Source organism: Chiloscyllium plagiosum, unplaced genomic scaffold (assembly GCF_037043375.1).
Source record: "Chiloscyllium plagiosum isolate Xiang-an unplaced genomic scaffold, Cpla_swu_hap1 HiC_scaffold_17, whole genome shotgun sequence".
NCBI lineage: Eukaryota > Metazoa > Chordata > Chondrichthyes > Orectolobiformes > Hemiscylliidae > Chiloscyllium > Chiloscyllium plagiosum.
Genome location: NW_028270155.1, coordinates 40,680,747 through 40,824,925, shown reverse-complemented (window position 1 = coordinate 40,824,925; position 144,179 = coordinate 40,680,747). Strand labels below are relative to the sequence as shown.

The 144,179-nt window shown below is 40.3% G+C and overlaps 2 protein-coding genes across 3 annotated transcripts; both read left to right on the top strand.

Annotated features, from left to right (window-relative positions):
* Positions 1 to 24,097: 24,097 nt before the first annotated feature.
* LOC122558381 (ninjurin-1-like) lies at positions 24,098 to 65,833 on the top strand. The gene is made up of 4 exons (XM_043706889.2): positions 24,098 to 24,386; positions 53,659 to 53,811; positions 54,705 to 54,805; positions 64,011 to 65,833. The coding sequence occupies exons 1-4, from the start codon at positions 24,246 to 24,248 to the stop codon at positions 64,156 to 64,158; spliced, it is 543 nt and encodes a 180-aa protein (XP_043562824.2). The 5' UTR covers positions 24,098 to 24,245; the 3' UTR covers positions 64,159 to 65,833.
* A 649-nt stretch (positions 65,834 to 66,482) lies between these two features.
* Positions 66,483 to 133,470, top strand: vstm2b (V-set and transmembrane domain containing 2B). Of its 2 annotated transcripts, none has more exons than XM_043706888.2 (6): positions 66,483 to 67,640; positions 68,319 to 68,491; positions 70,215 to 70,247; positions 70,832 to 71,198; positions 77,601 to 77,630; positions 133,244 to 133,470. In XM_043706888.2, exons 1-6 carry the CDS (start codon positions 67,568 to 67,570, stop codon positions 133,306 to 133,308), a joined length of 741 nt encoding a protein of 246 aa, XP_043562823.1. In that variant the 5' UTR covers positions 66,483 to 67,567; the 3' UTR covers positions 133,309 to 133,470. The 2 variants fall into 2 exon arrangements, with proteins under 2 accessions (XP_043562823.1, XP_043562822.2); XM_043706887.2 differs by lacking the exon at positions 133,244 to 133,470 and adding an exon at positions 125,277 to 126,739 and having other exon boundaries at positions 66,504 to 67,640.
* Positions 133,471 to 144,179: the final 10,709 nt, after the last annotated feature.

Genomic DNA, 144,179 nt, shown 5'->3' with positions numbered 1-144,179 from the left:
GTTAGTGAGTGATTGCCCATGATGACAATAGCCCAATATGTGCCTTCAGTTTTCAACCCCCTCATAGCTGTTCCTCTGGAATTTTAAAAGTGATTTTAAAGACCATACTAAGTTAAAAAATGGTATACAATTAGTTCAATCCTTTCAGAATCATTCTATTCCCATGGCTTTCATTTTGACTGCCATTTTAGTCACCAGGGATACATGTCAAACACGGGTAGGAACCTCATCTGCTGGGATCCCACAATATGAGGAAAATGCAATTTCCTACAAATATCTGATAGGCGGTCACGATGCTCTTGAGCAGTATAGCCTACTCCTACTTTTCCTGTCTTTTTCACCAATGCAGGATTTTGTTTTCAGTTTTTGCAACAAACCCACCATTTAAGAACTAGAAGAAGACAAATCTACAAGCCTATATTGAATGGTTGCTGCATTGAATGCTGAAGTGAAAGATTATTCTCTAATATGCTTGTCCTGAAACCTTAATTTAGTGAAAATGTTCATCAGTACCTAATGGATGCTGAAAACTTGATGTGAATAATTATGAAACAAGGTGATGAACTATTAAAATAAGAAAAACTGCAGGTTCCCTTTCCATAGTGTCCAACCTGCCTCTGATTATTTTAACTGATTGATTGTTCACCCACTAAATGATTTATCTTCTTGACTTGGTTGAATGAAGTGTACATTAACAACATGTTCATCTCTACTATAATTTTCAGGTGCAGCTTTTTTTAATATTCTTTTTAAATCGGCCAGAATAATAAGCCATTACAAACCACTTCCAGTCTTCATTCTCTCCTGCTTCCAGCAACTTCAGATTTTCTTTGCCTACCAATTGCACCATCTGTTTTTCTGAAACCTGTTGATTTGCAATTATCAGAATATACTTCCTAAGGTACAGAATGACAGTCAAGATGCTCAAAGCTCCATGTAAATATTTTAATAATCAAGTATAAGATTAAACAGCAAAAGAAGTGATGAAGAAAAAAATACTTCATTCTGCTTGAACTGAGTTACAGTTCAAAAGAATGTTATGTTCTAAAGCATCAAAGTGATGTGTACAAATGACATAAGGAGACCCTTACATAAAGAATCTTCCAAACTTCTGCAGGGCAGACTCTCTTTCTTGGGAAAAAAAATCTAAATCTGATTGGTCTCGTAGATACAAGCACTGAAAATGGATCAGCATGTTTCAAGGAACATCTATGCCAAACTTACAACATCCAAAATGCCCAGAGGAAGACCAGAGGTATTTCAACTGCAGGTGGCTCCCCCAGTAGCAACTACATAAATTGCCAGTTCTGTGGAGATCCATACTAATCTCACATTAAACATTTTCACCCTGAGAGGATTCTGAGAAGATGGTGGTCACTAACAGCTTGGACATATTCAAATAAAAATGTGGCTACCTCCACTTTCTTTTCTCCCATACTCTGTGTAGATATTTGATATGAAGGCAACATATAATCAGAGTTGTCTATTTTGAGGGTGAGCTGCTTGTTAAGGAATATTCCCCCATTAATTGGTAATGTTATGTAAATGTGATCGTGAGTATTGTGAAAGACAGTCACCAAAAAGAATTCCTCACCCTAAAATTAATAATGTTAAGAATGTTAATTATTTTTGATGTGCCATTTGCCTCAGGTATAAAATACACTTAAAAGGCAATGATATGGATAAAAAGAATATTAATTTTGAAGGAGTGATGAACTTTTGGTACTAGTGATATTGCAGATAAATGTCAAATGCAGTGGATGTATTATCATGGGAAAATGAAACCTTTGTAATTAGAAGTTCTTCAATTTGTGTAAAATCATCTTCTCTAACATTTATTTAGGTTACATCCATTAGCATTTTGATGTTTAAATACATCATTCATATACAAGAGATAGATTCTTAGAGTATGAATGTTTTGTGAATGGCCCACATTATTCCTTTCAAACAGAAATTATTTATTGAATCAACATATGTTGAAATAAATGCTGGAAATTTGTTCTGGATACATCTCAATCAACCATGATAGTTATGGAAGAAGACTGGCAGGAACCATAGTTACATGACTAAGTGAGGTTTGCATTAAACACACAAATGTCTGAAATAACAGTATTCGAATGAGATGAGTGTAAAAATAGAACAGATAAAAATTCTGTTAGGGTTGACGTTTGTTTGTGTTACTGAAGTGAATTGCTGTTTGCTTCAGGGCCAGATGAGAATGTTTATGAGGTTCTTTGATGCTAACCTCAAATATTATAGTTGAAACCACTCAGCCAGGCAATCCTGGACTAAAAGAAATGATCACTCAATCAGTTCCTGGTTATTGGAATCTTAACAGTAGGGGAAATGTCCCTTGACAATGCTAAACCAACTACAGCTTTGAATGCAGCAGGAACAATACCTTGGGAATGAGGGAGCCGTGGCTTTCTTTATTAAATAACTGAGATGGTAAAGGTTTGGAAACAGAAAGGAAGAATAAACAGGAAGGTAAATTCTTGCTTCAAGAGCAGACATTGAAAATCTATTTAGTAACAAATCAAAGTTATTTATATTTTCCATAAGAAGTAATGAAATAGGTGCACAAATGATCCCCGAAGCCTGTTTCACCATTTCCATAAGATCATGATTGATCTGACCTTGACCTCAACTCCACTTTCCTGATGTTCCCCATGGCCCTCAAACCCCCTTTCCATCTCAGCTTTGAATGTATTCATGTATTCAATGACTCAGTTACAAACACAAATACCATAGACCATAAGATGTAGGAGCAGAAATTAGGCCATTTGGCCCATCGAGTCTGCTCTGCTATTTGATCATGGTTGACAGGTTTCTCAATCTCACTTTCCCACTTTCTCCCTGTAAACTGTAAGACCATAAGGTATACGAATCAGGAATAAGAGATTTTGGGAAGGAAACAAAAATGATATTTATATCTAAGTGGAGTTTTGTTCAATGATGAATAGAGTATTTGTCAAACTTATTTATTTCATTTCTACTAAATCATGGTGGACTTCAATTTATTATACACGCTAGAAATATCAGGTGAGCAAAGACAACCTAAATGAGGAGTTAACAAAATGCTTTTTTGGAATAATTTCTTAAAACAGCATGTTCTGGAGCCAACTGAGAAGAGACTGGTATTCTGCAGTGAGATAAGATTAAGTAATGAGCTCAAAGTGAAGCTACCCCTAGGTAGCAATGATCATAATTTGACTGACTAATATTTAAAATTAAATAAAGGACATTTATAAGGGCATGAAAATGGAGCTGGACAAAGTGAGGTGATGAATTACGGTGATGAATAGAGTAGATATATTCCAACAAAAAATCCAAGTCAAAGGAGTAGACTCACTACCTATGGTTAACTATTAAAAAAAAGAAAGATGATAACAAAATTAAAAACAAACTGTAAAATTGAGCAAAGATGTGTGGCAGGTCAGTAATTTTTTTTAAGAAGTGAGGAATCACTAAAAGATTAATAAAGAGAAAACATAGAGCACAAGAAGAAATATAAAAACAGATAGTAAAAGTTTCTACGCATATTTTACGAAAAAGAGTTGACAAACTGTTGGCCTTATATAAAGTAAGTTGAGGAAATTAATAATGGAGAATAAAGACACGGCAGATAAAACAAACATGTATTTTGCATTGATTTTCACTCCAGATGATACCTCAGGCGACTCTCTGTGTGGAGTTTGCACATTCTCCCTGTGTCTGCGTGGGTTTCCTCTGGATGCTCCGGTTTCCTCCCATAATCCAAAAATGTGCAGGATAGGTGAATTGGCCATGCTAAATTGCCCATAGTGTTAGGTGAAGGGATAAATGTAGGGGAATGGGTCTGGGTGGGTTGCACTTCGGCGGGTCGGTGTGGACTTGTTGGGCCGAAGGTCCTGTTTCCACGCTGTAAGTAATCTAAAAGAAAACTGTGGAGAAAGAAAAAGTCAACATTTTGAGTTTGGTATGACCCTTCTTCAAGACTTAATAAGTAACTCAAAGTAATCAAGAAGTTAATGGAATATTATTGTTTGTTGTGAAGGGAATTGAGTACTAAAGTAGGAGATTATGCTTGAGGTTATACAGGACATTGTGGGACCATATCTAGAGTCATATGTCTCGCTGTAGGTCTGCGCATTTCTCATGTCTTGGTCCTCAGGCTAGAGACTTCCTCTTCCTCCCTTAACTCTGCCTTCAGTTCATTGACTTTCCTATCCAGTAACTGGACCTGTTGCTGAAGGCAGATGAACCAGATTACCTTCTCTTTGGGACGCTTATGTTCCTTGCTGTCAATCCACTGGGCTGCTGCTTCCCCTGGACGCTCAGCTTACAAGAGATCAAGGACACATTTCTTTGGTCCATTTATCTTTTTAAACACACAGAGGGAGATCCTCTCCTCCATCAGAGACATTTGTTCCAAAACATCTTCTCCCACATTTGCACTCAGTAATTTTCCTCATTTTTAAGTGGTTTGAATCACCTCCAGGTCGCTGGGTCCTGGACACAAGCCTTATTTAGGGAATGTGAAATGAAGAAGGCAGGAGACAGGTGTTTCAGGGCAAAAGAATCTCTACATTTATTTACAATACAAAAAGGTAAGTATAAAACAAGAAATATATGTAATGCAATAAGCAGGGAAATGAACAAAATCAATTACAGAGAGGACAGTAAATACACTATTAGTTAGATTAAGCACAATTAGAACCTAAAAACAACAGTTTTAATCACAAAAACTTTAATCAGGCTTCCTACCCTCGGGGTCTCCATGCACTGTTACCATCCGCCTTCCCCTCTATTGGGCAGAACCTTTGGGGTCTCGGAATTTTCAGCTCAACACTGAGGAAAACGCGGTGTTGAAGTACGGCTGGCTGTTGAGGCTCTTGCAGTCGATTTTCTTGGTACGGAACAGACCCTGTGTCGGGAAGCTCTGGTTCGGATAGTGCTTGGTCAGCTTCACCCACTTGAATGCCCTTTGTTGCGATGATGCTCTTGGTTTGGTTTCCTGACTCAGATCTCTGTTCGGCCTCTGTGGGTCTTCATTCTGAAGCTGCCTGTTGGGGCTGGGAGCCTGTGGGGAAGCTGTTTGTAGGGGCTGGGAGTCTGTGGGGAAGCTGCTTGTAGGAACTGGGAGCCTGTGGGGAAGCTGTTTGTTGGAGCTGAGAGCCTGTGGGGAAGCTGTTTGTCAGGACAGGGACCCTGTGGGGAAGCTGTTTGTAGGGGCTGGGAGTCTGTGGGGAAGCTGTTTGTAGGGGCTGGGAGTCTGTGGGGAAGCTGCTTGTTGGGGCTGGGAGTCTGTGGGGAAGGCATTTGTTGGAGCTGGGAGCCTGTGGGCAAGCTGTTTGTTGGAGCTGGGAGTCTGTGGGGAAGCTGTTTGTAGGGGCTGGGAGCCTGTGGGGAAGCTGTTTGTAGGAGCTGAGAACCTATGGGGAAGCTGATTGTAGGGGCTGGGAGCCTGTGGGGAAGCTATTTATTGGGGTTGGGAGCCTGTGCGGAAGCTGTTTGTTGGGGTTGGGGGCCTGTTGAGAAGCTGTTTATTGGGGCTGGAAGCCGGTCGGGAAGCTGTTTGTTGGCGTTGGGAGCATGTGGGGAAGCTGTTTGTTGCGTTTGGGGGCCTGTGGGGAAGCTGTTTATTGGGGTTGGGAGCCGGTGGGGAAGCTGTTTATTAGGGCTGGAAGCCTGTGGGGAAGCTGTTTGTTGGGGTTGGGGGCCTGTGGGGAAACTGTTTGTTAGGTTTGGGGGCCTGGGGGGAAGCTGTTTGTTGGGATTGGGAGTCTGTGGGGAAGCTGTTTATTGGGGCTGAGAGCCTGTGGGGAAGCTGTTTGTTGGGGTTGGGAGCCTGTGGGGATGCTGTTTATTGGGGTTGGGACCCTGTGGAGAAGCTGTTGTTGGAGCTGGGAGTCTGTGGGGAAGCTGTTTGTTGGGGTTGGGGGCCTGTGGGGAAGCTGTTTGTTGGGGTTGGGGGCCTGTGGGGAAACTGTTCGTTGCGTTTGGGGCCTGGGGGGAAGCTGTTTGTTGGGGTTGGGAGCCTGTGGGTAAGCTGTTTGTTGGAATTGGGAGTCTGTGGGGAAGCTGTTCATTGGGGCTGGAAGCCGGTGGGGAAGCTGTTTGTTGGAGCTGGGAGTCTGTGGGGAAGCTGTTTATTGGGGCTGAGAGCCTGTGGGGAAGCTGTTTATTGGGGCTGGAAGCCTGTGGGGATGCTGTTTATTGGGGCTGGAAGCCTGTGGAGAAGCTGTTTGTTGGAGCTGGGAGACTGTGGGGAAGTTGTTTGTTGGGGTTGGGGGCCTGTGGGGAAGCTGTTTGTTGGGTTTGGGAGCCTGTGGGGAAGCTGTTTATTGAGGCTGCAAGTCTGTGAGGAAGCTGTTTGTTGGGGCTGGGAGCCGTGGGGATGCTGTTTATTGGGGCTGGAAGCATGTGGGAAGCTGTTTGTTGGGGTTGGGAGCCTGTGGGGAAGCTGTTCCTTGGAGCTGGAAGCCTGTGGGGAAGCTGTTCCTTGGAGCTGGAAGCCTGTGGGGAAGCTGATTGTTGGGGCTGGGAGCCTGTGGGGAAGTTGTTTGTAGGGGCTGGGAGCTTGTGGGGAGGCTGAAAAGTCCAGGGTTTATCCCGCAACTTTGGTGATGGGGATTTTTGCTCGATCCTACAGGTACATATGTATCAAAGCAGTTTACGACATTAGCTGAGTGATGTATTATTGTTCCTGTTAATTTGCTATATTGCAACTATGGATAAATAGCTGCATAGTTAAACGGCAACAAAACTATGCCAGACATTAGACATTCCATGTCAGGTCCTCGCATGCACGTAGACGTTTCTCTGGGTGCACGAAAAGTGCACCAATAAGATGGTGAATGTTTAAAGTAATTTTTGCAACTAATGCTTGATTTTTCAATTAATGAGAAGTTATTCAAGAGTAGAAAGAGATTAGTGAACACTTTAACACAAATGATCCATGTGTTTGAATAACCTGCAGATGTCTTAATCAGTAGAGAACATTAGCAAGTGCTATCATTGTATACAAAGAGAAGAATAGACTTGATTATAGGTAGAATTACACCATATTGATTACTTCCCTCAGTGAGATGATTTTGTGTAAAGGGTGAAACATTATATCACTTTGACATCTTCAACTGCAGTTTATTGTGGAGGATTTGTTGTTTCAGCTTATTCTTTTGGTTCCATTTTTTTCCATTGGGTGTGAGTAATGAGGGAATATGTGCATTTTTAACGATTTCTTGTAACAATGTCTCTGCCGTCCTTCTTACTTCATTATGATTTTGTAAATTTAATGTGCTAGCTCTAGCTCCAATTATCATACAGCCAGTCTCTGAACTGAAATGCAATATAAAAACAGCATAGTGACTGCTAAGGAGTGGAGCACTGGCTTCTAGGACCCATACTCCTATTTATTTTTTTATTTCAAAAATAAAATTTATTCATAAAATATTTTGATGATCTGTACAGTTGGTCCTGTCATACATACGTAAACATTCCATTTCTTTGCATCAGAATTTATCATTTATATATACAGGTCTGTGCGTTTAACAATCATATGTCCATATATTTAGCTGAGGCGTCAGCGGAGCCCAAATGACTGCATGGGCCCCCTGTTCTTCGTTAGGCAGGCAGATGTTACATAGTGGTCTTTCCCCACCACGCCTTGGCGGCAGCTGCCCCAAGCTTCAGCGCGTCCCTCAACACGTAGTACTGGACCTTGGAATGTGCCAGTCTGCAACATTCAGTCAAGGTCAACTCCTCCAGCTGGAAGATCAACAGGTTTCGGCCCACCCAGAGAGCGTGCTTCACCGAGTTGATGATCCTCCATGCACAGTTGATGTTCATCTCGGTGTGCGTCCCAGGGAACAGACCTTGGAGCACGGAGTCTCGTGTCACAGCGCTGCTCGGGATGAACCTCAACAAACACCATTGCATTCCTCTCCAGACTTCTTCTGTATAGGCACATTCCAGAAGGAGGTGTGTGACAGTCTCATCCCCCCCGCAGCCGCCTCGAGGGCAGCGTGCGGTGCGGCTGAGAGTCCGAGCGTGCATAAAGGATCTCACAGGCAGAGCCCTTCTCACCACCAGCCAAGCCACGTCTTGGTGCTTGTTGGAAAGTTCTGGCGATGAGGCATTCTGCCAAATGGCTTTGACAGTCTGCTCAGGGAACTGCTCGATAGGATCCGCCTTCTCCTTTTCCCATACTCCTATTCCTGAAGAAGGGCTTATGCCCGAAACGTCGATTCTCCTGTTCCCTGGATGCTGCCTGACCTGCTGCGCTGTTCCAGCAACACATTTTCAGCTCCTATTGATCACTTACCAGCTGAACATTAATGAGAGTGGATACTTATGAATCTCAAAGGCAGGAAGGCATGTGGTGGGGTCCATGGCATTAGTCTTATGCTCATTATGAGCGTGAATTGCAGATTCAAGATGATGTGTAACTATCAAATAATAATTTTGAATTTAATCAGCCAGATGCCCATATGACTTTTAAAAAGGCAGTTTCCACTAAAAAGGGACATTTCACTGAAGCAAAGGCACACAGAGTCACATTAAAGTGGTTACCAATTTGCATTACTATGTAAGTCGAATTCCATTTGACTGAGATGTAGGTTCTTGAAGACCATCAAAAACAATAAACCCCAACAGAGATGTAAATGCCTCCCTTCCTAACTTAACATTGAGATTCAAAATATGCAACAGGACATTAAAACTTCCTGAGGCTTTGAGACCATGGTTAAAATGGATTGATCATGTAGCTAACTCAAGCTAACTTCTTGGATATGCAACCAATTGCTGAAAGTCAGTTAAGAAGATGACATATGACCAAAAAGTGGATGTGTGTGCTTCGACTTGTTTCAGAGAAGGTACAGCGAGGCTTGAGCAAAAGCTGTTCCCTTTCTCTATCTTTCTCTCTTTCTCTCTCTCTCTCTCTCTGTCTCTGTCTCACTCTCTCTTTCTCTCTCTCTCTGTCTTTCCATTCAATCAAACAGCTAAGGTTGAGCCCTGACTGTTGAGCAGTGTTTTGAGACATTTATTTGTTATTTAATGTTTTATCACAAGTTGGTTTTAGAGGAATAAATTAAATCTCAGTCAAAATCTCCAGGGTGGAAATCTTGTAGGGATGTGAGTGAAGTATTTGTGAGATTTGTGGTGCAAATGCAACTTGCCACTTGTCAGCTAGAGCTGATTGTCCAGGTTTTGCTGTATTTGGACATGGACTGCTTCAGTACCTGAGGAGTCTCAAATGGTGCTGAACATTGTGCAATCATCAGTGCACATCCCCACTTCTGACCTTATGATGGAGGGAAGATCATTAATGAAGTAACTGAAGAAGATGGTTGGGCCTAGAATGCTGCCCTGAGGAACACCTGCAAACTCCACAAACTCCATCAACAAACACATTGACCTGGACCCAATATACCAACCACTACAGCGGACAGCTGAAACTGACAACCGGAAGCGGCAGGGAACAGACCACTATAAACACCGGAGGAAACATCAAAGAAGCGCTTCGCAGGAGGCTCCCAAGCACTGATGATGTCGCCTAGCCAGGGGATGAAACGTTTGCAACAAAAACTTCCAGCTCGGCGAACAGAACCACAACAACGAGCACCCGAGCTACAAATCTTCGCACAAACTTTGAACACCTGCAAAGATATCCTGGAGCTGAAATGACTGATCTTCAAAAACCGCAATCATCTCCCTTTGTGCCAGATATGACTCCAACCAGCAGAGATTTTTTATCCCTGGTTCTCATTGACTCATTTTGCTAGTCTGATGCCACACTCAATAAAATGTGTCTTTGATGCGAAGGTCAGCCATGCTCAACTCTCTTCTGGAATTCAGCTCTTTTAACTATTACAACCTTTAGTTCAAACATAGACAAATGAGCTGATAAACGTTTATTCCAATGCTGAGATGAGCCTCAGATTAATCATCTGTTCTGCCCCATTTTCCTTTATTGAACAACAGCAAATGCAAAGAAAAAACATCCAGAAAAACCTGCATTTGCTTCTAGAAACAAACATGGATCACTTGCCTTTCAAGCAACAACAAACTAGCTGCCAATAAATAACTATACCCACCTCATACGTATTGGAACTGGGTATCAATTCAACTCTATGTGGCTTGTTCACCAACACTGTTGTATCACTTGCTCACTCAAACTGAAGCAATGTTCCACTTGCTCAATGGCCTCACCATCCTCCTTGGAAGACAGCTGCTGCTCACCCAGTTCCTCAGCATCCACAATATCGCTCCCTTTGCTTACTCCAGTTGTGCAGAGGACAATATGCTAGGACAATGCAGCACATCACTGTGTTAGGACTATACTACAAGGCACTACATGACCAATCCAAGCATCAGAATTTCATCTTCAGGAACCTAATGTATTTTCCATGACAGCACTATATCTCCACTCAACCTCATTCAGGGGAGCACGCAATGAAGTCATCAGCCATGGTTATCAAGGGTAACCCTCATCTCCCATCTTTGTATGTATGGAGTCTGCGTAGGTTTCCTCCCACAGTCCAAAGATGTGCAGGTCAGCTGAATTGGCCATGCTAAATTGCCCATAGTGTTCAGGGATATGTAGGTTAGGGGCATTAGTCAGGGGAAATGTAGAGTAACAGGGTAGGGGTGCAGGTCTGGGTGGGATACTGTTCAGAGGGTCAGTGTGGACTTGATGGGCTGAATAGCCTGTTTCCACACTGTAGGGATTTGATGAAGTTGATGTAGTATGGCATCCATGAAATGCAGCAGGAACATGAGAGTTCTCAAAGATGTCCACATTTGAGATGTGGGAGGCTTTCAAAGATAGGTTAACGGTAGTGCTGGATAGGCATGTCCCGTTGAAGGCAAAGGATAGGAAGGGCAAGATTCATGAACTGTGGATGACAGGAGAAATTGTACGACTAGCCAAGAGGAAAAGGGAAGTGTACATAAAGTCTAGGCAGCTGAGAACAGAATGGGCCTTGGAGGAATATCGGAAGAGTAGGACAAGTCTTAAACAAGGAATCAAGCAGGCTAAAAGGGGTCATGAAATAGCTTTAGTAAGCAGAATGAAGGAAAATCCCAAAGCATTTTATTTTTATATAAGAAGCAAGCAGGTAACTAGAGAAAGGATTTGTCCACTAAAGGATAATGAAGGAAGGCTATGGGTGAGATTCTGAATGATTACTTTGCATCAGTGTTCACCGAGGAGAGGAACATGATGAATCTTGAGATTAGAGATAGAAGTTTGGTTCGTCTGGATCACATTGGCATAAGTAGGGAAGATGTGTTGAGTACGCTAGAGGTTATTAAGGTGGACAAATCCCCAGGACCGGATGAGATCTATCACAGATTGCTGAGGGAGGCAAGAGAGGAAATAGTGGGCTCTGACAGATATCTTTGTGGCATCCTTAAATACAGGTGAGGTGCCGAAGGACTGGAAGGTTGCTCATGTTGTCCCCCTGTACAAGAAGGGTAGTAGGGATATTCCAGGTAACTACAGACCAGTGAGCCTGTCGTTGGTGGTAGAGAAATTGCTGGAAAGGGTACTGAGAGATAGGATCTATTTATATTTGGAAAGGAATGAGCTTATCGGTGATGGGCATTATGGTTTTGTGCGGGAGAGATCATGTCTTACTAACTTGATAGAGTTCTTCAAGGAAGTGACCAAGTTATTAGATGAAGGAAGGGCTGTTGATGTCATATACATGGACTTTAGTAAGGCGTTTGATAAGGTTCCCCATTGTAGACTAATGGAGAAAGTGAATTTACATGGTGTGCAGGGTGTTCTAGCTAGGTGAATAAAGAACTGGTTGAGCAACAGGAGACAGAGAGTAGTAGTTGAAGGGAGTTTCTTGAAATGGAGAAAGGTGACCAGTGGTGTTCCACAGGGGTCAGTATTGGGGCCACTGTTGTTTGTAATATACATAAATGATCTAGAAGAGGGCACTGTTGGTATGATCAGCAAGTTTGCAGATGACACGAAAATTGATGGAGTGGCAGAAGGCATAAGGTACTGTCAGAGAATACAGGAGGATATAGATGGACTTGGAGAGTTGGGCAGAAAAGTGGCAGATGGCTTTCAATCCAGACAAATGTGAGGTGATGCATTTAGGCAAGTCTAATTCTAGAGAAAGTTATACAATGAATGGAAGAGCCTTGGGAAAAGTTGATGGGCAGAGAGATCTGGGAGTGCAGGTCTATTGTACCCTGAAGGTTTCCGCACAGGTGGATAGAGTGGTCAAGAAGGCATATAGTCTGCTTGCCTTCATCGGAAGGGGTATTGAAAATAAGAGCTAGCAGTCATGTTAAAATTGTACAAGATATTGGTTCGGCAGCATTTAGAATACTGTGTACAGTTCTGGGCGCCACATTACCAAAAGGATGTGGACGCTCTGGAGAGAGTGCAGAGAAGGTTTACGAGGATGTTGCCTGGTATGGAAGGTGCTAGCTATGAAGAGAGGTTGAGTAGGTTAGGTTTATTTTCACTAGAAAAAAGGAGATTGAGGGGGACCTGATTGAGGTTTACAAAATCATGAAGGGTATAGACAGGGTTGATAGAGACAAGCTTTTTCCCAGGGTGAAGGATTCAATAATGAGAGGTCATGCTTTCAAAGTGAGAGGTGAAAAGTTTAAGGGGGATACACACAGCAAGTACTTCACACAGAGGGTGGTGGGCGTTTGGAACATGTTGCCAGCAGAGGTGGTAGAGGCACGCATGGTAGATTCATTAAAGATGCGTCTGGACAGATGCATGAGTAGGGAGGGAGCAGAGGGATACAGATGCTTAGGAATTGACCGACAGGTCTAGACAGTACATTTGGATTGGCTCAGGCTTGGAGGGCCGAAGAGCCTGTTCCTGAGTTGTAAATTTTCTTTGTTCTTTTATGTTGATATCATGGCAACTCCCAGAGTATCTGGCACAAATTTTGAAGATGTGGTAGCAATGATCACAGATAACTTGTATGAAGTGGAATATTTTTCTGTTCCTGCACTCAGCTGCTTTCTGGTATCGTGCTTTCAATATGGGCATGGATGCAGTCTATAGTGCCCTGCACCTGGGATAAAGCCTAGTGCCCAGTCTACAGCATTGACCCTGTCACGGGGAAATTAAATGGCACAGTGTGAGCTATTTAATTGGAAACAGCCTAAATACATTTGTGGGTTAAGAATTGTGGGGTCCCACACAGGTCTCCAGTGGCTCTTTGGAAGCAGCCAGCCATTAAGGTTGCCAGTCCCATAGCAGCAGATGGCATCATTGTGTCACTGTGTCTTGGGACACCCACAGGCTGTGGTGGCAAAATGTTTCATAAATCTCAAAGAAATGGCATCGAGCCCAGGAACCTCTGGGCCTCTCATACCTCCTCCACATCCCAAGGTGACCTTCAGCTGCCACTTCTTCATGAGGAAGCCTTCCAGCAGGCACTGGACATTGCTATTGGCCTGGAATTGTTGGTATATCTGTTCCTGCTTAGTTTCTCTGTGCCTTTGTAGTGCTGCAGTCACAGCAATAGTGAGCCCTGCTGTGGCTGACTCCATTGATCAGTGTGTGGAATATTAGAAACAGAACAGATTCAAAGTAATGTCAACACTCAGCTTTCACATCTTATGCAAATGATGGTCCTTGATAACGTGGGGGGCATAGGGTTCTTACAAGGAATACATGAACCTTTGTCATAGGGACCTTACTGAAATGTATGCAGCATAAGCCATAGCATACAAATACAGCAGGAGATTGTTAATGTGAAATGATTACTGAAACCTTATCACTCCCCCACCACACCCCACATCATTCAAGAAAGGCATCATTGCATGTAAGACCATGTTGGCAAATACTTACAGTGCAAGGTGAGGGGAAATCAGCTCCATGCCTTTGTGCAGTCTTTGAAATCTTGTATAGTGAGATCTTCAAGCACTAATTGAAAGGTTACCTGTGATAACTTCTGCTTCACAGAAATGACTCACTGCAATCTGCAATGACATGGTCAAGTTTGATTATGACCAGGAATTGAGTTCAATACAGTTTGACACAACAAACATTTCACAAACAGGGTGCTCTGATTACAGATGACTTCAATCTATACCACTAAAGTACCCGATTCATGAAATTCCCCCAAATCTCTCACAGTAGAGCCCACATGCTCAGACATTTAAAAGACTACTGTTTTACTGTGGGTATGGTTGGAGCCATCTAGCAATTCCACTTGTACATTTGTGATCTGGATGAAGATGGAAAGCAATGTGGGTCGCATTAGGTAGGGTGGGTCACATGCTCAGCCTGATAATCGAAGCCTTTGCCCCCGCCCCAAACGTTTATGTTTCTTTTTTCCGTGGACTTCCCTTGACTTGTTTGGGGGTGCTGGAGACAGCTGTTTAAGGTGGAGACCTAAAGAAGTAACAAGTGGTGAGTTGTGATTCGTGTTGGAAATTGTCACCATCTCGTTCCTCTCCAGCATGGGAGAGAAGAGAAATTACAAGTAAATAAGGGAGGATTGGATGTTAATGAAATATCATACATGTAAACAGACCTCTCACCAAGTACTAGTGAGATTCTCATCTCATCATTCAAATCTTGGTTGCAAAGTCACACTTTCTTTCTGAACAACAGGAATTTCATTTTTCCGTCCTTGTTATTTTTCCCCAACTGACTTGCCATGGACCATGTCCTTCTGGGGAGTGATGGGTGTCTTCAACCCCAAGTTGTTTCTAACCAGATTTTATAATTCCTCTTTTAATAAAAGTAAAACCATAGGACATGGGAGAGGAATTATGCCATTTAGTTAAATTCATCTGCACCACTATTTGATTATTTAATCCCATTCTCCTGCCTTCTCCCCATAATCCTTGATCTCCTTACCAAATGAGAACCTTTCTATCACTGTCTTAAATATAATCAATGGCTTAGCCTCACCACAACCCTCTGAAGCAATGAATTCCACAGAAGAACATAAAATTACCTTGTTATATCATGAGGTAAACCCTCCTGCTTAGTTTAACCCTGCAGCACACAAAAGATTTGTCCCATGCAGTAATCTGTGAAATTTCAAGAGGCCAAGAACGAGTTAAAATAAAAGTAACAGCTTTATTTCTTAAAGTATAACCGAGAATAATTAACTAACAGCTACTTACAGGGGAACCTCGATTATCCGAACGTGATGGGCGGGCACTATTTCGTTCAGATAATCGATTATTCAGTTAATTGATTAAATGCCTACCCTCTAGGGCTCAGAGTTTTTAAAGTCTGCTCCCCATTCAGGAGACTGCAGCAGCACACAGCGCACAAGACCCCACCCCCGACACCGCCCCCTGCCCCCAACCCTGTCCAACACCACCACCCCACCTCCAATACCGTACCCGCCCCCTAACACCAGTCAATGCCTCCCCCGCCCAATCGCACCCCTCATCCCTGACTCCATCCAACACCACCCCCAACCCCAACCCCATCCAACACTGCCCTCCACCCCAACCCCGTCCAACACCGCCTCCCCGCCCCCAACCCAATGCAACACCGTCCTCCCTCCCTGCCCCTGCCCCCAACTCTATCCAACACTGCCCCCCGCCCAACACCACCCCCCACCTCCAATACTGCCCCTGCCCTCAGCCCAATCCAAAACCACCCCTTGCTCAACACCACCCCACCTCCAATACCGTCCCCCCACCCCTAACCCCATCCAACACCCCCCGCCCAACATCGACCCCACTCCCAATACCACTCCCCCACCCTCAAACCCCGTGCAACACCGCCCCCTGCCCTGCCACTATCCCCAACCCCTTCCATCATTACTTCCCTGCGTCCCAACCCCATCCAACACCACCCCTGCCCCCCACACTGGCCCCAAGCCTGTCCAACACCGCCCCCCGCCCCCAAACATCGTACACATCCACTCCCTCTCTGGAGCAGCTGGACTAGACACCAATGACAAGACTGCTGCAGTTGCCTTTGTGGGGTAAGTCTCCAAATAGCATGTGTGCACACACACACACACACACACACACACACACACACACACACACACACACACACACACACACACACACACACCTCTTTACTGCAACTTTTGACAGGTTCCACCTTTGCCTTGTACAGGACAATGTTGGAGAGATTATGTGGAGAAAGGGGGGTTTTGGGTACACCCCTCTGTGGAACTCCAGGGAAAGTGTGGGGAGAGAGAGAGAGGGCGGCTGACAGTCATTTGGCGATGGTGCCTGTTTAATCACTGTAAACATAAGATGCAATCAGTGTTGGAAACATGTCTTTGATGTAATGTTTCCATCGGGACCTGGAGGTCTCCTTCAGATAATCTGATTTTTGGATAATTGGTATTCGGATAATCGAGGTTCACCTGTACAACTCCTTCTTGTAACCTATCTTTTACGTTCCCTTCGATAATACTAGTCCAATAAAACCCTTGAATAAGATTTATCAAAATTCAAATTTCAAAACCAGCCAGCTGTCAAATCTTCTCTTCATATCTTGCTTTATCTTATTTTCTTCTTCTTTGGGATTTCTGTTTTACAGGTTACTGATCAATAAAGGTACCTTTAAGAGAGCTTTTTTTGGGCAGTCTGTACATGCTGGTGGCTTGGCAGTTCTCCCTCAACTGTTCAATTTCCCAGTCTTATACCCCAAAGCATCGGATTGTTTCATTGGGTTGTAATATTGTTAATATACAAAATTCAAACTTGATTGGAGGTTGATATTTTGGGGTATAGTTTAAACTGATTGGCCAAATTTGAATTTGTTTTGTTGTCTCCAGGCAAACCAGCTAATCTAGCTGTTTGACCAAATGTTACATTGTTACCTTGTTCAGAACACTTGGTACTGTATCAGGTAGTTCTGCTAGCTTTTATCTCTCTTAAAGTATAGTACCCCTTACACCTTCATAACAACCTTCTGATAAGAGAGGCAAGCTCAACCCAAAAGTAAAGCAATTTGTAGATGACAACAATTCAAAGACAGAATTCCATTGGGTATAAGAGGGTGATTTGAAGGAAGATGCATATGTCATTTACAGGATTCATAGGTATGCTCAGGAATTTGCTCAAAATATTTTTCAAAGATTCACAATTTAAGTTGAACAAATAAAGAAATTAATTATTATCTCTGTCTTTGATCATTGTCAAAAATGTCAAGCTTTTAAAAAAAATGTCTTAATGAGTTTACAAGAAATACTGGAAGCTGGAAAAGGTCACGGTGTTCCTTACACAATGAACTAATCAGGTAATCGTGAAGAGTAAAGTACGTATACCATTATTAAGTAAATCCCAAATTACATTTAGCAAATGGATTGACATGAATCTGGTGCAATGTAATGCAAACAACACCATGTTAGTGAAAGACAGTTTATTTAGTTCAATATCAATCACATATCATGTTTCTAAAAAATGCAAATTGGATGATGAAGGACAGCTTACAGGCTATTTACATGCAGCAATAGATTCACCTGTCTTTTTACATTTCATATTTTCACTCAAAATGTCAATAGTAAGCTGAATGAGTGCTTCTTACCATAGGGGTGGCTAAATCGAGCCAACTCTTTGGATTGTTCAGTTTCTGGTTTTAGCTAGAATAGTACTGAGATTGAAAAATGTCATTGCTGTTCACTCACTGGCACTGAGACCTAGCAAGAGTGTCTAACATTAATCAGTTTTGGCATGTGATTTTGACCCTTTACTGATCTTTCAATTGAAGTCCAAACTGTAGTTGGTTCAAATCTGTACTAGTAAATCTAAAAGACTTAAATCACAAATCCTGTCAAAGAGTCCAATTGCACTTTTAATCCTGAACAAGGAGAAGTGTTTGGTCCAGATCTTCTTATTACAAGAATGCAACCATGGAATACATTTTTATTCAATAGACAGAAAAGATTTAACGTTATAAGCATTTAGTAATTCCCTTGAGAAGCTTTCCATTAGAAATTGTTACTGAAGATATCCTAACTGTTTTCTCTAATAAAATCGAAGGCAATGGTGACTATGAATGTTAACATCATTTCAAGGCCAAGAAAACTCTCACTGGAGGAGTAATACAACTAATAAAAGTGAGGTTTCTACTCTCAATTTGGATGCTGAGATCAATGCTCAAGCAGAAAAGAAAGACAAAAGAGGAAGTATAATTGAGAATCAAAAACAGGCATCTCTCAAATGACTGGTCTATCTATTTTGTTACTATGGTTAATGCATTTTGTGGAATTTTATTTTGAGGTGTGGTAAACATGACACAGACAATAATTCCATGAAATTTGAAGTAATCACTATTTCTAATATTAGTCACAATTGCTTTTTGACAATGAAAAGTTTATTTTTGGATTGTATGACCACATTTGATAATCAGAATGCAATTTCTAATATTAGTTTTTTTTTAATGTAAAATCCTGAAGAATGATTAAATACAAAACATGCCCCTTGTAAAGATCCAAAATAACTTCATCACTTGAAATTATATTACACCAAGCAAATGAACTGAAACCTTTTAAAAGCATTATTAGCTTTCTTTTTAGCATTTTAACCCAATGTTGTCCAATACAGTATGAAATAACTGCATTTCATTAGAAATTCAAAGGTTGCCTATTATATAATAAATACCATATGAAGAATGCGGTTTTGATATTGATGTCTAAACTATATATACATGCAGTTTGAACATATTTTGTGATTTTTGGTAAAATGGTAACACAGAAAGCAGAATCAGTCATGATTTAATTCTGAAGAAGTGTCATGTTGGAACAATTTATTTATTATATATGTTATTGACTTGGAGGAAGAAAGTGAAGGCACTTAAACCAAATTTACAGACAACACAAAAATAGGTAGAAAGGTAGGTTGCAGATCACAGTGAGATATTGATAGGTTAAGTAAGTGGGCAAAAAATTGACAAATGGAGTATAATGTAGGAAAATATGAAGTTGTTCATTTTGGAAGGGGGAACAAAAGAACTGATTATTATTTAAGTATTGAAAAGCTTAAATAAAGGGACAAAGGGACTTGAGTATACTCGTGCACAAACTCAAAAGTCTAGCACACAGCTGCAGTACATAAGCAGGAAGGCTAATGGAATGTTAACCCTTATTTCAAGGGGATTCAAGTGTATGAGCAGCGAAGTCTTACTGCAACTGTACAAGGTGTTGGTGAGACCACATCTGTAATACTGTGTGCAATTTTGGTCCCCTTACTTAATGAAAGACATTATTTCATTAGAGGCAGTTCAAAGAAGGTTCACTAGGATGTAGGTATGTATGGATCGTGTTATGAACAAAGTCTGAAGAGGTTGATGCTTAGAAGAATGAGACGTGATCTCATTGGAATATATAGGATTCATAAGGGGCTTGATAAGGTAAATGCTAAGAGGATGTTTCCCTTCATACAGAGACTAAAACCAGTTGGAATGGTCTCAGAATGAAGTGGTGCCAATGTAATACTGAGATGAGGAGTAATTTCTTCACTCAGAGGGTTTGGTGTCTTTGGAACTCTTTGCCACAGAGAGCTGTGGAGTCAGCTTTCTTGTGTATATTTAGGGCTGAAATATTGATTCTTGATCAGTAGGAGAATCAAGGATTATGGAAAAAGGCAGAATGTGAACTTAAGGAATATTGTATCAGCCACGACCCCATTAAATGGTCAAGGGGCCGAATGGCCAAGTCGTGTTCCTATTTCTTATTGAAGCAGTAACACTTTTTCTCCTTCCACAAATAGTGTCAGTCCTGCTGAGATTTTCCAGAATATTCTGATTTATTTCAGATTTCCAGCATCCACAGTACTTACATTTATTTGAATGATTTCAATTGCTGTGCATGTTTTACTGACTTGGTTTGAGCCTATGAATTATCTGCCAAACTGTGTAGAGCCACTTGTGAAAATGCTGAATGTGAACATGTGGAAGACTATCAACATTGTAAGGAGCAAGGTGCTGTGACTGTGGTGAACTGAGCAATCAGAATAGCTGTTCTGGGCTGGTGAACAGTTCCATGAAGGCATGACATAGGCGAAGGCCAAATAGCATCCACGATTGTAGTGGGCGGAACTGATTCGGGGCATGTTGATGCATAAACCAAAGTTCTCAGCAATTTCCTATATAAAGTTAAAGTGCTGCTCAATCCTGGCCATAACATTCAGATGTCTTGTTTTTGGTAAATTTATACCAGAGTTCTGTTATTTGATGTAAAAATTTAGATTGAATTCTTTTAAATGTCCTTTGAGTAAATAGACATGATACAATTCTATGTAAGCTCCTTTCTTCTAAAATGGTGCCTATGACTAAATCAGAATTGTCAAAACTAGACCTGTGGTTGGTTGATGAGTTTTCTTGCTCAGTGCTGTTTTAACAAATAATTCCTGAAAATATTTGTTGTTGAATTGGGCAATCATTAAATTTAATTCAAGGAATGTGGACACTGCTAGCTTTACTGCTTTACTGTCCATCACTATATTACCATCTTATTGCCCATCCCTTGTTGCTCTTGAGAAAGTGGCTTTCTTGAACTGCTGCAATCTATTTCCTGTAGGGAGACCCAAAATACCATTTAAGGGAGGGGGTTCTCCTCATTCAATCCTCTATCTGTCAATCCCTATGCACTTACATGGTTACTACAGCCAGATTACATTTGGTGATGCCAACCGATCACTGAGGCAATGCTTACAATTACACCAATTTTAAAAGAAACCGAAGAGAAAGGGAAAAGTGCTGACAGCACTGTGTTCTTATCTTGTAATAGGTTTCAAAGCAGATGTGTACGAAATCAGAATAGAAGAAAATTGCAGTTGTTAAACAAAAGGAGGATTTGGTTTCAATTATATCAGTTAATGTTTCTGTAGCAGCTAAAATTATTCCATCTGTTACTTGCACTGCAATTATTTTTAGATGTGTTCAATCTGTATACACTTTCAATGAACAATAATAATGCTTGTCAGGTTATTGACAATTTGCTTTAGCTTATTAAAATCACAGCATTTGATTCTTATGCTATTGTACAAAATAATGAATATCATCCACAAACAAAAAAAAGAGGATGAATGCATTTTATAAACAATCTATAAATGAGATTGATTACGCATGAAAATATACTGAAAATGCATGCAAGAACATAAAATAAGAGTTATGTACCAACTTAGCATCATTTAATGTCATGCAATATATTCCAAACTAGATGATAAGTTGACACTTACATATTCCATGCTGTCAGAATACATTTTAAATGAATTGAGGAATGGACTAATAAAATCTGGGAAAACAAACAGCAGCCAACATGATAGCATCAGTGGCTTAAATGGGCAAAATAGTTAAATAATTCTACATCTTCTGAAAGCTCTAACAAGTGTGCTATACCTAACATTGTTTATAAACAATATAAGAGGAGAAAATAAAATTAGGGGACCACATTTTTTGCTTTAGTTTTCCCACAGCTCCTCAGGATAAATTAGGTGGGATTAGGTAAATATCCACTCTTAGTGATGGAAAATATGGCTTTGATTCCCAGCTAGGAGAAAGACCTCTGGGTACCTTGGTGGGATTAATAAATTATCCTATCAGGGAGGAACATCGACTGGAGTATGAAAACCACCGAAACCCGTTAACCAAGTTGACTCTTTCTAAGATATAAATATTATACATTTTTACATAATTTCTTCTTACTATTTCTCCTGGAGCAGAGAAGTTTATGTCAAATATCTGTTTATAACAATAATTTATTTTCCTGAAGAATCTAGACTCTATGGTTTCTATCCAAGATGAATTTATTCAATCTAAATAAAAGTTGTGTTATGATTAAGATGGGTTACCTAGGATTTTCTACAGGTCCCATCACAAAACTCTGTTCCATAGTGAATAGACTCCCAGGTTGTTGCTGAAAATTGCCTAAATTGGAAGCAGATTATTTGTAACCTTGGAATTATGATTGATCCAATGTGGTTATGATCACCAAACTTCTTCCTCCTGCCTGAACCCATGTGGTCCTGGAAATTCTGTGACCCAGACACTTGGCTATTCCAACATGGCAGAATTTTCAGTTATCAAAGCCCTATGTCTACAATTGCCACTTAAACCTCTGTTGCTTCTCTACCTTCTATTTTCTCCTTCACTATTTAACAAATTGTTTGCTAAACTGCCACAAAATCTCCTCAGGTAGCTTTCTGTTCGGTTTTGTTTGATGACATTTGTGTGAAGTACACTTGAGAGGCTGAGCTATAGTAAAGACACGACATAAATGCAAGTAGTGATTGTTTTTCAGTTTGACAAAAATTGTCGAAAGAAAACTGTAGCTTCTAAAAATGCTAATGTGATCTTATGTCTTTGGTAATTGGTTTGAATTCTTTGTGAGAGTCTACTGCACCTCTTCCTTATTGTGTCAATCTTTCACCAGACCTGCAGAGTCAGCTTTCATTACAAATTACAAAGAAATTGTCATTACAAAGGAATTATATTTGCCACGTCAGCAGTTTACAACAAGTCACAACTGTCTTTAATTTCCTATTTAGCCGATGGGATTAATAAGTTGTTTAAGCAATGCCACAGGAAATCCAATGGTACCAATTATTTTTTTTAACCACGATTTCAGAAAGACAGTGGAAACAGTAATTTTCCATTTAGCTATGTTAGTGTCAAATAAACATAAGGTGGAATAGCTCAAAGATGAAATTGATTTAAACCATGATTTTAGTTCAAAATATAACAGATAAGTGGAGTAGGAGGCTACCTGATAGAATGGACAATATGCCGATTGCAGAACTATTCTGTCACATTAGCACCAAGTGGCAACATTAAAAAATAAAGCTATGATATAATAATGTTCATAATCGGAGGATGCATTTAAGCACATCAAAGTCAATGGCTTGAAGCCATAGGTATTAGTAAGTTTTATTAAATTACGCAAGACATAATATATATTGTTAATTTTCAGAAAAAAATCACTATCTACAATCAGAGCAACTTTCTATTTAAATTTCATCAGTAGAAATTTTAATGTGGAGTTGATCATTGCACTGACTCTCAGTTGAGTTGCATTTGAAATCAAAATAAAGAAATTGAATATTCTGTGAAAGTTATTTTGGTCAAGTAAGCACAGGATGGAATGATTCAAATGATGAATGATTGGTTTAAACACTGCTTTCACTTCAACATCTAACTAATGAGTAGAAAATATGTTTTATTCCTTTTCTCTTCTAAGTCACCAGTTTTCTTTTATACTTTCATCAAAGCCTTCACTCATTGGATATGTTCAATTATTGGATACAGTTCAATTGTTACTGCTCATACCTGACGGAAAGCTTTGTCGAAGAAAGTGCAGGCAACTATTCCCTATAATGCTCATCAGTGTTTAGCCTGATCCTGTCATTACCTGAAGTCCACACACATTCATTTCTAATATGGAGTACTGGATCACAATCAGAAACTCTGATCAACTGTTTCTTCTATAAAGCATTTACAGAGCCTCTGCCACGCCCTTGCTAAGATGAAATATATAATTAACTGACTGGTGATCCAACTCAGCAATCTTAGTCTGTAATGCTCAATTATAAATTTGGTAATCTGGTTGATCCATTTCTATAAGGACTTTTACACTTTCACTCATGAGTTTTGAGATCTTCCCTATTCATGCTATTTCCCCAAACTCCTCACTGAGCTTAATCAATTAATAATTATATTTAGAAACATTCAAAAGGACAAAGACAAAAAAGCTATTTATCAAACTTTAAATCATTAGAAAGATAATGAGAAATATATATATTCTATGTCACTGTTAACATTATGAAAATAATGAACAACCCCCCCATTATAGTTCATTTGGAAACCGTTAAATATTGTTATCTTCTGTGTTCGTAAACATTGGAGATGGATTGAGATTTTTTTTGTGAGAACACTGTGCCTTTAAGTTATTAGTTGATGTGATATTCAGCATGTCTAATTAATATGTAAATAAAAGTTAATAATGGGAAGCAAAGAATACAAAAAAAAGTGTAAGAGGCAGCTAAAAGCTTTCAACAGCTTGTATGAGTCAGCAGCTCTGGATCTTTCATTCACTGTGACTGCAAAAGAGAAACCTCACACCACAATGCAAAAGGAAACTACCAGAATTATAACACATTCATACCTTGTATTTACTGTCATAGGTACAGTGAATGGTAAACATGGCTTAAAGTTCCTGAAATGTACATGAGCTACAAAGCACGCTGCTTTCACTGCTATTAACAACGAGCTATCAAAATTCCAGAAGGATTTAGAAATGGAGTGTGCATCCATAAAACCTCATGTTTCCTTATAATTTTCTGATATGAAGCTTGTTCATAAGAACAGGATGAGTACCTTAATTTGGAGAAATATGCACCGTAACTCCCACAGTGATGGCAGTGATATATCTACTGATGAGGAGCCTCTCTTTCGGCAAAGCTCCAATGAAGAAAGCAGAGTAAATGTAAGTATATATTATAGTAGGAGTTGGAAAACAGCTTTTGTAATGCATTTTTCAAGCATGAAAAAAATGTAATAGTTTATGAAGTAGAAAAAAAATGAAAGTTTCATTCCAGAGAATGACAGTATCAAAATCATTGTACACGACATTGTGATGGATGTTGATAAAGTACAGCTAGAAATCCGAGTCAGTTATGCATGAATATAAGTACACATGGATGCATTTTTACATTGTCGCATATCACCAGTAAACCCTCCAGAATAAAATATCTGATTTCTGTTCCCTCTATAAGTTAGAGAAGCTACCTAAGGACAAGTACAGACTGAACATCATAAATACACAGCTCCTGAATTTCAGCAGGTCACAGAGTTAATTCACTCTGCTCCTTTTGCAAAGTTCTGACATTTCCAATCATCTACTTTTGTATTTCACTGGTAGGGGCTCCTAATCTTTTGTTGTGCATTTCTGTGTTAAAACCTGATACAGATTACAATTGAAATGTGTCAATTTAATTCTATCATTGTTCCTGAATGGCTGTTGTACATGTATACTTATACTGGTCATAATTTACACTGTCAATGAAAGGAGAATAAGTGGTCTTCTTTGATAGAGGAGTTGATTTTGATTAACTGGTTTCTAACAGTACAATCTCCACCAAATGGTGTACATTTCTGATATGTTCTGCATATTTCACAGATGCAGAAATATGTATAAAGTATGTATAACTGTATTTTGTTTTAAAAGTTGTGTTCTGTTTGTGCAATCATTGCTCTCGAACTATGAAATCAATTCAACATGCAAAACAGAGAAGAAAATAGAGAAATGAATGAGATCATAAGCACACTGGATACATTTGATATAGATATTCATAGCTGCCATTAGGAAAAGATGACAATAAACAGAGAACTACAGTGTCATGTTCTACTCAACGAAACTGCAGACTCCCATGTAGCAAAAACAGCAGAAATGCCGACTGTAGACACATCATTGTGATATTTTCCACCAATATATCATTTTATTATTTAATATTGCCCATTTACAACATTGCCCAAAACTAAATTACATGTAAAATCCTGGTGGCAGTCTTGGAATTGGGGGATGGTGGATATGAGGTAATAGGGGTAAGACACATTGAAACAGTGGTTTCCCTTGGGGACATTTTCTAGTGGAGTTAAGAGTTTTGCATGGAGTATAAATTCCATTTCGGTCATACAGAGGAATTTATTTTTATTCCTGAAAATGGAATCAATAATTTACAAACCTCCTTCAACAGAATGATTATAAGAATACTTTTTGTGATGATGCAGCTGTAGCTCATTGCTTGTCTTTGAATGGAGTTAAGCAAATAAACATCTGTTGCTCACATCCACAAGGGTCGAGAAAGCATTGGTACTACTGTTTAGTAGATTTAATAGGTTGGATTTGCCCACAGGCTTCAGCACTTTGAACTAAAGATCACTGGGTTCTTGAGTCCATGATTACCAGCAGCAAGACTGGCTGATCAAATGTCAGGGAGTTGCCTCCTAAGTGGTCACCTCTGCATTCACTGTACTCCTCAGGACTGTGCGTGGATTCCTAACGCTGCATCTCAAACAGAAGTACTTGAGTCTTGGAAGACCCATGTAGAGAGGTAGGAGTTGCTGAGGTCAGGGACTTCATGAGTGGTTCAAACTTATAGTGAAACCCATTAGGACTTTCGTAATAGAGGGGAAACCCTTCAAACAGAATTATTTGGACTACAGGTACAGCGTCTCCTGACCACAGCCCCATTATTGGAGAATCAAGCTTTCTGTTCAGAGTAGCAGTTGTCCTGCTGCAGGCAGGCAGTCTCCACTGAACTGGCAACTTCCTCATATGGTGATGGGCAACTCCATCTATGGCCAATGGCAAATGGCCCCTAATTAGGGTCTCATCATTGTTTAGTAGCTGCCCACCTCTGTGAAGTGCACATGTGACTCACTTTCAACTCTCCACTAGAAAATGTCCCCAAAGGAAACCACTGTTTCAATGTATCTTACCGCTATTACCTCATATCCACCTTCCCCCAATTCCAAGACTGCCACCAGGATTTTACATGTAATTTAGTTTTGGGCAATGTTGTAAATGGGCAATATTAAATAATAGAATGATATATTGGTGGAAAATATCACAATGATGTGCCTACAGTAGGCATTTCTGCTGTTTTTGCTACGTGGGAGTCTGCAGTTTCGTTGAGTAGAACATGACCACTGTAGTTCAGTGTTTATTGTCATCTTTTCCTAATGGCAGCTATGAATATCTATATCAAATGTATCCAGTGTGCTTATGATCTCATTCATTGAGGCAATTCACTGGCTGGAATTTGATATATTTTGGCTGTCAGGCTGGAGAAAACCGTTGGATATAGATAAGAAAGAGCTAATGCTGAGGGGCTCCACAAGCACCACTTTGATGTCATATGAACCTCTGGGCAAAACAGATTAGGATCTCAGAGGAGTAAGACATATTATCTACACTCTGCAACAATCTGTCTATAATATGAATCTAACCAATAACTAGTTTTAACATGCAAAAATAAATTCTTCAATAGGACAATCTCTTCTAGTTAGACCAAGAATTGGTTTTCTTCAGCCACCCTAAACCAAGCAGACCCCACACCTAAAAAGGATGGTGGCAGCAAACTTATACATAGTAAGGTGCATGTATCAGAAAGATCTCCAAGGACACCTTATCCTTTTATAGTGTCATAGAATCATACAGCACAGAAACAGCCCCTTTCAGTCCAACTCATCCATGCCAATCAGGTTTCTCAAACTAATCCAGTCCCATTTGCCTGTATTTGGTCCATATCCCTCTAAACCTTTCCCATTCATTCACCTTTCAAAATGGCTTCCAAATGTTATAACTGTACCTGCATCTACCACTTCCTCTGGCAATTCATTCCATATACACATTACCCTGTACATGAAAAGGTTGCCCCTCAGGTCTCTTTAAATTTTTTTCTCTCTCATCTTAAATGTATGCCTTCTAGTTTTCAATTCCCCTCTCTGCTCACCTTATCTATGCCTTTAATGATTTTATAAACCTCCATAAGGTCACCCCTCAATCTCATTTGCTCCAGGGAAAGAAGTCCCAGCTTAAACAGCTCCCCATATAACACGAACACTCCATTTGGAGTCAGACTCATTCACAAATGTCAATGTCTTGCCGTACAGAGATTCTTTTTCAATAAAGTTAAACCAAGGCAAATGCAAAATACACTTGGCCCATTTTCTACTTGACAGGAGAAGTGTACATCTGCATATACTTCTGGGGATGAATTAGAATGGTGGTCAAGAAAATTATCATGATAGCAGATCTTCAGGGAAAAGATGGAACTTTCTCTTTGGTGAAATGTACGTTTGTTTGACCTTTATGTCCCTCATTAAAACCTTCAAAAGATTTGCAAAGCTTGCAAAATCTTTGACGTTGAGTAAAAATGGTCAAAAATGCTGAGTAATCCATCCACCTGTTCCTTCTAATATAATGGGAAACAAAATTAAGAACCTCACAAGTTTAGTTTAGAGTACTTACATTGTGGATCTGAAGTATTTTTCTCTCAGGTTGTCAAAGGTAGTTCTATTCAGGTGGAAAGCAAAAAAGCAAAAGCAAACTACAAAACGTCTTTTTGAAACTTGAAAGCTTTTTTTAAAAGATTCATGGGATGTGAATTTATTGCTTTCCCTAGTTGCCCTTAAGAAGGTGGTGGTGAGCTGCATTTTTGAATCATTGCAGTCCATTTGATTTAGGAAGACCCACAGTTTGTGAGACAGTTTTGTACCAATGACACTGAAGGAATGGGGCAGCACAGTGGCTCAGTGGTTAGCACTGCTGCATCACAGTGCCAGGGACCTGGGTTCAATTCCTGCTCTCAACTGTCTGTGTGGAGTTTGCACATTCTCCCCGTGTCTGCATGGGTTTCCACTGGGTACTCCAGTTTCCTCCCACAGTCCAAAGATGTGCAGGTCAGGTGAATTGGCCATGCTAAATTGCCTGTAGTGTTAGGTGCATTAGTCAGGGGTAATTGTAGGGGAATGGGTCTGGTTGCTCTTCGGAGGGTCGGTGTGGACTTGTTGGGCCGAAGGGCCTGTTTCCACACTGTCGGGAATCTAATTTAACCTAATCTAATATATTTCCAAATCAAGATAGTGAATCCCTTGGAAGGGAACTTGCAAATGGTTCCCACATATCTGCTACCCTTGTCCTTCTGGATGGTAATAGTCCTATATGTTTCTCAGTACAGCATATTCACCAGCACCAGCTGATCCAAATAACACTCAGTTTAAGTCAGTGATTGTCATACCCTTTATACAATAAGCCTTAACATTGCTAGCAATTCTCATTGAGAATAAGCTATCAGTACCACAATCATTGTTACAAAACAAATGCTGTACAGGTTTCTCCACAGAGACAATCCAAGGCAGATACAGAATACAGTTGGCCCATTTTCTACATGATAGTTTCAGAGAATTTGGCATAATTGGGGTTAGTTTGGAATGCTGTTCAAGTAGATGATCTTTGTAGCCAGTCTTCATGATGGAGGTGACACAAACTCTTGGATGAAGTGTATGTTTTGCTGCATTGTGCCCTTCTTAATATTTTAAAGCATGCTGCTTATGCTGTTTAGTATGCAAGTAGTCCTGCATTGTAGCTTCACTAGGTTGACACCTCACAAGTAGAATTGTCTTGTCTGCTCCAGCCATACCCTCCTGCACTCTCCATTAAACAAGGGGGTTGATAACCCAGCCTGATGGCACTGAGAGAGCAGAAAATATACTGAGCTACTATGTTACAGACTGTGGTTGGATATACTTCTGCTGCTGGTGATTGCACACAACAGCTCATGGATGTTCAGTTTGGAGTGACTAGGCCTATTCAGAGTCTATTTCATTTAGTACGGGAGGACTGATGGTTAATATTCACAATGTGAATGTGAACTTTGTTTCCATAAGGACTTTTAAGTGGTCACTCCGACCTATAATGCCATGTTTGGACATGTCTCAGACAGATGTATTGGTAAGGGCAAGTTCAAATATATTTTTCTGTCTTGTAGGTTTCCTCACCAACTGCTGCAGGCCCAGTCTGGTAGTTGCACCCTTTAAAGATTCCACCAACTCAGTCAGTACTGGTGCTACTGAGCCATTTTGGAGACTGACATTGAAGTCTCTCACTCAGAGTACATCCAATGCCCTTGCCATATTTAGTACATCTCCAAATGGTGTTCAACATTCAGGTCTACTAATTCATCATCTAATGGTGAGAGTTGGTGCTAATCAGCAGGAGTTTTCCTTGCCCAGGTTTGCCCTGATGCCGTAAGAATTTATGGGGTATAGAGTTAATGTTGAGGATGCCCAGGACAACTGTTTCCCCAACAATACACCATGATGCCATACCTCTGGTGGCTCTGTCCTGTCTGTCGACCATGACATACCCAGGGACAGTTATGGTCGTGACTAGGACATTGTCGTTTAAGGTATAATTCCACAAGTATGACTAGGAGGCAGCTCATTCAATTTTGGCACAAGTTCCCAGATGTTGGTAAGGGGTCTTTGTCATTGCTTTCAATGCCGAGATAATTCCAGATATCCTATCCCATTCTTTAAGCCTGTAATAGTTTGATGCAACTGAAGGGCTTGGTAGGCAACTTTAGAGGATTGTTAAGAATTAACCCCATTGCTGTACATCTGGAATCACATGTAGGACAGACTTAATTAAATGTTTACCCTTTACACTGACAGAGTTCTGGAAAAAAAATTGCAATTTCAACAGAACAAAGAACGTATCTTCCACTTAGAACTTGGTGCCCATTTAGCAACAGCCTACTACGTTTATCTTTCTAAGTAAGGACAGCAATTTTCCTTCTCGAAAGGATATTAGTGAACCAGATATCAATTGGCAGACGTTATATGGTTGCCATAAGTTTGGTTTTTAATTTCAGATTTTATTGAATTCAAATTTCAATACCTGCAATGCTAGGATTCAATCTATGTCCCCAATCATGAGCCTGAGTTTCTGAATCATTAATCTACTAATATTACAACTATACCAGTACTTCCTCTGTTCTCCACATGTTCTAAGAATGTGCTGAGAATGTGTATCCATGAGATCTTTCAGCATCTACACTGATAGTTTCTTAAACACTCATTCCATCCTTAATATTACCTACACCAACATACCTATTGTGACTATTTCAGCACAAAACAAAAAACAAACACCATCATACACAATAGATCAAGGCTTACATAGGTATAAACATTATAACTGCAAGGACCACAAACTTCCACCTGCCTAAAAGCAAAGCCTTTAATCCTCCCCATGACTTATCTCTTCCAATTATGAGAAATGTACCTCAAAGAATATTTGTTGACATGTGGGGTTGGAGAGCTTAGCCAGGGAGATGTCTTGTTTTTTGTGTTAATGGAAATAATGAACCTTGGATTCACATTAGAAAAATTAGAAGCCAATTAAAAGCTCAGATAAATATACTGGGATGTATTTCAGGTTTCAATGTCAAAGAGATACTATGGATTTTGAATTAGAGAAACAGATTAGCGAGATATTTCTGGCAACAATTACAACTGGGAAATTTCAACAAGGGTTCTGAATGTGAGCAGGAATAAAAATATTCATTTCTTCCCTATTGTCATGCCTAATGTCTCACAGATGTTTCAGAACCACATGATCAGTGAGGTGATTCTTGGTCTGATTTGGCATTGAACTTAATGTTAGGAAAGATTTTGGAAACTGCATCATATCACAATTGAGTTTACTTTAGGAATCACATCATATAATTCAACAGAGACCCAATATTAAACCTCGTCAAGCTGCATGCAATATTAAAAAGCCAGTCTGCACCTTTTCAAAGTGAGGTGCATTCTAGCTGGAACAGGAGCCAGAAGCGACTGAAGATGATATTCTGAGCAGATAGAACACTGTTTAATAATGAAACATTGTGCAGCCCATACTGGAAGGTTATCAGTAACAGCTCTGGGGGCCTTGGTAGATTGGATGGAGACGAGATGAGGGCTCCTTTATAGACGTGGAGCCAGGCAGCTCACCAGACCAACTGTGAAGGTAATGACAACAGATACCCATTTCAATGTAAACTCTAAGAACCAAGATATCGTGCCTGTTACAACTGAATGAGTTTACATGTATGGTCAAGGTGAGCAAATTCATCTTCAAATGCTTTTTCTTACACAGGCATTACTAGCTCCATAAGCTGCTCCATTCACCACCCACTAACCTCAATCAGCTACTATCATTCTCAGTGCCAATTTATACCTCGCTTCAGAATTAAGCTAGATTGCTGCAAATACCAAACCGACAGCTCACAGCCTGTACACACTGTTAGCTATTCAAGCATATCAGGTACGTCACCCAAACCACATTCACTGATACACTTCCTTCTCAGAACATGGTGCATAACAGGCCACAGCATCTAACTGACAGGGGGTGACAATAAATAGATATCCTTACTCCATTTAACAGTCACACTAAAGCAGTGGTCAAAGGGAAGCTGAAACAACCACCCTTGCTTACTCCTTTTTCTGTTAAATACCAAACGAGTTGCAGCCTGATGAGACAATTGTGCAGGAACAAGATGTAGTAGAGGAAGAACTTCCTTTGCTTGATTTCATACATGCTCAAATATTGACAATTCCACACACTTTAGAGGGTAGTTTAGAAGTAAAAGTTTCACACAGTTTGACACTAGGTACAAGTGATCTGGAACATAATATTATGGAAAGGAAATGATAGATCATGTGAGGTCGCAACATGAGCTCAGTTGTGGAGACTCAAATGAGGACCTCTGTTGGACAACATACAGAAAGTCACTGATGGGCACTCATAGAAGTGATGTGAACATTGACAGGCTTGCCAAAAGGTACCCAGTCACTGTCAAGGAGCACAAGGGAAAACAGCTGCAGCATTTATGAAGTCTTTGTGCAGAGACATCGTGTATATTGTTCTTAGCTAATGGTGAGGTTGGCGATTTATTCCTAAAGACCCTGAGTGGATATGAATGTCCTTCTCTCACACCTCCCTGCTTTCTCTCTTCTAGTTTGAACTACACTGTGTTGCCTCAGCTCATTATCCTTGTCATGTTTCATAACAATGGAACCTGCAGCACCCTTGACTAGGAGCAAGTGTGAGCAGAATATATGATTTGAAAACTAAAACCTTCATCACATGTGACATCACTCGCTGCAGATTTCACTAAATAGCAGGACAAACCACCAAACTGAACAACTCACCCAACCAACTCAACAATAGCCAGTGGTAATCGATTAAAGTGGTTGATGATCCTTTTAATTAGCATTGATGGGAGTCCACCATGTGGCTGAATGCATGTTCAACTCTGTGACTCTAATAAAAAGCATTAGTTGAATCATTCAAGTGAAAAATTGCATCAATGGAGTTTAATCAACATTCCACATTGATGGACATTCTGCCTACTCTGTACTCTACAACACACACTCTTAGCACCCATGCTAACAAGCTTATCAAGTTGCTGTACAATAAGATCCATATCAGAAGAGTATGTGCAATATTTTTTCTGCTGCAAGCCAAATTTTGCCTTGATAGGAGGTTCCTCAATTACACATCATTAGATTTTGTTGTCATCAGCCGTCCTTCGGTTCAAGGATGACATCTAATCAGAGTCATGAGTTTCAACCGAGGGTCTTCATGGAACTGAACAGTCTATTTAACAACTAGGTTTAATGGCTGGCAGGCAGGTATGTAAGGCTGTTACAAAGCTGGTGAGACAGACACAAATAAACAATGAGAACAATATTACAATATTATATAATAAAACAATACAAAAGAATTGTATAAGTAAATAAGAAGTTTCAGTGTTTGTAGTAGCTTTAAAAGTTATCTAATACCTTGGAGACAGTAAATATCCCTAACAATTCCTCTGGATTGATATTTTTTCACAGAAGTTGCTGACCCTTTGTCATAAGCAAAGGGATTTTTTTTAGATCAGCAAATTTTAAGAACAATATTCATTTTACAAAGAAATCTGGTGAATTAATAGAAAGATATTCACAACACCCATTTACTCTTGTCCGTAACCCTCAAAATTATTGCCTCAACTTTATTCAAGAAAATAGCTAATGGAATTGGTTACATATTGAAAAGAATCTTTGGGCAATCATGAGAGTAGACAATTGGGCAAAAGTATTGAAGAAAGTCAGTCATGTATTAGAATGTTTATTTAAAGAAAAGGTAGGATACAACATCTCTTATGTCCAATATCTCTAATGATAAGAAAGTTAACATTAAGGCACTTTACCTGTATGCTCATAGCATTCGTAACAAAGCAGACGAACTAATGGCACAGATCATCATGAATGATTATGATGTGGTAGGCATCACAGAGATGTGGTTACAGGGGGGTCAGGACTGGCAGTTAAACATGCAAGGGTTTTCAACCTATCGAAAAGACAGGGAGGTGGGCAGAGGGGGTGGGGTTGCCTTGTTAGTTAAGAACAAAATTAAATCTATGGCACTGAATGACATAGCGTCGGATGATGTGGAGTCTGTGTGGGTGGAATTGAGGAACCACAAAGGCAAAAAAACCATAGTGGGAGTTATGTACAGACCTCCTAACAGTGGTCAGGACCAGGGGTGCAAAATGTACCAGGAAATAGAGAAGGCATGTCAGAAAGGCAAGGTCACGGTGATCATGGGAGACTTCAATATGCAGGTGGACTGGGTAAATAATGTTGCCAGTGGATCCTAAGAAAGGGAATTCTTGGAATGCTTACAGGATGGCTTTTTGGAACAGCTTGTCATGGAGCCCACAAGGGAGCAGGCTATTCTGGACCTAGTGCTATGTAATGAACCAGACTTTATAAAAAATCTTAAAGTAAGGGAACACTTAGGAAGCAGCGATCATAATATGGTAGAGTTCAGTCTGCAGTTTGAAAGAGAGAAGGCAAAATCGGATATAATGGTGTTACAGTTAAATAAAGGTAATTATGAGGGCATGAGAGAGGAACTGACGAAAATAAACTGGAAGCAGAGCCTAGCAGAGAAGACAGTAGAGCAAAAATGGCAGGAGTTTGTGGGTAAAATTGCGGACACTGTACAGAGGTTCATCCCCAAGAAGAGAAAGATTATCTGGGGAGGGATTAGACAGCCATGGCTGACAAAGGAAGTCAGGAGATCTATCAAAGAAAAAGAGCCTATAAAGTGGCCAAGAGCACTGGGAAATCAGAAGATTGGGAAGGCTACAAAAACAAACAGAGGATAACAAAGAGAGAAATAAGGAAGGAGAGGATCAAATATGAAGGTAGGCTAGCCAGTAATATTAGAAATGATAGTAAAAGTTTCTTTCAATACATAAGAAATGAACGACAGGCAAGAGTAGACATTGGACCACTTCAAACTGATGCTGGAAGCCTAGTGATGGGAGATAAGGAAATAGCAGGAGAACTTAATAAGTACTTTGCATCAGTCTTGACAGTGGAAGACATGAGTAATATCCCAACAATTAAAGGGAGTCAGGGGGCTGAGTTGAGTATGGTTGCCATTACAAATGAGAAAGTGCTAGAAAAGCTAAAAGGTCTTAAAATTGAAAAATCTCCTGGCCCCGATGGGCTACATCCTAGAGTTCTGAGGGAGGTGGCTGAGGAAATAGCGGAGGCGTTGGTTGAGATCTTTCAAAAGTCACTGGAGTCAGGGAAAGTCCCAGATGATTGGAAGATCGCTGTTGTAACCCACTTGTTCAAGAAAGGATCAAGGCAAAAGATGGAAAATTATAGGCCAATTAGCCTAACCTCGGTTGTTGGTAAAATTCTAGAATCCATCATTAAGGATGAGGTTTCTAAATTCTTGGAAGAGCAGGGTCGGATTAGAACAAGTCAACGTGGATTTAGTAAGGGGGGGTTGTGCCTGACAAATCTGTTGGAGTTCTTTGAAGAGGTGACAAGTAGGTTAGACCAGGGAAACCCAGTGGATGTTATCTACCTAGACTTCCAAAAGGCCTTTGATAAGGTGCCACACGGGAGGCTGCTGAGCAAGGTGAGGGCCCATGGTGTTCGAGGTGAGCTACTGGTATAGATTGAGGATTGGCTATCTGACAGAAGGCAGAGAGTTGGGATAAAAGGTTCTTTTTTGGAATGGCAGCCGGTGACAAGCGGTGTCCCGCAGGGTTCAATTTTGGGGCTGCAGCTGTTCGCATTATATATTAATGATCTGGATGAAGGGACTGGTGGCATTCTAGCGAAGTTTGCCGATGATACAAAGTTAGGTGGACAAGCAGGTAGTACTGAGGAAGTGGGGAGGCTGCAGAAGGATCTAGACAGTTTGGAAGAGTGGACCAGGAAATGGCTGATGGAATTCAATGTGAGCAAATGCGAGGTCTTTCACTTTGGAAAAAAGAATACAAGCATGGACTACTTTCTAAACGGTGAGAAAATTTGTAAAGCCAAAGTACAGAGGGATCTGGGAGTACTAGTGGAGGATTCTCTAAAGGTAAACATGCAGGTTGAGTCCATGATTAAGAAAGCGAATGCAATGTTGTCTCTTATCTCAAGAGGGTTGGAATATAAAAGCACTGTTGTGCTACTGAGACTTTATAAAGCTCTGGTTGGGCCCCATTTGGAGTACTGTGTCCAGTTTTGGTCCCCACACCTCAGGAAGGATATACTGGCACTGGAGCATGTCCAGCGGAGATTCACACGGATGATCCCTGGAATGGTAGGTCTAACATATGAGGAACGGCTGAGGATCCTGGTATCGTATTCATTGGAGTTTAGAAGATTAAGGAGAGATCTAATAGAAACTTACAAGATAATACATGGCTTGGAGAGGGTGGACGCTAGGAAATTGTTTCCGTTAGGCGAGGAGACTAGGACCCGTGGACACAGCCTTAGAATTAGAGGGGGTAAATTCAGAACAGAAAGGCTGAGATGTTTCTTCAGCCAGAGAGTGGTGGGCCTGTGGAATTCATTGCCACAGAGTGCAGTGGAGGCTGGGACGCAAAATGTCTTCAAGGCAGAAATTGATAAATTCTTGATGTCACAAGGAATTAAGGGCTACGGGGAGAATGCGGGTAAGTGGAGTTGAAATGTCCATCAGCCATGATTGAATGGCGGAGTGGACTCGATGGGCCGAATGGCCTTACTTCCGCTCCTATGTCTTATGGTCTTATAGTCTTAAGATTTGTTAACCCTGACATTTGTTGTAACTAAATTGTTAACTGCAGTTAAGTGTGAAGTATGCAGAGTAAAATCAGGAAGAACATTTTCATGTAAAGAGCAATAGGAATCTGGGACTGTCTTTACCCAAAACCTGTAAATGTTTGGACCATTTTCAAAACTCAAGAAGATGCTTTGTTCGGTGAGGATGTCATGAAAGATAGATCTAAAATAGGTAAATGGGTTTGAGGTGTGCAGGTTAAACATGATCTAATTTAATAATACAACAGGTTTAAAGGCTATGCCTTCTACACATGTTTGTATGTGTAGTGAAAGGATTACAAAGTCATCATGTAAATCCTGGTTTGAAGGCGGGAATCACGTTTGACAAACATTGGTCAACACCATTGACTGAGCATTTTCAAGTGGAAGCAGTGTTTCTTACTGCTTACTCTTTTGTCTATAACTATCATAGAAAACATCAAAATCTGTTCTAAGAAAATCTAAAAAAAAATCATCAACCAATTTTGTGCTGACAATCTTCTTTTTACAGGTTCTGCTGATATACTCAGACCAGGCTATGTTTCCCATTTATTTCAATGAAAGAAGTACAATTGCAGTTTTAATGGATTTGCTGCTTGTCACCACAGTTTTAGTGCTTATTTTTCTTGATCTGGTCTCATAGAATGCATATTCCCAAAATCAAATCACAATATTACCCTGTAAAATTTCAATACTTCTGTTGCAGTCAATTATATTTTATATAGCACTTTTAATGTGGCATTAATTACATCATCAATATTCCATAATATTATTTCTGGACAGCCTCTAACAGATGTCAGGGCAGTTTTCCTTCACCTAATGTTAAAGAGCACTTATGCAGAAAATATGCTGAACAGCTTTCAGACATTTTCCCAGGTTCTTTGATCTGTGTAACCAATTGCATTTACGTTGATCCAAAAGAAATTGACAAGTAGACAAAAATGCCATTAAGATTCAGAACCATCTGGAACAAATATTGCCAGGCAAACAAAAAGAATACAAGAACTATTCCTGCTTAATTTTAACCACTGAGCCGCTACAAATGTTATGTTTGTAAAGTTCCCCATTTGACAGGTTAGATTTGGGAAATAGTTCGATGGTAGCACTCTTACTGCTAAATCTGATCTACACCTGTTACAGAATTTGAACACATGATTTTGGTTGACATTTCAGTGCAGTGATGAGAATGTGCTCCATTTTTAATGGGGCTCTCTTAAAGGCATCCCCAATCTCCACATGTCCATACCTGGAGAAGAGCTTGGGGAGTTCTTTGAGTATCTTGGTGAAAAAATGTTTCCTTTAAACAACTGGGGTGGCTCAGTGGTTAGCACTGCTGCCTCACTGCACCAGGGTCCCAGATTCGACTCCAGTCTTGGGTGACTGTCTGTGTGGAGTTTGCACATTCTCCCCGTGTGCTCTGGTTTCCTCCCACAGTCCAAAGACGTGCAGGTCAGGTGAATTGGCCATGCTAAATTGCCCATAGTGATAGGTGCATTAGTCAGAGGGAAATGGGACTGGGTGGGTTACTCTTCGGAGGGTCGGTGTGGACTTGTTGGAGCAAAGGGCCTGTTTCCACACTGTAGGGAATCTAATCTAATCTAAAAAAAAACGAGCATGGAGGGATCTGGGAGTCCTTGTGCACTAAAGTTAGCATGTGGGTCAAGCAAGTAATTGAGATGAAATTCTGGGCAGCACGGTGGCACAGTGGTTAGCACTGCTGCCTCACAGCACCAGAAACCTGGGTTCAAATCCCACCTCAGGCAATTGTCTGTGTGGAGTTTGCACACTCTCCCCGTGTCTGCGTGGGTTTGCTCTGGGTGCTCCGGTTTCCTCCCACAGTATAAAGATGTTTCCTCCCACAGGTTAGGTGAATTGGCTATGCTAAATTGCCCGTAGTGTTAGGTGTAGGGGAGGTGGGTTGCTCTTCGGAGGGTCAGTGTGGACTTGTTGGGCCGAAGGGCCTGTTTCCACACTGTAAGTAATCTAATCTTTGATCCATACAATAAAAATCAGGCTATGTGGGCATTAATGTCACTGCTTTTGTGAAATGTTGCAATGTCCACCTTGGTTGCCATGTTTACTACATTACAGTGACTGCACTTTTAAATTATTTATCATGCCCTGAAAATATGAAAGAATAAAGTAAGTTCTTTCTTTGACTACTAGACTTTTTTGACATTTTAAAATAAGTGCAAAGCCAAAATGCAAAACATTATACAAGTGAGATAGAAGTCCTAGACAACTAAAAAGGCTTCAAACAAATAAATCGCAGTGATGGATTATATTTATCCCAGAGTTTTGTGGAAGAATATGAGGACAATTTGTAAGACATTGACAACAATTGCCATGGTAGTCTCTTGTGAGTCTTCAGGCTAGGCTTTAAGAGTAAGTACACATTAGTATTTAGCGGCATGAAACTTAGCACTACAATAGAAAGTGGTTAACTTCTCCCAGGAACAATCTTTTATATCTTGTTTAGTATAGGCTTATCTTGTGATGTCATGTACTAGCTGTCTCATTCAACACCTTCCCACAAGTTCTTTGGCTGGTTGTTAAATTCTTTATGCAATTGTTTCTAATAAGTAAAACAGGTTTGTCAGATAGGATTACCACTACCCCGTCTCTCCCTCAGTCTCTGAATTTATAAATTCTTTTACTTCCAGTTTTTTACTATCCTTTCTGGTCGAGCAGTGCTTTGGAATGGGAGAATTTGTTTTTCGATCATTTGAAGATAGCTGATGTAGTTGTTGACCTCCTGTTGACATTGATTGCAGCTGATCAGGCTCTTGATATCACTCATTAAGTTCATTGCATTTATTCCTAATGGGTCATGATGCTTTAGTAAGGTAAGATGTCTGCAAATTCAACACACTATTCCTTCTGATCTGTTAATGAGGTACAATCATTGTTAATTTGGAGCATGTTTTATAACAGTACCATTCCTATTGATTTATTTGATCCACACCATTTGACCTTGTTCCTGTCATGGCAATGGACTGATACAAAACCATCTGGTATCATTAGCTAGTTATTCATGACATAATTTATGCTCTTTGTGACAGCATTTTTTAAAATCAATGGGCCTCATTTGTGGCATTGACCATTTTGAAACAATAGTAAGGATTTTTTTTCTCATCAGTTGTCCCACTGGTGAAAAATTACTTTGGAGTGCAATGAGATGTTAGTTTAGTGAAGTTGTGATGGAGTCAAAAGGTGGCTTTTGACTCCATCACAACATCCAAAGATAACAAAACTAAATGTGGAGTCGAGTCAAAAGGTGGCTTTTGACTGGACTCCACATTTAGTTTTGTTATCTCACTGAAGATATCACCGTGAACAAGTGTTGTTTTGGAACTCTAAAATTGTCACAAAGTTCTTGAAAATTTCTTTGGCAAATTGTGGTCCATTATTGGATAACAGCAACTAGGACTCCATGAATTGCATTATTCCATGTCGGTATAATCTCTTTACTTGGATCCATTGAGAGAGATTGTCGGCCATTAGAAGATAAGAGCCTTCAAACACAAACAGGTCAGTCCCTGCACATTCCCAGGATCTAGTAGGAACAGTAGTAAAAAAAATCAATGGTCTCTTCTTTCACGTCTGTTATAAAATGTCCGATCTGTTTCATGATTTGTGGCTATCATATTGGGACGTCAGCTGTGGCTCAACATTTGGTGAAACCCAAGTGTCCTGGATGTCTCTTGTCTAGGAGGGATAACTATTCTATCATTGAAAAAAGGTTTTCAACCATTGTGAAATATTTCCTATGTTCGAAATAAAGTTTTATAATTCTGCCATCAGATTTCTTTACCGACCAGCCTTCAATAAAGTAGTGATGTATGGTGAGACATTAGGACCCTTTTCCTGTTAGCCTTTAATGAGATTAAGCCTTATTTGTATTGCTGGCCATTATATTTGTGTTGCTTGAATCTATGAACTGAGTTTGACCAGCTGATAAAGAATTCGCTGGCAAGTGACTCTCTCAAGGGGATACCTACTGATATCTAAAAATATCCTTAAATATATTTGGTCTTAAATGCAAATCTCATCAGATGAGTATGAAACCATTGTATCTATGGTTGTATTCTTGTCATTGTTTTTTTATCTTACTGTGAGACCAATATTTTAGGATCAGTCTCTGTAAGAACTATAGGACCAAGTATGAAATCTGGAAGTCTCTCATAGGCCCATGTAACTGAGAGCTTCCTCTTCAACATTATATTTTTTATAATTTCAGGATAATGAACTTGAATTGTTAATAATTCTTGATCATGAAAAAGCTTTGTTGTTTTAAAGAACATGTTTTTACTTATATCTTATTTTCCTTTTCAGAAACATTTTTTAATTTCTGCAGGTTAATGTAAAAAAGTCTAATTGTTCCAGAATTAGCCTCTTACTTTGGCTCAAAAAAAATTTCAAATTGAAGTACTTTAAATGAAAAAAATGCTGTATTTTTAATTTTCCCATGACAGAGGACAAAACTGTAAATTGCCATCATTTTCCCTTCTTTTGACTGGGTTTTACACTCTTTTTAAAAGCATTGAGAATTTGTGCTTTTTGCTTCTTTTCTGTGACATTGGTGTCTTTTAATGTTGAAAAGAATGGTATTGCGCTATTTTTGCATCTCCAAGACAATTTGTGTTGTACGATTAATCTTTACTTCAAAAGCATGATTTTTTGTAAATTCTTCTTCTGCTTTGGACTTTTTCACCTTGACTAATTGAACTGCATTCTCAGTCAAATGACCTTCTTAAAGAATTTTCTTTTCGAAGTCTATTTTCCCTCTTTTTTCTCCTGACATGGTCAAATATTTATAACAATACTCATTTACTAAATATACCAATTTAAGCATTCTTTTAGTTTCTCAGCCTAGAATTCATCCTTTAACGTAAGAATTTTAACTCTTTGTTGAAGAGGCAAATACTTTTGCAAAATTGACCAATTTGGCCTGGATTTATGATTTGGAGTTTTCTCTTTCTAACTTTGATAAGACTTTGTGTACTCTTCACAGGTTTTTCAGCAGTTTTCACTTTCCAGCTGCTTTGAGCTTTTAATGGCAGGCTTGGTCCTGATATTGCTTCAATACCCTTCTTAGCTATTGGGTAGGGCCTTCACTGATACAGACTGGTTCTATGTGCTTCTCAGCTGGTGAATATTTAAAGATATAGTCACAATTTTCTTACTCGAAATAAGACCATAAGACATAGGAGCGGAAGTAAGGCCATTTGGCCCATCGAGTCCACTCCGCCATTCAATCATGGCTGATGCGCATTTCAGCTCCACTTACCAGCGTTCTCCCCGTAGCCCTTAATTCCTCTAGACAACAAGAATCTATCAATCTCGGCTTTGAAGACATTTAGCCTCCCGGCTTCCACTGCACTCCGTGGCAATGAATTCCACAGGCCCACCACTCTCTGGCTGAAGAAATGTCTCCGCATTTCTGTTCTGAAATGACCCCCTCTAATTCTAAGGCTGTGTCCACGGGTCCTAGTCTCCTCGTCTAACGGAAACAATTTCCTAGCATCCACCTTTTCCAAGCCATGTATTATTTTGTACGTCTCTATTAAGTCTCCCCTTAATCTTCTAAACTCCAACGAATACAATCCCAGTATCCTCAGCCGTTCCTCATATGTTAGACCTGTCATTCCAGGGATCATCCGTGTGAATCTCCGCTGGACACGTTCCAGTGCCAGTATGTCCTTCCTGAGGTGTGGGGACCAAAACTGGACACAGTACTCCAAATGGGGCCTAACCAGAGCTTTATAAAGTCTTAGTAGTACATCTCTGCTTTTATATTCCAACCCTCTTGAGATAAGAGACAACATTGCATTCGCTTTCTTAATCACGGACTCAACCTGCATGTTTACCTTTAGAGAATCCTCGACTAGCACTCCCAGATCCCTTTGTGCTTTGGCTTTATTAATTTTCTCACCATTTAGAAAGTAGTCTATGCTTTTATTCTTTTTGCCAAAGTGCAAGACCTCGCACTTGCTCACGTTAAATTCCATCAGCCATTTCTTCGACCACTCTCCCAACCTGTCTAGATCCTTCTGTAGCCTCCCCACTTCCTCAGTACTATCTGCCTGTCCACCTAACTTCGTATCATCGGCAAACTTCGCTAGAATGCCCCCGGTTCCCTCATCCAAATCATTAATATATAATGCGAACAGCTGTGGCCCCAGCACCGAACTCTGCGGGACACCGCTCGTCACCGGCTGCCATTCTGAAAAAGAACCTTTTATCCCAACTCTCTGCCTTCTGTCAGACAGCCAATCCTCAATCCATCCCAGCAGCTCACCTCGAACACCATGGGCCCTCACCTTGCTCAGCAGCCTCCCGTGTGGCACCTTATCAAAGGCCTTTTGAAAGTCTACATAGACCACATCCACTGGGTTTCCCTGGTCTAACCTACTTGTTACCTTAAAAAAATTCCAACAGGTTTGTCAGGCATGACCTCCCTTTACTAAATCCATGTTGACTTGTTCTAATCAGACTCTGCTCTTCCAAGAATTTAGAAACCTCATCCTTAATGATGGATTCTAGAATTTTACCAACAACCGAGGTTAAGCTGATTGGCCTATAATTTTCCATCTTTTGCCTTGATCCTTTCTTGAACAAGGGGGTTACAACAGCCATCTTCCAATCATCCGGGACCTTTCCTGACTCCAGTGACTCTTGAAAGATCTCAACCAATGCCTCTGCTATTTCCTCAGCCACCTCTCTCAGAACTCTAGGGTGTATCCCATCGGGGCCAGGAGATTTATCAATTTTAAGACTTTTTAACTTTTCTAGCACTATCTCTTTCGTAATGGCAACCATACTCAACTCAGCCCCGTGACACCCTTTAATTTTTGGGATATTACTCATGTCTTCCACTGTGAAAACTGACGCAAAGTACTTGTTAAGTTCTCCTGCTATTTCCTTATCTCCCATCACTAGGCTTCCTGCATCAGTTTGAAGTGGCCCAATGTCTACTTTTGCCTGTCGTTTGTTTCTTATGTACTGAAAGAAACTTTTACTATTATTTCTAATATTACTGGCTAGCCTACCTTCATATTTGATCCTCTCATTTCTTATTACACTCTTTGTTATCCTCTGTTTGCTTTTGTATCCTTCCCAATCTTCTGATTTCCCACTGTTCTTAGCCACTTTATAGGATCTCTCTTTTTCTTTAATACATTTCCTGACTTCCTTTGTCAGCCAAGGTTGTCTAATCTCTTTTCTTCTCCTCAGATGGCTGTGGCTTTTGTAGAAGATCCCAACTACTTGCATATTATATGAGACAGTGATGCCCACTTGCTGCCACAATGTCAGCTTTTTTTATTTATTTATTCACAAGATGTGGACATCACTGGCTGGGCCAAAATTCATTCCCCATCCCAAGTTGCCCTTGAGATGGTGCTGATGAGCTATCCTCTTAAACCACTGCAGTCCACTTGGTGTAGGTAGACCCAAAATGCAATTCATGAGGGAGTTCCTGGACGTTGGCCTGTCAGCACAGAAATGCTGTGCATATATTTCTAAGTCAAGTGATCTGTTATTATCACATCCAATGGTACTATCAGAAATGCTTTGAATTGATCACCTGCCACCAATCCTTCTTATTGGTCTCAGTCTAAGTTACTGATACCAAGTGGAAAGAATGTTGATACAAATTCAGAAAAGAGACTCAGTCTTATTGAGCAGAATAGCTTTATTGCACCATACTTAATTGTTAATCATTAATTAGATTGTATTTAGTTACATTGCATCTGAATTAATGTGGTATCTACTGAGACCTCAGACTAGATTTAAGAGTAACTATATATTATTTGTTTAGCTACATAGAACTTCGCTCTTAGAACAATAACATTGAAACCTGCTAGCTCCATCCAAGTACAATCCTTTTTTAGTCTAATGGGCAAAGCTTAATCTTGCAGTGTCACTTCATCCTTTTAGGTACTAAGTCTCTTACAGAGCACAGGCAAATTGAGAGTACTGCATGTAGGGAAGACAAATAAGTTATGCTTCAAATAGTCAAGAATGAGATTGAAAGTAATCTGGAAATCATATCAGAATTAAAACTCTGTGTCCAACCAATGCAGGAAAGAAACAAGAATGTTAATAGAGTATTAAATTACCAAGCCAAAACATTGAATACAAATCAGAAGGAGTTGTGATCAGACTGTACAATGCTGTGGATCATCAGCAGTGTATTAAAGTCTGTTTGCTGAGAAACAAAGGAGACATTCGAGCGCTGAAAATATGGTATATAGACAAAAGCTAGAAGCTTAGTTTTTAGCATTTGGGATCTGTATTTAAAGAAAAGATGAAAAAGGACTTGAGTTTCTCAACCTGAAAGAAGTGATATCTGAGACATGGTCTTACATATATATGAGAGGTAATAATTTGGAATATCACTTTAAACTAAACGGCAGGCAGAGAACAAAGGGGAAATAATTGAAAATGGATAAAGTAATTTTGGGAATGGTGTCAGGAGATCTTTCATATATATAACATCATTCTTAAGAAACAACTTAACATCACAATATGGATATCTGAAAGAACAATTTACTCCCTTACCTTCTCCATTACTGGACCAGAAAGATATACACATTCTTCCTCTCCAACCAACAAACCAACTCCATCTTGAATTCCTTTACCAAACTAACCTCCACCATACTCGCAAGTCTTGCATTCTAGGCCCTAACCATTCACCATATGAAAAGGTATTTTATCATGTCACTGTGGCTTCATTTGCCAATTACCTCAAATCTATTTTGGTCGCACCTGTGGTGAATTTTAACACCTTTTTGAAATCTCTTCTTAACCTTCTCTTCTCCAAACTGAACTTTCCTAACTTCTTTAATCTATCTAAATTACACGATAATTTCTCATCCCTGAAACATTTTCATAATGTTCTCTGCACTTTATCTAATGCTTCCACAACTTTCCATATGAAGACCATATGCCACTGGAAGTCAAACCAGTGTTTTCTACATGTTACATTACTTCCTTGCTTTTGCACACTCTAACCCTATTGATAAAACAATGGACAGTGAAATTATAATCTTGTTCATTCAGAATGTGAAGTCTGCTATGAAAGAAATTAGCAATTCTGAATGTGAGAGAATCGGGACTGCAGACTATAAGCTTTGCAACATTGTAAATATACGCTCAAACCTGTCAGGATTAAATCTTTGTTATCAGGGCTACAGCTCTGACTAAATCCATTCAGGCAATGGAAATAAGCAGGATTTGTCACAGGTAAGCAATTATTTGATCTCTTACAATTATTTCATTAGGGCACCCTTTACACAAAGTTCTTTCAATTGGTGTTGCCTGGAAGAAGTGCAGATTATTGGTTAGTTATGCGTACAGCAGGGCTCATGATAGCATCTATATCCTGTAAAGTATCAACTCAATTTGCTGCTTAAGAATTTACTGAGTCAGTAACTGTTTTGATATTAAATATACTGTGACAGCTGGGAAACGAATAAACTAAGGATACTTTACTTTGATAAGGACAGTTCCTGAAGTTCTCAAAATGATGTGTGTTCCTGGACATAACCTGACAAGTCATTTCAGAAACGTGACAGAGTGATTTAATCACACCACAAGGAAGTCATGTGCAGAAATGCTACAGCCACTTGTTAATCCTTCAGCAGTTACTAATTGAGAGAAAAAGATTGACACAAACGTTACAGAAATGAAGAGCTAGATGAAATGCTGAAAACCTATTCCCCATTTCTAAAAAAAACACTAAGTCCTCTTGTTCCCCTTTCCCAGTGCTGATAGCTTTCCGAAAGTATTGATAAGTCTTTAGGACATCCAGATTAAAGACAATGAACACATTGCACAAAGCTTGATCCTAGTTTTGGTACTCAAGAAGAGAGTGGGGTTGCATCATTTGAAACTAAATGTGAAAATTGTTTTTTCTTTAAATATTATGGGGGGGTACAGATTTAAGATGGTGGCAATCTAACAGGTCTGCCTTGCTGAGCTCTGCTCCACAATCCAGGCAAAGTAGTGTTTTCACCCTTCCTTAACTACTCATTGTTATAATAAACGGCAGTATAAAGACCCCAGAATTTTTAAATATCACATTTAACATTCAGAGAAGATGACCAAAGGAAAGGGACTGCGTGGATCGCAACATGCAGGGTACTCCCCTCCAGTAACGGGCACATCCGTGGCCTAAGTGCCAATTCCCGCGGAGACGCCTTTGAACTTACCTGAGCAGCAGAGTTTGGTGTCGGAGTTTGTCAAACTCTGAGAGAAGATTGAATGAGCAGTAGGGGAGTCCTGGCCCAGACTGGAGCCAATCTCAGCCATGCTACAAAAGTATGAGCAGGAGATCCAACATCTTGGGCAGCTTGTGGATGGGGTGGAGGAGTGAACCGCAGTGTTGGCAACTGAGGTGGAATCCTCGATGGGGCAGATTTAGGCCCTTGGGAAACAGGTGTGGGCCTTAATCGAGCAGGTTGACAACCTCAAAAATCGAGATTAGAGAAAGAATATCTGCATTATCGGGTTGCCAGAACAAGAGGAAGATGATCAGCTAGTCAGCTTCCTGGAGAAATGGCTCCCACAGCTCCTGTGACTCGGAGCCGAATCAGGTAGGATGTGAGTGGAGCAGGCTCACCAGGTCACGGTGCACAGGCCCAGATCAGACCAGCACCCCCACTTGGTCATAGCTCAATTTCAATGTTACAGAGACAAACAAATGGTTATGGAAGCTTCCAGAACACTGCGGAAAGATCCACAGGCCCTGATCTACAAGGAGTTGAAAATCATGTTTTTGCAAGACTTTTCTGGGGCTGTGATCTGAAAGAGGAAATCTAATGATGAAGTAAAGAAGAGACTGAGAGACTTGAACATTCAATATTCTATAATGTACCCGGCAATGTTGAGCTTCAGCCATGGAGGGTCCGTGCATAATTTTGATTCAGCAGACAGGACAAAGGATTTCCTACATGCTATAAAATAGACTGGTTGGGTCAAATACAATGTAGTTGGATCAAATATTATGTGTTACAATAACTAAGTGTTTCCTTTGTTCTATCTGTTGTTTACTTTGTGCGCCTGGCTTTGCTCCTGTAATGTGTGGGGTTGTTTCTTCTTTCTCTTTCTTGTTATTTTTGCTAGTCCTTGGTTTTTTTTCAGTTGGGGTGGTGATTTACTTTATTGACTACAATGTATGAGTAGGATGGATTGGATGCCCACTTTTAAGTTCCATGTGCATGAAATATATGTTTTCTTTGTTTCTGTTTTGCCTGGGGTTGGAGCACAGCTTCAGTCAGAAGGAGCCATGGAGGTGTTAGTGAGTAGGGCATGTGCCCCTTGTGGGCAAGGGGGTAAGTCTCCAGTTATTTGTCTTTTGTTTATTTTAGGATTATTTATTATAATTTTTGCTTTGATAGTGTTTGTAGTTGTATTTTTTAGATTTTATGAATCTTTTCTTGTCTTCACTGAGTGCATTATAAGTAAAGTTCTTCCTCTTGAGGAGTCACGGGCCACTATGGATGGTTATGACGAGTTGTTCATTTAGATGGTACATCTGGAACATAAAGGGGAGTCACTCACCAGTTAAAAGAAAGAAAGTGCTGTTGAATCTCAGAAAGGAGAGGGTCGATATTGCTCTGCTACAAGAAACTCACTTAGATGATAAAGAGCATCTAAAGATACAGCAAGGAGGGCTCAGCTGGGTATTCTTCTCATCTTTTAGTTCCAAAGGCAGAGGAGTGGCTATACTAATACAGAAGAATCTACCATTCCAGTTGATAGACAAAATTAAGGACAAGCATGGACGATTTGCAATCCTCAAAGCCCTAATACATAGGGAGGAGTATGGCATTTTGAATATCTACTGATCCCTGGCACACCTCCTCAAATTTTTAACTGATGCACTTTACAAGCTGATGGCTCTTGGACTGTGCCACACGATTGTAGGGGGAGACTTTAACCATCTTATGGATCCCAAGGTGGATAGGATGCAAAGGGGTCTTTTGGGCATCTCCCCACAATCGAAATGGTTGGTGGATGTTTAGAGATGCCTTCACCCTAAAAGAAGGGATTTTACCTTCTTCTCCAATCTCCACAAGTGCCACACAAGAATAAATATATTTTTTGCCCTGCTGACATATTTTGGATTCGGTACTAACCTGTAAGATTGGGAATATAGCCATTTTGGACCATACGGCAATGTATTTGGAGGTTAAGATCAGAGGTAACAGGACAGGTACACGGCATTGGCACATGGATCCTTTTCTCTTGAAAGACAGTAAGTTCATTGAGTATTTCAGAAGGGAGTTTAAGACCTTCTGGAAATTAATTCGCTTACGACCAGTAACCCATTGGTGCTCTGGGAGACTGCCAAAGCTTACTGAAGGGGTATAATTATCTCGCACTCAGAGATCTGGAAGAGACAGAGGGGAGAGCAACAATGTATACTTGAGGCCTGGTTGCAGGCAGCCGAGATGGCATATTTTGACAGACCATCTGTAACCAAGTTACAGTGGATTACAGCTCTTCGGGCTGCTCTGAACTCTGTGCTCACCCAGGCAGTGAACAGAGAGGTCTTCTTTGTGAGGCAAAGACTATTTGAACACAGGGATAAGCCAGGTTAATACTTGGTATATCTGGTCAGAAAGAAGAGCGCTCCTCAATCTATCATCTCTATTAGAGAAGGTGCTGGTACTCCCATTCGTGAGTCCAAAAAGATCAATGCAGCATTTAGGAATTTATATGCAGAATTATACAGGTCAGAGGGCTGTGAGGATAGGTTGGTGAGGATGAAGTCTTTTTTTGAGAACATGGATCTTCCAGGTATAACTTTGGAGCAGGCCTCCCTTTTGAATGCCCCTCTGACAACACAAATGGTGGCAAGACAGCTCCAAAGTGGCAAAGTGCCTGGCCCAGATGGATTCCCGAGTGAGTTTTATAAGGAGTTTATAAACATGTTGGCCAAGCCAATGTTGGGCATATTATAACCATTCGTATAGTCAGGATTGCCTCCCACCCTCTCTCAGAGAAGCTAATATTTTCCTTATTCTTGAGAGGGAAAGATCCTGAGGACTGCGCCTTGTGCAAACCCATCTCACTCCTAAATGTGGATTTTAAAATTTTGTCTAAAATGTGAGTGTTGAGGCTGGAGAAGGTATTGCCCTCTATTGTAAAGGAGGACCAGACAGGTTTTATTAAGGGTCACAACATCAGAGGAGTGTTGAATATGGTCCAGGCGTGCCAGCAAAGATCAATCCATGGCTTGGTAGTCTCCTTAGATGCAGAAAAAGTGTTTGATCTGGTGGAATGGCCATATCGTTTTTATATCTTGGAATGGTTTGGTCTTGGGATAGTCTTCGCTAGGTGGGTTGTTTAGCAACCCCATGGCAGTGGTTCTCACGAATGGCATAAAATCAGATAATTTTAGTATTGGTAGAGGCAGCCGACAAGGGTGCCCCCTTTCTTCACTGCTGTTTACTTTAGAGATTGAGCCATTGGCAGAGACTATTTGGAAGGACCCCTAAATAGTTACCCCAGAAGTGGGTATAGGAGAGCATAAAATCACTCTCTATGCAGATGATGTCCTCCTCTTTCTGGCTAACCTGACAATGTCTGTGCCCCATTTAATATAAAATACAAATTTATTTGGCTCTTTTTTGGAGTATAATATTAATTTTATGAAATTGGAGGCCATGTCCGTGGGGGTTCTTATGAGTGTACCTGATCTTAAAGATGGAACTTGATTTCCTTTTAGGTGGTCACAGGGACATTTCCTATATTTAGGTATTTTCATTCACCCTGCCTTTCAAAGCTAAGAAGATAAGACAAGGCCTTCAAGTGTCAGGAGGTGCTACCAATATCCTGGTTGGCTCGAATAGCTCTGATCAAAATGAATGTTCTTCCTCCCCATGCGAATGCTCCCTCTGGTGCTACCTAGGCAAGTGCTGCAGAGACTTGATTGTGGGCTTGGGTCTTTCATTTGGTATCACAGACGCCTTCTTATTAAGTTTGCTAAGCTGCAGCTTCCATAGGGGATGTAGGGGGTAAGACCTCCCAGACTTCAAGAGATATTCAAATAAGTTCTTTCTTGTCTTATCTATATGATTGATTGGGCTTGTCCAGATCCGAGGTCAATATGGCTTGATATTGAGGCCTCCCAGGCAAAATGTCCCCTTATTAATTTGCTATTTATGGACAGAATGGGAACTGTCACAGAGTATTGTAAAAATCCAATCATCATTAACACGGTCAAAGTGTGGACAATGATGCGATAGAGCAAGGGTAATTTACATAAGACCTCCTTGCTCACCCACATAGTAGGAATACCAGGATTTAGCCCAGGATCAATGGATTCCGGCTTTAAGTTATTGGAGTCAAGGGAGCGTCCCATTTGGGAGACCTATTTGAGGGAGAGGTCATGATATTTTGTGATCAGATGAGTCATAAACCTCTTCCACTACACTCAGATCAAAAACTTTATACAGAAAAGAACTATGCTATTGGTTCATCCCTATAAGTCAGATGTGGAGAGAAGAGTGTTTCTGTCCACTGGCACTCTCTCGATTAGTACCCTCTATCATTTACAGGGAAGGGGTGCTCAGAAGATATTGAAAGGCTTTACAGACTCTGGAATCAAGAATTGGGAGCAGAAGTTTCGTCAGAGGATGGGAGGATATCTAGGAGAATGTGAAAAAGAATTTGATTTGTAATACAATGCAGACCATACAACTAAAGGTTTTCCGCAGGGCCCATCTGACCCCAGAGTGGCTAGCAAAATTCAAAAAAGGAGCATCTCCAAAGTGCCCTAAATGTAAAACAGACATTGGTACTCACACACTGTTTGTGGTTGTGCCATAAGATTCGTAGATATTGGGGCACATAGCAAATGTGTTGGAGGAGGTCTTGGGGACTGAGGTTAAGGCAAATCCAGTATCCCTCCTTCTGGGATTGCCAAATCTGCCTTCTCTAGAAGAACATGGGAAGAAACTATTTAATGTTCTTACATATTGTACGAGGAAGAACATTCTGATGAGCTGGGTCTCAGAAAAAACGCCGGGCCTTTCAGGGTGGCACAGGTTAGTGATGGAGCATGTTCCCCTAGACTTCCTTACAAGTATGGTGCACCAGAAAATGAAACTTCTTTATAAGACGTGGCAGCCCTTTCTTAATCACGTCGACACAGACTTGTCAGCCAGACTTATTAGGGCCTTTGTATAGCCATGAGGACTGTATCTGGTGGGCCGGGGACCCTGAAAGGAAGAATCCCGAATAAATACGGGTATGTTAACTGATGCTCCTGTTGATGGGAGCTTTGGTGGGGTGGCACTGTGTGTTGTAAGTTAAGTCAGTTTGGCTCAATTCAACCTAACTTAATTTAACTTATTATATCTAATTATTTATTGAATTGTAGTATAGGAAGGTTTTTTTTTCTTTTGGCATTTTATATTTGTTTTGTAGAGTAGTAGTTAGTATATTGTTGTTATTGTTGTACCATAAGATTGTTATACTATCTCTTTTGTAATTTTATAATTCTGTAAAAAAAATTTCTTTCAATAAAGAATAAAATTATTGAACGATGGAATGGTTTCTTACTTGCAGTGGAAAAGCACTAAATGTAAGACTGGTCATATTTAACAAGTTGATTGGAATCACCGTTCTGTACAAATATTTTTGATTTGATTTGCTATTGTCACATACATCTAGGTACAGTAAAAAGTTTTGTTTTGTATGCAGTCATATAGGTACATCATACATGCAAAGTGCATTAAGATAATAAAACAGAGTGAAAAATATAATGTTACGGCTGCAGAGAAGGTGCTTAGAGTTCAAGATCAACATTAAATTTAAAACTTGTGAGGTCCCTTCAGAAGTCTGATAACAGCAGATAAGAAGCTGTTCTTGAATTTATTCATACATGTATACACACTTTTATATCTTCAATCTGATAGAAGTGGGTTGAAGAGAATTTAACTGGGGTGGGAGGGGTCTTTGATTATGTTGGTTGCTTTCCCGAGGCAGTGGGAAATATGGATGGAGTCAATGAATGGAAGGCTGGTTTGCATGATGGGCTGGCTGTGTTCGTAACTCTCTGTGGTTATCAGTGGACTCAGGGTGTGTACATCTGATGGAATCTTGAGTGGCACAGGATGCATGCATATTGTTAAATAAGGTGATAATAGCACTAAAATCATGGATCATTTATCCCATCGCAAGACTTTCAGTAATCCTGGGTGCAACCTTCGCTTATATGGAATGTGTGTCTAGTGTTGTTTGGTAATCAGAAAGTTCAGCAGAGTTTAATTGACAAATCAAAACCTTAAGATGTATTATTAAACTTTCACTTATTTAGTGGAGGAACAACACATACATGGTTGGAGAAACAGCCTGGTGATTTAAGCCACAAATCATATCATAACACCAATTAATATCCACTCCATTTGCCTTTCCTCCCACCTCCTCAAGTGGTGACTACACTAGAATAGATCAGGAGATATCACACATATTATATTTGTCTGACCCAGAAAGTTCATCAAGAGCAGTTCTAAATTCTTCAGGTGCACAAAAAGTAATGCCCTGGTGTTATATTACACCAGCAAATAAGCTCTAGGGAAACATCTGCTATCTTCAGAATTCATACTGCCTGTCACTTACTGATGTGCTTCTCAATTATCTTCAAAGGCTTTTCATTCAGAGCCTCAAATAGTATTTCCATTTTTGTGATCTATCTTCTGCACATCCACATTCAGCAACCCATAGAAATATTGCCAAACCTTCCATTCTTACACCAGGTTCATAACTCATTAGCCGCTTAAGAAGTATCAGTACGTGAGTGTTATACATGCATCATGACTGGCTGTTCTTTCATTCATGCTAATGAAATGGCACTCACCCAAAGCTACACACTATTACCATTTCATTAGTGGACCGTAAACAAAATAGAGGATGAGCTATCTTTCAATAAAATGAGAAATATAGTCAAAGGTATGGATTGCATTCCTTTTTAGTTCCTGGTTTATTCAGGTATTCTGTTAACTTCTAGCGTTTTATCTTGTATTTATGGTCTTTTTTTATTCCAGGTTATAAGGAATATCAACACATATGCCAGAACAAAGACCATTGCTCAGGGCTTTCTGGACATAGCCCTATTTACTGCAAATGCATCACAGATGAAGCACCTCCTGCAACAAGGCCCAGAAATACAGTTTTACTATTTCCTATTTGTTCTGTTGGTATGTATGTGTAATGCTCATTGCTATACAATGCTATCAGTGTGAGTTCAAGCCTCACCATTTAGGATCCATTCTGATTGATAGTACAACTACTAAAAACAGTACTTCATTTGCACATTATTGAATTCAACATTACATCATAACAAATCATATTTGTGACAATACTTTAGATTTGAGTAACCAAATTCATTTTAATTTCAAATCCTTCACAGCAACTTGTTAAAATGAATTCAGTAAAATCCATCATTTGTAGGATAGAATCAGAAAAATAATTATCAAGCTTTCGCATTACTGTAAAAACAGAAGTATTTACTCATGCTCTTCACAGAAAGGAAATTACCACCCTGAGCTTTTCAGATCTACACATGACTTCAGACCTCATACTGAACATCTAATCCTATCTGGATTGCTAGAAAATTTCATTCAATTACTATAGCACCAACGAACGGGGAATTAATACAACCAAATCAATATTAACACTCACAAACAAAGTTTTAAATAAATTTAATTTGTTTCTATTTACAAAGACTCAGTTAAAACAACCTGTCAGTGAGCACTCTTAGTAGATTCAGACGTTTGGAGTCTTAAGGATAGTTATTCAGTATTTGTTGAAAAACCTCTTAAAAATGAATTAACTTGTCAAATAAGACAACACATCTCCTCTTAAACTGTTTACTTGTAAGAAATATATGGGCAGAAAAGCAAGATTAACTCTAAACTAAAACAGTGATATATTTTAAATGCAACGAGAATATGTAACAAAGATAAGTGCAGGTAATATCAATGATAAATCATTTCATATTTAGAGTAATTCATGGTAAATAATACGTCAGGATTTTGTATATTGCCACATTTACAGATTGTGTCAAATGTTAACATGTGTTGTTTTACAGTGCATCTCTATCATACTTCAGTTGATTGTTGCAGCCCTATTAATTTATAAAGGATCAAAGAACATAGAATGTGATGATCCCGAGCGCAGGCTCAGTGACAGGTATATTTGTTCTTATCATATATACGCAGCTTGGTCTTTGAAGATTTATTTTGTCTTTCATTTGGTAGTTTGTGCATTAAGATTTAACTCAAAGCAAACAAAACAATTCTTGAGTAAGTGTAGGGGCATGGAATAGCTAAACAAGAACATGGGAGTAAAATTGTGTTACAAAAGTGCCATTCTTCCAAAATTGACCTAAAGCTAAAGAACATTGAATCTGTTTGCCAAGTAATGATCAGAGCAAATCAGTTATCTGCATCTTTCACACTGGTTTAAGAAAATTCATAATGAAAGTTGATCCTGCCCACAGAACTAGCCATGCGCACAAAACTAACCATACCTACAAATCAAATTAATGAATGTGACAACTTTTTGCTAATTGTGCCAATCTGTAGGCTTCAAAGGAGACTCATCATGTCAAGTTATATTTTAGACAGGAGATTAATCATAAAGTATTTTTAACCTAAATAATGAAACAACTTAATTTGTAAATCAGCTGGCTATTGCACACCACAGGAAAAAATGGTTCATCATGTTTTTTTAAAAAGTCACTGTCATTTATTTAATATATAGTTACTCACACTAGCCAGTGAATTGGATTTGTTCACAATCTTGTTATTTCAGTGTCAATCTCCTTTTCAGCTACATTAATAAAACTGAAGCAGGTTACCATGCTGTAGTGAATACTGTACTTGTAATTCAAGAAGAACAAATGCATTGCATTTGAAATAGCTGTTCAATTGCACTGAACTTTACGACAATATCTTGCTTTGGCTTATGCAAATAACATTGCATAGAAACTTAAACTGTAATTTTGGAAACCAGTGCAGTTTTGACAAGATTGTCAATTGCACCCAAAGTGAAGACTTGGAATATCATTCTTATTGACAGGGTCAAACATACTCCTAATAGTTCTACCAGCTAAGTGATACAGGAATAACAATAACTAATGTATCTAAAATGTACAAAATAATGAAAATTTTCCAGTTTGGAAAGCAAGTTGCCAATATTTCATTACGATGCAGATTTTGTAAAAATAGAAACAGACTTTCAAATAACCGTATAAATATGATGTTCGTCTGTTTTCAGGTTTCCATAATTAACATTTTGATTCAAAGCAGTGATTTGCTGTGATTTCTATCAATCATTGTTCAAACGTTTTCTAAAATGGTCATGGTGCTTTCCACTAAATTTTATACAGCAATCGGTAACATCCTCTTAAGCAGAAATCATAATACTTAACAGAAAATGTGATCGCTAGCCAAAAAAAGTAAACAAAAAATACCATGATTTAATTCATTTTGTTTTCTTAGTTTGGCACAATGACAGTGTATAGACAGTTTATCAAATAGGGGCTCTTTAATCAAGGACAAATTGAACAAGAAATGTTTGCACTTGCAACCTTACTCAATACTCATAAGCAATCAAATCAGAAGTCTTAAACTTATTTTGATAAGACTTAGTCCATGCTGCATATTCCATTTGTTTTATTTTGCTTCAAAATACGTTAAAACTGTGATACAAGTATAAAAGTTAATACTTCAGAGAGATTGGAGCAAAGAGTGACGTTGGTTATTTTGATCTCTCTTCAACACTCAATGACCTCCATTGAGGTCAAAACTGAATTTGTGAAAAAACACTTACATTGTACAAAGCAGGACAAGACACTACATGCTAGTCAAGAATGACTGCTACTGACCTGGAAGGCAAATGGAAATCTGAAGTGAACTTGCCTAGGCTCAGAAATATCGTACGTAATCACAGTGAAAGACAATCTGGAGTAGAAAAATAATCTTTTTGATTCTGCGGAATGAGGACATCTAGATCAGAAAGAAAACCTATCTGTAAAACAGTGAAAAGCTATATTTAACTGAGGAAGAGTTACGTGTGTGACAGTAAGCTAAGACTGCCAGGGATGGAGAAAAATTATGAGTGTTGAACAGCATTTTGGTCTTATAAACAATAGGTTATTTTATTGCCTATTTTTTGTCAATGTTTTAACTTTGTTGTCTGTAAGAGTATGGCTAGTTTTAATGTACTTTATTGACTATTTAAATGAAAGACCACAGCATCTAGCTGTATAAGACAATAATTAGGCCATAGCTGTAGTAGTGTGTATAGTTCTGGTCACTCTGTTATATAAGGGATGTGATTATACTAGAGAGGGAACAGAGGAGATTCACAAGGATGTTGCCTAAGGTGGAGCATTTCAGCTATGACATCACTAGATAGACACCTAAGAGTAGAGAAGGCCGTGAGGGACCAGCATCCACACATGGCAATCAATGCACTGACATGGATTACATCATTGATTTCTGCATCCAAAAGTCATTGCATACAGAGGAATGAAAGATCAGGGGACCATGGGAGTCTGATGGAGGTGCATAAAATTGAGGGTTATAGCTAGGTAGATAAGAAAAAACATTTCCCTTTAGTAGAGAGATCAATAAACAGCTATAATAGATTTAATGTAAAAGTCGTAGATTAGAATGATTTTAAGCAAGAATCCTTTCACCGAGAGGGTAGTATGTGTCTGGAATTTAGTGTCTGAAAGGATGGTTGAGGCTGGGACCATCACAACATTTAAGAAGTCTAGTGATCATTATTCTATATGTTGTAAAATATTTGTAGAAAAGGATAAGCCTTCCATAAAAAATTAAAGTTTTTAATTGGAGTAAAGCAAGTTTTAATGGTTATGAGACAAGAACTTTCAAAAGTTGATTAGAGTAGGCTGTTCACAGGTAAAGGGACCTGTGATAAGTGAGAGGCTTTCAAAAGTGTAATAACAAAAGTTTAGAGTCATTTTCCTGTGAGAGTGAAAGATAAGGCTGGTAGGATTACAGAACAATAGATGAATAAAGATAGAGGTTCTAGTCAAGAATAAAAAAGAACATACATTAGATATAAACAACTGGGTTCAAATGAACAGTATAGAGAGGGAGATCAGGAAGACATAGAAAGAATATAAGGTAGCCTTGACAAATAAGGTTAAGGATAATCCAAAGAGCAGTACATTAAGAGCAAGAAAGCAACTAGAAAGAGAATAGAGCCCCTTAAAGATCAATGTGTTTGTGTAGAACCTCAGGAGATGGAGAGATATTAAAAGAATATTTCACATCAGTTTTAACTGTAGAGAAAGAAATGGAGGCTAGACTGCTCAGAAATAAGTATTGATGCTTTAAAAACAGTTCACATTACAGAAGAGGAAGTGCTGGAAGTCTTAGAAAATATAAGGTAATTAAATCTCTAGGATCTGATCTAGTTTCTCCTAGGATGTTTTGGGAATTTTGGGAGGAAATTGCAGAGACCCTTGCAGAAATCATCTATGAAACATCAGGAATTGCTTATGCACAAAACATCAATTCTCCTGCGCCTCAGATGCTGCCTGACCTGCTGTGCTTTTCCAGCACCACACTCTTGACTCTGATCTCCAGCATCTGCAGTTCTCATTTTCTGCTACTTGTAGAACAGAGACCTGGGGACTCAATGCTAGCTTGCTTTCTCTCCATGGATGCTGCCAGACTTACTGTGATCTCCAGCACTTCTAGTTTTCAGTACAGATTCCAGCATATGCAGTAATTTGCTCCAAGAGAGGTTGAGGTGTATAATCCTTTGAAGTTTGCATCACAGATAGGATAGTTAAGAAGGCATTTAGCATGCTTACCTTCATTGCTCAGACTTTGAGTACAGAAGTTCGGACCTGTTCTGGAGTACTCTGTCCACTTCTGGTCTCCCTATTATAGGAAGTGTATTGGTGGACACTTTGGAGAGGGTGCAGAGAAGGTTTAAGAGGATGTTGCCTGGTATGGAAGGTGCTAGCTATGAAGAGAGGTTGAGTAGGTTAGGTTTGTTTTCATTAGAAGAAAGGGGATTGAGGGGGGACCTGACTGAGGTTTACAAAATCATGAAGGGTATAGACAGGGTTGATAGAGACAAGTTTTTTCCCGGGGTGAAAGTGAGAGGTGGAAAGTTGAAGGGGGATACATGCAGCAAGTACTTCACACAGAGGGTTGCCAGCAGAGATGGTAGAGGCAGGCATGGTAGTTTCATTTAAGATGTATCTGGACAGATGCATGAGTAGGTGGGGAGCAGAGGGATGCTTATGAATTGGGTGACACGTTTAAACAGTAGATTTGGATCAGCTCAGGCTTGGAGGGCTGAAGGGCCTGTTTCTGGGCTGTACATTTTCTTTGTTCTTTGTTCTTTGTTCTCTCATTATGCTGGACAGAGTTCAGAAGAGATTTATCAGGATGTTTCTGGGAATGGAAGGTTGGAGTTATAAGGAGAGGCTGGATAGGCTGGGACTTCTTTCACTGGGATGTAGGAGGTTGTGAGGTGAGCTTATAGAGGTTTATAAAATCATGAGGGGCATAGATTTTCCCTAGGTGGGGATTTCAAGACTTTGAGGTCATATTTTTAAGGTGAGAATAGAACTCCTATAGTGTGGAAACAGACCCTTTGGCCCAACATGTCCACACCGATCCTCTGAAGAATAACCCACACAGACGCACTCCCCGTCCCCTATATTTACCCCTGACCCATGCACCTAACCTGCACATCCCTGAACACTGTGGGCAATCTAGCGTGACCAATTCACATAATCTGATCATCTTTAGATTGTGGGAGAAAAACAGAGCACCTGGAGGGAACCCAAGCAGACACGGGGAGAATGTGCCAACTCCACACAGAGATCACCAGAGGCTGGATTCAAACCCGGGTCCCTGGGTTTGAGGCTGCAGTGCTAGCCACTGAGTTGCCATACTGCCCCAAAGAAGAATGGTTTAAAAAGGACATGAGAGGCATTTTTTTTCTTTACAAAGAGAATGGTTCATGTGTGCAATGAACTTCCAGAAGAAGAGGTGAATGCGGATCCAGTTTACTATGTTTAAAAGATATTTGGAGAGGGTGCCAAGTGCAGGCAGGTGGGACTGGTTTAGTTTGGGATTATGGTTGGCATGGACTGGTTGAACTATCTCAATGCTGTATGACTCACAGTATTTAGATGATATCTTGAAGTGCTGTAGGATAAAGGCTACTTGCCAAGTATTGGAAAATGGATGAGAGTAGAAAGTTTTGTGCTGACAGGCATGAACATGATGGGATAAAAGGCATCTTCTCATGCCGTAAAACATTTTGACAATCTAGTATGCAAAGCTAAATGGAATGACCCCAGTAGTTACAAGGGATTTAGAAGCTGTTAGTGTTAAGGGCATTGTAGGTGATCCAATTTTATTGCAGATCTTGACACCACACTTTAGGAAGGAATATATTGACCTTGGAGGGAGAACAATGTACTTTTACAAGATTGATATTTGGACTTTATGGTCTAAGTTAGATGGAGAGATTACACAAATTGGGCCTGTTTACTCTGAAATTAAAAAGGTTAAGGGGTGATATGATCAAAGTCTTCAAGATATTAACATGAAAAGATAAGGTAGATAAAGATAAATTATTTCCACCAGTTGGAAATTCTGAAACAAGGAATCACAGACTGAGAATTAGGGCCAGGCCATTCAAGTGAGATGTTAGGGAGCACTTCTGCACACAAAGTGTGGTAGATGTTTGGAACTCTTCTACAAACAGCAGTGAACGTTTGATCAGTTAATTTAAATCTGAGATAGATAATCTTTGTTAAGCAAAGCATTAAGGGATATGGGCCAAATGCAGGTATATGGAGTTAGGCCACAGATCAGCCACAATCACATTGAATGGTGGAACAGGCTTGAGATACTGAATGACCTAATACTATTCCGATGTTCCCATGCATGCATTGGCTCCTTTGACAAGAGTCCCTGCATAAAAAACAGCCTAATTTACATGATTAGATGTCTATCAGGTGGAGAATACTCCAGAAAAGGCCATGTTTAGATGTTGTTGAACTGTACCCATAGGAGAGTGAAGTAAGGAGTGCGGTAGAATAAAATGGGTGAGACATCTGGTGTGATCAGCACAAACTCAAAGACGGTGGAGGTCAGTGGGATACCAAGAGCTAGGAAGATGATGTGAGGGAGGGTTGGAGGGTAGTAGTGGCAGGGTGCTTTCATGCCGACTGGTTGGATTAGCTCCTCCTGGTCTAGAAGTAGTGCACTTACCTGATGGATCCAAGCTTTTCACCTACTTTGATCTATCAACTTTCTCAAGGCACAGGAAACCTGACCAAAGTAAGTTAAACATCGAAATCCTGTTTAAAGGAATGCAATGTCACTTCTTTAAAAGTTTTCAGTGATTGACCTATCTCCTGAGAGTAAATTGATGCGGCCTCTCTTAAATCTGCATGAGTTCAAACTAGTTATGTTTCTATTTCAGATTTTTACTATTTTACCTGCCCATCCAACCCAAACCAGCCATTATTTTTCTAAATTTTGCAATAACATTTGATTTCACTGAGTGACTTTGTTAGGTAGGACAGTTGAGTTGAGCTAGGATAGCTTACAACAACTCCCACTGAAAATTCAGTGACAAATGTGATACAATACAAATGAGTTCCCAAATTTAGTCTAGTAATATTAGCCTGAGTCAAAAATATTAACTTAGTGTACTTTTTCATTTTATTAATTTTGTAACCTCTATATGCTCTAAAATAAATGTCTTTTGAACAATTAGTTAATTATGTTTCTGCATGTTACATACTCATAAGGCCAAAAAATCCTGTCTCCAGATCTTTGGAGACCAGACGTGTGACAGAAGATTCATGTCAATATCCTGTGGAAAACCTGATATACAAATCTCCATGAGAATAGTTCATAATTTTCAACTTCTGATTAACAATTCTCCTGGCCTCCAAGACTCCAAGTTGCAAAGCAACAAGTGGTATATGACCATTAGAAAAGTAGCAGTTGCCCCTTTCAATGAATTTCCATTTTCTAGACACCTTCTCCATACAGGCATCATTTATTTTCAGCAGAAGTATCAAATAGGAACATTAAAATAGGATTACGCCAATGAGCCCATTAAGCCTCCATTCAATGTGATCATGGCTGGTTGAACACTTAATGGCTTTTTTAAACACCCAGTCTTCAAAGCCTTGTATTCACCAGTATTTTTCAAATTGTGCTCCCTGGTTCTAGACTCCCTAATGAGGGAACCATCTTGCCTGCATCTATCCTCTCTATCCATTTAAGTATGTTGTATATTTCAATGAGATCAACTTCGTTTTTCAAAACTCCAGAGAATATAGTAATGATGGAAAGTGGTGAATATCATATCATGACATCCTTTCCATATCATACAACATGCCCATCTATTTTAAGGTGGATTTTTCAGGTATTGGACAAAAATAATGTAATTAGTTAGAATGTGAACAATTATCGATCTCTCATATTCTGTCTGCAATACATCTAGGATACTGGACATTAAAAGGTGCAATATAGTTAATTTTTGAACTAAGTTCAATTATAAACCTTTTCTAAAGGATATTGATGTGTATTATCTCAAGAAGAAAATTACTTCCAGCCACCAGCATATTATTTCACACCAGAAGGTTCTTGGATTCCATTCAAATATCAAAGAGAAGCACAGAGAGAGAACAAGGGAGTTCAATTGATTCAGAGCAGCCCTTTTATATTGGCCAAATCTCAGTAAGACATTTGGTATTAATGTATTCACACAGTAATTATTTTATCATCATGTTGGAATTTTCCTGCAATTTTCAGCGAAGTAGGCAGCCAGCTAAATCTCCTGAATTTTTACTGCTTTGTATTTAGACATGCACATGTTTTAACTGTGGTCTCAGCATAAAGCTACTGTTTCACTCCAGGGTGTTTGTAAAACAATTGCTTTGTTAATGGAGCCTAGAATACAAAATCTTGCGAGTGACTGCACCAGATATCCTTTGAATTGTGTCGGAAATTAAATTATTTACTAAATGAAGCTGATAGAGGTTCTGCCAATTTAAGTTAGATGCAGAGATAGACCTGATTTAATATTTTTAGTGATGCCACTAAACTGTTTTAGAGCCTCAATGCATGAACAAATATAACAGTGTGTGCTTAATCACATTAAGTAATGACATTATTTATTGATTTATTTATTGTTGCTACATTACTATGGTTTTACAGCTTTTGTGGGTTGAGAAAGTTTTAAGTGGACATATTTTGGGAAAATCTCTGTTGGTAATAGTAAAACCAGGAATATATGAAAATATATTCTGCAATTTCACTGAATGACTTACCCTATTGTGCCCTTGCAAATATAGCCTGTTCTCTGCTTATAATCATTATCACCATAGTGTTTAAACCATCTGCCACTAATAGTAGGCAATTTCTAATGTTGAATGTAGCAAGAAACTGATGAACAATTAATATGTAGTTTTCTTGCCCTCTCTTTGATTCTATTCTGCGTATAAGCAAAATACTGTAAGAGGCTTGTCCTTGGATCTCCAAGGATCTTTTGAGCTGGCATTGGTTCATTGACACACAACAGTGCCATGTTTTCTGGTACTGCTTGTCCTCAAATGCAACAAATCAGCACTCCGGAAAGTTAGATGGGAAACAGCTTTCTCTCACATCTTACCTACATGTCTCAGAAGGGCTTACAGCTGTTCTAAGCATAGACCAAGCTCAAGCCTTGTAAACCCTGAGGTGACATCAAAGGATAGAGATCCAGTGATAACAGTTTCCACTCTTTTTTAACTGCTCTGTGTCTATAATGTTGAGCATTCCCGAGCAACATGAGTTAGGAAAACCAATCTTATAATCCCTTAGATACTCTCTCCCAACAATGCCCCCAAACTTCAAAAAACAATATTTCATTCAACAGCAGAGCTGAGTTTTCCAACTATGTATCCCCAGGGCCCCTCTTCGTGAGACTAGTAGTTTTATATTTTTGTTGGTAAAATGATTTGAGTTGTACATCCAAAATTTACAGAGATTGGGTTGAGACTGATGACAGGTTACCAGGCATGCCTGGTAACAGGTTCCTGAGAGCAAAGTTGGAGGCAGTTATCTAAAGCTTCATTGACCAACCTCCATATGAGTGGTTGGTGATGGTTGGCATTGGCACTGCCAGTGGGTATATCTGCAACACATGCAAATCTTAAATGTAAATGTTCAAATGCTGGTTCTCATTACAGTCGATCATCACTCAATATTTAAAAATAGCAGATTTGGGCTTAAAGCACCAAGCTGAGTGTCAGTGTGAAAAAAATCATGTCTTCCACCGTGACCTTGATGTATTTGATTCCTAGCTCTTTCCTCTTTGTTTTCAGAGTACATCTATTGAATAATATTGTGACCGGTTTGATCCTGGTGATCACAGCTGTCAACGTTTTCATCACTTCATTCTGGTTCAGTCCTCCCCAGGCCACGCTGGAGGACCAACGCCTCAGTCAAGTTGTTACCTGTACCAACTGTTAATCATCCTCTGCACACACAGTAAAACCGGCTGCAGAAAAAAAAATAAAGTACAACTGACCAAGTAACCGGCTCTAACACCCCGTTCTTTAGTTTGGCATCTTCCCATCGGCAGTGAGCGGATCTCGGTCTCTGTTGGTCACACACACTGACGGTGCTGTCCAGCGCGATGGCAATATCGCTTAGTCACTAACACTACACTCTAAAGCAATTAAAAATGTCGACCAACGGCTGCCGTCTCCTTCGGGATAAGAATTCTGCGGGACTTTTGCATTGACTGAAAGCTCTGGGAACATAAAACGATGTCCACGTGAACCATCAAACTGAACCACTCTTAAAGGTCACCGTTAAAAGGACGCGGATTTCAACTGCTTTATTCTAAAACTGCACCTTGCGAATTAATTTACCACCGCCCTTGGGAAAGGGTTGATTACAGCAGCAGAAGCCTCTCGGAGTCTTAAATAAAAACCCAGATGCTGGAAGTCTGAAATAAAACCAGAAATAGCTGGAGAAACTCAGCAAAACCTGGCAGCTTCTATACAGCGAATGCAGCATTCAACTTCCTGGGCATTCAACTGATGAAAAGTCAACTGGACCCGAAAGCTTGACTCTGCTCACAGATGCCAAACCTGCCGTGTGTCGCCAGCTATTTCTGTCTTTGCATCCCGAATTTTTTGTTTTTTTTTAAATGGGGTTGGGGTAGAATGTACTGAGAGATTACATTTGGCAGTAAAGTTCAAGTATTGCAGACTCTGTTTAGTTTAATCCGCTTGTGAATGCATTCGGTTGGCCAGATGTGCGGAGAACATGCGTCCAAAAAGCGAATTTATAGTCAAAACGCTATGCTGGAAATATTGGAGACTGAAATTAAATGCTTGCAGATAGCGAATCCGGCTCATCAGCCTCCCAACACCTTTCCGTTCAACGTCTTTGCCCAACAGAAGTTCTCTCTCCTCCCATGCTGTCTGACCTGCTGAGTACAGTTTCTATTCTGATTTTATTGTCAAGTTTATTGGTTCCTGTGATTTCAAATGGGAGCGCATCTCACGTGAAATTAACCCAAAGTCCTCCAAAACCGCGCATGCTAGTGGTTTGAAATAAAAGCAGAAAATACTGGAGAAACTCAGCAGGTTAGGCAGTATCTGTCGATAGAGAAACCGTTAATATTTCGAGCTTTGGGCGGAATTTCGGAACTGAAGAAGAACTTTGAAGAAAAGTCATGATGAATTCCAAACATTAAATCTGTTTCTGTCTCTACCTGGCTTTACTGAGTTTCTCCAGCATTTTCTGTCTTTGTTCGTCGAACTGCTGCCAGGGATTATTATATCTGACGTCGGTGTAAGTTTTACAACGAATTTTAAAAAAGAAACCAAAAAGGCTTTTTTTTTAAAGGATATTTAGTTGCAGAATTCTCTTTGCATTGATCAGTAGCAGCAATCCCCGGATTAACACTGAAATAACAGGCCTCTCCCGTGCAGCACCCTCTCAGAGCTTGCCACGCGTTGCTTGAGAGCCACATTTAGACTGAGCTGAAAATGTTCGAAATACGCAGCAGCTCTGACAGCGTCTGTGGAGAGAGATGAGGACCGTCTGATATTATCACTGTTCAGAGAGTGCTCCCCGATCAGCAATGCATCAACACAGAGAAAGTGTAGGCACATCAGAAAGTCATTGCTGCAAGCTTGTCGCAAGATGAGGTAGAACTGGAGCTCTTTCCGATTGAACATACCCTCGATTTTAGACCCAGAAATTGGTCGGTGATGTTCCGCATGATGATAGGACTGACATTATTCGACCCATATGAGATGTTTGAGCCAGATATCTGACTCACTGAAAATTAATTTGTTTTGTTTTACTTTTGCTTGCAGATTTTATTTTAAGACCTTTGATACAAATAAGAAAGGGGCCCTACAAATAAAGTTTTGTCCAAACTGGAGGTTGATGAAGGCGCACACTGCATTACTGAAACTGCTAGAAGATGATTAACAGGCGTCAAGTTTGACATTATGTATTCTAAAGGACTGGGATATGGGTCGCTGTTAGTATTGCTGTTTGAGGAGTGTCTAGGCCATAAACAACTGACATTATGGAACATGGTCGCGGGCAAGTTTAAGAAGGTAAGTATTTTAAAAATAAATGAGTATCACAGAGTCACAGCCCCAGTCGTTGGCCATTTGGCCCATCGTGTCTGCGTCTGCTTTCCCAATGATTGCATCAAGATGGTGTGGCTTGTATTCGACCAGGTCATCCACACAGAGCAGCACATGAACAGCTTCTTTACAGGATCAGCTAACTGGGAAAGAATCATTCTGTCACTGAGGGGAAAATATCCAGTGTCCGTTCAGGCAAGTTCCACACAGGGGAGGGGGAGGCTAGAGTGCTATGCTCTGTTTTCAAATAGTCGTCCCTTAACAGTACTCGGGAAAACCAAAGTCTGATTGAAATTCCGCCCTCTTAATCTTCGCAACAAAATTCACTTCGGATTAAAATAAAATCCACGGATTTTAGTTATGATCCCCAAGGGGCTATCTGATTACAGGATTCCCAAAAGCATCATAATTTCAAGATGTACCTCTCCTGGTTGCTGTGTGTGATTCCCCCTCCCTCCCCCACTGACTGGGAGGTGTACGTGCCCGCTTGGGACATATGGCGCTAGCGACTGAATTGGCAACTCGGGTTTTTTTGGGGTTGCTCGCTGCTCGATCCATCACGTTAGACGTCAGCTGTATCCATCGTGCCGACAGGTTGTGGAGGCTGTTGATGTGGGAGCCGGTGGAGCACGTCTCTGTTGTTTCCCTCTTGCTGCCTGTTGGCTAAGATTTCCGTGCCCTGTGTTTGATGTTGGCACAGTGCTCTGCTGCTACCCTGCTCGAGATGCCCGGGAGCCTCTCCTGCCGCTAATCCAGCCAGTCACCAAGACCCGAGTGCTGTGCACAACCACAGAAGCCTGGAGGAGACGCGGCTGTCTCACTGAGCTCTGCCCCAGGAGAGAGCTGGGGGGTGGGGGGGATCAGAGACCGTGTCTCACACGGGAATGGGTGCGGGGCAGTCCGGCTCGGTATCACTGCCCTACCCCGTCCGTTCAGCCACACTGTCAGCGTGCGGGAATAACCGGAGCTGCTGATCACCCGCAAGTCCCGAGCATGTATTCAAGCAAGACGAGTTTGTGAGACGGGGCATCTCGGTCATATACCACAGACTGTGCCCTCCAGTCCCGGAGGAAAGAACAGGATCAAGTGGTCGATCCCGTTTCCCCCCGCCGTCAGTCAACACCGAGCCCGCTGTTGTTACAGTGATAACCTTGGACAGGGAGGTCTGAGGTGCTGGAACTGGGATGGGATCGCAGCACTCCAGAGAGCTCGACATCTAACATTGCCTGGCGTCTGTTCCGTCCATTCAAAGTCTCTATGAAATGGAAAATCGCGGGATCGCCAATATTCTCTATTACTTGATGCTGAACGCACCGCTTTTGCTCTGTGTTAACGGTGAGTAAACTCAGGCAGTATCTCCTTCACTGGAGAGATGGGTGAGTATCAGTTGCTTTGCTCGGGATGAGATCACGGGGACCTACAGGCTGGGCAAAAAGCTAGTGGAAGGCACATCTGACCAAACGGCCCCGATGACCGGCAAAGTGCTGACTGCCCGTTGTGTAGAATTATGTAGTCCAGTTGAACCGGGAGCTGAAAATCCTGGGCGACAGCCTCAAAACACGCAGTCATTCAGCATTCTCGACTTTGAAGAGTTGCTGTTCTGTTTGTTCGGAAGTATTTGAATGGCAAAGTTAAAATATTCCGGCCGTGCAACACCCAGATTACAGACACTCCATTGTAATTCAGAGTTGCATTTGGGGATGAAATTGGAGCGAGCGGAAGGTTTTGCATGGGGGGGGAGATTTTAATTCGTAATGATATAATGTGGGTGATTTTATAATGTAGTTCGTGTGAGACAGAAACGAAAGACACTTGATGACTAATCGGGATTGGCTGAAATATTTCATACCTGTTGTGGACAAAGTTAAATTATGACTTAGATAAGAATTGAAACCATGTAGGTTACCCTCCAAATCCGCACCGCGCACTGATTGAGGGGAGACCACCAGACTTCGTTTTAATTTTGTTAACCATCGCATTATAATCTTCCCTGGTTTTCTTTTTCTCTGACAGCAAAATTTCTTGAAGTACCCCAGGATGTGATTGCTAAAGAAGGCGATGACATTGAGATGTCTTGCGCGTTCCGAGCCAGTGGGACCACCTCGTATTCGCTGGAGATCCAGTGGTGGTACCTGAAGCAATCCCCCCGGGAGATGGCACGCGGTGCCCAGGGAGCCAGGCCCAAGGTAAGGGCAAGAGTGGCGAACCTGGGTGAGGCAAAGACACTCACCTCCGAGGCATTTACCGAACCACTCACAACAGCATTAAGCTGAAGAAATCCCATTATAACAACGTGGCATTGACCGTTAATGATTGTGGGGTGGAGGGGGTTGAGGGGGGGGGGGGGAAGAGGAAGAGAGCTAAGTTTATTTCCAGTCAACACCTTTACCACAGCTCACAATAGCTAAAGAGAAAGAATCCCGGAAAGCCAGTGGTAGAAATCTTTCTGTCAACATGAAATAGTACATTTCAAAGTCAGAGCAATATTTGAGACCAGCCGCTGCTGATAAAGATGCGACGAACTGCAGACTCCGCGGAGCTCACTGTGGCTTAAAGCTTGAGATGGAAACGCACAGAGTTGCCCCAGAGTGAAAATGCACCATCGCGCCAAATTGTTAATGTAGTAATAGAGCAGGAGTGTCAGGTTTAGGGTTCCTTGAAGAAAATCCAGCTAGGTGAAAATGTTCTCGGTTTCAACAACAGCTAGGGATATGTTAGGATTTCAAACCCAATGCGGGCACAAGCTTATGGTGCTACCTGCCACACGCGGCTAACCCGTGAAGTCGAGTGCAGAACCTCTCGGGTGGGTGGGTGAGCGAGGCAATTAAGAGCCCGGAAAGCAGAAAGTCTGGGGTAAAAAGCCACCCAGTCCCTTGGATTGAACCTAGTGTTCTCATAAGGGCAGACTTGTCACCGGCCCCACGGTGAAGGTATGGGGAGAGCGGGAGAATATCCGCGCAACAACTTCAAGAGAACCACGGCGGGATAGTCTCAGAATGGGAATCTTAAGGTTTTTACTCCGTTCCGTATTCAAGTGGTGTAAAGGCATTCTAAAGCTGTCTCCAAATCAGACAAGCTTCCCATATGAGAACGTCCCAGCCAAGATATCCGGAACAAAATAGGTATAGATTGGGAATCGGAGTCTCCCCTTCATTCTAGGGTTGGTCCAAATCCATCTCCCTTCTTCGGGCAATGAGACAGGGCTCTGGATTAGTGATGCTGGAAGAGCACAGCAGTTCTGGCAGCATCCAGGGAGCTTCGAAATTTCCCTGTTCCTTGGATGCTGCCTGAACTGCTGTGCTCTTCCAGCACCACTAATCCAGAATCTGGTTTCCAGCATCTGCAGTCATTGTTTTTACCTCAATGAGACAGGGCATCAATCTTGTGGGTAGTTTGGGGGCAGAGGAGAGTTCAACTGAAAGGCCCAGGTTTCTGTGACAGGGCGAGTTCAGTTTGATCCCTTTCGGTAATTTCTCACTGATGGAGAACCTGTCACACTCGCTCCCTCAGACGTGCATTAATCATTTGCAAATCGAGAAGATGGCAACACTGAAATATATCAATTATACGTTTGTAATTGCATCAGTACACTATTATGTATAATACAATTGAAAAATTCCAATGTGCTGGCAATCAGCGGCGTTAATCACATTACAATTGCTGATGCTACACAAGCCTAACTCCAGAAGTGATAAAAACGGGCTGGAATCGGAACACTGGTTAAATGCATAATTTATGGCACATGGCAATCTAAATTATCGGGGCGGGGGGAGATCAAGATCAAGAAATGACATTTCACTCTTGTTTCTAATAACCTTTCCCTCCTGCTCATGTCTGTCAGAAAGATTTAAGTTTCAGTTTTGATTCCTTAGCCTGGGGGATTTGATACAATTTCTTTACTTGTTCCAGGTACCAATCAACAAAGATGCCACCAAAATCAGCGTAAGTGCTGCTTTCCAGTTCGTGCTATTAATTAACATGCCCCTGTTAGTAATCCTAAAAAAGCATTGCTCGCCCATCGCTCGCCACAGAATATTGTGGGGACGAACGAGCCACATTGGCGACGCTCATTCGCTGCTCAGTGCTTACAATAACTGGGAACACGCTGGATTCGCCTATCTACAGAATCCCTGCGTAAAAACTAGCCGCTAGTAACCGCAGCGATATAAAGAGAAAGCTCATATCCTCACTTCTCATATACTTTACCATTTCATTCAGTTAAATAATTTTTAAAATGGCATAATTCAACCCAGTCAGTAATTATTTTGCACTATTATTAAAACTATTAGTTTTGTAAAAAAAAAATGAAAAGTATATCCTATATTTAGTTTCTTTTCCCTAGACTGGACCATTAATAGTGTTGCATTACGGGTTTAATTGTTAATTTACTTTTTTTGCTCTTCTCATTGTTCATGCTGATCGCTGCCTAGTTTATACTGTTTCAGTTCTGTTTCTTGTGTTGAGGCTGATCTTATGCTCGTGTGTTTGGAGCCCCTTGTTCTGATCCAGGCTTTTGTTGCCTACAGACTGTCCGGGTGATGGGCAATGACATTTCGCACAAGCTGCGGCTCTCTGGCGTGAAGAAGGAGGATGAGGGTGTTTATGAATGCAGAGTAACCGACTTTATCGACGACGAAACTCAGGAACACAAAGCCCAGGCCACCTTACGGGTCTTAGCCCGCTACAGCCCGGAGATGCAAGCGGCCGAAGCTGTCTCCCACATTCAGAGTAACGGACCCCGGAGGGGAAGCGTGCATTCCACCTCGGTACCGGGCTCAGACAAGAGGCGAGTGGCAGAAGCAGGCCCTGGCAACGATACCGTCTCCTCAGCCAGTCCCGCCTCTGTCTCCCCACCCCCAGGCAACGCAGCCATGATTGGACAGCACACCTCCGGTAAGTTAGCTTACATTGCCACCGTGTGGGCACTCGCTCTGTACGAGCAACAAAGGTCTAATGAAAGCTATTCTGTTGTTATGTATTTCAGCAAAGCAGCTACAAAGTAACTTTTTCTGCAGCAAAAAAAGACCTAAAGCATGCATTATTCACGAGTGTGTGTGTGCGCGTGCGCGCTAATCAAATTAATGCAGACAATTGACAAAACACTGTGCTCGAGATTTGAAATGTTAATGGACAGGCTCAACAGGTCTGGTAGCACCGACGGAGAACGTATCAACTCGGCGATGTTTCGTCACAAATCAACTAAGCCGGGTTTCTAAATGAGTTCGCACATGCAGGTTATATTATATATATCATAACCACAGAATGCCTCGGTAAATGCTGCTACCACGTCCGCAATTGTCGAGATTAACCAGAGTGTGTCTGATCACATTGCCACCGGTTTGCTTAAGGAGGAAGCACTTGGTGTTTTCAATTTTGTCTTTCACAACTCCAGGGCTTTACAGAATACCGCATTTCATGAAGTACTTCGGAAATGTAGCCATAGAGTAGTATGTCAAAGGTATATAGGAAGAACTCACTGTAAGTAATCTAATCTAATCTAATCTCCCAAAAAAGCAATGAGTTGTTAGTCTGTTCTAGTTGGGTTGGGCAGAGCGTGAGGGAATTCCCCTGCTCCTCGAGTGCCATGGGATCTTCTACATCCAGCTGGGGGAGCATATGTGGTCTCAGTTTTAGAATTCAACTGAAAAATGGCAGCTCTGTCAGTGCAACACTCCCTCAACACTGACAGCGCCAGCCAGATTATATACTGAAGTTTCCGGAGTGTGACTTGAACGCAGAAGTGTTTGATGTAAAATTACTACCATTGGGCAAAGAATAGCACTTATTCGCCTGTTTGGAATTTTGCCTTTTAAAATTACGTCAATTACTTTCAAATAACGATTTCACCAATAAATTGACTTTTTTGTTTTTGCAATTAAGTGGTAATAATATTGATTACTGAATATTTGGAAACTTGCAGAAATGATGTACTAAAAATTAATCAAAGGTATTCGTAGAAAACATCAGCATGTGTTGAAATTCCTTAAGGAAACAAGGCAGGTGGATTTCTTCTCCCCAGGGACACAAATGAGCCACATGGGTTTTTACAGGAATCCAGTAATTTCATGGTTACCATTACTGGCTTTTTATTCCTGACAGTTTTCATTCAATTTAGTTTCTACAGTTGTGTTAGTAGGGTTTAAACTTGAATCCAGCAACATAGCCACTGAGCTACACTTTAAGTGGGGTGAGGGGGGAGCCTTTTATGATTGTGACCAGTTATCATAGAGAAGGAGGGGCAGCACAGTTTGGAGCTGTAGAGAGTCACTACATCAGGAAGATGCAGCACACCAAGTCCACCCATTTTCCCTATAGAATAATGTACCCTTTACGAGCAACAAAGATCTAATGAAAGCTATTCTGTTGTTATGTATTTCAGCAAAGCAGCAACAAAATAACTTTTTTCTGCAGCAAAATGACCTAAAGCTATGCTAAACTGTGTGCATTGAATTGTCAATGGTTATGAAAGTGACTATCAGTGTCTATAGCACAGGATCATTGCAAGCAGCCACAAAGGATTTACATGATATCAACTTGTGTGCATTACAGACATGCATTGATCAGCTTACTGAGATTCTGTGAACGTGAGCAAGCCAATTGATTACCTTTGGCAATACAGCAAGACACATTGAGACAGAGACACCAGTTTTATTAAAACATTGGATTAAGTCAATGGCACACATGTTGCTTTGAGGGTGTCTACAGAACATAAAATCAATCATATCAAGAGGACCAGTTTCAACTCTCTCAATGTGCAAACGATGTTTGGCAACAATCAGAAAATCTCGAACATTAAATCTTAATATGCAGAAAGTTGGTAAAGTGTTTTTCTCCTTCATCAGCCACCTTTGGCCTCATAGGGGATATAATCAAAATAATGGATGGTTTCTGGATGACAACATCAACCCTCTGTTCTCTTGCTAACAATCCCTGTGATTGTACACAACAGGAGCAGTGGAGACCTTTTTGCCCATGAAGTTAGCACCAACAAAACTCCTCTACATCTACATTAGTCCTATTTCCTGCACTTGGCCCATAGCCTTGAACATTATGACATTTCAGGTGCTCATCCAAGTACCTTTTAAAGTTTGTGATGCCTCCACCTCAACTACCCTACCACTCTCTGTTTGAAAATAAATTTCCTCAAGTTCCATTTAAACTTCCTGTCTTTCATTTTAAAATTATGCCCCCTTGTTATTGGCCCCTCAACTAAGGGGACCAGATGTTTTTTATCCACCCTGGTCCTTGTACTCTTATACAACGCCATCAGGTCCCCTCTCAGCCTTCTCTGCTCTAAAGAAAACAACCCGAGCTTATCCAGTATCTCTTCATAGCTAAAATGCTCCATCCTAGGCAACATCCTGATAAATCTCTTCTGCACCCCTTCCAGTGCAATCACATGCATCCTATAGTGTGGTATTCAGAACTGCACACAGTACTCCAGCTATGGCCTAATCAACATTGTGTACAGCTGGAACATAACCTCGCTGCACTTAGAATTCAATCCATGACTGATAAAAGCAAGAGTCCTATATGCTTTCTTAACTACTCTATTAATCTACTCTGCCACATTTGGGCATTTCTGGACAAGCACCCAAGACCCTTGTGTCCCTTTGAGATTCCTAGTGTCATGCCATTCATTGAGTACTTCCTTGTTTCTCAATTAATTCTCTCAGTCCATTATCCATCCCACCATATCAACCCTCTTTGCCTTTACTATGCTAGTAAGTCAGCACTAAATGTATGCATCCTTCCCTGTATGACTAGTCTCTTTGAATGTCAAAGTACCATTTCAGCATTTGATTTGTCTTCAGATAATAGTTGCAAAGAATCACAATTGTGTAAATCTTTCCTACTAGTGCTTTTCCTCAATTCTAGTATTCTTGTTCAGTGCCACCTAAGTGATCTTGCTCCCAATGTTGTATAAGCAACTGAGGTGGCCCTTGCCTCATGTTGATTTCTTCTTGTTCGGTTTGTGTTGTCTCCCTCCTACCAGCAGTGTTGTTCAGTAAGGAAGATAGTTTACACTCCTGGCAATATCCTGTAATTGTGACTCAGGTGATCCTCTTTACTTTCTTCTTCATTAGCTTCATCCTCTATGCCATTGGTTTCTGTGATAACTCTGCAGGAAAGGAGAATAGACTTTAAAATTGAGTGGGCGTTACCCCTATGAGATAAAGTTGTTCCAAGATACTGTCAAATTTGCTACCTTCCACTGTCAAATCTGAATGCTCCCTGACTTCCTGCTTCCTTTTAAACACTTTCCCTGTAAGGGAATTCTCTGTCACTTTTTGAATATAATGCCCCAATTAGTCCTACAAGAATATAGAGTAAATGAGGTTAACACTCAGCAGTAAAAATAATTTGATAAGTGACACAGAAGTGGTTGCATAATGACTTTGGGAAATATTAAGCTGGTAGACTTAAGAAAAACAGAGCCATTTTAAATGAAAAAGCTTTGTAAATGGCTAGTTATGCACACGTTGATTCAAAGTGGTAGAATATATTAGTGTCTGAGTAGGACCCTGAAGGAAAGTAATGTCTGACATGTTATCTTGTATAATGGTCTAGGGCATTGTCTACTGTCTCAGTGGTGAGAGGTTTGCCATTTATTGTCAGTGTCATCTATTCCTGGGTTACCTGATGATATTCATACCCAGGTCTGCTCCTTTTGCCTTAAAGTCACCTTTTGGAGAGATGGAGACTTCAATTAAGTTATGTGTTCTTTGGATTGGTGCTAGAATCAGCTGTTGTTTGGCCCATTTGTTGATGTTGTCATACTTCTTGAAATATATAATAAAAATATTGTTAAAACTGGTAGTGAAGTCAAGTGACAGTGAAATACTTATCCAGTGTCCTACAGACTGCTGCTGAAGTATGGACATTGTACAGTGTCATATGAGTTCCTGTGCATTTCAGTTGGGAGGCAAAACAGTAAACACTTCCCCAAAGCTGAAATATCATATAAAAATCAAGATTTTGGATGCATTTCTTTCTATGCAGATATGAACTCCATTGGTCAACTATGGCAAAAATAAGTCATAAGATTGATCGTTTACTTTCAAAATTTACTTAAGTTCAAGATAGTGTACTGAAATCTATGGAACTATTTACAGCCTATCAGCAGATGAAGATGTATGTTATTTACTGTTATTTGTTAAAAGAAGGAAGTTAGAGTCATCAGAGCTAAGAGCTCAGCCTAGCTATTAGATTTATGACAGATGTGAATAAACTTCCTTTGAGAAATTGCTGTGCAATTCATTGTGGGCATCACAGCTGAGCCCAGTTTCTTCCTCACCTAATATCCAGAACTGATTTTTTTGACAAGTGTATCTCAATATTGACCCCTGTTGATTTTTCTCCTTTCTATCCCAGATGTGTTGAAGCCAGTTGTAGTAGCTGGCTGCAATCAGTGAACACCAAAAATCAAATCTAGAATGTCCCCAGGCTGTTTGACTCCATTCCACATTGGCCACATAGTTCAAGTGAGTCCACCAGGAAGCTAAAGTGATGCACTATTTAGAATAACATCTTATCTGCAAATGTTGGAGATAACTAACAACAAGGACTCTGATACAGAAGGGTTTTTCTTTCCAAATAACAGCAAGAATACAAGACATATACAACAAATAGAGGTGCTTTATATTTATTCTAGTTTAATTTGGATCTTGTGAGACCATTGCTCTGGTTCCACTTATTCAGTGATTCTCAAAGTGTGGTCACAAAAGTCCTCCAGGTAATCCGCGGGTTGATACAAACTTACTAAAGACACAATGGCCAAAGCCATAAGAGAAACCAAGACAGAATCCTTATTTGCAACACTCAGTGTGTCTCACAATCAATTGGCTCTTGCATGAACCATCATAAGCTGGTGTAACAACAATGCATGTATGTTGCAAGATCTATGTTGCTGTCACAACATTCAACAGTGAGATGAGATTTTTAACACTTCACAGGCTGAAGACAAACAGAAGAACTTGATGAATGTGGAGCTTAGCACAAGGCTGAATCTCTTCAGCTTCAACTCAAAAATCCTTCGTTTCTTGGCAAAAGCAGAGCCATTTTTCCATTGACTCTGATTTTTTTTGTGTGGTGGGAAGTGAAGTGCTTGGAGTAGGTCTGGCTGTCCGAGGTGTCCTTGAACTCATTAAGTGATTTACAGATTAAAACATTTGCAATATCAAATTGTTCCACTTCTCTCGGCAACAGAATCGCAAACTTCATTTTTTGTGAATCTACCATTTTGCCCTTGGCATTAGGAAGCTGATTTATCAATATAAATGCATTGTCATGCAAACTAAACAAGCATGCATACATGCAAGCACAAATGCAGTAACATTTCTGAAATGTGTAATTTGCTGTCGGTTTTCAAATAATAGTTTGGTGTTGAGACAATATTTATTCTAATCCTTTCAAGGCTGAGATAGTTCCAGAGCAACTTTTCTTCCAAAGTTAATCATTTTCACTGGAAATATGTAGTGATTGCGAGCGATTTTTAAAAGATGCTTCAGTTGATTAGTGCATTGGCCTTTCTCTTCAAATCTTGATTTGAATCCAGCCCAAGCTGCTGGCATGATTGTCTTCTTTCTACCGACTAACGGCCCCAGTTGTGTGTGTTTTTGAGGGTAATAGGCATTCGACACAAATATGGCCAAAGTTGAGTATTAATTGGCACTAATTTGGCAATCAAAACTCAAAAAGGTTACACCGATGATTAATGTGAGAAATCAAACTTTGATACAGTAAGAATTCTCTTCTGACTTGCATTAACGAAAAATAATCAAACTAATGTAAATGGAGCTTTATTCTGTGTCTGACATTATTCTAACTTAGGTTTCTGTGCTTGATACTAAATTGTTGCCATGGAAAGTACAACAAAATTCCAAGAAAATCCCTCCTGCTTCTCACTCAACCTCAGTATGACATTCATCACCTCATTAAAGTGGAACTAGCCAATAAGGCAAGGACCACCAGTCCTACTCCAAACACTTCACTTGCCACGACACAAAAAAATTCAGACTGATTGAAAAAATTGGCACTGTTTTTGCCGAGAAACTAATGTTTTTTTGTCTGAGTTGAAGCTGAAGAGTTTCAGCCTCGTGCCAAGCTCCACATTCATCAATTTCCTCTTCTTTGTTTTCAAAGGCATTTACCCTTTTCAATATTGCTGTACAGTACTCAAAATGGATGATGTTGAATATGGAAATCTCAAGAGGAATAGAAACAATGCATTTATGAGACAGACTGAGAACTCAACAGCTTCTTAAACATTGTCATGCATTTGCTTTCTTCCAGATGGGAAACCAACGCAGACGCTAACTTCAGGTAAGGCAAATCATACAAGGTTGTTTGACTTCTTTGAAAATAACATTGTATGAGTTAAAATCTTTATATTTAGTTCAGCTAACGTAAATGCGTATGTTCTCTTCATTTTTGTATTGTGATATTTGTGTAGCCAAGCATTATTACTTGAATCTCACATTTTCAGTAAAGAAAATTTAGTTCTTTGGGATATCTGTATATAGGCATGTTCTTATGTCTGAATCCATTTGTTTATAGGAATGTTACAGATTTTCTTATAAAATATATTTATGTATTTATTCCAATTGAGGTACTTCATGTTTTAATCTGTCTTCCACTGTCACAACATTGCTATATTTTCAACTGCAAGACAGTGAAGACATTCTAGATAAGAGGAGCCTCATAGCCAGATCTCTTCCACATAAGATGATGTAATATTTCCATTTCGTGATACATCTTAGAACTGTCAAAATTGCAAAAAATAAAAAATGGCTCAATCAAGGCAAGTAAGTTAACCATATTATGTCTCTGTGCTGTGATTAGCATACATGATGCTCAGGTGACCAAGTGTCCTCCTTTCAGTTCTTCCTAACTGCCTATAAGGGCATTTTATATATCCAGGATATATTATTATTAAGGCTGTTAATTTACAAAGACTAAATATAAAATTCTGTTGTATGTAGATTGGGATTCTTGGATCTTTTAACTGTTGAGTTTCTCATTGTGTATTTCCATTTGGTTTGAGGCTACATGCTTATAATTAATAAGTCATATGCCATTTTCTTATTATTTATAATTTAGATTTAGATTAGATTACAGTGTGGAAATCTTAGGGATCTTGGGGATTGTTACTAGTATTTGGGAATCATGTACCATAATTCCAACCATTCTTCTACAAAAGAAAAATAAAATATTTTGAGAAAATTATATTTATTTGGCTGCTTTCATGGCTTCAGAATATCCCGATCCACATTACAGTCAACAAAGTATTTTAGATTTGTAGTCACTGTTGTAATATAAGAAAATATCACCAGACTTAATCATGATCAAGTGCAAAATACTTCTTTATATTTTGAAGCTGACCCAATATCTCAAAATAAATTACTATAAAAGTGAGTTATTATGATCTGTCTCACAAATGGAAATAAAATGTTGTTTCACTTCTGTCTATGCCAAATCTTTGGAAATTTTTAGGGATATATTTTCATTCACTATCTCAGTCACAGAAATTTCCACTTTTAGAACACAAAAGAGAATTTAAACCTGAGATTGTATTTCCCCTCCAGATGCATTCTAACACATTTGCTTTTTGTTTTATATTGCTTCTTAATAACTTCTATACTGTTGTCAAAGCTGTCTAAACCTTTGCAGAAGTTGCCTCAGCTGGTTCGATGGGGGATTGATTTTTTTTACCAGAGAATAGATATCGCTGGCTTGGACCTTGGTGGAGGAGTTTATGAATTCAGAAAAATGGACAGTGTTATATTTTGTTATGAAAAATGGGGACAGATAACATACACATTTTTAAAGGGCGTGCAAGGATAGAGAGACTTGGGAGTTTTGACCATTAATCAAAGATGGCAGGGCAAGTTAATAGAGCAGTTAATAAAGTGAATGGTATCATCCATATATTTTGAATACCAATACTGGAAGTAATGTCAAACTTTATAAAACATAGTTGAGATTTTATATCCATTTCCAGAAGCTACACCATATAAAAGGCATGAAGGCTTTAGAAAGGGTACAGAACAGACTTATTTATGAGAATGTTGCCAGGAAGAATGGATCATGGCAGATAAATGGGGGAAAGTATGTTATTCTTCTTAGGTAGACAAGCAGGAGGCTGGATGAACACAGCAAGTCAGACATCATCAGGAGGTGGAGATGTCAACGTTTCAGGTACAACTCTTATTCTGCTTAGAGCAGAGAAGATTGAGAGGAAGTTGAGAAGGGTATTTAAAATCATACAAGCATATATATTAGGAGCAAGAGTAGACCAATCAGTTCTTCGAGTACATCCACTAATCAATAAGATTGTGGCTGATCTTACTGTGATCTCAACTCACTTTCATGTTTACCCCCAATACTCTTGATTTCTTGTCAATCACCAAAATCTAACTCAGCCTTAAAAGCATTCAATCACCTAACCTTCACTGTTCTCTAAGGAAAATAATACCAAAGAGCAATGACTTCATGAGAGAAACACATTCTCCTCTTAAAAGAGAGACCTCATATTTTTAAATTCGTTCCAATAATTCTGGTTTCTCCCACAAGAGGAAATGATATTCCAGTATCCAGCCTGTCAATTCCCTCATGATCTTTGTTTCAATAAGATCTACTCTCAAATCTTCTAAATTCAAAGTGGCACAGTCACAACCTGTGGAACCTTTCCTTTTCAGATGACCCCATCAGCAGTCAGTTGAATGAGCCTTCTCTAGACCCATCCATGAAATGTGGGCATTACTGGCTAGACCTACATTTCTTACCCACCCCTAATTGCCCTTGTGAAGCTGGTGGTGAGGTAACTTTTTGGATCTCTGAATTCTGCATAGTGTACAAGCATCCATAGGAAGGTAGCTACAAAGTCATAGAGTCACAGAGATATAAAGCACAAAAACAGACTCTTTGGTCCAATTCGTCCATGCTGACCAGATATCCTAAATTAACCTAATTCCATTTGCCAGCACTTGGCCCATATCCCTCTAAAACCTTCCTATTCATATACCCATGCAGATGCTTTTTAAATGTTGTAATTGTATCAGCACCACCACTTCCTCGGGCAGCTCAGTCCATACACGTACCACCTTCTGCATGAAAATGTTGCCCCTTGGGTGTTTTTTATATCTTTTCCCTCTCACCCTGAACCTATGCCCTCTAGTTCTGTATCTCCCACTCCAGGGAAAAGACCGTGTTTATTTACGCTATCCATGTCCCTCATGATTTTATAAACATCTATAAGGTCACCCCTCAGCCTTCAACACTCAGGGAAAACTGCCCCAGCCTATTCAGCCTCTCCCTTTAGCTCAAATCTTTCAACCCTGGCAAAACCCTTGTAAATCTTTTTTGAACCCTTTCAAGTTTCACAGCATCCTTCCTATAGGAGGGAGATCAGAATTGCACACAATATTCCAAAAATGGCCTAACCAATGTCCTGTACAGCCACAACATGGCCTCCCAACTCCTATATGAAATGCTCTGACCAATAAAAGAAAGCATACTAAATGCCTTCTTCACTATTCTATCTACTTGTGACTCCACTTTCAAGGAGCATGAACCTGCACTGCAAGGTCTTCTCAAATTTAATTCAGTGAAGAGAAAGGACTGTAATTATATCCTTACCTAAATAAAGAGGCAAAGCTCCATATATCGTCCCAACAATCCCCTGTACAATTACATTTTCTCTACTTCTTTATTTCATTCCCCTCGCAATAATATAATAACATAAGAACTAGGAGCAGGAGTAGGCCATCTGGCCCATTGAGCCTGCTCCGCCATTCTATAAGATCATGACTGATCTTTTCATGGACACAGTTCCACTTTCCCACTACTCACCATAACCCTTAATTCCTTTGCTGTTCAAAGTTCTACCTATCTTTGCCTTAAAAACATCCAATGAGGTAGCCTAAACTGCCTCACTTCAGGAAATTCCACAGATTCGCAACTTTCTTGGTGAAGAGGTTCCTCCTCAATTTGGTCATAAATCTGCTCCCCCTTATTTTGAGGCTATGCCCCCGAGTTTTAGTTTCACCCGCCAGTGGAAACAACTTCCCTGCTGTTATCTTATCTATTGCTTTCATAATTTGATATGTTTTTATAAGATCCCCAATCATTCTTCTAAATTCCAGTGAGTACAGTCCCAGTCTATGCAATCTCCTCTCACAAGCTAACTCCCTCAACTCCAGAATCAACCTAATGAACTTTCTCTGCACTCCCTTTGGTGTCAGTACATCATTTCTCAAATAAGAAGACCAAATCAGTACACAAACAATGTGGCCTCACCAGCACCCCAAACAGCTGCAGCATAACCTCCTTAATTCTAAGCTCCATTCTTCAAGCAATGAAAAACAATATTCCATTTGTCCTCTCAATTACCTGTTGCAAACTGTGAACCATTGTTTTGTGATTAATGTACAAGACCCAGGTCCCTCTGCACTGTAGCATACTGCAATTTTTCACCATTTAAATAATAGTCCATTTTGCTATTATTCCTACCAAAATGGATGACCTCACATTTACTAACATTTTACATCATCTGTCACACCATGGCCTACTCACTTAACCTATCTATATTCCTACCACAGACTTTAAGTGTCCTCTGCACACTCTGCTCTACCATTCATGTTAGTATCATCTGCGAACTTTGGCACACTACACTTGGTCCCCAACTCCAAATCACCTGCATAAATTGTAAACAAATAAACAGGAACATTTTAATTACCTTCCTCATCACTTGCTGTTTTTTTTAACAAGTTATGTTTGGTATTCCAGGATATCTAGATCCATCTGTACTGCAGAGCTTTGCATTATCCAATTTAAATAACAAACTGCTTTTCTGTTATTGCTGCCAAAGTGGACATGTTCATAATTTCCTACATTATAGTCTACCTGCCAAATCTTTGCCCATTCACTTACATTATCTAAATTCCTTTGTAGATTCATATCCTCCTCACAATATACCTCCTTATCTATCAGGAGTTCTTCTCATGGATCCCTGTGGCAGTCTGCTGGTCAAAACAAAATACCTGAAAAGGACCCATTTATCCCTATTCTCTGTTTTCTGTTAGCCAACCAATCATCTACCCATGATAATTTGTTAACACCTACACCATGAGCTTTTATTTTATGCAGTTAACTTTGATTTAGAACTTTATCAAATACCATTTGGAAATCTTTGTACACATTCCCCTTTAACCAAGTTTCTTATTATTTTCCCAAAGAACTTTAATAAACTAGTCAAACTCAATTTCTCTTTCACAAAACTGTCTTGACTCTGTCTAATTGCATCAAGATTTTCGAATTTCTTTGCTCTAATCTCCTTAATAGTAGATGTTAGCCTTTTGCCTGTGACAAGTGTTAAGCTAATTGGTATGCAGTTATCTTCTTACTTGAATTGAGGAATAACATTTGTTATATTTTAAACTAATTGAACCTTTGCATAATCAAGGAAATTTTAGAAAAATAAAGTCAATGCATCTATCTTCTCCTTAATTAATTAATCCATTAATATTAGAACCATTGGATGAAGTCCATTATGTTCTGATGAGTTGTAAGCCTTTATTTTATTCAGATTTCTCATTACTCTTTCTTTTGTGATTGTAATTGTTTTGTTATTCTGTCTCTTTTACCTCTTGATATATAAGTATTTCTATGATGTTATTTATGTCTTCTATGAAGAAGGCAGATATAAAACAACTATGCAATAATATCCACCTTCCATTGTTTCCAGTTATTAGTTTGCAGATGCACTCAGCGGCTACTGAAGACCAATGCTCACGTTCGTTGCTATTTTTCTTTTTAAGTACTTTCCAGAAATTCTGACTATCTGTTTTTATATTTCTAACCAGCTTTCTCTTACATTCCTTTCTCTCTATTATATGTTTTTAGTCATTCATTGCTTTGTTTTAAATTTTGTCCGTCTTTTGACCTATAACTAATCTTCACAAATTACAGTTTTTTTCTTTCTCATAAGACAACCCCTTTATCCTGGAACGAGGCCAATAAATTTTGTCTCAGTGCATCTAGTGTAAGAATATCCCTCCTGAAAGAAAAAAAACAATTAAATAATTTTCAGTTTAGAAGAATGAAAGGAGATTTGATTGAGGTATATATGATGCTAAAGGTGTTGACAAAGCTGACCGAGTTTTGAAAAGATTTGTAGGTCAGGTTGAGGTTCTGGATGTAGGTTTGCTTGCTGAGCTGGAAGGTTCATTTCCAGACATTTTGTCACCCTACTAGATAACATTTGCAGTGGGCCTCAGGCGAAGCACTGCTGATAATTTCTGCTTTCTATTTATATGTTTGGCGTTCTTTGGGTTGGTGATGTGATCTCCTATAGTGATGTCATTTCCTGTGCTGAAGTCACTTCCTGTTCTTTCTCTCAAAGGGTAGTAGTTGGGGTTTAACTCAATGTGTTTATTGATAGAATTCTCATTGGAATGCCATGCTTATACCACCAATCATACTATTTACACAGCTAGAACAATTTAAGAGAAATAGTTTCCTCAACACACTGTAAATATAATCATTTCAAAGGCATATGTTTAGTACCTCAATTATTACAATTCTCGTGGGTGTCTCTATTTGGCTTGTCCTAGATTGGATGTGTTGTCCCAGTCGAAGTGGTGTCCTTCCTTATCTGTATGTAAGGATACTAGGGAGAAATGGTCTTGTTGTTTTGTGGCTAGTTGATGTTCATGTATCCTGATGCCTAGTATTCTGCCTGTTTGTCCAATGTAGTATTTGTTACAGTCCTTGCACGGTATTTTATAAATGACATTAGTTTTGCTTGTTATCTGTATAGGGTCTTTCAAGTTCATTAGCTGCTGTTTTAGTGTGTTGGTGGGTTTGTGGGCTACCATGATGCCATGGGGTCTGTGTAGTCTGGCAGTCATTTCCAAGATGTCTTTGATGTAGGGGAGAGTGGCTAGGGTTTTTGGACATGTTTTGTCTGCTTGTTTGGGTTTGTTGCTGAGAAATTGGCGGTCTGTGTTCATTGGTTACTTATTCTTTTTGAATACACGGTATAAGTGATTTTCCTCTGCTCTGCGTAGTGCTTATGCAAAACTGCGCAGAACAGAGGAAAATCACCTAGACCATGTATTCAAAAAGATTGGGTACCCAATGAACACAGTCCACTGATTTCTCAGCAACAAACCCAAACAAGCAGACAAAATACGTCCAGAAACCTATATCAAGGGATATAGGAAACTCTCCTTTCACTATATTTGTAATAATTGAGGTACTAAACATATGCCTTTGAAATGATTATATTTACAGTGTGTTGAGGAAACTATTTCTCTTAAATTGTTCTAGCTGTGTAAATAGTATGATTGGTGGTATAAGTGCAACAAAATATAATGGAAAAGCATACATAGTCCACTCCCAAATGTAGTACATTCTTTGCTGCAGGTTAAACTAAAACTGCCATGGGTGCTGTCAATGGTATAGCTGGGCTAACTCTCTTCAGGGATATACTCAAATTATATGGGCAAGTGGCTTAGATTGTAAGCTCTCCATTTGTTCTGTTTTGAAATGTCAGAAGTATTGAACTAGCCCCACGCAAAGTCAGTTTAATCTAGGTATGTAGGAAAGTGTCTGTTTTACTGTACACTTTCACTTACATTAAAATCAAACAAAAGAAATTAGATGTATCCTGTGAGCTTTCTTTGGACCAGTCCAAAATATTAGAAAACAGACAAAGAGCAAATGCTTGCTCAGATTTAAATGCTTGATAATCGCTGCGTAATTCTGGGTGTGATTCAAGCCAGTGGTCATGCGATAAGCTCAGAGGGGAGAGTTGGAGAATTAAGTGTTATGTAGAAAAGGCGAGAAAGTAAAGTGGAGCGTTATCAGATCAGCCATGATCTTATCGAATGGCAGAGCAAACTCGATAGACTGAATGCCCTACTTCTGCTCCTGTGTCTTATGGTCTTACATAAGGCTTGTTGAGGGTGATAGGCAAGGGAGTACTAATAGGAGGACAGGAATGGTCATATTTGGTTGGCTGAGGGTAATTGGGTGAAAATGGTGGGTCAGCTGGAAAGGGTACAAGGTGCTGGTGTGTGTTTCAAAAGTGATTCATACCCTTTTTTGCAGCTGGTTCTGAAAATGCATTGGCGCTAAAAAAGCAGTTCCTGAAAGTTGGAGAAACATTGTTTGGGTTGGGTGGAATTAATGGTGAGTAATGGTTAGTTGGCTAACTAAAGGGACACCCTAATAACCACAAATTAAATAGATGGGGACCTTGGTGTCAACTCTGCGGTCACCCTCTGACTATTGTCATATTGCTTCCTGACCTACCACAGCTTGTTCAGCCGAGATACCAGTAATATCAGCAGGAAGAGAGGATGCATTAAAGGAGAGTAAAATGAAGTAGTGCTGCAATCTCTTGCAGGAGTCAGAAGGAAGATATTTGATTACACAGGAAGCTTCGATGTCAGAAAATTGATGACAAGTCCTGAATGATTATGAGAAATAGAAGTGTCACAATATACAAAGATTACTCCCGATGTCTTGCGACTTGTGGGTTGTGGTCAGTTAGTTCAGTTGGCTGAATTGTGACGCAGAGTGACGTCAACAGCCTGGGTCCAATTTCTATGCTGGCTGAGGTTAGCATGAAGGACATTCCTTCTCAACCTCTCCCCTCAGCTGAGGTCTGGTCATCCTCAGGTTAAAACCACCACCAGTCATCTCTTTCTAATAAGAGAGCAACCTTGTGATCTGATAGGACTATGCTGACTTTACCTATACTGTGAGAAACTCAAGAATGATAGAGGAAATAACAAGGCTGAAGGGTAACAGGTTATCCTATGCAGGTGCAGGTGCACCCTCCTTGGTCTGACCTGCTGGAGTGAGGAGTGATTAGGCTGGGGCAGGGCCCCCTGGATTATCCTGAGATAAATGCCAGAAGGTTCCTGGTTACAGCATCTCTTCCATTTCATAAAGCCATAGAGCTGTACAGCATGGAAACAAACCCTTTGGTCCAACTCATACATGTCAACAAGATATCCTAAATTAATCTAGTCTCGTTTGCTAACATTTGGCCCATATTCCTCTAAACCCTTTCTATTCATATACTCATCAGATGCCTTTTAAATGTTATAATTGCACCAGTCTCCACCACTTCCTCTGAAAGCTCATTGCAAACATGCACCATCCTCTGCATGATAAAGTTACCCATTAGGTCCCTTCCAAATCTTTCCTCTCCTACTTTGTGAAAATGGAAAACACCTTCCATAAAGCACAGTAATACCTGCACCCCATGAAAGAACAAAAGAGAAGAGTTTTGGAGTACGTATCATGAAAATGGATAAAGAAGTGGGGAAGTAAGCAAATTATTAAGAAGGTGTGAGTTACACAAAGGTGAAGTATAAATTAAGTTTTCACCTTTGAGATGACAGCTGAAAATAGATTTAATGCTTAAAAGTATTCTAAATAGTAAAAGCAGCAAAAGGAACTCAGTATGTAAGAGGAAACAAAGAGAAGGTGACAAAATGATTTTGTCCAATAACTGTTTTAATCCACAAGGAATATAGAGAAAGGTTGCTGAAGTGTAGTACCCACCACAGTGGCAGAACAACTGCTTATGTTGCTATCCTCTAGCGCACAGTTCAGTGTGGACTGAGGATGATAAACCTTCTTGATGATGCTGTCAACATGAAACATTCCATAGGGAATTCAATAAGTGCAGTTCTCTGAAGTCTGGACTAATCAGTCTTTTATTTTTCACATTTTTTGTTCTGTTGATTCCAGCTGAGCAATTAAGTTAAGCAAAACCAATAACATTTAGGGAGATCATTTTGATTATTTAGGTATACATGCATATATCAGTAGATTCATGACTTTGGACGCATTGGGAAATGCACAAAATCATGCTGGTTACGTTACAATTCAAGTTGCTGATGAAACTCATTTGCTCAATCACAAACATAATCAAAAATGTAAAGTCTTGCGATAACCAGAGTAACCAGACAGGGCAATAAAACATAATTATTCATCTTCTATTATCAAAGAGTATTCATTCATACATTTAAGAGTGCTTAAGGTACACTGCAGTGCCTCAGCAAATGAGGCAATTTGAGTAACTTCCCTGAACCACAGCAAATAGTGAAATCACATAATTTCAACCTGGGCGAATAGGTTTGTAGACTGTGTCTGATCCAGGTGAAGTAAATCTTAAATCAACATGAAATATAATGGAAAACAAAAAAAAAAGTGTAATCCAGTTTGGCCAACTTTGCCCAAATTATGCTGATATTGTTGGTGGAAACAAAGGTAAACTATGCGTCACTGTATTTAACTAGGGAAGACTCATCAAAGGGTGTCTTAACGCCATGAACCCCTGACTTCATTCTGACTTTAATGGAGGCTGGACTGGAAAGTAGATGAGCAAATCACTCTCAGGACATGTTGGCATGTTACAGGTCACTCTTGGACCCCTTGTTGCTGTGACAACTTGCACTTATACATATATGTTATTGTTAGAGCTAGGGACAGTAATACCAGAGGCACTAACATGTTTTCCATAAGATGTCTGACCAGCAATGTCTTCACCTCTTATTATTTACTTTTTTATGTGTGCTGGAATGTGCAGATTCAATCTGAATTTGTTCATGTAATGGATGCATTTGGTCATGAGTACAAGGGTGGGTTTTGACACTGAAGATTCTGGCTTTGAGGCTAGGCTGCTACCCATTGCACCACAAGACCTGCTGCTTTCAAGAAACTGGCTTCTTATTTAAATATTTTAATGAATCTACAATTCCAGCACGATTATGGGTTACTAGGTGTGCTTTCATCAACACTGCAGCAATTGGGCTTCCCTCACTCCATCTACTGCAGTGATCTGGTCACCTCTTGATTTCCTCTGCAGCATTAGAAAATCCTCCTGTGACGGTCTCAGTCCCAGTCCCATTGAGTTGTAAGCAGTCCTGCTTGTAGAGGTCCCACCTGCTCTAGAACCAGTCCCAATTCCTCAGAAATCTGCAATCCTCCCTCCTACACTAGTTCATCAGCCAAGTCTTCAATCAATCAATCAATCCTGTTCCTATGCTCACTGGCATATGGCACTGGGTGTAATTCTAGGATGAATGCTCTTGAGGTCCTACTTTCTAATTTCCTTCCTAACTTCCTGAAAGGTGCCTTCAGCAATTCACTTCTCTTCTTATCTGTGTCACTGGTACCAATATGGACCATAAGTGATCCTCTCTGCTTCAGAGGGATGTCCTGCAGCTAACCCTGGTACCAAGAAAGCAAAACATCACCCTAATTTCATGTGTAATGCTACAGAAATTCCTTTCTGATCTCCTGACTTATGGAATTTTCATATTCATTGCTCATCCATTCTACTTCCTTCTGCTGTGTGCAGTTGAGTCATCCATGGCTCCATGGGCTTGGCTGTGGCTGCATTCCCATGAGGAACCATCACTTTCAACATTTTCCAAAATAGAATTCTGTCTGGGAAGCACAATAGTCTCAAATGACGTCTGCATTACTTGCCTGCTTTTCTTAATCCACCTGGTAGTCACCTATTCCCTTAATGCCTGTATGCTTTTAATCTGCAGTGTGATCACCTCCCTATACATGCTATCTGATTTACGCATGCATGACTGTGACCTCAGACACTGCTCATGTTCTGAAACCCAGAGCCCACAATTGTGCAGTTGGTGACAGTTCTTGCAGATATGTTTGTTGAGGTAACATCGTATGTCCATGACATCACACAGGATGTATACTTCACTTGGCCTTTCTTATCTGTCGTTCTATAACTCAAAAAACAAGCTTGTCCAGTTAAAAACATTGAATCATAGAATTCCTCCAATGTGGAAACAGGTCATTGAGCCCATTGAGTCCACACCAACCCCCTGAAGAACACCCCACCCAGACGCAACCCCCCCCCCCCCCCCCAAACCCTGACATTTCCCGTGACTATTATGCCTATCCTACTCATCCCTGGATGGTATGGGCAATTTAGCATAGCTAATCCAAATAACATCTTTGGAATGTGGGAGAGAACCGGAGCACCTGACAGAAACCAACGTAGACACAGAGAGAACCTAAAAAATTTAAACAGATAGTCACCAAGAATTGAACCCAGTCTCTGGTCTTGTGAGGCAACAGTGCTAACTACTGAACTACTGAACCACTGAACCACTGTGCTGCCCCAAAGACTTTTGCACTGCATTTTATTTGCTCTCACATTTATCTCTGGCTCGGGATACTCTATTTCCTGCAATAAACCTTAACTAAATAGCCTCTTTCTCCTTCTACCACACATTCCCAATATCATCATGCCTCTGATGTTTCTGTCTCAATTAGGCAAAGTCTTCCTCAATAGGACAATGTGGCTTACTCTTAGCTTAAAAGAGCAGTTTAAAATTACAACCCCAATGGAATTGAAGGTGCTATCTCATTGTGGCCACTTATTGTGTCTAACCACCTGAATTCCGCTGAACCAACAGGATTAGATTTGACAAAAAGTCCATTCCATTAATTCCAAATTAAAACACAAACTAATCTGGAGAATAAGGTTGATTCTTGTGACAAAGTTAGTATGGTTGTTTCCTTAAAAAAAATTCTTAGAGCAAATTGGTTTGTACAGCATTCTCTGCATTTGAGAGAAAGACACATACAGGAAAATGCCTTTATCATGCAAAACCATGAAATTTAACTTTGGTTGTGTGTAAATGTCATAAATGGAAAATGGAACTTGGTGATTCTTCTGTTTTTCTTTAATATACAGCACTTTATACTAAATGTTCTTTCTATAGTGCATGATATCTGTTTTTAATCAACAAGTCCTATATATTAGTATATGAGTTCTCTCCACCCTTCAGGCTCTCTGCCTGTATTCCTGATGAAGGGTTTTTGCCCGAAATGTCGATTTTACTGCTCCTCAGATGCTGCCTGAACTGCTGTGCTTTTCCAGCACCACTCTAATCTAGACTCTGGTTTCCAGCATCTGCAGTCATTGTTTTTACCTATTAGTATATGAGCCACTGAGAGATTAAAGATTTAAATTATTATATTTTCATTTTGATGAAGTGCTTCTGTGGCGAAAAATAACACAAAATGTAGCTAGGGTTGGACCACACACTGCACCACGTAATATTCAATTTCACTGAAATTAATGGGTTTAATTATTGAACAATGCTCAGATATAGTGATGCATGGGATATCACTTAATTCATATCTCCTTCCAAACTGAATTTATCCTCATGATCACTAATTTATGCTTGTGAGTTCGAGTTTCTATTAATGGTTCAATATATAATCGTTTCTTCAGAAGTGGACACTTATATTTCTATGGCATTTTCAGGACATCCAAAATAAAACAAATTATTTCCCTGTTCAAATCTTGGAGGATTCTGAATAATACACAGCAAAGTAGTACCAAGTTTCATTTCATATCCGTGATGTGTTCATCTGTTTTCAGTTCGAGCAGCAGTGAGTTATTACATTCGACCACAATATCCCCAAAGTAGGAAGAACAATTATACATAAGGTCCCCATCGTCTTTCCTACAAGCTGCATTCTTGTGAGCATTGGTGATGGAAGCAAAAGATTTTGTTGTCATATCCTCCATGGTAAAGCAAACACTTGCTATTTTACTGGTTTCCTGCTGAATGGCAAATAGGGGCTAAGAAATGGAGAAATACTGTCATCCCTTGAATCATGTTGCAGTATAAGGCATCACCCTGAGGGGACAAAGAGGGAAAGAGTATAGATGTGGAAAAAAATGTGAGTGCACACAGTCACTGAGTTGTATTTTCCAAGAAGTTGCAATCTCACTTGGATTTCCACTCCATCTCTTTTTTAACAAAAGGAGAGATTTCTGCATTTTTAACAGGAGTTTCTGGCAAGGGTTCCTTCAGACATTTGGAGCTGTACTTCCAGCCTGACAGTTCTTTCATAGCACCGAACCTTTGGAAGACAGCAAACTGTGTCCCCGTCCACAGCAGTCAGCTGCCATATTTTGCAATTTAAAAAAAGCTTTCAGAACTGCTATAAATGGATAAGTACATAAGTGTAAGGTTCGGGTGCTGGGAGGTAACAGGTAAGGTGACAGGTAAGTAGGGTCCAGTTGGATGGAGAACCAGATTAAGCAAGGTGTCAACTGGGTAGGGTGCCAGGCAATAAGCTGCATTTGGATAGGGTGCTAGGAAAGTAGGATGCCAGTTGTCTAGGGTGCCAGGATGCAAGCTGGTTTGGATTGTAGTGTTAACAGTAAGTCAGAGTGGGTGGGAGAAAACAGGTCCTTTGGGACGGGCAAGAGTGGATATCAGGTCAGGGGGCATTGGGTCCAGTGAGTGGGAGTCAGGAGGGAGAGGTCAGGTCCCAGGAGCTGAAGGGGGTGTATTGGGTCCCAGAAGCTGACAGGGATGAGGAGGGGATTCACAGGAGGTGAAGATGAGTAAGAGGGGTCAGGTGATAGGTATTGGTTCTGAAGCAGATTTTGAGTTTTCATGCCCGGAGCAGAGGGAAGGGAGGCTGGGTCCAGAGAGGGTCAGAACATGCTTTGGGAGGGGACGAGTAGTCTATGGAGGTGTAGTTGGGGGTGTGCGCAGTTAAGTATGGATTCAGTCGAATAGTTACTCAGGAGTTTTGTATTTAAGCATCTAACTACTGTTGAATAATTATTCACTGAGTTTCTTCAAAACCCTCTGAATTTTCTGATTTAAATGGAAACTTTTGGAGTGTTATTCATGTAGAAATCTTCAATTTCCTGGAAAATTCCTTCAAAGTGTGGTCTCCATGTGCAACTCCCATCTATGCTGGAATAATAAGAGTCTGGTCATCACAAAATCTGGGCCATTGTGTTTTAAGAACCAAAGAAAGTCACCAGTCAGCTGTACATCTCTCAGATCATTTACAGTTCTTAACAGAAAAACAACTAGTTGTTCTGAGTTCAAAAGTAGTATGCCTCAATGAAAAGAAAAGCAACCATCCAATATGTAATTTTAAAAACATTAACACTGCTTCATCATCACCAAGACCCTCTTCCCATGAGACTCATATAGTTGAATGGATTTATTTGGACATATATGTAGTCTCAATGAAAAGAAAAGCAGCCTACTGACAGTGGTTTCTTGAAACTGGTGCATAGCAATTAATCTCTGAGGAGTGACCCTCCTGTGAAATCTCAAGAATCCACTTGCTTTCTAATGAACTCCATCAATATCTCTTGATACTTCTCTCAGATAAATTTGTGCATTCAGGTCACCCATCTAGTATGTCATTTTAAAAACATTAATATATAAATTTTTATTTATATATTAGCAACAAAAATTAGTGTGCTCATCCAACGTTCTTCATTATTTTAAAATAGCTGTAAAGAAAAATAAGAAAGGAAACATATGTATATAAATAGTAATTTATCACATATTGCAGCTTTTAATGATTCTGTGAAGCACCTAGCAATAGTTTACTATGTCAAAAGTGTTATATAAAGGCAACAATTATTTGGGATTTCAACTATTATCACCAAAGCATTTGCCTGGACCTCTGGATTACCAGACCAGTTACATTAACACTGCTTTATCATCTCCAAGACCCTCTTCCCATGAGATTCACAGTTGAAAGGATTTATTTGGACATATATGTAGTCTGTGTTTCATTACAGATGCACAGCAAAACCTCATTCATGGCATTGAGATAAGTAGCCAGTTAATTGATTTGTTCCAGTGTTGATTGAAGAAAGAATATTGTCAATATCACTGAATGAATTTCCTGTTCCTGTTCAGATAGGAAGAATAACCATTCCAGTCCAAATGTTTTTGACTTAAGAAGTCAGAAGTGACAATGTCACCAATTCAGCCAAACTTCCATGAGTTGAGGTCATGTTCATTATTCATACTCCCACAGACAGCCATTTCTAGACTAATGCATTGATTTGAAAACAGTCTTCCTTGCTATTACATTGTTACCCATCAACAAATGTCTGTAGCACATTTTCCAGCAAATTTGATTCTTCAAAATTGAATATAAAATTTGCCTGATGACCAAATTTCTCTTTCCCTTTGTACATCTTTGGTTCTGTTCAACATTTCAATATTGAAATTGTTGGAAATGGCAATAAAAGCAACATTAATCAAATACACAGCCCCCTTGTAAATCATTAGTTTTACCCTATATTTTCTGAATATTCTTTCATTATTTTCATATGAAGTGCTGGTTGTGTTCAGTCACAAGTTGTTGTGAATGAGAATTTTTTTCAGTATCATATCTATTCCTTTTTATAAATGTCAAACATGATGTCCTATGAATATACTGTGTTGTTTCTTCATGTTGAGTAATACTGAGAAACATATATTTTAATTCGACAGATGTAAATTCAATACTATCCAGATTTGTTCATTACAACAAAACAGCCTGTCATATTTCAGACACTTCCTGTCATACGCAGATTGATGATAATGATTTTCTTTTCTTAATTCAATGCTAATTCAATAAAAGAAAGCCATTGCACCATTTAATTTTATAAAAATCATTAACTGTAACCTCTTCCATCTGCAATTTTAGACAATAGTTCGAAAGAATGCTGCACACACTATTAGTTACAATTCTGACTAAACACATGGGCTATCATTATTTCATAGAACATCATGCGATAAATGTAAGGAAATGGAAATCTGTTTTGGTGCTACTGCTTTGATAATAAATGGCTGCAAGTGAATTTAAAAGTAGTTACATGGGTGAGAGATTCTGATAACATCATGAATCACAAGAGGATATTTCAAGCAATTGATGCTATGAACCTGGGATTTGTGTAGCACCTTTGAACTTGCTCACTGCCATTTGTTGTTTTACATACAATTTGATATTGATCAGTGATTTGTTTATTTACTGAAATGGCTTACAACCATTCATTGCAGTTTCTTCTGTCTTAATGCATGCAAGGTCCTGCCATGTGGAAAAATAAATGTAGTTCCTAATGTGGCTTGCTATATCACTTAATATGATTAAAGGTTTAAGTATTTAAATTTACCACTTTGCAGGAATTAACTTTGGTTCCCATTTCTGTAAAGGTAAATGGGAAAAAAAACATCAACAGGCTTCTAGAGCACTGATGCACCAGGAGAACGGTGCCTGATATCCAGTGTGATAGTCATTACCATTTATTTCTGGGTTTCCCATCCAGTTGTTGTGGTTCTGTTCGCCGAGCTGGGAATTTGTGTTGCAGACGTTTCGTCCCCTGTCTAGGTGACATCCTCAGTGTTTGGAAGCCTCCTGTGAAGCGCTTCTGCGATGTTTCCTCCGGCATTTATAGTGATTTGTATCTGCCGCTTCCGGTTGTCAGTTCCAGCTGTCCGCTGCAGTGGCCGGTATATTAGGTCCAGGTCGATGTGCTTATTGATTGCATCTGTGGATGAGTGCCATGCCTCTAGAGCACAGCCAGGGAATTCCTAGAATGTGAGTAACAGAGGAGAAAGATTATTCCCTAGCAGTGAATGGAAGAAGCCTGTTGACTGTTAGAAAATGCTGAGTTTTCATTATTTTTATTTATATTTTTTTATCAGTTTTGAATTGAGCTGGAAATGACTTGTGAACTTTGGGGGAGCTGCTGGTAAAAGGAAAAGAACAGGCCAGACAAGCTTTGTTTGTTTGTGACGTCAGGTCTAGAGGTTAGTTAAAGTTGATTGTTGATTAAAGGGGTTCCAACAGACACAATGACACTAGGAAGAGCAATGTTGGCTATTACGTAGTCAATATCTGTGAATTGGTTCTGGTAAGTCTGGAAGAAACCCTATACTCAAGCAGATGGTAGTTTTTGAATGATAATTGAGGCCTTGGGTTGAGTCAATCAGTCTATGAGGGCAGAACCACAATTAAAGTCTTTTTTAGAGCTCTGTGTTCTGAATATGGATTTGGCTGCTGTTGACAAGGCAACATGAAGATCTGAAAATGCTCTGTCTAATTCGCTACACCAGTTTCTAGAAGCTCAAAGAATCGAAGTCTGAGTTAGAAGTAGCGCTGCTTTTACCTACTGAGGTGAGCTGAGAAGCTGACCCTGATCGATGTTTCGTAAAAAGCAGCTAAGGAATCCACAAATAGTCTGGCCAGTTTTAATATTTTCTTTCATTTATCCCTTGAATGTGTCTGTCTACCTTTTGTTTGAATGGGGGCTAAAAATAAATGTTTTAGGTTTAAAGCATAGACATTAATCAGTTTGCCATGTTGTTTAGTTTTATCTCTGTTAAAGTTATTGTGTATCTAATATATATTTAAGTCTTTTGTTTAAGATACATCTGGAAAATAATTATTCACAAAGCCTGGGATTGGTTATTCAAAAGTCTGGCTGGGAACCACTTGAAGTGAGTATGGGGGTGGGGTGGGGAGTGGGGGCTGATGGTCCTCGACAGTTCATTTTTACTGTGTTATGAATACAAAGGTAGAAAGGCTGATTTGGGTCAGCTCCCTCTTCCCGTCTCAGAATATGGAAGAAACCAAGAATCTGTGGTTGGAGACAGTTGTGTGGCACTACCAACATGTTAAATGGATAATCATCAAACAGATCTAACAACTCAAGACTGGGCATAGAAGTGTTATATTGGGTCATTAGCAGCAGAAAACCTGTACTTAAACACATTCTCTAACCTCGTGACCCTGCATATCCCCCACTATATCCTTACCAAATAGCCAAGAAATCAACCCTGGCTCAATGAAGATTGCTGGATAGCATGCCAGGAGCAGAAACAGACATACCTAAAATGAATATTTCAACTTCATGAAGCTACTTGTATACAAACAGTAAAAGCAGAATGGAATCAACAGAGCTAAGTGATTCCATAGCCAAAAGATTAGACCCGAGCGCTACAATCCTGCCCCACTGTTGTGTTACCATAGTCTTCCCAGATCATAGGGGCTGCTCTCTTCTTAGAGAGAAGCAACTGGTGGTGATTTAACCTGAGGGCCACCAGACCTCAGGCAAAGGGAAGAGGTTGAGAAGGAGACTCCTTGAAGTAACCTCAAACCAGAGATGAGAATTGAACTCACACTGTTGGCATCACACTGCTCTGTGAACCAACAGTCCAGCCGTGTCAAGTGGTTGATTTATGTCAGCCTCCTCTGCAATTTGCGAGCATTTAAGTGCCAATTTTTAATCAATTCAGTTCATTTCCACATGATATCAAGAAATGGCTGAAGACACTGAATGCTGCAAAGATTTTGGACCTTGACAACTTTCCAGCAAAGATGCTGAAAACTCCACACACAACTAAACTGTTCAACACAGCAACAACATGGAAATTCACCCAACAAGGTGGAAAATGGATAATTGAGCAATGCAGACACATCAATCCTAGTTCCCTACTTTGTGCTGATAGCGACTTGGTTGTTGTTTTATTTGTTCACAGGATGTGGGTATCGCCAGCTAGGCCATCATTTATTGCCCATCGGGCAGTTAGAATCAATCACATTGCTGTAGGTCTGGAGTCACATGTAGGCCATATCAAGTATGGATGGCAGTTTCCTTCCCTAAAGGACACTAATCAATCAGATGACTTTTTCTAACAATCAGCAATGGATTTGTAGTGATCACTAGGCTCTTAATTCCAGAACATTTTTTTTATTTTAATGAATTCAAATTCTACCATTTGCCATAGCAGGATTCAAACCCAGATCACCAGAACATTACATAGGTCTCGGGATTAACGGTCTAGTGATAATGCCATTAGGCTGTCACCTCACCACCTCCATCACCTTGCAGGAATGGTGCGCAGCTGAGGGATGTCTTTTTCGACATTCACATAGGCATCAGTATCTGGGCCAGCATTTATTGCCTATCTTTGCCCTCAAGAAGGTGATGATGAAATGCTTCAGTCCATGTGCTGTAGGTAGACCCACAATGGAATTAGAGAGGGAATTCCAGGACTTTGACCTGGCAACTGTGAAGGAACGGTGATATATTTCCAAGTCAGGATGATGAGTAGCTTGGAGGAGATTCACAGGTGGTAATGCTCCCATGTATCTGTCACCCTTGTCCTGATAGATGGAAGTGATTGTGGGTTTGGAAGGTTATTCTTAGGATCTTTGGTGAATTTCTGCAATGCATGTTACAGATGGTATGGACTGTTGCTACTGATCATAGGTGGTAAAGGGAGTGGATGTTTGTGGATGTGTTGCCAGTGAAAGCAGGCTGCTTTGACCTGGATGGTGTTAAGCTTCTCGAATGTTGGTGGAGCTGCACTCATCCAGGCAAGTGGGGAATATTCCATCACACTCCTGTCTTGTAGATAGTGGACGGGCCTTGGAGAGATACGTTACTCACTGTAGGGTATTCCCAGCCTTTGACCTGCTCTTGTAGTCATTGTATTTATATGGCTAATCTAGTTCAGTTTCTGGTAAATGGTAACCCTCAGAATGGTGATAGTGGAGACTCAGTAATTCATACAAGCTGAACAGATATCTTCTCATGGTTCCAATGCCACACTCCCTCCTGTGCAGGTGGATGTCGGTATCAAGCTAGAATCAGGCTACAATGCCATCCATGGTTGAATCACCTGCCAACAAGTCACTATCAATACTTATAGATAAATAGCTGACATTTGACAACATACTAGACAGAAACTACAATCAATTCCAATACGAAACATGGGTGAAAAAATGAAAAGCAATTAAAGTTCACCATAGAAAATCAGTACATAAAAGCAAATTACTGCGGACTCAAAACGTCAGCTCTTTTCTCTCCTTACAGATGCTGCCAGACCTGCTGAGATTTTCCAGCATTTTCTCTTTTGGTTATAGGAAATCAGTAGTTTGAGGATTTTCATCAATCCACCTTCAATGTACATTAAAAAAAATTGTTAATCTCTATTGGCTTGTATAACAGGCAGGACATATACAGTGTCACCACCTGAGAGAGTAGTAATGGAGCAGAACAGATCATCCACTCACTTTTGAATTCACTAAATCTTTGATTTTAATGGGCTAAAAGTAGGGTAAATTTTATAACAAGCAGGCAATCAACTCTCACATTAATACCTAGGCACTGAAGTTGAAAATTACCTGTGATGCCTATAGTCAGTTAGCACAGCATAGCAGAAACTCACCTTCCGTTTAAAAATAGGCCATATCCTGGCACAAGCAAGATGAAAACATGCATTATCTGATGTGTTTTTGCATAAACAGGAATACATTGTTGACTTTTTAACTTGTAGGAGAATGCTACAAATTATTACTGAAATATAGTTATTATTCATTTTATTATACATAACTTCCCAATTAAATCAAGTAAGGAATAACTTGAAGTTGAAGTGTTAAATCCTGAGGATAAAAATAATGCAAGTTTTGCTTATTTGCCTCTGCCTAAAATGTAAATTATTTAGAACATAAATAAAGCAATGTGTAATTCAATAATATCCTCCTGCAGAGCAACAGGCAAAGATAGAATGTATATGAGAAATTAAAGTACAATTCCTGAGTAGTAAATCAATATTTATTTGCCAGAACTATTAAACAGTAGAAGGAACAAATCAATATTTAATGCATTGTTGTCATTGAAAATTTACTTAAGATGGAAAGAAAATAAATTGTATATTTTGCCATGCAACATAATCAAGAAAAATATAACAGTTTACACAAGATATCTTTATCTGTGTTTTTTTTTAGGTTTTTTTACAAGAATCATGTGAATTTTACAACTTTAATGTCTTTCTGCTGAAATATTTTGTGATAGGCTTTGTATATTTTGGATTTTTTTAAAAAAATCTGCTTGTGAAATTTCAAAACAAAAATACTATATGCTGTTAATATTTCATTTCAATTCCATTCCATTGAACTCACCTCCATTTATTCGCCTCTCCTTTGTATCTCTTGCTGGGGAGGGATAGGGAAGCATATGGAAAGATCAAGGATGATACAACATAAGATTGAAATAAGGGGGAAATGAAAGGGAAGAAATGAATACCCAGCAGTAGGTACTTGAAGGATTAGCTGAAGAGATAAATGAGAATGTGGAATGATTCAGAAAATTTACAAAAGACCTCATAACCCGAGCTGAAGAAGCCCAGAGAGATCAAATTGGTTTGGAATGGAAGCCCAAGCTAAAACAATCATTGATAGGGAACAAGATGATACCAGAAAGGTTTGACAAAGACAACTGTGTCAGGCATATGGGCTATGGATGGTTGGTCAGACAAGATATAGCATTGGCAAGATCCAAAGTGGGAGGTACCTGACTGGATTAATAACACACACCCAGCACAACTAAACAAGTTGAAGGGGACTCTGAAAGAACAATAGCTTATATGGGATTTCCCTTGTAGGATGTAAGTAAAATGAGAGTATCACTGTAAGATAACACCCAGTGGATGAGTGAGACCTCGCCTAAAAATCATCCATGTCCCTCAAAACTTCATTCACTTAGGATATGGTGGGGATGGGACAATATTGTGTATCAACCACAGAAGCATCATACACATCTGGAAGCTTACACTGCCTATCACACACCCCAATGTCTGTTTCACCCCTTGCCTACCAGTTATTATAGGTCAGGCTCGATTGATGCACAACTGACAAAAAAAACTGGAAGTGCTCAAGGTATCTGAAATGCTCCATGACCACCTCATGGACTATGAGGAGGTAGAAGCATCCCCCTTCCCATAGTTAATTACACAAAGGATAAATTGGGAAGTCAAGTTCAACCACCAGTTGAGAAAGCAATTACCCTTTCTTAAAGAGGATACAGAACAGGGACTTCAGGAACAGAAATGGAGAGAAAAGGTATGGGATTAGGGGATGAACATTAATATACACCACGAGATCAGATTACTGCATAGTAGTAGGAGTGCAATTAGAGTCATAGAGCCACAGAGTCATAGAGATGTACAGCATAGAAACAGACCCTTCAGTCCAACTCGTCCATGCCGACCAGATATCCCAAACCAATCTAGTCCCACCTGCCAGCACCTGGCCCATATCCCTTCAAACCCCTCCTATCCATATACCCATCCAGAGGCCTTTTAAATGTTGCAATTGTACTAGCCTCCACCACTTCCTCTGGCAGTTCATTCCATACATGCACCACCCGCTGCGTGAAAACGTTGCCCCTTAAGTCTCTTTTATATCTTTCCCCTCTCACCCTAATCCTATGCCCTCTAGTTCTGGACTCCCCAACCCCAGGGAAAAGACTTTGTCTATTTATCCTAACCATGCCCCTCATGATTTTGTAAACCTCTATAAGGTCACCCCTCAGCCAGGTAAAACAGCCCTAACCTATTCAACCTTTCAGGCTCATTGGTCTATAGTTCCCTGGCTTGTCCTTACCACCTTTCTTAAACAGTGGCACCACATGAGTCAACCTCCAGTTTTCTGGCACCTCACCTATGACTATTGATGATACAAACATCTTAGTAGGAGGCCAAGCAATCACTTCCCTAGCTTCCCATAAAGTTCTAGGGTACATCTGATCAGGTCCTGGGGATTTATCCACTTTTTTGCTTTTCAAGACATCCAGCACTTCCTCCTCTGTAATATGGACATTGTTCAAGACATCACCATATATTCCCTACATTCTATATCTTCCATGTCCTTTTCCACAGTAAATACTGATGCAAAATACTCGTTTAGTATCTCCCCCATCTCCTACAGCTCCACACAATGGCTGCCTTGCTGATCTTTGAGGGGCCCTATCCTCTCCCTAGTTACCCTTTTGTCCTTAATGTATTTGTAAAAACCCTTTGGATTCTCCTTAACTCTATTTGCCAAAGCTATGTCATATCCCCTTTTGCCCTCCTGATTTCTCTGTTAAGTATATTCCTACTGCCTTTATACTCTTCTAAGGATTCACTCAATCTATTCTGTCTATACCTGACATATGCTTCCTTCTTTTTCTTAACCAAAACCTTAATTTCTTTAGTCATCCAGCATTCACTCTACCTACCAGCCTTTCCTTTTACTGTAACAGGGATATACCTTCTCTGGATTCTTGTTATCTCATTTCTGAAGGCTTCCAGTTTCAGCCGTCACTTTACCTGCGAACATCTGAGCCCAATCAGCTTTTTAAAGTTCTTGCCTAATACCGTCAAAATTGGCCTTCCTCCAATTTAGAACTTCGACTTTTAGATCTGGTCTATCCTTTTCCATCAATGTTCCAAAACTAATAGAATTATGGTCGCTGGCCTTAAAGTGCTCCCCTACTGACACCTCAGTCACCTGTCCTGTCTTGTTTCCCAAGAGTAGGTCAAGTTTTGCACGTTTCTGGTGGGTGCATTCACGTACTGAATCAGAAAATTTTCTAGTACACACTTAACAAATTCTTCTCCATCTAAACCCTTAACAGTATGGCAGTCCCAGTCTATGTTTGGAAAGTTAAAATTCCCTAGTATAACCACCCTATTATTCTTACATATAACTGAGATTGCCTTACAAACTTGTTTTTCAATTTTCCTCTGACTATTAGGGGGTCTGTAATACAATCCCAATAAGGTGATAATCCCTTTCTTATTTCTTTATTCTCAACTGTACTAGTCTCAAATTGAAATCTTTCCTCACTATCTCCCTGGGTCCCACCCACTACCTTACTAGTTTAAATCCTCCCGAACAGCTCTAGCAAATCTCCCTGCCAGTATATTAGACCCCTTCCAATTTAGGTGCAATCCGTCCTTCTTGTACAGGTCACTTCGACCCCAGAACAGTTTCCAATGATCCATGAAAGTGAATTCTTCTCCCACATACCAGCTCCTCAGCCATGCATTCATCTGCTCTATCCTCCTATTCCTGCCCTCGTTCGCTCATAGCTGTGGGAGTAATCCAGACATTACTACCCTTGAGGACCTCCTTTTTAAATTCTGGCCTAACTCTCTGTAATCTCCTTTCAGAATCTCAATCTTTTCCCTTCCTATGTCGTTGGTTCCAATGTGTACAATAACCTCCTGCTGGCCCCTCTCCCCCTTGAGAACATTCTGCACCCTCTCTGAAACATCCTTGATCCTGGCATCAGAGATGCAACACACCATTCTGATTTTTTGCTGCTGGTCCCAGAAACATCTGTCTGTACCTTGGACTAGAGAGTTCCCTAACACAATCGAGGTCTTGGAACCCGAAGTACCTCTCATTACGTTAGAACCAGCCTCAATACCAGAAACTTGGCTGTTCGTGCTATGTTCCCCTGAGAATCCATCACCTCCTACATTTTCCAAAACAGCATACTTGTTTGAAATGGGAATAGCCACAGAAGACTCCTGCACTACCTGTGTACCTCTCTTACCTTTCCTGGAGTTAACCCATCTATGTGACTGTATCTGAGACTTTCCCCCTTCCTATAACTGCCATCAGTCACATACCCTTGCTCTTATAAATTCCTCATTGCCTCTAACTGCCTCTCCAACTGATCCATTCGATCTGATAGCATTCGCAACCAATGGCATTTATTGTAGATATAATCCTCAGTAACCCGTAAACTCTTCCTGAACTCCCACATCCGACAAGAAGTGCATATCACTCTACTAAAAGCCATTTTTGCTTCTTTCAATCTACAGACCCAGATAATAGCACTGTCTTATTCCTCTACAAAACACTGCTCCAGGTTAAATTAATATTTATGGCTTATATTTTAAGTTTAATCATATAAAACATATAATCAAGCTCTATAAAACATATAATCAAGAAAGAACCCACTCTGCAGACTTATTTTAAGGTCACACTTAAAATCTACTTATCTGTCTCTATCCTGTGACCTCTCCCAAATAAGTTCCTCCAAGATCAGTTGTGAATTTCACTGTTTTTTAATTTTCCCAGATGCACTCCGATGTCCAGTGATGACTCAGATATAGATATAATGGTGGCGCGATTAAAACATAAATTATCCAGTCTTTTAGATTTTTTCAAAGAACAAACTCTTGAAATAAGTTTAATAACAAAATACATAATTTCAATATTTACTTATAATCTTTAAATCAATAGATAAGCAATTGAACCTGTATTGCTGTAAAGATTTTATCTGAATGAGCTGTATATTAATTGTACCATTTTCTTTCGAGTTGTATGATCATAGAATCCCAACAGTGTGAAAGCAGGCCATTCAGCCTATTGAAGAACATTCCACTCATTCTCCATAACCCTGTATTTCTCATGGCTAGCCCACATAACCTACACATTCCTGGACACTATGGGTAATTTAGCACTGTCTATCCATCTAACCTGCACTTCTTTGGACTGGGGGAGAAAACCTGCACAGACATGGGGAGACTGAACAAACTAGACACAGACAGTCACCCAAGGATGTAATTGAACCCATAGCCCTGGTGTTGTGTGGCAGCAATGCTGACCGCTGAACCACCATACTGCCCTGAGCAGCATAGTGAATTTCACAGATTAACACCTGGTTGAGAAATCTTACTTTAAGAATGCTATTTGATATTTATGTGAGGTTATGGACTAAATATTCTCAGTTCAGATAAAAATGTGATGGATTGGCACTGCAAGATATCAGTAACCATCGCACTAATCCTCTCACATTTAAATCTGTTTATCATTCTGAGCCATGAGGTTGCACCAAATAAGATAAAATTGTCCCAACACTGTGAGATTTCACAAACACGTCCTTAGATTTAAACCTGCAAATCTTTATAAATTAATCATAACGTCATTTGTGAGTTTCAGATAATCCTAAAAACTCAAATCAAAGCAGTAACTTAGTCAGTTTAAAATAAGATCTGGATGTAACAAAATATTTTAACACTTCAGATTTCAGCATTAAACATTCCTTCTACATAACTTTCTTTTTTAAAAAATCATATTTCTAATTATGCAAAGAACAGAAAAATAATTAATAGTCAAAGTCAAAGAGTGAACAGATTCTATTTTTTATGCTGGAATGGAGAAATGAGAGTACAATCATGTTCCAGCTGAGTTTTGGTCTACTCAAAGTTTAGTTATTTTAGCATTCTTTCAGATATACCAACAGTCATTAGAGAAATGTAATGAGCCATTTTAATGTATTTTTTATGTGAGTATTTTATTTCACCGTTCTAGAATTGGTTCAAGAAATGTTCTTTGAATGCTGTTTTTTCTAATACATTTTGTTAACATTAAAACATTTAGAATATGTTAATCAATTCTAATACATTTATTACAATTGATTGATCATTGACAATGCAATTACAATCCCAGATTTTTCATAAAAATGGATTCCTGTCTCAGTAACATGTAGATCAGGCTCAAGTAGAGAGCAAAGAGCTGATTGAGGCATAAGTACCTTAATCACCGGATGGACTGTATTAACGTAGAAGATCATTGCTTATTGCTACCGGATTGATGACTGGGTTAAAATGCAACAATTTTATTATATAATTCAATTGACAAAACAGAAAACTATCCCAAAAGATGAGAAAATAAAAAGCTAGTTGCCAGTCTGTATTTTTTCAGACTGTTCAACATATGCACAACATAAATAGATTTATTATCCTCTACTTACCCCTTTTGACTGTATAATGAAAACTATACATTCCTAAAGTGACATGGCAAAAACACAAAAACAAGTGGAGATTTTATCACGGCACATGCTGCCACACCCAACCTCGGGCAGAGTTCATTAATGGGTTAAATTACAAGGATAAATAAGAAGCTGTGCAGAAGCTACAAAATAGGATAAGAGCCAGTGGTGCTAAGGGCAAACTACTGGCATGGATAGAGAATTGGCTGACTGGCAGAAGGCAGAGAATAAGGTTAAAGGGTTAAAAATCACACAACACCAGATTATAGTCCAACAGGTTTAATTGGAAGCTCTAGCTTTTGGAGTGCTGCACGGTGGGTGGCATGGTGGCACAGTGGTTAGCACTGCTGCCTCACAGCGCCTGAGACCTGGGTTCATTTCCCGCCTCAGGTGACTGACTGCATGGAGTTTGCACATTCTCCCCCTGTCTGCGTGGGTTTCCTCCGGGTGCTCCAGTTTTCTCCCACAATCCAGAGATGTGCAGGTCAGGTGAATTGGCCATACTAAATTGCCCGTAGTGTTAGGTAAGGGGTAAATGTAGGCGTATGGGTGGGTTGCGCTTCGGCGGGTCGGTGTGGACTTGTTGGGCTGAAGGGCCTGTTTCCACACTATAATGTAATCTAATCTAATCCTTCATCAGGTAGTTGTGCTGTCGATATGTGCGATCTTCTTGGAGATCCTCTCCACTTTAAGCCGACAGTTAGTGGTGTTGACTTTAACTTTGTACACCCCAGTCCAACACCAGCATCTCCAAATCAAGGTTAAAGGGGTCTTTTTCAGGATGGCAGCTTGTGATTGGTAGTTTTCCGCAGGGGTCAGTGTTGGCACCATAACTATTTATGTTGTATATTAACGATCTGGACAAAGGAACTGAGGGAATTGTTGCTAAGTTTGCAAATGACATAAAGATAGGTGAAGGGACAGGTAGTGTTGAGGAGGTGGGGGGTGTGGTGCCTGCAGAAGGACTTGGATAGGTTAGGACAGTCGGCAAAGAAGTAGCAGATGGAATGTAATGTGGGAAAATGTGAGGTTATGCATGTTGGTAGGAAGAATAGAGAAATTGATGATTTTATAAATGGGGAAAACCTTCAGAAATATGAAGCACAAAGGGACTTAGGAGTCCTAGTTCACGGTTCTTTAAGGTTAACATCGTGTTTAGTTGGCAGTTCAGAAGGTAAATGTAAAGGTAGCATTTATTTTGAGAGAGCTAGAATACAAGAGCAGAGATGCACTGCTGAGGCTGTATAACATTCTGGTCAGATCACATTTGGAATATTGTATGCAATTTTGGGCTCCATGTCAAAGGAAAGATGTGCTAGCCTTGAAGGGCGTGCAGAGGAAGTTCACAAAAATGAACCCACAAATGAAGGAGTTTAGAAGATGATGGGGAATCTCATTGAAACTTACAGGATATTGTAAGGCCTGGAAAGTGTGGATGTGAAGAAGATGTTCTCACCAGTAGGAAAGACTAGGACCCAAGGGCACAGCCTCAGAGCCAAAGGGTGGTGAATCTGAGGAACCCATTGTGGAAGGCAAGTCATTGAGTGTACTTAAGACAGAGATAGATGCATTGTTGATAACTGAGGGGATCAAGGGTTATGGATAGAAGGTAGGAGAATGAGGTTGAGAAATATATCAGCCATGATCCAATGGCAGAACAGACTTGATGGGCTAAATGGGTTATTCTACTCCTATATCTTATAGTTTTATAAGGAGAAAGTGAGGACTGCGGATGTTGGAGCTCAGAGTCTAGAGTGTAGTACTGGAAAGCACAGCAGGTCAGACAGCATCAGAGGAGCAGGAGAATTGACTTTTCGGGCATAAAGCCTTCATCAGCAATGAGGCTTATGGGTCAGGGGTGAAAGATAAATGGGAGGGGGTGGGTGGATTGGAAGTTAAAGTTGTAGAGGATGAGAACCAGCTCAACCAGGCAGGTGAGGGTGTTCAAACCTCACCTTCAAACCAAAGGGGTAGCCATTGGCACCAGCATGGCACCCAGCTCTGCCTGCCTGTTTGTCAGATATGTGGAACAGTCCATCTTCCGCAGTTACACCAGCACCATCCCCAATCTTTTCCTCCGCTATACTGCTGACTGTATCGGTGTCCCCTTGTGCTCCCATGAGGAGGTTGAACAGTTCAGCAACTTTACCAACACCTTCCACCCCGACCTCAAATTCATCTGGACCGTCTCAGAGACCTCCCTCCCCTTCCAGACTTCTCCATCACCGTCTCTGGTGACCGACTAACCACAGACATATATTACAAGCCCACCAACTCCCACAGCTATCTAGACTACACGTCCTCCCACCTTACCTCCTGTAAAAACACCATCCCTTATTCCCAATTCCTCCGCCTCTGCCACATCTGTTCCCAGGATGACCAATTCCACCTGAGAAAGTCCCACATGGCCTCCTTTTTCCATGATCGCAACTTCCTTTCCCACGTAGTTGACGATGTCCTCCAGCGCATCTCCTCCACTTCATGCACTGCTGTTCTGAACCCCAACCCTCCCAAGGCAAAAAGGACAGAACCCCTCAGTCCTCACATTTCACCCCACCAACCTCTGCATACAATGCATCATCCTCCGCCACCTCCAAACAGGCAAAAGTGAGAACTGCAGATGCTGGAAACCAGAGTTTAGATCAGAGTGGTGCTAGAAAAGCACAGCAGGTCAGGCAGCATCCAAGGAGCAGGAAAATCGACGTTTCGGGCAAAAGCCCTTCATTAGGAATGGACACCCACCTCCAAATCCTACCTCCAAACAGACCCACCACCAAAGATATCTTTCCCTCCCTGCCCCTATCAGCGTTCCAAAAAGACCATTCCCTCCACAACTCCCTCGTCACATCCACATCCCACACCAGCCCATACCCCATTCCTGGCACCTTTCCCTGCCACCGCAGGAAGTGCAAAACCTGTGCCCACACCACTCCCCTCACCTCCTTCCAAGACCCCAAGGGATCCTTCCACATCTGGTCAGAAATTTACCTGTACCGCCACCAATGTCATCTACTGCATCCATTGCACCCGGCACGGTCTCCTCTACATCGGGGAGACAAGACGCCTCCTTGCGGATAGTATCAGAGAATATCTCTTTGACACCCACACTCACTAACCCCAACACCCTGTGGCTGAACAGTCCAACTCCCCCTCCCACTCCAACTCCCCCTCCCACTCCATGAAGAAGATTCAGGTCGGCTTATGCCCGAAACGTCGATTCTCCTGTTCCCTGGATGCTGCCTGACCTGCTGCGCTTTTCCAGCAACACATTTCCAGCCTCCTCTACCGCCAAACCATTATCACCCAACACCTGGAGGAAGAATGCCTCATAGTCCGCCTTGAGACACTGCAACTGCACAGGATAAATGTGGATTTCAACCACTTCCTCATTTCCACCATGCTCCAACATTATCCCAGTTCCAAGCCTCCAACTCGGCACTGCCCTCCGAACCTGTCCATCATTCCCCCCACCGACCTATCAGCTTCTCCCTCACCTTCATCCACCTATTGCTTTCCCATTTATTTCTCAGCCCCGGCCCACAAGTCTAATTTCTGTTGAAGGGTTTATGCCCGAAACATTGATTCTCCTTCTCCTCAGATGCTGCCTGACCTGCTGTGCTTTTCTAGAACTACACTCCGACCTATAGTTTTATGAATAAGTTACATATACTGAGCTTGTATTCTTGAGCTTAGAAGGTTGGCAGGTGATCTCATTGAAGTCTTGAAAATGTTGAAGGGTAGATACAGAGGAAGCATGTACCATATTGGGAAATTCGAGAGCAAGAGGGTGCAACTTTAAAATTTGAATTAGAATTAGAATTAGCTTTATTGTCACCTGCATTCAAATGAGTGCAGTGAAAAGGTTGCAATGTTGCCACTTGCGGCACTACCTTAGGTATGACTCGACCACTTAGGAGTGTAATCATTAAACCTTTGCTGTTGAAAATACAGTGAATTCTGGAACTCTGCCCTCTGTGGATGGAGGATTAATAACAATGTTTTTCAGACTAAATGACAGACTTCTGTTCCAGAGAGGGACATGGAGCTGTTTTTCTTTCAGTTTGTCCTACTTTACTCAATGTCTCCACAATATTGGTTGATCACCCTTCTTTATCTCCTCCTGTCAGTCACCCATTTCTCCTCCACTCCTGTTTCATTTCAGTCTCTTTCCATTGCATCTTGCCTTGTGATCTTCACACTTCATTTTCATCTTTCTGGTGATCTTATCTCAGTCACTCTCCTCACCATATTTCTTCTTTCTCTCTCTCTGCAATAGGTAACTATGCTATTTCAATCTGTTCTTGACTACCTTCCTCAATGCTCCCCCAACCTTTACTGATCCCTTGATGTACTGGCTCCAGATATTGCCCTCTATTGCCACTCCAGACATCCATCACAGCATCCACATTTCATTAGTATCCATTCATTTTTCCTCATGTTATATAATGCTGAAACCTGGGTAGCAAGACCAGTCTAACAACTGTCTTGTTGTTTCCTCCCTTCAAACTGAGCAATGTTTTTCTGGCATGTAACACTTCACTGCACTTCGTCCAATTAATGCAATGTTTCATTTTCATTTCCAATTTCTTTTAATCTTTGTTTTAATTCCCTGATACCATTTACCCCAGATACAAAAGCCGCTGATTTTCCCAATGATAACAATCTTTACACCTACACTCTGATCCTCATTACTCGACTCAAACTGACAGTACACGTATTGCGTTCTTTGATCTACTGATTTTCAGACCCTTGTCTTCCACAGCTTTATTTCTGTTATACTCAGTCATATTCTTATTCCCATGACATTGTTTAATGTCATCTATAAACAGTATGAACCATGACACTTCTGGTCTCACTTGTTCAATTAGAACATCCAGAACAAGCAAGAAAAGGAAACAGCTTAGTGCCCATCTTTGGTGCTATCTACCTTCACTTTTGAACTATCCCATACTGCTTCTTCCTCTTGTCTAGAACTCTTTGTACATATTTCCCAATAGTCAAATGGAATTCTCAAGGACTCCACAAATCTAAGTACATATTTCCTCCCAAGGCACGCAGTCATGAGCCTTCTCTACTGATTGTATTGACACCCACTATTATACTTTCAGGAAGCCTTATATCTTAGCCCTAGCTTAATTTGTGAAGTTCCCATCAAATCAGAAACTTCCTTATCAGTAACAACTTGTTTTATTTTTGGTTTGATTCTACTGTGTAGTTTATATTCCTTACAAATGTTATTGCAAAAGATCGGAATGGATGTTAATTTCTGCCAATTGTTATAACGTCTGTAAGATCACCTCTAACATAATGGTTACATCTCGTGTTATGATTCAAAGCTTGGGAACATTGTCTCTCTCATTTGACCTTGGAAGTCCTCTGTCTTGCAGCTGCAGTTTCTCCTATTTGCATGTTCAAAGTTGGTTTAGAACAGAAATGTGGTTCCCTGATCAGCCTTACTGTCTCTAAATTACCTGTTTGGTGACTCTGATTCTGAGCTATCCCATGTGTTGTGTTTAATTAAAACTGGAGGAATATTGCAGATGGTTTTCTTCTGAGCCAACTGACACTACTTTAAATACTTTTCATCTTTGGATGACATTTTATAAAAGGTATTCCAAAAATCACTCTGGATTTTTTTATATTACATTCAAAGATAATGTTTCATTTACTTCATCAAAAGATACTTAGCAATTTTCCTTTATGAATTGAGACTGCACGCATTTTTATTATTTTCCAGAATCATATTAAATTTCAGTTATCTGTTCCTTTAAATTTTTTTTGAGAAAATTTGTGGCTCAGGTTGAGGTACTGGATGTAGGTTTGCTTACTGAACTGGAAGGTTCATTTTCAGATGTTTTGTCACCATACTGGTTAACATCTTCAGTGAGCCTCCAGAGGAAGCACTGCTGGTGTTTCCCGCTTTCTATTTATATGTTTGGGTTTCCTTGGGTTGGTGTTGGGGTCGGAAAGCAGGAAACTCCAGCAGTGCTTCGTCTGAAGACTCACTGAAGATGTTACCTAGTATGGTGACGAAACGTCTGAAAATGAACCTTCCAGCTCAGCGAGCGTGCTCCTTTAAATGTTTTAGAATACCAAGTCATGTTAGTTTTAATATAATTTCTGATTGTTAGATGCTAAATTGTGTCCAGGCTTAGTGGTTTTGAAATGCCTGATACTCTATATATTTAATGTTTCACATTAGTTTTTGATACAGTGATACATTGTTAAGAAATGACTTGATGGGTTAAGGACTACTTATCCATCACTGGATTGTGACACTGAAAGTCTACAGACAAATTCAGAAATTTGAAACTGTTGGGAAAACCTTCTGTGTCTGCAGTTATCTGAAAGACAAAACAGTATCAACCCAATCCACTTCAGGCAGAATGGGTTAATTTGTCCAAGCATTTCTATCCATACAACATTGTAATACATCAAATACATAATTTCTCCAAGCTGTGAAGATAGTTTACTGCTGATTTGAAAGAGGAGGGGGCAAAGGATCTTTGAAGTAACTACATCAACAGCCCCCCTTCCTCCCGTGCAAGATAAAAGCCATGTTTTGTAATTCTTTTCTGCACAAAGGAAAAGCTTGCCTCCTTCATTGGATTTTACATTTTTTGTCAAACTCTTTGATTTGGTTTTCTCAGATTTTAAACCAGTTTGTCAGATCATTTTGTTCAAAGGAACTTATTCTTCCAGTCTTCCAAACTTCCAGCTTTCTTTATTTTTCTCTAATGCACCAATTCACATAAATGAAGACAGTATTTAAGATGAGCAAACCTCGCAGCTGGAAGTAAAGATTCAGTCCTGTGTTAAAATAAGATTTGGCAGTTCACTGTGTCCAGAAAATGAGATTCCAAACATGATAAATCAATCATAACAGTTCTGAAGTTAACTATTTATCCAGAACTCTTTCCTGAATCTGAATACAACTCAGATAATAGTGTTTTAATGGAAGAGGAAATATGTTATGTCATTTAACTTGATTCTTCTTTCTTCAATTGATTTTATGTGTCTAAGTAATGCTAAGAAGTAAATTCTTACAAAGCATTCGAGAACCTAATTCCAGATAAACATTTTGTGGCAGATTTAGCTTTACATGACCATTAATAGTTCCTTAAAGGGGCTTCAACTTAACCTTACACGTTCTAACCTGACACGGGCAAACACCATAATTCCATACTGCCATGCACTTTCAAAACATAAACTATACTCAAAATATCCCCAGACCTCAAGCTTTTAGGAAGAAAAACACACAAATCACACAAGACAGCATTTAACAATGAATTAGGATGCATACAAACCAGAAGACAACATTTAGTTCAGGGACTATGGACACTCAAATAATTCACATTCAAACAGAAAAGATCCATTACCTCAATCAAACACAAAACCTGTCTCCTCCCTTCTCTCCTACAACTTGTGAATACTTTCTTCCAATCTCAGTTTTTAACTTTATGTTTACCTTTTACTCATAGTGAGAGTGAAATGTGCAAATTGTTTTAACATCCAAAGATTTACATCCCAGGACCAGCAGATATAGTACACAATTATGAAAGGCAGTTTGTCTCCATATATCTCCCTGTGACAAATGCCCATTGCTTGGAGAATTTCTCTTTTAATTTTCCATCACCTTCCTATGTTTTCTGCCGAAGTGAAGCAACATAGTCCCCTCTCATAGAACATAGAACATAGAAGAATACAGCGCAGTACAGGCCCTTCGGCCCTCGATGTTGCGCCGATCCAAGCCCACCTAACCTACACTAGCCCACTATCCTCCATATGCCTATCCAATGCCCGCTTAAATGCCCATAATGAGGGAGAGTCCACCACTGCTACTGGCAGGGCATTCCATGAACTCACGACACGCTGAGTAAAGAACCTACCCCTAACATCTGTCCTATACCTACCCCCCCTTAATTTAAAGCTATGCCCCCTTGTAATAGCTGACTCCATACGTGGAAAAAAATTCTCACTGTCGACCCTATCTAAACCCCTAATCATCTTGTACACCTCTATCAAGTCACCCCTAAACCTTCTTTTCTCCAATGAAAACAACCCCAAGTGCCTCAGCCTTTCCTCATACAATCTTCCTACCATACCAGGCAACATCCTGGTAAATCTCCTCTGCACCCATTCCAGTGCCTCCACATCCTTCCTATAGTATGGCGACCAAAACTGCACACAATACTCCAAATGTGGTCGCACCAGAGTCTTATACAACTGCAACATGACCTCAGGACTCCGGAACTCAATTCCTCTACCAATAAAAGCCAGTATGCCATATGCCTTCTTCACCGCACTATTTACCTGGGTGGCAACTTTCAAAGATCTGTGTACATGGACACCAAGATCCCTCTGCTCATCCACTCTCCTCCTCATATTTCTGTGAACATGGGTTTTGCCTTTCCCGATTCCAACACTCATTTTGTTAATTCTACATGGGCTCAGAGAATTAGAAGCCAGGCTTTACCTTTCTTGTCTTCTCCAGTTAATTCCATGTCTGCCATTCCCTTGGGGAGGTGGGACCAATAATACTGGCCCAGCCAGCATTACTTTGGCCATCTTTGTTCCTTCATTAACTAATTTACATGTTTTGTTAATTCGGTCTGAGCTCTAAGTGCTACCAATAAGGACGTATTATCTTTGTCTTTCTTTTCCTTTTTGCCATCACTCCCTTTGTGTGGTGGGTGTGGTACATAAGATTCAATTAGTTTTAATCATTCAGTGAAATAGTTTGTTATGTTTTCCTGCATGGAGTCATGTGAAGGATCCCTCCAGTCCCCAGTCTTCTGTGGCCATCTTTCGTTGTCCATTTGTTTTGTGGGATTAGCAGGTTAGCAAGTGGGCAGATCTCAGGGGTCTCCAATCCCCTCTTCAGGCATGACATGGATCCTGCCTGTGCAATCCCATGTTGGGACATTCACCATATCACACTAATCTATCCATTTCAGTGAAGGTTAAAAATCACACACCACCAGGTTATAGTCCAACAGGTTTATTTGAAACCATTAGCTCTTTCATCAGGTGGTTGTCATGTGGAAAGCTAGTGCTTGCAAATAAGCCTGTTGGACTATAACCTGGTGTTGTGTGATTTTTAACTTTGTCTGCCCCATTCTGGCATCTCCAAGTCATTCCAGTGAAGTCCTACTATGCAGATGATTTGATTTGATTTGACTTTAATAATTGTTGTCATATATACCAAGATGCAGTGAAAAAATATTGTTTTGCGTGCTGACGAGACAAGCACATAATACATCAAGGTAATAGAACAGAATATGGAATATCATGTTACAGCTACAGAGAATGTGCAGAGAAAGATCAACTCTAATATATGAGAGGCCAGTTCATAAGTCTGATAATAGCAGGAAGAAGCTGTTCTTAAATCTGTAAGTACATATTTTCAAACTTTTGTACCTTCTTCCCAATGAAGAAGTGGGGAGAAGAGAGCATAATGAGGAGAGTCTTTGATTATATTGGCTGCTTTCCCGAGGCAGTAGGAAGTGTAGACGGAGTCAATGGAAAGAAGGCTAGTTTCTTTGTTGGACTGGGCTGCATTCACAACTCTTGTAGTTTCTCACAGTTTTGGTCAGAGTAGTTGCCATTCCAAGTTGTGATGCATCAAGATAGGATACTTTCTATGGTACATCTATAAAAATTGTGGACAGGTTGAATTTCCTTAGCCTTCTGAGGAAGTCTTTCTTGACTGTAGATTTGACATGGATGAACCAGGATGGATCATTAGTGACCACCTTCAGAGGTCCTTCTATCCTCTCCTTAGATCATGAATTGGAAATTCTTCCAGTTTATTTAACCTTCCCAAGAGGTTGCTCACCTTGCCTCTACATCAAGACATCTCAAAGTGGCCCATTACCATCTTGAAATCGCAGTACTTCCTACTCTGCTACTAACCACCCTTTGATACTGAGTGGACCCCTTCTGTTTTTAATGGTTCACATATGACACCATGAATGGCCCAGGGTTACAGGCTACCACCAATACAGGATACTCGCATATCTGGTTCCTTTGTCCATCAGTGGTCCATACTTCACGTACTTTGCTCACAACAAGGGTTGGAATAACTAAATGAATCACTTAACACTCAGGTCTACTTCAACCATCAGAGTGATTACTGTTTTACATTGTTGGCAAGAAAGCATCTAAGCAGTCCAGGGTGTTCTCCACTAAACAAAGGGCAACATATACATTGTATACATTTGCTTTAGCCCGTCTTTGACTGTTACAAACCAATCGTATTTTAGTTACTAAATGATTACTTACACATCCAGTCAGGTTAATCATGTGATTGCATGATCTGTTCATGGACAGCTTTAGGTCATCCCATGATCTCATGCTGTTTATACGTAGAATTTTCAGGTAAACAATGTTGTTTTCATTATTGCTGATGTGAAATATGACCACCTTCAGAGGTCCTTCTATCCTCTCCTTAGATCATGAATTGGAAATTCTTCCAGTTTACTTAACCTTCCAAGAGGTTGCTCACCTTGCCTCTACATCAAGACATCTCAAAGTGCCCCCCCCCCCCCACCCCCAAAAGCCTGTATACTCAAAACTCCATTTTGGGTCAGTAACCTGTGGCTATGATTACTTGGGAATCTTAAATGATGTGGCTCAAACTCTTCTCTTCTACTCAAATGATCAATACCAGACTTTGAACCAACCTGATATGGAGGCTTCTGTCAACACTTCTCAATAACATCCTTTATCACACTGTATCTGTGGAAACAGCACTTGTATCTTTGCTTCTTACTCAACACGACTATCTTGTATAGATTTCAACTTGGAAAGATCTTGTACATCTCAGTCTCATAACATTAAACATCAGACAATAGAAATTGCTATTTCAGCTAAAAATTATCCCCAGCCATTTTATGCCACCTGAGGATCACTTTCAGCCATGGGCAGCCCTAACACCATGGGTAAACACAGAATATTTAATACATAATCTCATATAAATATCAAAATGTATTATTAAAGTAAGGATTGACAACCAGGCCTTAATCTTTGAGTTTTACTATGCTACATGATCATACAACTTGAAAGGAAATAATACGATTAATACACAGCTCATTCAGATTATATCTTTACAACAGTACAGACTAAATTGCTTGGATATCAATTTAAAGATTAAAGTAAATATTGGAATAGCATTTTTGTTATTGAAATTATTTCAACAGTTTGCAAAAAAAATCTAAAGGACCAGATAATCTATATTTCAATCGCTCTGTCGTTATGGTCATGTCCTCTACCACTGAGGCATTACACTCTGGAATTCCCTCCCCACATCTGTCTGTCTCATTACTCCTCTCTCCTCCTTTAAGGTGTTGCTTAACATCTACCTCTTTCACCAAGCTTTTAGCCATCCGTCCGAATATGTCCTGATGTGGTTCAGTATTGAATTTTGTTTATTCATGCTCCAGAGAATTTCAACTTGCTACTTGAGTACAAAACTGGCATTGATAGTTAGCGCCTGTCCAATTGACATTTCTATAACGGATGTCCAGAACCAGTATTACACTGAAACAGCAACTTAACAAATCCACTTCCATATTTCACATCAGCAATAATGAAAACAACATTGTTTACCTGAAAATTCTATGTATAACTTGTGTAGTATTGACCTAGTGCAAGTTCTGAAGCCTTGAGATTAACAGATTATTGAATCCAAGAATAGATTTATTGGTCACCCAATCCAACCTATCTCCCTCTGAACTGATTGCATTCCATGTGCTTAGATCCAACCCTGATTTGGTTATTAATCTTGTGGATAAGGGTGGTGCTGTTGTAGTCTGGTGGACTGACCTCTACACTGCAGAAGTTGAGAGCCAGCTCTCAGATACCTCCTCCTATCTTCCTCTGAACCATGATCCCACCGTGGCAAATCAGGTCATTGTATCAACTACAGTAACTGACCTCATTTCATCTGGTGATCCTCCCCCCACTGCCTCCAAGCCCCATATGGCTCGCTTCTACCTCTTTCTGAAAATCTCTTTCTGCTTGTTCCTGCCCCATAGAACCCATCTCTTCCTACCATGACTTAGTCTTTTCTCCCCTGGTTCAGTCCCTGCCCAGGTACATCTGTGATTCCTCTGACCCTTTACACCAGTTTCGGAATTTCCAGGTTACAAGTTCCGGCTACTTCCTCTTTACCATGGATGTGCAATCATTTACATGTCCACCCCCCACCAGGATGGTCCCTGGGCTCTTCACTTCTTCCTGGGGCAAAGGCTTAAACTGTCCCATACCCTCCTCTGCTTGTCTTTTAACTCCTTTCATTTTCTTCAGGTCAGAGGAGTGGCCATGGATACTCACATGGGCCCCACTTATGCCTGTCTCTTCATGGGATGGGGGGAATCATTCCTTATTCCAGACCTATTCTGACCCCTACCCACAATTCTTTCTCTGATATATTGATAATAACATCAGTGCTGCTTCCCTCTTTCGACCAGAATTGGAAAAGTTCATCGATTTTGCTTCACTTTCACCTGGTCTACCTTTGACCTCTTGCCTCCCTTCCTCGACACCTGTTTCCATTTCTGGAGATACACTGGCCACTAATATCCATTATAAACCCACCAACTCCCACAGCTTTCTGGACTGTACATCCTTGGACTCTGTTTACTATAAAGACTCCATTCCATTCTCCCAGTTCTTCTGTCTCTGTCGTATATGTTCTAATAAGGCCAACTTTGACAAGGGATCCTCTGAAATGTCCACCTTTTTCCTCAATCGAAGATTCCCCAGCTCAGTTGTAGACAAGGCCCTCAACTGAGTCCAACCCATCTCCCACACTTCCACCCTCACCCATTCTCCTCTCTCTTGCAACAGAGATAGGATTCCCCTTGTCCTTACCTACCATCCCACAGTATCCACATCCAGAAGATCATCAGCCACTATTTCCACCAACTCCAGCGGGATGCCAACACCAGACACATATTCCCCTCCTCTCCCTTATCCACCTTCCGCAGGGACTGTTCCCTCTGGGATGCACTGGTCCACTCTTCCTTCACTCCCATATCCCCGCGGCACCTTGCCCTGCAACCTTCAAAGGTGTAACACCTGTCCATTTACCTCCTCCATCCTTAGTATCCAAGGGCCCAAACATACTTTCCAGGTGAAGCATCAGTTTACCTACACTTCTCACAATCCAGTCTACTGCATTCGCTGCTCACAATGTGGTCTCCTCTATATTGGGGAAATGAAGCGTGGATTTGGTGAATGCTTCATGGAACATCTCCATTCTGCCCGCAAAAAAGACCCTGAGCTTCCAGTTGCCTGCCACTTTAACGCACCACCCTGTTCCCTGGCCAACATCTCTGTTTCAGGCTTGCTGCAGTGCTCTAGCAAAGCCCAGTGTAAGCTGAAAGAACAGCACCTCATTTTCCGCTTGGGTACCCTGCACCCTTCCAGACTCAATATGAAGGTCAATCATTTTAGGGTCTGAACTCCCCCATGTCCTAGCCCCTACCCCACACACCAGGCCTTGTGATCCCATAGTCTGCCATTACACACTACCTATTGTTAGCCACTAACAGTCTCCATTAGCAGCTATTCACCGCCCCCCCCCCCCCCCCCCACCCCACCCTCCCCCGTCCCAGCGAGACCATTGCCAACTCCTTTCTCTGTCTGACTGTTCTCCTCTCACTTCAGGCTTTATCCCAACCTATCATTTACTCTTTATCCTCTTCCTCCACCTTAATGTCTGCATATAAACCGACATTTTCCGAACTACCATCTGTTCTGAGGAAGGGTCACAAAACCTGAAATGTTAACTTTGACTTCCCTTCACAGATGTTGCCAGACCTGCTGAGCTTTCCCAGCAACTTCTGTTTATGAGTTATGGTTTCCACCCGTGCCCTCTTATGCTTCTCTAATCCTTTTCAAAATCAACCAAGAAACATGTGGTAAAAGACCAGGTACTAATTGTTAAACTGTTTTATTTCACAGCAAAAGAGAGTCCATGGTAATATTTTTGATGAGTCACCTCGTACAATCAATTATTTACTTCCATGTGATAATACAAAATAATGAAAAGCTATATGCCCCCAGTAGTCAGTAGATCTTTTTGTTGGCTTAAATTGGGGTGCAAATTGGAGTTGGAATCTTGCCAACTCCAATACTGAGTTTGGTGGGGTACCTAATCCAGCTGATTAAGTCCATAGTGGGTAGATAACTAATGCCCACTTAAGGGCTTCACCTCCTCCCCACTGTTACCATCAGCACCGGTATGCACTGATGGGTGAATGAGAATGTTCACCGTGCAGGGGTCTTGTCAAGCAGCTGCTGGGAGGTTGTTCAGTCAGTGCCTGATTGAGGGTCCCAACATTGGGGCAGTTGGTGGGTGGGGAAGGGGAGGAGGGGTGCCTCCTGAGAGCCACCTTCCTGCTTTTGCTGCTGACCCCCATCTCAGACACCCAACATCCCACTTCGATTCCTATCCCGTGACAGCCAACCGCACACAAAAATCCTCCCATCCATCCTTCAGCTCTGGCCTGAGATCCAATAATGATCTAAGACTTTGCTGGGCATTGTGCCAGCAGCAGGCATCACCTCTTTAGTCCTCGATCCCTGGCAACACTAGCTTTCCAAGTGCCTGATTGAAGCAAAATGCAGTTAACCTTCCCAGGAACAGGTAGCATCCGAGGAGCAGCAAAATCAACGTTTCGGGCAAAAGCCCTTCATCAGGAATAAAGTCAGAGAGCCTGAAGTGTGGAGAGATAAGCTAGAGGAGGGTGGGGTGGGCAGAAAGTAGCATGGAGTAAATGACCTGGGAGTTGCAGTGGGAGAGGGACTCCCTGAGATTCTTGTAGAGAGAGGAGGAAAACTTCTTCAAGGCAGGCATCCTTGCAAGAGGATTCGCAGTAGGGTTAAAATCAATTAGGTAAAAACCCACCCCCACCCTCCTCTAGCTTATTTCTCCACGCTTCAGGCTCTCTGCCTTTATTCCTGACGAAGGGCTTTTGCCCGAAACGTCGATTTTGCTGCTCCTTGGATGCTGCCTGAACTGCTGTGCTCTTCCAGCACCATTAATCCAAAATCTGGTTTCCAGCATCTGCAGTCATTGTCTTTACCTCGTTGATTTTAACCCTACTGCGAATCCTCTTGCAAGGATGCCTGCCTTGAAGAAGTTTTCCTCCTCTCTCTACAAGAATCTCAGGGAGTCCCTCTCCCACTGTAACTCCCAGGTCATTTACTCCATGCTACTTTCTGCCCACCCCCACCCTCCTCTAGCTTATCTCTCCACGCTTCAGGCTCTCTGCCTTTATTCCTGATGAAGGGCTTTTGCTGCTCCTCGGATGCTGCCTGAACTGCTGTGCTCTTCCAGCACCACTAATCCAAAATCTGATTTCCAGCATCTGCAGTCATTGTTTTTACCTAGTTTTTTTCCCAGAAACAGGCAATGTGGCACTCTCATCAGTTGGCAGCTGACACCTTCGTTGTTTCCTCAAAATTATGATCTGGGTCCCATTTGTCACTTTATTGACATAAAATAGGCACAAGGAGAGACAGTTTTGAGGTCCAATGTCTCACATCCAGTCCAAAGATGTGTAGTTCAGATGGATTGGCTAAGCTAAATTGCCCATAGTGTCCAGCGAAAGGAAGGCTAGATGGATTAGTCATGGTAAATGTGAGGTTACGGGCATGGGGGCGATTTGGGTTGGCTCTGGGTGGGATTCACTTTGGATGATCGCTGTAGACTCGATGGGCCGAATGGCCTCTGTCTGCACTGTAGTGGTTTGGAATAGAATCTTAGAAACCCTATAATGCAGAAGCAGGCTATTCAGCCTATCAAGTCCTCACTGACCCTCCGAAGAGTATCCCACCCAGACCCACACCTGTATTTCCCGTGGCTAATCAACCTAGTCTGCCATCCCTGAACAATATGGGCAATTTAGCACGGCCAATCCACCTAACCTGCACATCTTTGGACTGTGGGAGGAAACCAGAGCACTCAGAGGAAACCCATGCAAACATGGTGAGAATGTGCAAATTCCACACAGTCACCTGAGATTGAAATCAAATCTGGGCCCCTGGTGCTGTGAGGCAGCAGTGCTAACCACTGAGCCACCATATCGCTCTGTTCTATGATTCTGTGATCCAAAGGATTTGACCATAAGAAAGTTGAACTGATATTCCGGAGTTGAAGGGGTTGGCTTATGAGGAGAGACTGAGTAGACTGAGATTATATTTATTGGAATTTAGAAGAACGAGAGGGGGGATTTTATAGAAATTTATAAAGTTATGAAGGGAATAGAGAAGATAGATGATGTTTCCACTGGTGGGTGAAACTAGGACAAGAGGGTACAGCCTCAAAATTAGGGGGAGCAGATTTAGGACTGAATTGAGAAGGAACTTCTTTATCCAGAGGGTTGTGAATCTATGGAATTCCCTGTCCAGTGAAGTAGTTGAAGCTTCCTCAGTGAATGTTTTTAAAGCTACGATAGATTATTTTTTGAACAGTAAAGGAATTAAGGGTTATGGTGAGAGAGTGGAGAAGTGGAGCTGTGGCTGTGAAAAGATTAGCCATGATCCTATTGAATGGTGGAGTTTAGATTAGAATGGTGCTGGAAAAGCACAGCAGTTCAGGCAGCAACCGAGGAGCAGGAAAATCGACTTTTCGGGCAAAAGACCTTCATCAGGAATACAGGCAGAAAGCCTGAAGGGTTGAGATATAGGTGAGAGGAGGGTGAGGGTGAGGGTGGGGAGAAAGTAGCAGACAGTACAATAGGTGAGTGGGGGAGGGGATGAAGGTGATAGTTTGGGGGCGGGGGGAGGGTGGAGTGGATAGGTGGAAAAGAAGATATTGGATTAGTGGTGCTGGAAGAGCACAGCAGTTCAGGCAGCATCTGAGGAGCAGCAAAATCGACGTTACGGGCATAAGCCCTTCATCAGGAATAAAGGCAGAGAGCCTGAAGCGTGGAGAGATAAGCTAGAGGACAGTGGGGGTGGGGAGAAAGTAGCATAGAGTACAATAGGTGAGTGGGGAAGGGGATGAAGGTGATAGGTCAGGGAGGATGGTGGAGTGGATAGGTGGAAAAGAAGATAGGCAGGTAGGTCAAGTCATGGGGACAGTGCTGAGCTGGAACGTTTGGAACTGGGGTGAGGTGGGGAAGGGGAAATGAGGAAACTGTTGAAGTTCACATTGATGCCCTGGGGTTGAAGTGTTCTGAGGCGGAAGATGAGGCGTTCTTCCTCCAGGCGTCTGGTGGTGAGGGAGCGGCGGTGAAGGAGGCCCAGGACCTCCATGTCCTCGGCACAGTGGGAGGAGGAGTTGAAATGTTGGGCCACAGGGCGGTGTGGTTGATTGGTGCGGGTGTCCCAGAGATGTTACCTAAAGCACTCTGCGCGAAGGTGTCCAGTCTCCCCAGTGTAGAGGAGACCACATCGGGAGCAACGGATACAGTAAATGATATTGGTAGATGTGCAGGTAAAACTTTGATGGATGCGGAAGGCTCCTTTAGGGCCTTGGATGGAGGTGAGGGAGGAGATGTGGGCGCAGGTTTTGCAATTCCTGCGGTGGCAGGGAAGGTGCCAGGATGGGAGGGTGGTTTGTAGGGGGGCATGGACCTGACCAGGTAGACACGGAGGGAACGGTCTTTGCGGAAGGCGGAAAGGGGTGGGGAGGGAAATATATCCCTGGTGGTGGGGTCCGTTTGGAGGTGGCGGAAATGTCGGCGGATGATTTGGTTTATGCGAAGGTTGGTAGGGTGGAAGGTAAGCATTGGGGCGTTCTGTCCTTGTTACGGTTGGAGGGGTGTGGTCTGAGGGCGGAGGTGCGGGATGTGGACGAGATGCGTTAGAGGGCATCTTTAACCATGTGGGAAGGGAAATTGCGGTCTCTAAAGAAGGAGGCCATCTGGTGTGCTCTGTGGTGGAACAGGTTCTCCTGGGAGCAGATACGGCGAAGGCGGAGGATTTGGGAATACGGGATGGCATTTTTGCAAGAGGTAGGGTGGGAAGAGGTGTAATCCAGGTAGCTGTGGGTGGTGGGTTTGTAAAAAATGTCGGTGTTAAGTCGGTCGTCATTAATGGAGATGGAGAGGTCCAGGAATGGGAGGGAGGTGTCAGAGATGGTCCAGGTAAATATAAGTTCAGGGTGGAATGTGTTGGTGAAGTTGATAAATTGCTCAACCGCCTCGCGGGAGCACGAGGTGGCGCCAATGCAGTCATCAATGTAGCGGAGGAAGAGGTGGGGAGTGGTGGCGGTGTAATTACGGAAGATGGATTGTTCTACGTAGCCAACAAAGAGACAGGCATAGCTGGGGCCCATACGGGTGCCCATGGCTATTGAATGGTGGAGCAGGTTCAAACGGTCAGATGGCCTATTCCTGCTCTTATTCCTTATGTGCCTATGTTCTTATGTTGTGCTGTTTTTAGGCATCCTTAAACACCATCTAAAATAATCATGACACCCTTTTCATTCAAACAAAATTCACCCAATTAACATTAAATTTATTTTAATAGCAAGAGTTAATAACATTTTTGAAGGAAGTACTTTTCAAGAGTTCCTGAGTCCAATAATACGATGGAGATGAACTAATATTAATATACACACCTGAAATGGCGTAGTTAAAAACAATAGTACTTCTGTCATGCACCCTGACTTGCCAGCAACACACAATTATTATTGACAGTCAGGAATGAAAAGATTGTTTGGATTAAACAGGATCCCTCCAAACATCTGAATTTTAATTATGGTGAAACTAATTTTGTTTTCCTTTCTATGATCCATTTATTCTCCCATTTCCTATTCTAACAGTATTGACTCCTCAGTTCAGGGTCACTTTGCAAATAATTGACATTCTTCGGCATTTTATTGAAGTTTTCACATGAAGCTGTGTTTGGTGGATTAGTCAAACGTGGAGACGTCACAGACTGGAAATTTTCTCCAATTTATTAAAAAAAAATTAAATGCAGCCTGTACAGATAAACACAGTGCAATACCATGAGGGAAAGTAATTCCAACAATTCTAAGGCAGAATCTTGATGAAGTCATTTTCATTCTGAGTAGCAGCTTATACCAATCCCTGACACAGTAGATTTCCTTGCACTCAGTGGTATTTAAGCAGGAACCGTTGGAAGCATCAGCATCAGAGAAAGCAACAGTTAAGAATTTCAGTTGTAAAAATAGAGCAGGAGCAGAACCCTGTGCTTATTAGGGAAGAGCTTTATTTTCAGTAATTTCCTGCAGTAGTAAGCCTGAAGGCAGTCTAGGCAATTTGGTTTAACAGATGAATAGGTACCTGAGGTAGTAAAGATTAAATAACCTTCTACCAACGATCTCTGTGAAGGTCAGGCTGAGGAGCTGTTGGTTTTGATAATAAGAACCTGAAGCAATTTCTCTAACAACAAAAAACAAATAGGAAGACAGAAATCTTCAATTAGTGTGCATAACATATATCCTGTATACACGCGAATGCATCCAATCAAAATTACAACATCAGACAGAAGCAAAAATGTTTTCCAGCTCTCATCTTTTAATTTCACGTTGCAGAACATTCATGAAGATACTGCACCATTTCTCTTTTCTAATTGGATGTACTGTTACTGTTTAGAATGGAAAATATTGATAAGAAAGATGGTTGGCACATAGGAGCGCAAATTACTTGTTAAGGAAGAGTTTTCCTGTTTAGTATGTGCATGCAGTTAAAGGAAATTGTCATTCACCTCAATCTATTTATTCAAAGGTTATGTCTATCATACATTATTTATTATAGTGAAAAGAAACAAGCTTTTCACAAAAATAAGAACACTTTTTATTGAAAATAATCCAAGTTATATAGTTCTGACCTATCGCATGTGATAAAAGAACCCACTGTAGTGATGGGTCACATCCATGGTATACTCAAGGAGTTATGTGAAGACAGTCTCTAAAGCTGCAGCTGTCTCCATTTCGATACATATTTGACTTTCTACATTACAGCTGTGACTTGACTTCAAAAGTATGTGACTGTAAAGTGCCTTGGAATATCCTGAGGTTGTGAAAGGTTCAATGTGAATCCATCTATTCTATCTGCTTTTGTTCTTTTCCTTTGCTTGTATCAAAATAGCATTGCAAGGGAAAACAAAGAAGGATTACTTTATATGATGCATAGGCCGGAAAGGACATCTAAAACCTATAAATATGTCAATGAATTTTAATTAATGTTCTGTTCACATGATCTTAAAATAGCACTAGTATAATGACATTCCATAGTATAACTCTGGCCAAACAAAACCAGATCATTTCTTTGCCAAAATTCTTTATCATCTAAATTCACTCATATTAGTGTAAATTCTGTTAAAAGCCGAGCACTTTACATCTGAAATGATTTATTTAGAATATTTTGGCAATAAAAGCAACACATTTCACGTGTCTTAGACACAGGGTGCGTGTAGCATTATGGTTTCATAACAAACTTCATTTTTGTACATTGATTGCAATGATTGTGAAATGTCATTAATGACTGTTCAAAGTGAAGTGCTGTACAAATGATATTTCATTTTGCCTGCAGGTTTTGAATCCCTTTCTGCAACTCACCCTTTCCTATTTATCTCGCTGCTGATCTTACAGAGGCTCTGCACATATTAGTAAACCTTGACTGATTCCTCCAAAGTAACCTTTCTCAATCAAACAAAGAAAATGTGCAGTGGAGAGACAAAAAAAAAGACTATGAAGAGTGAAGAATTTTAAAAAAACTGCTTAGATCAGACTGCGTTTCAAACATTGCAAAGGAAGCACCGGAAGACAGGAGAGGGAAAAATGTTTATCTGAGAATGACCTTCAAACATTTTCAGCAGTCAAATATTGCACATTCTAAATGTTCTCAATGTGGTAAATTAATTTCCCAACAAACATAATGTAAAGCCTTGCTGTATGTAGCATGGCAATTGGATTATTTGTAACAAATTCCACCTTCTTGTTTCCTGCTCAACTCATTCCATCACCACCTTGACATTCTAAACTGACCATACAGGATCAGTAACCTAACAAAACTTTAGATTGATCTCTTTGTTCATTCTTGTTTTATTTTATGGTATTTAGATTTTTGATTCGCTTTGAGAATTTTACGTAAATACAACACATCCCATCATAAATATATTTAGCATCAACAATATTTATTTTTAATAAAGATGGAAATTAAGGTAAGACATTCATTTATAAACTGTATTGATATATTGCTGAAAATAAGTTGGAATAAAGAATTTTCAAATAATGTCTTCAAATACCTGAATTGCTGAGCCTCTCAATCTTAGCACAAAAATAACCAATTCATTAAATTTGTTTTCTTTAAAGATATTGGTCCAGTGTCACAAATGCTTGCATCTGGTGATGTCTCTGTATTAAATTCACTTGGTAAATCGACATCCAGTTCAACAGAAATACAGGAAGAGCTGGAAAAACTGAACAGATCTGGCAGCATCTGTGGAGAGAGAAAAACAGTTAATGCCTTGATACAAAAATGACACTCCTTTAGACAAAATGAAATGGAAATGTAATGGGATTTATACTATTGAACAAGGAGGAGGGCCTGGAAGAACAAAAAAATCCAGAATATTTTACAAGGTGGGAAAGATGAAACAACAAAGATATCACGAAAGGAAAGCAAACAGAGTTGTAACCTTGATAGTAAAGAAACTATCATTTAGGCATAAATTTTCAAAATGATAGAGGGAATCTCTGGTTTAGACAAAATGATACTGGAACTCTGATGTAGGAGGCGTCACCCCCAGAACCCAAACCAACCATTTTTGGTGGGAGTGGGTTAGAGACAAGGGATGGCTTGTACCTTGCAAATCTGTGGTAAATGGAAACTGCTGCAGATGTAAAAGTACAACTGTTTTCCAACAAATCAATTTTCATTTGTAGAATTTCCAAGCTTGATACTTCACTGTGATTTGGACAAGCGAAGTAGATAGGCAAAAGCATGGCAGCTACTGTTTGATGTGGATAAATATGAGATTATCCATTTTGGTAGCAATATGAAGAAGGCAGACTATTGTCTTAATGGCTATAATTGAGAGGGGAGAATGTGCAACAAAACCTGGGTGTCCTTGTACAGCAGCCACTGAGGGTAAGCAGACAGGTGCAGGAGGCAGTAAAGAAGTTGGTTAGTTGGCATTTGCAGCAAGAGGATTTGAGTGCAGTAGCAGGAATGTCTTGCTGCATTAGATGGCAAGTGAGTCCGCACCAGGAATATTGTGTGCAATTTTGTTCTCCTTATCTGAAGAAGGATATTCCTGCTATGGAGTGAGTGAACAGCAAAGGGTTACCAAACTGATTACTGGGATAGTAAGACTGACGTATGAAGAGAAGTGAATTGATTAGGATTATTTGATGGAGTTTTGAAGATTTGGTGATGGGGTGGGGAGCGGATTCTCACAAGGGCAAAACATTGTATGATTTTCAGAAGGAGTTTGCTAATGCATTTGGGCTCAATGGATCAAAAAACATGGAGGGAGCATGGGAACAAGGTATTGAGTTGAATGATCAGCCATGATGATAATGAATTGTGGAGCACCCAATGACATACACCTGCCCCTATGTTTCTCAAACATAACTTGTGAGTTTTACACTTTTCAGGAGAAGTTCTGAACTTACCAGATTAATTTTCATTCATGAAAAAGACCGGAGACTCATTTAGAAAAGCAAAGGTGCCCTGTGAGAGAAGTAAGATGCACTTTCACAGAGGTTGTGTCCTTTGGGAGAGTTCAACTGCCTGTTGAAATTGTTAAATGTGAACATTAATGTACATGATAGGTTGATAAACATATTTCACCTGTCAAGTTCATTGGACCCATCAAGCTGTCCAGATACATTATTCTTCTGCCATTTTGATTTTAAAATAAAGTTTTCAGGTCAAAAAATATTGTTTGCTAATTCACCATGCCTATTGACATAAACCTGAGGGATATCATTATAGGGTTGCTTGAGTGATTTCACAACCTGTCACTACGTTAGTTAGTCTACAGTTTGATTGACAGCTCTAACTTGTAATAAACTTTGTTGTGAGGCTATGAATATTATCTTTATTTTTATAAGGGATTTAATTGAAGAAATTTAAATGCAGTAAACAGATTTTTACTAATAAAAGATGTAAAAACAACATGGTTATTGTAGTGGATGATTTTAACTTGCCCAATATTGACTGAGACACCCTTACTGCCAGGGGCTTAGATGGGGCAGAATTTGTTAGGTGCATCTAGGATGGTTTCTTGAAACAATCGGTAAATATTCCAACTAGTGAAGGGCCCATATTTGGGGTGGCACGGTGGCACAGTGGTTAGCACTGCTACCTCACAGCACCAGGGTCTGAGGTTCGATTCCAGCCTTGGGCGACTGTCTGTGTGGAGTTTGCACATTCTTCCTGTGTCTGCATGGGTTTCCTCCCACAATCCAAAGATGTGCAAGCCGGGTGAATTGGCCATATTAAATTGCCCAAGTGTTAGGTACATCATTCAGAGGGGAGTGGGTTACTCTTTAGAGGGTCGTGTGGACTGGTTGGGCTGAACAGCCTGTTTCCACACTGTAGGGAATCTTAAAAAACATTAGGCAGCATATTAGGGAATGAGTCCAGTCAGCTGATCTAACTTTCAATGGGGGAGCATTTTAGGAACAGTGATCATAATTCTCTAAGTTTTAAGATAGTTATGGATAAGGATAAGACTGCTCGCCAAATAAAAGTGCTAAATTTGGGGAAGGCTAATTACAACAGTATTAGGCAGGAACCTGAGAAATTAGATTGGGGCCAGCTGTTGAGGGTAAGTCCACAGTGAACATATGGGAGTCTTTTAGAGGCCAGTTGATCAGAGTTCAGGACCAGCATGTTCCTGTGAGAATAAAAGGTGAGGATAGGAAGATTCAGAAACCCTGGATGACAAAAGATATTGAAAGCTTAGTCAAAAAGGAAAAGGAAGCATATGTAAAGTTTAGTAAATTAAATCCCTCATGAGGCATATTAAGGAAACAGGAAAGAAGTTAAACAAGGAACATGGAGGTCAAAAAGAGACCATGAAACGTCCTAGGCAAGTAGGATTAAGGAGAATCCCAAGGCATTTTATATGTATGTTAGGAGCGAGAGAGTGGCTAGGGAAATGATATATCCACTCAAGGACAAAAATGAGGGAATTTATGTATGGAGCAAGAAGAAATAACTGAGGTCTTTAATGAATACATAGCATCAGCTTTCATCAAGGACAAGGACATAGATGATGGTAAGGTTATGGAGGGATATGTTAATATCCTAAGGCATAATGATATTAAGAAGGAGGAGGCTGTGGGTGAGATGAAAAATATGAAGATAAATAATGCCCTGAGGCCTGATTAGATCTATCCCAGGATACTGAGAGAGGCAAGGGAGGAGATTGCTTGGGTCTCAACATACATCTTTGTATCCTGTCTATGCACAAGCAAAGCTCCAGAAGACTAGAGAATAGCCAATGTTGTTCCTTGGCTTAAGAAGGTCAATAGTGATAATGCAGGAAATTATAGACCAGTGAACCATTAGTGGTAAGGAAATTGTTGGAAAAGATCCTTAGGAACAGAATTTACTCACATTTGATAAGAATGGATGTACTGGTGATAGTCAGGATGACTTTGTGCAGGGAAAGTCTTGACTCACAAATTTGATTGAGGTTTTTGAGAAAGTAATGAAGATGATTGATGAGAATAGCACAGTGGATGTAGTGTACATGGACTTTACTAAAGCATTTGACAAAGTCCCTCATGTTAGGCTGGTCCAGAAGATTAATTCTCATGGGATCCATGATGAGCTGGTAAGTTGATCACAAAATTGGTTTGTCGTAGAAGACAGAGGGTAGTTGTACATGTTGTTTTTTTAAAGGAGGTCTGTGATCAGTGGCATTCCACAAGGATAATAGCTGGGATCACAATTGTTTGTAATATATATTATCACTGGTCATAGACCTCCAATAAAAAGACCCTCCATAATTACCCTCTGTCTTCTATGACAAGCCAATTTCATGTCCAACTGACTGTGGATCGTATGTGAGTTAATCTTCCAGACCAGCCTAACATGAGGGACTTTGTCAAATGCTTTAGTTAAGTCCATATATATTGCAAACTGGTAGATGCCTGGATCAGGCTGCCAGCTGGTTGGTAGAAGCAGATACAATAACAACTTTTAAGAGGCATTTGGACAGACACATGATCAGCCAGGGAATAGAGGGATATGAACCTTGAGTTGGTAGATGGCATTAGTTTAGAATGGTGTCATTATCAGCACAGACATGGTGGGCCAAGTGGCCTGTTCCTGTCTAGTATGTTCTTTGTTCTGTGTTCTATGTTATATGAGAGAGTTTTTTTTTTAAATAAAGTGAATTCATTGATTGACATTTTGAACTTTATTTTACTTCATCTCAGCATGTTTCCTGAGGTCTGCCCACGATGCATACTTATGAATTGCCATGGTATAAGGGAAAAGAATGTTGAATGGTGGCAAAAAACAAAAAACAAAAAAACTTGTAGCAGAGGAACAGGCCCTTTAGCCCTCCAAGCCTGCACCGATTCAGATCATCTATCTAAACCTGTTGCTTATCTTCTAAGGATCTGTATCCATCTGCTCCATGCCCATTCATGTATCTGTCTGAATATATCTTAAATAACACTTTCATGCCCGCCTCTACCATCTCCATTGGCAATGCATTCCAGGCACCCACCATCTTCTGTGTAAAGACCTTCCCACGCATATTTCCCTTAAACTTTTCCTCTCTCGCCTTGAACTTGTGATCCCTAGTAATTGAGTCCCCCACTCTGGGAAAGACCTTCTTGCTCAAGAGTTGACATAAGTTTGTGCTATGTTGGTATGGGGCTGTAAAAGTCCATGTATATTTCAAACCTAAAGCTATTTATTGTTCTTATTCTTTAGAACTCGTTTTTCAAATAATAATGTCACAAATCTTCATCACAATACTAATCCTGCCCAAATCTACTTTTTGTAACTAAATGAACTATCTAAGGCTATTTTCCTTCCAAAATGAAAGATTAGAGCAATGACTACCTTTTTCTTAAGTGTTATTAATTACATTTGGCATTTAATGTCATATTGAGGGAAGAGTTTTATTAATGTCACATCTCTATTTCATAGATGTATTGATAACTATACAAGCATTTTGAATTACTTAATACTTCTACTAGCAAAAGGTGTATTGTCAATTAACGTCAATCTACGCATCTTTAATTAAAGCTTTATTCCAAGCTTCTTCAAATTCACCAGAGAGCCAAAGAAATTTGACAGCCAGGATAGAACCTGCATATCACTTGGGAAATCATGAAACTATTGATTCAATACATAGGAAAAGATATATCATCAAATGAGGATCTGACTGAGTTACTGTTGTTGACTAGATATTCACTGTATATTATGAACATAATTCTCCACTTTTTGTATGAAAATGGAAGTTTTACACATCACTAGTTCTGAGAGATGAAGATGAACTACACTGAAGACAAACTGTGTTTTAAATTTCATCCAGGTTTAAATGTCACTGCCAGTAGGCCAGAAGTATATTAGTAGAACTAAAGAAATGGGACCAGAAATATGCCATCCATGATTCATACTGTGTCTCTGACATTTATAAAAATCAAAGCTAAGATATTAGCTAACTCAACGTTCCGGCATGACCCATTAAGCCTTGATTTGTTTCAGACATGATTTTCCTATTTTAGTCAAAGTGTAGGAATGGGAATGTTACGTGGTGACTAATACACCACCCCACTGTTGAAACAACTCAACCTATCACAAACTAATCAGCCTATTGAGAGCTAATCTGAATATGTTCCTCAGCCTACCACAGGACTTGACACTGGCATCCCAGGTTGCTGGAAGCTGCAGGACAATCAGAGGTCTCCTCAGGTGATTCAGCAGCAAGAATTTAAGTAATTTGTATTTCAGGGTGGGATCACAAGGAAAGGGAGTTGGAGGCTTGGAGGCAAGAGCAGAAATTGGCTTCTACTAAACCTAATGCAATGAAGGCTAATAAAGCATTTGTCTTCCTAATTGCTTGTTGTGCCCTTGAACAAATAATCTGCTTTTTTATTTTATGATCAACATGGATAATTTCACATTTTGCAACACTATATATCACCTGTACCTATTTTGTCTAATCACTTAAAGATATCCTACAGAAATAGAGGCCAGTTATGTCCTCCCCATAGCTTATCTTCACTCCCAACATCATCATCAATCACGGACAGATTACACTCATTTTCCACACACGATGTATTGATGAAGACAATAAATATCACTGGCCCAAATACTGATTCTTGCAGTACATTACCAGTTACACTCCACCAACCCCCCAAAAATTGGTGTTTTATTTGTTAACCAATCCTCAGTCCAGGCTAATACATTGCTCCCAACTCCAAGATGCAATTCTTGTGAATAGTCTCTTTTGTGATATCTCAATGAATGGCTTCAGGAAAAGTGAACAAAAATTACATTGATCCAGTCTTCCTCATCTTCCCTGCTGGTTACACCCTCAAAAACCTCTGATAGATTTATCAAATATGACTGATATTTCACCAATCTATGTTGAGTCTACTAACTCATATTGGCCCAAATTTTCCAGTTAGCAGTGAAGGGATAGTACTCACCAATGCCCTTAGCAATTGCTGCTACAGAAGATTTGTAGGCTCTTGAGGAAGCAGATCCTAATTTTGAAATCAGTATCATCTGTTCAATCTACCTGGGATCTGTGACATACAGGCACAGGGAACGATGTCAGAAGTGAGAGAAAAGTTAGAATACACACATAATGTTAATTGAGAAGCTTAAATATCATAAAACAATCTTTAAGTATAATTAATATTAGTTTTAGAAGACTTTAAATGTTAAATGTTTCTCTGAGGGTGTGTGACTCCATGCTTGTGAAATTAGCTTTTCAGGACCAGCACTAATTATGACTAGTCTGTATTTGAAAGCTTATACACACAATTAAAGAAAGCTTAACATTTTTATTGTACTTACATCTGGAACAATCCATTAAAAGTTAAAGCTCAATAAATCAATGATCCAATACAGATTACTCATGTGGAGACAGGAACATGCATCCTACGGAGGTACAGGAGGTCACCAACATCAATTTCTGCATTTCTACTATATTGGATTTCTAAGTGCACATGCACAAATGCATAGGCTGCTGTCACCATAATAACACCAAGCAGTGACAGTTTCATCCTCATTACAACTGCAAATTCTGGGCTCTACTGCCATGCCGTTAATAACAGATATTAACAATCTTTCACAACTGTAATCAGGCCAACTGGTCTACAATTTCCTATTCTCTCTCCCCTTCATTTCCTAAACAACAGGGTTACATGAGCAACTTTCCAGGCTGTGGGAGTATTTTAGAATTATTTAGGAGTATGTTATCAAGTAGGTCATATTACAGACTTAATAATCCATGTACAAAGAAGTCATATTGACCTCTAATTGACATTAACTCTGTTTTCTCTCCATAGATGCTGCCAGATCAACTGACATCTTCAGCACCTTTGGCTTTTGTTACATTACTGTAGAAAATTAAACTAATAATCAGAAACAAAAGTTAAAATCACACCACAGCATTTTAGAAATGTAAATACACTTAATTAAATAAATTTGAATAAGAAAACACAGTAATAGTAACTATGAAACTACAAGATTGTCATAAAATTGTATTTGGTTCACCAACGTGCTTTCATGAAAGAAAGCTCCCATTTTTACCTGGCTCATATGTAACTGGTCCTTGTGAATAATCTCATAAGACGTTCAGTTATCCTGCTTCCCTGCTCTTACTCTTTCAATTTTTCAGCCAGCTTTGTGAGCTGAGCAGAAGTATTCCCTAAAGCATTCACCATCCTAGAGCTGTTCTCTCAAGTTTGGGTTTCTCCTGAGCTAGTTCAGCCTTTTCCTCTTCAACATTCATCTTTCTCTCCAGAAGAAAGACTGGAGTTTTACTTCCACTATTTCAGAAGAAAGTGAAGTGTTCTGTTTTTTTTCACACGTTCAATTCTGCAAGTGCTTCTTCAATCATCTGATGTTGTTTTGGCTGTGACTCTGATGTTGGACTGAGTCCGTAGATTGTGACTACATGAGGTCAGGGCATGCTGGTTGGAAGAGACACAAGCATCTGGAAACATGTGACTGACAAGGAAGGCATAGAGAAGGTAAGCACAAATGGATGTTTCCTTCAGAGAAATTTCTAGAGCATGGCTTGGTCATAAAATAACATTCTATTGCACAGACACTTGCTTAACTATGTGAGCATTCATTAGGAGGTCATAAGGATGGTCACATCATAATGTGGTCTATTAACTCCGTAAGTATCAGACCAAAGCAGCAAAGAACTGCCAGACAAATTTCAGTGTTAGTGGGCTCAAGGATTCTACTCAGTCGGCGTCTCACCCTGGTGTGGGGTCCACAGAACGTTCACAGTGCCTGGTCTGCCCTGAAATCCATTATAAAGACTATGTATGAAAACACTTTGTTTCTCTACCCGAACATTCGCAGATAACCCCATCTGCAAAAGGTAAGAAGAAAGTGTGCTATGTCACCTTTTTAGACACTTCATAGGAGTTACCAGGAGAAAGGGAATGCTTGGTATCTGACTTCTTGCTAGGGGTTTGCAGGAAAAAGGAAGGGCATGAAGGCAGTCAGAGCAACATGGTTTGCTCCTTAAAAGGGACAGAAGTTGAAGTCCTTACCCCTGTTTTATTCCTGTCCTCGAATTTCTGAAGTAGACTTTAGAATTCACTGCTCACTGTGTCTTTGAATCCACTCCCAGACAAGTGCAAACCAGCACAAACAAAAATGCTCAGGATGAAATATCTTCAGACAATGAGCCAAGGAACTGCCTTCAGGAAGTACTCCTCAAACTATTCTCCATTAAACACTTAGCACAGATAGAACAAAAATTGGAAGAAGGGGCCAGATGTGTGTGGCACTTCACTATAATGGAAAAGAGATAATAGAAATCTTGTACATAATTCCTAATCATTGTGATTCTTTATTAAGCTTGACTAGATTTATATGTTTTTTTCAGTTAGCAGAGACTAAAGACACTTCAGTCCTAACATTACTAGAAAATTGGTCAGACCCTCCAATTCTCTCAAAATAGAATCTATATATGGAGGTTAATGAAATGGCAAGGAAGATGATGAGCAGCCACCAGGGTATTCTGCAGACAGTAGTTTGCTGTTTCAGAACATAACAACATGGAAGGAAATCAACATAAAGTGTTCATTCACAAGAATCTGAAACATCAGACCATCCTGCACTTGTAGATTCAGGTGATATCATTCCTAAACAATTGTCTCTTTCAAGGAGAATTGATCCTTTTTTGAAGGAGATAAAAAGTAAAATTGTCAACTTATTACTGAGAATATGCCTAGAAAATACAGCAGGAGCAACTGCAGTCATGGTTAGATAGAGAAGTTCTTCCAAGAGTATTATCCAGCCCATTTCTGGGAAGCAAGTAGGTAACCTCCTATTAGAATAATCAATAATGAAAGCATGTTAAGATTTGGAAATTTCTAGTCAGCAAAGTGACCGCAAAATTTGAGATGAGAAGAATCATAGAGTTAGATAGTTTTCCAATCAGGCAAGGGAGAACAATCAACATGAGTTTGACATGTTTAGAGAGAAAAACTTCAATCCTTAGCAAAGTCCCATGAAGAAGTAGTAAAACAACTTCGAATTGCGAATAAGAAGGTTTCCAGATAGAAAGAAATCTCTAAGTCTAAATTGGATCAAGTTAATATTTAACATGCAGAAACTGTTGATCGATATCGTTTGCAGTTGGAGATTGCAGGAGGAATTTATCAGCAAGTCAGGGAAGTACATGAGATGTTTTCAGCCAAAGCCTACTCAACCAGATCATTGGATTCATGGACTCAATCAGAATACCTTCATGAAGTTTAAAGATGAACATAATAACAAGCTTGAACAACTCAGAACTCAACAAGAATTCCACAATCTGACTGCCCCAACGCTACTTTATTGGAGATACTACACAACCGTGCCTTACAAGGTGAAGACAAGAAGCCTGCAGATTTGCAGAAATCTTACCTTTAAACATCTGCTCTCACTGAGGTGGCACAAGAGAGAGCTATTTGATGGAGGGAAAAGCATTCTTTAAATTCATTTGTGGGACTTGAGCATCGCTGGCTGGCCAGCACTGAGAAGGTGGTGATGAGCTGCCTTCTTGAATTGCTGTAGTCCACTTGCTGTGGGTTGACCCACAATGCTGGTAGGAAAAGAATTCCAGGATTTTGACCCAACAACTGCGTAGGAACGGCAGGATATTTCCAAGTCAGCGTGGTGAGTGGCTTGGAGGGAACTTGCAGGTGGTGATGTTCCCAAGTACCTGCTGTCCTTGTCCTTCTAGATGGAAGTGGTCGTGGGTTTGGAAGGTGCTGTCTAAGGATCTTTGGTGAGCTGCTACTGAGCGCCCGTGGTAGAGGGATTGAATGTTTGTAGTTGTGGTGCCAATCAAATGGGTTGCTTTGTCCTGGATGCTGTCAAGCTTCCTGAGTATTGTTGGAACTGCACCCATCCAGGCAAGTGGGGAGTATTCCATTACACTCCTTACTTGTGCCTCGTCGATGGTGGATAGACTTTGGGATGTCAGAAGGGGAGTTGCTCGCCATAGTACCCCTGATCTCTGACCTGCTCTTGTAGCCACTATGTTTATGTGATAAGTCCAAAGCTGAAAATGTGTTGCTGGAAAAGCGCAGCAGGTCAGGCAGCATCCAAGGAGCAGGAGAATCGACGTTTCAGGCATGAGCCCTTCTTCAGGAATGAGGAAAGTGTGCCAAGCAGGCTAAGATAAAAGGTGCTGAGCACCACCTTCCTAACCTACAATCTTCTTCCTGACCTCTCTGCGCCCTCCCCCACTCCGGCCTATCACCCTCACCTTATCACCCTCACCTTAACCTCCTTCTACCTATCACATTTCCAAGGCGCCTCCCCCAAGTCCCTCCTTCCTACCTTTTATCTTATCCTGCTTGGCACACTTTCCTCATTCCTGAAGAAGGGCTCATGCCTGAAACGTCGATTCTCCTGCTCCTTGGATGCTGCCTGACCTGCTGTGCTTTTCCAGCAACACATTTTCAGCTCTGATCTCCAGCATCTCCAGCAGTCCTCACTTTCTCCTATGTGGTAAGTCCAGTTAAGTTTCTGGTCAATGGTAACCCCAAGGATGTTGACAGTGGGGGATTCCGTGATGGTAATACCATTGAATGTCAAGGGGCAGTGGTTAGAATGTCTCTTATTAGTGATGGTCATTGCCTGGCATTTGTGTGGCACAAATGTTACTTGTTGGCCCAAGCCTGGATATTGTCTAGTTCTTGTTGCATTTAAGCACAGACTGCTTTAGTATCTGAGGAGTTATGAATGATGCTGAACACTGTGCAATCATCAGCGAACATCCCCACTTCTGACCTTATGCGAGAGGGAAGGTCATTGATGAAGCAGCTGAAGATGGTTCAGCCTAGGACGCTATCCTGAGGGACTCCTGCAGGGATGTCCTGGAGCTGAGATGATTGACCCTGCACAACTACAACCATCTTCCTTTCTGGTTAGGTATGACTCTAACCAGGGGAGCATTTGCCCTCTGATACCCATTGATTCCAGTTTTTCCAGGGTTCCTTGATGCCATACTCGATCAAATGCAGCCTTGATGTCAAGGCTGTCACTCTCCCCTAACCTCTGGAATTCAGCCCTTTTTACCATTCCAAGGCTGTAATGAGGTCAGGAGCTGAGTGACCCCAAACTGATCTCAGGATGAGAAAAAAAGGATGAAGGATTATGCTAGAATTGAGGTGATGAAGACCTTTACAACTTCTACTACAGGAGTTTCTCTTCACACAGGGGGAATATTTGCAGCAATGTGAGGATGCTTTGATACAAAGCAAGACATCTTGCCGGAGTGGCAGTGGGCGCAGAGAGGTCAGGAAGAAGATTTGTCCTGCTTTTTGTGTACAGGATATACTTGGCCATTTTCCACATTGTCAGGTAGATGCTAGTGTTGTAACTATACTGGAAGAGCTGGGTTGGGGAGCAACAAGTTCTGGAGCACACATCTTCAATACTATTGCAGAAATATTATCAGAGCCCATTGCCTTTGCAGTATTCAGTACCTCCAGTTATTTCTTGATATCATGTAGGGTAAATCAAATTGGCTGGAGACTGGTATCTGTGATGTTGGGAACCACTGGAGGAGCCGGAGATGGATCATCTGCTCAGCACTTCTAACTGAAGATTGTTGCGAATGCATCAGCCTTATCTTTTGGACTGCTGTGCTGGGCTCCTCCATCAATGAGGATGGTGATACTTGTGGAGCCTCCTCCTCCAGTGAGTTGTTTAGTTGTCCACTACCATTCACAACTGGATGTGGAAGGACTGCATAGCTTCGATCTTATCCATTGGTTGTAGGATCGCTTAGCTCTGTCTATCACTTGCTGTTTATGCTGTTTGGCATGCAAATCATCCTGTTTGGTAACTTCACCAGGTTGCCACCTCATTTTTAGGTATGCCTGATGCTGCTCCTGGCATGCCCTTCTGCATGCTGCATTGAACCAGGGTTGATCCCCTGGCTTGATGGTAATGGCTGATTGCGGGATATGCCAACATGAATAACTAACTAAAGAAAAAATTCTACAGTTAATGAGCAATAGCCTGGTTCTTCAAAAATAGACATTCCAAAAAGAAAACAAGAACTTATCATCCCTCTTTGATGACAGGGATCACCAGCAGGAGAAAGTTGTATTTTCAAGTGTCTCTGTAAATCAGAATAACACACAAGAATTACTAATTAGTTCTGTTTTGGCAGTTTATGGTATTGTCTGTGATGCTGATCTTCACAATCCCCAAGATGTCTTGCTTTGTATCAAAGCATCCTCACATTGCTGCAAATATTCCCCCTGTGTGAAGAGAAACTCCTGTCGTAGAAGTTGTAAAGGTCTTCATCACCTCAATTCTAGCATAATCCTTCATCCTTTTTTTCTCATCCTGAGATCAGGAGCAAAGCAGATACAAAGAAGAGGGAGAATTCCACTTCCTTCACTTTCATTTCAAGAGGCTGTGATTATTTGAGTCCTGGTGTTTTTGCTGAAGAATCAGTTTTTCCTTGATTCGTCTTCACTGCTGCGACAGTCTTTGTTTGGGTCATAACCCAAAAAGCAGTTGTCCATAGGAACTGTTATTCCATACCACCGAAGAGATGACAAGACAGCTTATAGATCCAAAACATCTTATAAGAGAACCTATTGGAAATTGGACATTAATCCCTTGAGCACACAATTTTTGTGTAGAGTATGGAGGCAGGAATAAGTGGAATATAAGTGCAAAATTCTTCATTATTCAATGTTACTGGTAAAAATGGGTACCATAAAAGAACTTGGAGAGAGATGTAAAGAGAATTATACCTTCACTCTGCATATAATATGTATCTGACCAATAATATTTGTACAATGGGTAACATTACATACGTACGTTACATCTGGCAAATTGGAGGTAAAAAGGAGTACAACTCCCACTGAAAATCTTGGCATGTCCAGTGAAAGAGAAGTACTTTTCAGCAATATACTAGACGTCAATGACATTCAATGATAATTCTTGACTATTTGAGAGTTTGTTAAGTAAGCCACAGAGTTTTGATGGAGTTCACTGTTAAGAGCAAAGCCAGTGGAATGTGTTACAGCTTTAAGTCTGTAGCATTTTATCTGTTTGTGAGGCCTGTTATTCGGTTGTTACAATGTTCTGATCATGACTGCCATTCTTTCCTCATCGATCATTGCTGTTATGGTTGCTAGGTTTTGTTACATCATGTCAGAAAAAGAGAGACACTTCTAACAGATTTAGTTGAGAGGAAAATACTATTTTGCTGAAAAACAATACACCTTTATTTCACACATGTACTGATCAATTTCCTAGTATTTTACAACTGTACTGACAGTGAAACCATTACTATTTTTCGCCATTGATCTGTGAAAGTGGCAACACTTGTGCCTGCACATACGCAGCTTAATACAGAAACCCAGTAGTTGCTGTCAATGATTCTCTGTTGATCCACTGTTGAGGTCTTGCTATTTAAAAACAATGTGAAATCACTGTGGTGATGTGCACTTTCACTTTTCATGCTCGAGGCATGAAAATGGGCAATGCCCAAAAATGGGCAAAGAAATCACAAGGCAGACAGCATTCTGTTAATTTAAATCATTGCAGCAGGCAGCCAGCAATAACTGTGCTATTGATTAACTGCATGCCTAAGCAGTAGTCGCTAAATAGTGAGAAGCTAGTGCAAGTCAATGTTAGCTTGCACAGTTTAAAACCAGCCTGTATCTCTTAAAGGGAAGGTGTTTTGTCATTGGACTTGGAGGAGATGACTTGGAGGAACTATGCAAATGTACTTTTTATCATTTATATTGATAGTTGAAGGGACCAAAGGCTTGGTTTCTAACATAGCTCACGAGATAAAGATTGATTGGAAAGTAAGACATGAAGAGGACATAAGGAGCCTACAAAGGTATATGAATCAGTTAAGTCAATGGACAAACATTTAACAAGTAGAGTGTAATCCAGGGATTTCCTGATTTATGAATGTCTGACTGACAAATGTTGTTATTCAGCAACGCAATCCAACATATGAACATTTCCTGTAACTATTAATGGCTACCTTATATTGTCCTGCACTGAGATCTGACTTGTGTATAAATCAACTTATGAACGGACTCAAGAATGGAACCCGCTTGCAACCTGGGGACTGTATGGGAAAATGTAAACATTGTCCATTTTGGCAGGACGAATTTAAAAACAATGTAATCCAATTGGTGAGATGGCAGAGGGATCAGGTTTCTGAGTGTGTGAGTAAGGGAGTTACTCTGAAAGGTTACAGCTGGGAAGCAGTGCATGTCCGGTTTTTAAAAAGTCAAAAGGAAGCAAGACAAAAGAATTTCAGTTAACCTGCAAATAAGCCAAGGGTCATTAACTTAACTGGTCAACTACCAGTGAACGCTACCAGGACCATCCAAGGTAAAGGTCATAAAGGTTTTACTATCTACTCTTCACAAAATGCTCAGAGACTGATCCATATACCATTTCTTAACTTTTATCTTTTCTTGAACTCACTTCTCATTCTAAATTTGTGTGTTGTATTATTATTTCTTCCTATGTTCAATATCTAACAAACTCACTCCTTTGTTAACTCAAGGTATATGGCTAAATTAGTACTTTTAAAGACATTTAGTCTATTAGAAAAGGGATCCTTTTTTAAAATTAACCTAATTACGAACAACTAAGACACATAAAGGATCCTGTTCACCTCTCCTCACCCAGAAGCCTAACAATTTCAGATATCCCATCTGAAACTGTAAGAAATTGGAAACATCGCTTGGGGATTGTTATAACACAGGAGAAATAAAGGGCACACATGACCAGTGTGCATGCAAAAACAACTTAACACTAAATATTGAACAAAGGGTATAAATGCAGCACCAACTGATGGAACATGGAGCCAGCAGAAATCATTTGCACCTGTTCAGAACCACAATTGCATCAAGTACAAACCCCAACAGCATGAAAGGGAAGGACCCCAATAACAAACATCAAAAACCATCACAAATGGAACAAAGTCTAATAGATGATCAAAGCGGGGCATTTGTACAAACAGCCAGAATTAGGAGGACGTACAGCAATCTCAAACCCACTTCACAGTAACCAAGTCTGGATCTATAAGCAAACAACTGTCATGCTTCAGAGACTTCTTAATTTATCACTTTGCATGATTATATTTAAACATGTTATCGTTCTATTTTGACATAATGTAAATAATCCTGATTTTAGTGTATATTAAGTTAAAAATGGGAATATTGTGGTAAACCTTTAAGGGACATATCTAAAACTGCTAGCATCAGCAGATATGATATTATGTACATATTCATGTAATTATAAAATGAGCAATCCTGGAGACCAGGCATTATAATTAACTTCATAAATATTTTTGTGCACAATTTCAGCTCTCCAACTAATTTAGCCCACCTACTTGAGTTGTTCTTTGTGTGGTTGGTGTTTGTGTATGGGAGAAAATACCACATAGCAAGTGTTGTGTTCTTCTGCTGAAGAGGTTGTATAGCACACAGCAGATTACTATAAATTTTGACATAATCTGCACATCTCTGCCAAGCACTCCAAGCAGTGAAAGCATGGTTTGAGCACCCCAATAAGCTGGGGTCACATTTTGCATGAAAAAAGGCAACACATTCATTGTGGGAACACTGAGCATCACAATGCCCTTTTGAACAGTACATGATAAAATAACAGCTGTTGCAAATATTGTCTGCTCCAGCTGTAAAGAAATGCAATGCTTAAATGTTCCAACCACTGACAGTGTCACCTGAAGATTGCTCTGAGGTTACAGTTGTAGCTGCAACAGTGGAAGATTTCAGTGCAGGCATTCTCAATGCAGTGAAGAGGGCAGTGACATTCTTTTGATGATCAGCAGGACACAGAACCACATTATACAGGCTTCATGCAGCTAATTGGTTGCCATCAAGACAAGCATCTCCATTATTCATGGCCAACCATCTCAAGGAGCTGCAAGGCAGGGAGCGGTAGATAGTGCAGAGAACACCCTAGAAGAAGAGCATATCATGGAGGCATGGGCCCTTCTAAACAGGTAAGTGCGGTCTGTGGTCAATGGGGTCAATTAGGCAGTCCTTGGCAGTGAAATGGGGGGGGGGGGGGGAATAGTTGGGAGTTCTTTTACTCCAGTTCTGTATTGGAGAGTATTTTCACCATCCCACAAACCCCAGTCTGCTTGGAGGCCACCAGGGTTTACTTGGTAATCTTCATAGCAAATGGCTCACTCATAGCCAATAAAACACCAGTGGCAGATGGAAGAGATCCTTAATTGGCCAGTTAAGTGGTTCAATTGGCCTCTGTATAGGATAACCATTTACTAATCTCCCCGCTGCTACAATCTGACTTGATACTAGGGAAACACCAAGAATTCCATGACGTTATCCCTTGCTATTTTATGTCCCACCCTGCCCTCCCCCGGAATGTTAGTTAAGCTCAGCCCATTGTTTTTTCCTGAGGTTCAAATAGAATTGCTTTTTCGATTCCACAGGTGAATATGGAATCCAACTGAGAGTCCTCACCACTTTTGCTACTTCTTGCAGCAGCCTGTCCTGCTTTGTGTGCTCTCTGCTCCTTCTACCTGTTATCCTCTACTCCAAAGGCTGCTTAAACATTTGAATTCACATGGGGTTTATGTACCTAGGGGAGTGCAGAATCCTTGAAGTTAAGACACAAAACTTCTACATGATTCACTCACTCTTGGCTTTAGCAATGTTTAACAAAACACTAGAAACCATGAAGTACTTTTACTAATGGCAATCATCATTAGAAATTAATTAGCAACTAGCCTAAAAATAGTTGATGATCTCTTTAAAAAGTAAGGGTGAATGGTCCTTCCTACTTCTGAAAGAACGTAGTTATATAAGCTTAAAAGAGGGCATGAAATGAAACATTGAACTCCAAAACAGAAGCACAGATGACATTTCAATGTCACTTGCGAACACAGTTCATACTGAGATCTGCATCAGATGCGTGCGTATATATTGAGACACCATTTTGAAACACAGAAGGATTGAAGCACCAAAAATCTCTTTGCGAAACAGGCAAATTTCACAGTATTTTTGTCTGACCATAAAAGCCCTTAAAATTGTAAGCTTTATTCAATGCAGCATATCGCTTTTTAAAAAGTGTATTAAATCATAATTTTTGTTGAACAACCTCTTTGGCCCTGAAAAAAACTAATTTTGTGTTTGTGCAATTTGTACAATCTACATAAAATAATTCTAAAAACATTAATATTTATGTATTAAATTTCAGCTTCAAACTTAACCCCATGTGTGTATCAAACTTTCTGTAAAATAATACAAAACAAATGACAAAGCATGCTTGTTACTTGCTGGTTTGCTGTCTGAAAATTCCTCAAAGTGATCGACCCCTTAGCCTACAGATGAAATCGCTGCTCTCTGACACTGGATAGCTGGCACAAGGGTGAAATTAATATTGAAAATTATAAAATTCACTCCACAAGAATTCTTTGAGCTTTGTGGACTTTCTTTCAGGTCAATGACAAGATATATTACATCAACACTGACTGCAAATTCCAGGCAGCAGCCAGTATTCAGAATCCCTCTTCTGGGTGTTTAAAATGTATGATGCTTTTCTTGGTTCAAGTGCTGTGTGAGAAGGCAGTATCACCATGGTTAACAGTCATTATGCTGTCAGATGTGGACTTGTATGCCTAAAGGAAGCAGACCCCCTCTTCTTAACAGCAGGGTGTAGATTGACAACACTCCATTTCATGAATTAATAGCATGAACTCATGTCTTATCATTTGATACA

What these genes read in the sequence shown, in the direction of transcription:
- LOC122558381 (XM_043706889.2), top strand. Translation starts at nt 24,246, where the DNA reads ATGAAGCTTGTTCATAAGAACAGGATGAGTACCTTAATTTGGAGAAAT. An exon ending in ATTTCCTATTTGTTCTGTTG is followed by an intron (nt 53,812 to 54,704) that starts GTATGTATGTGT and finishes GTTGTTTTACAG; the next exon opens with TGCATCTCTATCATACTTCA. An exon ending in GAGCGCAGGCTCAGTGACAG is followed by an intron (nt 54,806 to 64,010) that starts GTATATTTGTTC and finishes CTTTGTTTTCAG; the next exon opens with AGTACATCTATTGAATAATA.
- vstm2b (XM_043706887.2), top strand. Translation starts at nt 67,568, where the DNA reads ATGGAAAATCGCGGGATCGCCAATATTCTCTATTACTTGATGCTGAAC. An exon ending in GCTTTTGCTCTGTGTTAACG is followed by an intron (nt 67,641 to 68,318) that starts GTGAGTAAACTC and finishes TTTCTCTGACAG; the next exon opens with CAAAATTTCTTGAAGTACCC. An exon ending in AAGATGCCACCAAAATCAGC is followed by an intron (nt 70,248 to 70,831) that starts GTAAGTGCTGCT and finishes TGTTGCCTACAG; the next exon opens with ACTGTCCGGGTGATGGGCAA.